This window comes from Homo sapiens, chromosome 14, assembly GCF_000001405.40.
Source record: "Homo sapiens chromosome 14, GRCh38.p14 Primary Assembly".
NCBI lineage: Eukaryota > Metazoa > Chordata > Mammalia > Primates > Hominidae > Homo > Homo sapiens.
In genome coordinates, this window is record NC_000014.9 from 36,070,150 (window position 1) to 36,214,328 (window position 144,179).

At 38.0% G+C, this 144,179-nt stretch overlaps 2 long non-coding RNA genes across 2 annotated transcripts, besides 3 other annotated features; one reads left to right on the top strand and one right to left on the bottom strand.

The window, feature by feature from the left end:
* The first annotated feature begins 277 nt into the window (after nucleotides 1-277).
* Nucleotides 278-95,139, top strand: LINC00609 (long intergenic non-protein coding RNA 609). Its single transcript, NR_073454.1, has 3 exons — nucleotides 278-536; nucleotides 93,971-94,117; nucleotides 94,963-95,139. It is a non-coding gene; the product is annotated as a long intergenic non-protein coding RNA 609 (long non-coding RNA).
* PTCSC3 (papillary thyroid carcinoma susceptibility candidate 3) lies at nucleotides 64,741-106,573 on the bottom strand. Its single transcript, NR_049735.3, has 4 exons — nucleotides 106,149-106,573; nucleotides 92,475-92,534; nucleotides 83,655-83,745; nucleotides 64,741-66,207 (listed from the first exon to the last, which is right to left on the bottom strand). It is a non-coding gene; the product is annotated as a papillary thyroid carcinoma susceptibility candidate 3 (long non-coding RNA).
* Nucleotides 91,539-92,738: an enhancer, noted in NCBI's record as "CDK7 strongly-dependent group 2 enhancer chr14:36630894-36632093 (GRCh37/hg19 assembly coordinates)". NCBI's record gives its function as "activates an origin of replication core promoter dependent on BRD2, BRD4, P300/CBP, MED14 and CDK7 cofactors, with strong dependence on CDK7, by STARR-seq in HCT116 cells {active_cell/tissue: HCT116}" and the evidence as "EXISTENCE:reporter gene assay evidence [ECO:0000049][PMID:35650434]".
* Nucleotides 114,284-114,893: an enhancer, noted in NCBI's record as "H3K27ac-H3K4me1 hESC enhancer chr14:36653639-36654248 (GRCh37/hg19 assembly coordinates)". NCBI's record gives its function as "activates a minimal SCP1, AML or CMV promoter by ChIP-STARR-seq in primed H9 embryonic stem cells {active_cell/tissue: H9 hESC(primed)}" and the evidence as "EXISTENCE:reporter gene assay evidence [ECO:0000049][PMID:30033119]".
* Nucleotides 114,894-115,501: an enhancer, noted in NCBI's record as "H3K27ac-H3K4me1 hESC enhancer chr14:36654249-36654856 (GRCh37/hg19 assembly coordinates)". NCBI's record gives its function as "activates a minimal SCP1, AML or CMV promoter by ChIP-STARR-seq in primed H9 embryonic stem cells {active_cell/tissue: H9 hESC(primed)}" and the evidence as "EXISTENCE:reporter gene assay evidence [ECO:0000049][PMID:30033119]".

The window sequence follows — 144,179 nt, forward strand, 5'->3', positions numbered from 1 at the left end:
TACAGTGACCCAGGACACTGGCTGGGAAGTTTTCTTTGTTTTGGCAGATTCCTCTGCCCTCCTTCACCTTCTCCAAGGTAGCGAGAGTAAGTGTCCAGGCATGAGCCTTGGGGATACTGTCCTGCCACTACTGGCTGAGTAACTTGGGAAAGTTGTCTGACTCTTGGGCCACATTTTTTCTTTTGTGTAAAATGAGGCATTTGAAATAGATGCTATCTCAGAGTCGCTTCATTTCTGAGATGCAATAAATTATCTTTTCTTCCTAGATGATAATGTAAGCACAAAGAACAAAACTATTTAAAGACCACACACATACCCTCTCAAACAAATCACCTCCCTTTGGGAAAGCAACATGTTCACTGTGATAATTCAGCATCAGGACCTGAGGTGGTGGGAACAGCTTTGGCTGGTTTGCTGCTCTCCAAGGAGCTCCTGTGCCGGCCGCATTGGACAAGCATCTCTGCCCTGCGGCGCAGAGTCTCCAGGACCAGCAGATGGCGGACTTGCACAGTCCACACATTTTCCAGGTTCTCAAGGTAAATGGTACTGATTAACATCCAGAAATAACACCCACTGATGTTTGAACAAATTGCAGCGTTTTCCAGGCCACTAAAACCATGGCACTTTGTGAGCTGGAACATTTGCTAATATTTAAAATGGTTAGAAAGATTGTTAATCTATAATACTTTCGAGTGTTAACAGCCTCTTTCACCCACGCATCAGAAACCCTTAATAAATTGGCCTTCTTTTTTTTCAGGTGGGGAAATTAGGGCAGAGGGTCAATTGGCTAAGATCACAGCAGAACTAGTCCAAATAATTCAGACTATACACCTTGGTGATCTTTTAGAATTGTCGTTCCTCTTGCCCTTCCTTTCTTTAATGCCCACTTCTCTTGGTTGTGGAGGGGAATGTGTGTGTTGACTGGGGATATGGAAGAGGAATTGACGTCTTCTGCACTTTGGGGCATTGCCACCTGCCATGGTCATCAAAGCTCCTGATCGCCACAACCTGTATTCAGAATACCTGTGATAATAAGAACTGGCATTTATTGATTACTTACTTTGAGCCAGGCATTGTTCTAAGCATTTCTCACACACTAATCATTTAATCCTTCCAGCAGCCCATAAAGGAGGCAGAGAGAGTAAGTAACTTACCTAGAATAACAGATCTTTGTATTTTTCTAGGCTCTAAAAGCAGCAATGACTTCAATCTATTTTTTAGTGGTAATCACTCTTTCACCCCAGATATTTTCCAGCTAACAGATCATTGACTGATTTTTAATATTTAAATTGAGAAATTTATTGGAGCTTTGGTGATAATCATGTAAGTAAGCCCTGGTTATAGTAGCTTGTAATGCTATTATTAGTGTTCAAGATTTCCTTTCACAACCTTGTGCTTAGAAGGAATGATTCACTAGAAATGGAAATAAGATGTAAATGAAATGGGGAAGCTTGGCAATTTAATCACTCAAGTAATACATATTTTCAAAGTGCTCACTTAATCCACTAGTCACAAGGCGGCATTAGAGATGTGTTGGGGGGTTTCACTCCAACAACATTTATTTATTTCAAAAACATACATAGTGGTTACTGCATACCAGGCACAAATATTAGTTCACTTAATTCTCCTCACAACTATGATGAGCCCCTTTTACAGATGAGGAAACCAAGGTTCAGAGAGGTAAGAAACATAGCTAGTAAGTGGCAGATCAAGATTTAAACCAGCCCCTAGCTTCTGATCCATGCTCATAACTACGAGGCTGTGCTACCCCTATCAATAGAAATCAGGTATGCTGGCGGGACGTACAGTAATTTAACCAGAGTCAAAGACAGAAACAAACAGTTATAGTGTTGATTTCCTCCTAACAACAATCCTTATATAGCAAATAATTTCTTTCTTTCCCTCTCTCTCTCTCTTTTTATTTTTTGAGACAGCGTCTCACTCCATCACCTAGGCTAGAGTGCAGTGGCACGATCTTGGCTCACTTCAGCCTCCACCTCCTGGGTTCAAGCGATTCTCATGCCTCAGCCTCCTGAGTAGCTGGGACCACAGGTGCATGCCACCATGCCTGGCTAATTTTTGTATTTTTAGTAGAGACGGGGTTTCGCTATGTTGGCCAGGCTGGTCTTGAACTCCTGGCCTCAAGTGATCCACCTGCCTTGGCCTCCCAAAGTGCTGGGATTACAGGTGTGAGCCACTGTGCCTGGCCATTATATAGCAAATAATTTCTAAAATAAAAAGTGAGACTAAAAATAGCTAAGTTAGCTACTGGCCTTGATAAAGGAGAATAGGAATTATAAAGAACAGGAAACTGTAGGGAGACCTACAGATGTTTTGTTTGTTTGTTTTTGAGACAGAGTCTCACTCTGTCTCCCAGGCTGGAGTGCAGTGGCATGATCTCAGCTCACTGCAACATCTGCCTCCCAGATTCAAGTGATTCTCATGTCTCAACCTCTGAGTAGCTGAGACTATAGGCGTGTGTCACCATACCCGGCTAATTTTTGTATTTTTAGTAGAGATGGGTTTTCATCATGTTGGCCAGGCTGGTCTCAAACTCCTGGCCTCAAGTTTTCTGCCTGCCTCAGCCTCCCAAAGTGCTGGGATTACAGGGGTGAACCACTGCACCTGGCCTGTTTTTTAAAATGGGTAGTGATGTTTGTGATACTTAGAACAATAATTAGTTCATCATTTTTACTGAAGACTAAGCAAAAGGAAGTTGTGTGATATCACAGTTGTGTGTGAGTGAACATCTGTTGTTTTTCTCCTTCCCCTTTCTGTGATGATGTCGTCCTTCACGGCATGTTTCCTAGGAGAAAAACCTTCTCCATTTATAAGGTGCATGGAATCCGCTGGGGATCTTGTTGAACTCTGGATTCTGATTTGGTGGGTCTGGGATGCAGCTCCAGATTCTGCATTTCTAACCAGCTACTAATGCTGCTGGTGTGCGGCCTGCTGGGAGTGGCAGGACTCCTTACCTTCCTCATCCTGCTTGGGTGTGGGGTTGCCAGAGACAGTACCTTCCACATCACATTCCTTCTACCTTCTGCATAGGAGTGGTTGTCATGTGATCCAGATTTGACTAGATATGATTCTTATCTGGAATTTGGTTCTCCTGCTCCCAACTCATATACCTAGGAGAAGCCTGGCTTCAGGAGGAGGCAAGGAAGCCAATTCACTGAGAGCTGCAGAAAGAGGAAAGGAGAAGGGGGAGAGAGAACAAGGATGACTGGATGATGTGCTTTGAGTTCTGGAGGCCAGCTCTATCCAGGAACACAAGCCAATAAAGTCCCTTTATGCTTAAGCTAATTTGTATAGTTTCTGTTACTTGCAATTAAAAGGGTTCTGCCTAATACGGAAGTAATTTAGATTTGATATAAAGGAGAATTCTTTACTGTAACAGGAGGGCGCTTTGCAACTCTTGCTAAAGACCATTGGGAACAGAACAGATACTGAGGTTATTTTAGGGAGACTTGCAAGAATAATATTAAAATATTTAATAATTAGCATGGCATGGATGCTGACCAGTCAAAACAGACACCAGCCACAGTGACATTCTGGGAACGCCAGCCTTGGTCACCTGGATGCCATTTGTAGTAGGTACAGGATCTACAGTATTTTTGTGTTGTGAGTTATATGCCTGCATTCTTTAGGCATATAATTTTGCTAAGGAGGCTTTCATTAATGCTTTAAAAGATACAATGTTCTCTTACCTTTTTTTAAAATAAGTTATAAACTTCCATTTTCCCCCAATATTTTTACACAGGGTTAATTCATTGTGATGTCAGGTGATCATCTTCATTTTTTTAGAATAATCTTCAGAATGTTCTCCTATAAAATTAATTTTAATATCCCTAGCCTTTACTTAAATAGGACTATCTTATATTATTCTAAATGTATTAAGTAGATAACTGATTAATATTACAAAAATGGATACCTTTAATCTTTAGGAATTCTAGAATATTAGATGAAGTCGAGAGTGATATTACAATTTGGTTTTACTTAAACATGCTAAAAATATACCAGAAGAAGCCAGAGTCAGTTTCCAGGAGTTACAACTATGGTGTATTCTATCTTTAAAATATGCTGTTATGAAGAGAAGTGGGCTAAAAGGCACAAACATACAGTAAGAGAGAAGGAATAAATTCAATGTTTGATAGCAGAGTAGGATGATTATACTTAACAAACATGTATAGTACTCAGGTGACGGACACCCTAAATACCCTGAGTCACTCACTACCCATTATGTGTAACAAGATGTCTGATCTACCCCACAAATTTGCGCAAATAAAAAAATAAAATACTCTATTAATCTCACCAGGAGTGGAATAAATTTTTGTGCTTGTGGATTGGTGGACAAGGGGAATAATGGTGATGGAAAAATCCTGGAGACGCTTAGGCCCAGTCACTCTTTTAATGCTTTCTTTGCTTACTTAGTTTAAAGGTGGGAGCATTGCATTAGAAGCCCAGAGATCCGGCTTTTAGTCTGACACCTCCCTGAATTCCACTCTGCACCCCCACCTCACCGTCTCAGTTTCTGCTTCCCCGGCCCGCCCTGAAGCCCCACTCTTTTGTTGTAGAACAGCATTAGTAGAGTCTATCAGAGGGAAGAGGCTCTTTCTAGGAATAAGATGCTACACGTTATTCTTAAAGGGAACGTGCTGCAAGCTCAGAGGCTAAGATTCTCCAAGAAAGAGTCAAAAGGCCTTGATACAACAAAGCAGGATTCCAGAGCAGCCTGGCATTGTTCCAGTCTGAAGTATGGGGTGGTTCCAAAATTGGGGACCGTGGAAATAGATTACAGGGATCTGTGGCTCTAGAACACACAACAGACCCTGTGAATGCACTGAATAAATACCTCGCACGTATTGTGCTACTGTTTTCTAATCTATGGAAGTGCTGTTTAAATGACCAAATTACAGTTATTAAAAGTATGAATAAAAGGAATGAATTCATAGTAGCTTTCTCTTATATATATTTTTTAAAGACCTAAGATCTAAAATATGAAATGCTAAGTCTAGGTCATATGGCAGTCTCCTCCTTTAAAAATTTAAGCATGTTAAAAAAAATAAGTCCGTGAAATTTTATAGGTAACTTGGATTTTTTTAAAAAATGAAAACTGAAATTCTTTCAGCAGTGACTGTGTGTGTTTTTTTAATTCCCTGGATTGATCAGAGGGTGCTCGCTCTCTATCCTTAGGACTGTGAAGAATTACCTAGAGGCAAGACAAGAGCTCATTAATTAAATATTTCCGCGCTGGACACTCATCTGCCTGACAGTTCTCTCATTATGTGCCCCTGAGAGGGGGACTAGTTGTCAGCAGCTGATGTAAAATAATTTTCTCACGGTTATAACTGCGTGGGTAAAGGCTTGATAGCAGTTCTTCATGTCTGTTAGGTAAATCATTTGAGGGAAAAATGGTTCTGCGCTGAAGGGAAAGTCAAAACATCTCATGCAAAATCTTAAATAAGTTGTTTTTTTAAATGAGAAAAAAAAAATGAACTTTCTCTAACTGTAAGTATCTTCTGTTTGTGCCCCAGGGATCCCTCTACCTTTGCTGTCTCTTTCCTCAGGTATATTTCTCTATTTATTCATATAGAGAATATGCTATATGCCCTGATGTGCTATATCAGAAATAGCAAGCGTGACTAATTCAGTTATCCTTAGTGAATATTATAAACTGAGAAATTTGGTATTCTTTATGGCCTTTTTGGTGGGCAGGATCTCTGGGTACTCTTTCCGTATTCTTTTGCTTGATAGAGATGAGCACATTTAAAAGCCAAATCTATGTCTATGATCTATGTCTGCCTGCAGCTAACCCCAGTTGAAAATTTTGCTTTGTGATTTCTTTTTATTAGGTTGATGCAAAAATAACTGCAGTTTTTACAGCCTCTGGTTATGTGGTCAATTATTCTGGTTCCAACTAATCACATCCTGTTTCTGTAATTGATTTAAATGCAGTAAAAGGAGGCCCATCTTGAAATGTAAAAAGTCATCAAAGATCTACCTCCAGAAAAGCACTGGATTCATAGTTTTACAAGCCAATTCCTTAAAACTTCAATGAAGGAGATACTATTTTAAATATTTCAAAGCTTCACAATGCATTTTATAATCACTCTGATGCTCAAAGAAAACAACATGTAAAACTTCCATACAAAGATGCCTTAGTGCCCTGCCCACATCCCATGGGGCCAGAGTGGGTTCTGACTTAACCACAGCCAGTCTGTCATTTCTTCTGCCTCAGACTTCCCCAATCCCTGGGAGCTTGGTCAGCCTGCGTGCAGGAGCAGCCCAGGAGTGTGGATGAGTTAGTGTCCCCAAAGAGAACTATCAGCCACTGGGGTTAAAACTCAATAAGGAGGCATTCCAGTGTGCATGGTACACAATTCCTTTGAAGGTCCCCAAGGGGAATGGAGCCCCAGTTGCCCTCAGTAGTCATCAGCTCATCAATGTACCCTTTATTGTCTTTTCCTCTGTCTCTGTTTCATCTCTCCACTCCCTCACTTCAGTTTCCTGGGATTACCTTTCAAGTAGATTACTGTACTAATGTCCCTATATCAGGCTCTGCTTTTTGGGGGATCTGAACTAGGACTGGAGGAAGACAAGTTTACTGAAAACAGTAACTGCTGTAAACAACTAGTATTCTAGGCACAGGTTTCCAGCAGTCAGGGGCATCATGCTGCAGAGGCTCCTGCTTTAAGAGTCAGCTGCTGGACAGAATCCAGGAACTTCAGCTGCCATCCCACTGTTGCTGCTGCTGTTGGCTATCGCTGCTTTTGGTATTACTGTTGCCGCTGCATCAAGTTTAGACTGTCCTTGAGGCTGCTGCCGCTATCAGATATACCATCAGAAACCAGAAATAGGAAGAGGATGGCTTCTTCCATCCTCCAGTCTTCCAGTCTTCTCCCAGTGCCTTCCATTGGCAGAACATACTGGAAGCCAGCCAGAAGAGTAGCTGGAAGATTCAGTTTTCGGTGTCCCTGTCTCCTTAAATATCAAAGCACAAAATGTCATGAATGAGGCCTTAGAGCAAAATGATTGGCTACATAAAACCTATAACCAAAACTGTACATAACTGAAATTCTAGCTTTTTAAAAGTCGGGGACAAGTGAAAGGGTTATCACAACTCTTTTTTTTTATTTTTTTAAGTTCAGGGGTACATGTGCGGGTTTGTTACATAGGTAAACTCATGTCATGGGGGTTTGTTGTACAGATTATTTCATCACTCAGGTATTAAGCCTGGTACCCATTAGTGATCCTCTCCCTCCTCCCACTCTCCACCCTCCAGGAGGCCCCATCTATATGTCCCTGTGTTCTCATTATTTAGCTCTTATAAGTGAGAACATGCAGTATTTGGTTTTCTGTTCCTGCATTATTTTGCTAAGGATAATGCCTTCCAGCTGCATCCATGTTCTTGTAAAGGACATGATCTCATTCTTTTTTATGGTTGCATAGTATTCTTGCAGCCACATTTTCTTTATCCAGTAAATGTACCACATTTTCTTTATCCAGTCTACCATTGACGGGCACTTAAGTTGATTCTATGTCTTTGCTATTGTGAATAGTGCTGCAACGAACGTACAAGTGCATGTGTCTTTATGATACAATGATTTATATTCCTTTGGGTATATACCCAGTAATGGGATTGCTGGGTCAAATGGTAGTTCTGTTTTTAGGTCTTTAAGGAGTAGCTACACTATCTCCACAATGGTTGAACTAATTTACACTCCCACCAATAGTGTATAAATGTTCCCTTTTCTCTGCAACCTCGCCAGCACCTGTTATTTTTTGACTTTTTAGTAATAGCCATTTGGACTGTTGTGAAATACTATCTCATTGTGGTTTTGATTTGCATTTCTCTAATGATCAGTGATGTTGAGCTTTTTTTCATATGCTTGTTGGCTACATGTGTATCTTCTTTTGAAAAGTGTCTGCTCATGTCCTTTGCCCACTTTTTAATAGGGTTGTTTTTTTCTTGTAAATTTGTTTAAGGTCCTTATAGATGCTGGATAGTAGGCTTTTGTCAGATGCATAGTTTGCAAAAATTTCCTCTCATTCTGTAGACAACTCTTATTTTTTTGAGCTGTATTGATATCTAGTTCACATACCATACATTCATGGATAATGTGCAACCACAATCAATTTTAGACAGTTACATCACCTCAAAAAGAAGCTTTGTACCTTCCATCCCATATCCCTTCCCCACCACATTCCTCCCTCTACCTCACCCTTAAGCAACCATTAATCTATTTTCTGTCTCCATAGATTTCTTTATTCTGGACTTAAGTATAAATGCAATCATACAATATTTGTTTTTTTGTGACTGGCTTCCTTCACTTAATGTTTGCAAGGTTCATCCATGATTGTAGTATTTATCAGTACTTCATTATTTTTATGGCCGAATAATATTCCATTGTAGGATTATACCATATTTCACAATATTTATTTAACATTTTCCTTTAAGTTGTGACTAGTTTAGTTTAAAAAGAAGCACGAATCTTGGGAAATTAAGGTAAAATTGTCCTTATTTTCTGATTATAGAATTGTGTGTCTTGAAAAGCCAAAAGGATTACGGAAAAATGATTATAGCTAGAGAGTTCTGCATGGTGACTTTCCTGTATGACAACCAGTTAGCAAACATTTTGAAAACTACTTCATTTATATCTACAAAAGCTTCTGTACTTATAAAAAAAAATAAGATGCAATATACAGGCTACACACACACACACACACACACACACACACACACACACAAGTCTTCTCAGAGACATGCAACTTCTATAATTCAGAAGCCAACATGTTCCTGGAGTAAAGACATATTGTAAATTGAGTGTAAATTAATTTATAAATATGTTACTTTTGTATCAAAATCCTAATAACATTTATATAGAAACTTTGTAGAATAATTCTTAAGATTACCTGAAAGAAGAAATGGATGGGAATATATAAGCAAAATTTTGAAAAAGAAAAGCAGTGAAGTGAGAGTATATTATTAGATATTTAATGTATTATAAATTAAAAATAAATAACAGCTTGTTTCCATAGCAAGAATAATAAGTAAAATGTAATACGAAACCCAGAAGCAGAGTTTAGTATGTATAAGACATTTGTATGTGATAAAAGTGTAATTACAATTCATAATTATTATTATTAACTCATCAATTATTATTGAATGGGACGCCTGACTAGTGATTTTCAACCCTATAGTCATCAAAGTTCCTAGTTGCAGACAACAAAACACATTTTAATAAATTCCTTTCTGCCTAAAATCAGCTAAAGTTTTAGGTAGCCTTCAGAATCTCCAGGAGAACTGGAAGAAAGGAACTGCCAACCTAGAATTCTTTACTCAGCAAAAGTATCCTTCAAAGAGAAGGTGGAATGAAGATATTTCCAGACAAAAACCGGGAGAATTGTTCACAAACAGGCTTTACTAAAAATAAAGTACCAGAGGAAGGTCTTTAGGTAAAAGCAAAATGATTCCAGACAGAAACACAGAAGCATAGGAATAAATGAAGAGTGATTGAAGAGGGAAATGGAACAAATATAAATGAATGTTTGCTATATAAACAAAAAAAGGGCTCATAAGGTTTAAAATGTATGTACAATGAAAATAATAATTAAAAAGGTGGTGGTGGGTTAAATGGAGTTAAAGTATGCTAAGGACATAACATTGTCTGGGGAGTAATAAAAGAATTAGTTTCTACTCTAAAAAAATCAAGAATGCATGCTGTCAAGGAGGGTAACAACTAAAAGAATAGTAAAATAATATATAATTAACAAGCTAATAGAGGGGAAAACGGAACAACAATATATGTAATTCATTAAAGACAAGAAGAAGAGAAAAAGTAACATAAAACAAGTTGAAGAAACGGTTAAGTAAAACAGGAAAACAAACAAGTTGGTAAATATAAGCCCAAATTTATCTGTAAGTACATTCAATATTAATAGACTAAATATCCAATTTAAAAAGAAAAGTTACCAAACCATATTAAAAATGAATTCTGCCCAATTATATTATACTTAGAAGAGATACATCTTGAATGTAAATACAAAGGAGGATTGAAAGTTAAAAGAAGGCTGGGTGTGGTGGCTCACGCCTGTAATCCCAGCACTTTGGGAGGCTGAGGCAGGCAGATCACGAGGTCAAGAGATCAAGACCATCCTGGCCAGCATGGTGAAACCCCGTCTCTACTAAAAATACAAAAATTAGCCAGGCATAGTGGCACACGCCTGTAATCCCAGCTATTTGGGAGGCTGAGGCAGGAGAATTGCTTGAACCCAGGAGGTGGAGGTTGCAGTGAGCCGAGATCACACCATTGCACTCCAGCCTGGGCAACAGAGCGAGATTCCATCCCCCACCCCCCCCAAAAAAAGTTAGAAGAAATACCATAGAAAACCTAAGCAAAAGGAGTTATTCTGATATCGACCAAAAACAAACATTACTATAAATGAAAAAAAGACATTTTAAAATGATAAATGGTCAAAGAACCCCAAAATAAAGCAATTACAAAATTGTGTGCATCTAATAACCTAGGTTTCAAATACAGAAAGCAAATTTTTTAGAACTAAATGAGAAATGGAATCATAGTGAGAAACTCCAAAATTATAGTGAGAAACTCCAAAACAAGTCCATCAGTAATTGACAGAACTAAAAGATGAACCTCACAAAACTCTAAGTATATAGAAGATTTATTAATATGATTAATGAAACTAACAAAATCAATGTTATCCACAGATAGAATACTGTAACCAGCAACTGCAGAGCATGGAACATCATCAATATTGCACATATGCAGAACCATATAGCATTTCTTGACACATTTTACAAGATAAAAATTGTACAGATATGTTCTTAGGCCTCAGTGCAGTTAAGCTAAATAACAACAGAGCAATAACAATAAAATGCCCAAAGGTTTGGAAATACACTACTAATTACACAAAGGTCAAAGAGGACAGTACAATGAAAACTAGAAAATATTTTCAGCTGAATGATAATGAAAATACGATACAGCACAACTTATTGTAGAATATAACTAAAACCATGCAGAAAGGAAAATTTTTAGCCTTAAAATGCTTATATTATTTCACTGAAAAAGTCATGATCAAAGTGTCATTTTAAAGAAATTAGAAATGCTACAGAAAATTGGGCCCAGAGAATGTAAAAAAAAAAAAAAGGAAAAAATGAAGATGAAAACAGAAATTAAAGGAGTAAAAAACAAACATACAATAGAATAAAAAATGCCAAATTTGGTTATTTGGAAAGATTAACAAATTGATAAGCTTCTAGCAAGACTGATTGGGGAAAGAAAAAGAGTGAAGGCACAAAATTACTACTATCAGAAATGAAAAAGGGGACATCACTGCAGATTCTACAAAATTAGTAAGAAAATAGGAGGATATTACAAAGAACTTTATGTGAATAATTTTGAAGAGGTAGATAAAATGGACAAAGTGCTAGAAAATAAAAGCTTAGCAAGAATAATACAACAAGATATGGAAAATCTGAGTAGTCTTATAACCATTAAAATAAGTTGAATATCTTCCCAAATGGAAATCGCTAAGCCTAGATGCTCAAACCTTCATTTAAAAAAGCATCATTCTTAAATTATCCCAGAGAGTAGAAAAAGAGTAATTCTGCTTAACGTGTTTTATAAGGCCAACATAACCTTCATACCCAAACGTAACAAAGACATTGTAAGAAAGTATACTCAATCTTTCTGTGAACTAAGATGCAAAAATTCTAAATAAAACATTTGCAAATTAAATCTATTGATTTATAAAACAATATACATATATCTCAATCAAGTTACTTTTACACCAAAGTTGCTTTAATATTAAGGTAACTTATAACATGAAAGAATAAAGAAAAAATATGATTATCTTAGAAGATACAGAACAAACACTTGACAAGATCCAATGATTATTAAGAAAACTTAGGAATAGAGGTAACTTCTTTAATCTGAAAATATATGTCTTCAGAAAACAAAAAATTAGCTGGGTGTGGTGGCGCATGCCTATGGTCCCAGCTACTCAGGAGGCTGAGGCAGGAGAATCACTTGAACTTGGGAGGTGGGGGCTGCAGTCAGCTGAGATTGCGCCACTGCACTCCAGCCTGGGTGATAGAGCAAGACTCCATCTCAAAAAAACAAAACCCTATAGCAGCTTCATACATATTGGTGAAATACTGAAAGCTTTCTCTTTGACATCAGGAATGAGACAGCCTGCTTTTCATCACTGCTATTCAACACTTTCTGGGAATCCTAGACAGAGAAAAAGGCAAATAAAAGAAATAAAAGTTATAAAAATTAAAAATAAATAAACATAAATCTTTTGTTATTTGCAGGTGGCATGATTATGTGTGTAGAAAATCCAAACAAATCTGCAGAAAAGCTAAGAATTAATGAGTGAATCTAGAAAGGATCTTACGCATGATGTCAATATAAAACAGCAGTAAACAATTCGAAAATAAAATTTTAAAAATATCACAATATCATCAAAAACATTAAATAACTAGGAGAAAAATCTAGCAAAAGATGTGTAAGACTTCTCTATAAAACTTTATAAAAACTGTAAAACTAAATAAGTGAAGAGACATGTCATTTTTACGTATTGGAAAACTTTTTTTTTTTTTTTTTGGTGAGTCAGAGAGTCTTGCTCTGTCACCTAGGCTGGAGTGCAGTGGCTCAGTCTCAGCTCACTGCAACCTCTGCCCCCCAGGTTCAAATGATTCTCGAGCCTCAGCCTCCCAAGTAGCTAGGATTACAGAGGCGCCTGCTACCACACCCAGCAAAATTTTGTATGTTTGGTAGAGACGGGGTTTCACCATGTTAGTCAGGCTGGTCTCGAATTCCAGATCTCAAGTGATCCACACACCTTGGCCTCCCAAAGTGCTAGGATTATAGGCGTGAGCCACTGTGCCTGGCCTGGAAAACTAAATATTGTAAAGATATAAATTCTTCCAAATTTATCTATGTAGATTCAGTGTGGTTTCAAATAAAGTTGCAGTAGACAGTATTTATAACAAAAGTAGGTGACGTGGTGTGTGAGGGATGGAGATGGCCACCCAGGGAAGACTTGCTGCCTAGATGCAAGGACTTATTAGCTACTTCAGGAGCTGTCTCAGCTGCATAGAGCTGCCTTACCTGGGATCATACATTCCCAGGGCAGCCCACATGCAATGACGGAATGAGGTGAGATATAAACTCCTGGCCATTTTGGCACAATATGGGAGAATTCTGACAGCATTCAACAGTCAGGTTCTGGGAGAGGATTGAAATTGGGAAGGGGCACATGGAGGAGCTCCAGTACTGGCAGGCAAAGTTCTATTTCTTTTTTTTTTTTTCCCACTCTTCATAAACATAATTTTAATTGCAACATAGCAATCTATTCTAAAAATTCCCTCCCTCCTTCCCTGCATCCCTCCCTCCCTCCCTCCCTTCCTTCCTTCCTTCCTTCCTTCTTTCCTTCCTTCCTTCCTTCCTTCCAATAATTTCAATCTTTATTTTAGATTCAGGGGATACATGTGCAGGTTTGTTAACTGGGTACATTGCATTATGCTGAGGTTTGGGGTACAGTTGATCCTGTCACCCAGGTAGTAAGCACACTGCCCAACAGTTAGTTTTTCAACGCTTGTCCCCTTTCTTCCCTCCCCACCCAGTAGTTCCCAGTATGTATTGTTGCCATGTTTCTGTAAGTGAGAACATGTGGTATTTGGTCTTCTGTTCCTCTGTTAATTTGCTTGGGATAATGGCCTCCAGCTGCATCCATGTTGCTACAAAGGACATGATTTCATTCCTTTCGTGGTTGCATAGTATTCCATGATGTATACGTACCACGTGTTCTTTATCCAATCCACTGTTGATGGGCAGCTAGGTTGAGTCCATGTCTTTGCTATTGTGAATAGTGCTGCAATGAACATATGAGTGCATGTGTTGTTAAGTTCCATTTCTTGACGTAGGTGGTGTTTGACTCATAATAATTCATTAAGCTATGCATTTGCCTTGTGATATTTTCTGCATCTATGTTTTACTTTATAATAAGTACCTCATATCATATGGAAATGTCAATTCCAGGTTGATTATAGATATAAATGTGAAAATTAAACGTCTGCAAGAAGTAAGAAATAAAACTTCTAGAAGAAAACAAAGAAGAATATCTTCATGACCTTGAGAGTGCAAGCATTTAAAAAACAGGACTTAAAAAGCACTAACTCTAAAGGAAAAGATAGATAAATATGACTAAGTTAAAATTAAGAACTTTTGTTCAGCAGAAGGCAACATAAAGAGGCTGAAAAAGCAAGCCGGAGAGTGGGAGAAGATATTTGCAAAATATTAATACATACCCTCCAAAAAACTCAAATCCAAAATATATAAAGAACTCATCCAAACTGATGAAAAAGTAACCCAATAGAAAAATGGGCAAAAGACTTGAGCAGGCACTTCATAAAAGAGGATATCTAAATGGCTAATAAACATGTGCAGTCTCCAGCCTGCTGGCCGACCCTGCAGAATTTGGATTTGCCAGCCTCCACTATCATGCAAGCCAATTCCTCAAATCTCTCTCTATATACACATCCTATTGGTTCTGTTTTTGTGGAAAACCCTAATACAACATACAATGTGTAATTATTTAGTACATCATTAAGAACAAAAGCCTTTAGAGGTGGCAACTATATACTGTTTCTTGAATGTGTTAGCCTCCCCCTCCTACCTATACCCAGCATATAGCATATGCCAGGTTTTCACTAACTACCTATAAAATTGATGATTAGGCCAACTGCAGTGGCTCACGCCTGTAATCCCAGCACTTTGGGAGGCCGAGGCAGGTGGAACACTTGAGGTCAGGAGTTCGAGACCAGCCTGGCCAACATGGTGAAACCCCGTCTCTACTAAAAATACAAAAATTAGGCAGTGTGGTGGTGCACGCCTGTAATCCCAGCTACTTGGAGGCTGAGGCAGGAGAATTGCTTGAATCCAGGAGGCGGAGGTTGCAGTGAGCTGAGATAGCGCCATTGCACTCCAGCTTGGGCGACAGAGCAAGACTCCATCTAAAAAATATAAATAAATAAAATTCACAAATGAATGCTACAGAGGGGGGTCTTAAAGGAAAAGGCTTTCATATAATTTAGGGAGTGTTACACATATAAAGTTGACTCAAAACTTGGGAATGGTTTTTATTTAATTTTTCTTTCTGATTTGTTACTAAACACATAAACAGAAGGCCTGGGGCTTTCTAGAGATTATAACAACTGGAAGCAGAGGAAACTTCGTTCATTAGTTGGGATATAGGCAGAGAATGTGTGCTTTCCAGATTTGGCATTGGAAAAATAACACTTAGGAAATAGGAAAGTGGTTCTGTGTGATCACCAGCCATGAGGGCCTTGAAAGGTGCTCTCAAACAGCAACACAAATAATATGTGGATATCTTTCTGTCTGTCTCAATCAATCAATCAATCAATCAATTTAATCTATCATAGTTTTAAGTGACCAGGAGCAAAAGATGGGAAACCCAGAGGGACAGGAGAAAAAACTGAAACCAAAACCAAAACACCATGTTTGCTCTACATTTCCAATTTGAATTAAAATAAATGGAGTTTAAAGCATTTTACAAAGGATCAAAGTGATCAGATCATGAATTAGAAGAAATAAAAATGAAGTTTAGAAGTGACAGATGGGAACCTGGCCTGGAAAGCAAGCTGAAGCTTTCTGCCAGTGAAGAGGTTCAGAGGAAACGATCAAAACATTGTGAACACTGAAAGCTTTTGCCACAGTGAGAAGAGAGAATGCCCCAGAAACTCGAGGCCATCCAAAAAAAACGACTTATTGTCTATAAAATAATATCTGAAGTGTCCTTTTTCCCTCCTCTGGCCGAAAGCTTACCCCCCTTTCTCTTACTCATCTCATCTTACAAGTCAAATTGCTCTTACCTGTGATTGGCCGAGGGAGGTGATGATGCCTTCAAATTGAATACATTTGGTGTATTCTCTAGTGATGGCTTCTATGACTCCAGCAAAGGCTGCTCTGATGCTAGAGGCTGGGAACTTTTGTCGGGAGAAACAACTGAGAAGGAAGAGAACCAACTATCCTAAAAAGTAGTCAGTGAGCTGATACTATATTCTTGGCATCACTTATAGGTTCCAGGGATGAATCAATGACCCAGACGAAGTTTCTGTATTCATAAAGCCTGAATTATATTGGGAAGAAACAGACAATAAACACATATAAAAATATAAAATAATTTCAGGTAGTGACAAATGCTAAGATACAGAGGAACTGGGGGGTGCTGTTTATCGGGATTAGGTGGGGAAGCCCTGACGTTAAAGTTGAGACTGAATGATTAGAAGGAGGCAGCACATCAAGCTCTCCATGAGTAGAATTCCAGACAGAGGGGATAACATCAGGAACAAATACATGTGTTTAAGGGACAAAAAGAAAGGCAGGTGTCAGGAGCATGGTGAGTGAGGGGAGATGGCAAGAGATGAAGTTGGAGAGGGATGCAGAGGTCAAATCACATGGGGCTTTAGGGACCAAGATAAAGAGTTCAGATTTTATTTTAATTGCCATGGAAAGCCATTGGCAGATTTTTCAGCAGGAGAGTGATAGGATCTGATTTATGCATTCCATCCATTTTTGACCCTTTCACTTGAACTTTGGCTAGCAATTTTTTAGCCTGGCAGTGCCATTAGAGAGCCTCAAATTACTAGCTGTAAATCAAATTGATGGGAAGTGCTGTCATTCTTAGAAAAACGTTGAAGTCAACATAGCAAGAACCAACTCAATTTAAAAAAGAAGAGATTTTAACAGACTCTTCAGAAAAAGAAGATATATGCATGGCCAATAAGCATATAAAAAGATGCTCAACATTATTAGTCAGGAAAATGCAAATTAAACCAATGATGAGGTACTACCATACATACACTATAATGGCTAAAATTAAAGGCAGACAATATTGAGTGCTGACAAGGATGTGAAGTGAGGGAACTCTCACACATCACTGGTGGGAATGTAAAATGATTCAGCCACTTTGGAAATGGCTTGGCAATTTCTTATGAAGTTAAAATATTTACTTTTTTTGCCATATGATTCAGCAATCCACTGCTAGGCAAGTGAAATAAAAACATATGTCCATACAAAGATGTGTATACAAATATTCATAGTAACTATTCATAATAGCCAAAATCTGGAAGCAAAATCTGGAAACAATTGAAGTGTCCATCAGCAGGTAAATGGATAAATAAATTACAGTGTATTCATGCAGTGAAATACTATGAAGCGATACAGAGGAGTGAACTACTGCTATAAACAGTACAAATGAATATAAAAATTTTTCTTAACAAAAGAAGATAGACACAAAAAGAGTATATAAAGCAGAACTCCACTTATATGGAAATCAATAAAAGGCAATGATTGATGGTAACAGAAGGCAGATGAGTGGTTGCCTAGGGGTTGGGGGTGGGACTGTAGAGGACTTGAGGAAACTTTTTGGAATGATGGGAATGTTATATATCTTGACTGTGGTGACGACTACATGGATGTATACATTTATCTAAACTTATCAAACTGTGCACTCAAAAGAAGTGTATTTTATTGTTTGCGAATCTAAAAACATAGCAGGAAATACTTTCTGTATATTCTCATTAGGGAGCTGTTACCTCTTAAAAAAAATCATGTAACCTGTCTCTGTCAGCCTTGACCCAGTGAGGAGGTGAAGACCCTGGCTTAGTCAATATGGAGACACGACTTTCTTCCTTCCTTCCTCCCCTTTCCTACTTCCAACTCATTCCCTAGGGCATCCTCTGTCCTCTGCTCTGACCTCTGAATCTTAGGTCACAGAATTTCCTGCCTTGGTTGTATAATTCACATCCTTAGACTTTATTAGAGTGGCCCGTCATCTTCCAGGAGCTGTGGATCTAGTTGGTGTAATCAGTATTTCTTTTGGGAAAATTGGCTAATTCATCCTCTTACACCCTTTTGATTGGACCACTTTGTATCAGGTTATTTTCGAAGACTTTCAGTACTAATCTTTTCTCATTTTTGATCTAGTTCTTGCATTTTCCTGGAACTATTCAGCTTACTATAATTCTCTGTATTACTCATTCCTTCCTTACACTGATAGAAATATGTGAGTATACTTTACAGACAGATATATCCTTCATAGAGGCAACAGAATACCCATAGATGCCAACAGTTACATGTGCTACTGCAGAATAATGAAGAGAAGACTTTTCTTTATGAGCACCCTAACTGTGAGGTGCCTAAAATTGGGTCTACCACTTGAGTAAGTGGCTGAGTTAAATATTTTGACTTGAATTTCATAACTTGTCACAGTGATCCCATTGGGAGTAGAGTGGTAGGTTGCCAAGAAGGCAATTAATTATCTCTCTGCCGCCCTGTGTATTAAATTTTGTTCCCTCTCCCTAAAGAGAGGTGATGCTATGGCTTACAACTACTGTGCTCTTGCAGAGCTCTCCACACCAATTAGAAGGGTTCTGTGTTATGACAGTCTTTTATAAGATGTTATGACACTCTTTGATAGAAAGCCGTTGTCCCATTGAAGCAGAAACTTCATCAAAAGCACTAAGAATCGAGGGTGTGCTCTAGATACCCCGAATGGGAGGGGACTCTGTGCTCACTGGGTCCATCAAACAAAGCGCCTCCCACATAGGTCTTTCCATGTGATCCAGCTATTTCCCTACATTTATCTCCTAGCCCCACCCTTATTTAAGTACACAGTTGGAAGAAGGTCTGTAATACTGCATTTAACTCGCTACTGGGAATGCTTTATTGTGTTTATTTAAAATTCTTAAAGCTCTCTTCTGTGAAAGGCAAACTTGCCCTTAGCACATGAGTGGGTAAAGGGTATGGGATTACTTCTTGATTAGAGTGATGCTTTTTGTTAGGAAAGGGTGAAAGTCACTGCTATAAGCCATGTCATGACATTACTGGGAATCGTGGATTTTAACATCTCCAACTCTAATTTCCTTTAGGAAGCCTTGCCTGTGGTCTCACATCAAATTTTCCTATCTGGACAGTGAGAAGTTTAATCTCAGAGATGTGAGACCAAGTTGCTAATTACTTAGCACCCGAAATTCTTAGATACTGTTATGTTTCCATTATCAGGGCCAAGAACTGAATAAATAACTCATTGCATTGGTTGTCTCAGTCTCATTTCTCCCTAACTTTCTTTAGCTTTAAGTACAGCCAATTCAAATAACAAATAATAAGCAAACAAAACATCATCAAACTGGAGATTCAAAACTTGCTAACTTTCTTACCCCTGGACCTTTTCAGATCAAGGGGTCTTAAACTGAGCACATGGAATCTCTCCTTAAGAAAGTGTAAAGTTTTATGGGAAGATGTGCAATTAATTCAACCACTTGCAGTCCTAAATATATAGCTGGATACTTCTTAACCTTGGTGTATCTATTCTTAATCATATTTGTTGTATCTTTGAATCCAAAAAGGTTCTGGTTAGACCAATAGTGAAGAATTACGTTGAATTAAGTAATAGTTTTCAGAAGTGGATAAGATGTTAATGTTAATGGTGCTATCCAATTGCTCATTTTCATCTTGGAAAGTTTCCCTATTTTTATTCAGAGGAATTACTCTGATATGTTTACCTATAGTCCTTCCCGATCCTGATATACTGTCTAGGACAGTATATATGTCTATGTTTTCCTGTTCATCAGTACGTAGCAGTCATTACTATGCTGGCAGGTGTTTTGTTTGTGTGTGTTTTGTTGTTGTTTGGTCTAATATTTGATATGTAGAAATGTATCATAAAAGGATGAGGCAATGGAATAGACCTCTCAGAAACAGAACTAAACTGGCCGGGCGTGGTGGCTTACGCCTGTAATCCCAGGGAGGCTGAGGCGGGCGAATCACAAGGTCAGGACATCGAGATCATCCTGGCTAACACGGTGAAACCCCGTCTCTACTAAAAATACAAAAAATTAGCCGGGCGTGATGGCGGGTGCTTGTAGTCCCAGCTACTCAGGAGGCTGACGCAGGAGAATGGCGTGAACCCGGGAGGCGGAGCTTGCAGTGAGCCGAGACTGCGCCACTGCACTCCAGCCTGGGCGACAGAGCGAGACTCTGTCTCAAAAACAAAACAAAAAAAAAAAACAAAAAAAAGAAAAAAAAAAAGAAAGAAACAGAACTAAACTGTAACTCAGGAAGCCTGAATTCTAGTCCAAGCTGTGCTTTGTACTGGCTATATCATTTTGGGCAAATCACTTTAATCTGTATCTTCGTTTCTTCATTTTAAAAAATGGAGGTGATGATGTTAACTTTAAGTATTATGTGGAAGCAAACACAGAGCCAGGCATAAACTAGATGTTGAATAAATGTTTGTTAATTCTACATCTAAAAATATTAATGTTCTGTAGCTCTAAGTTTTTATACATTCTACAATAGCTCTAAATGTTAAAAAAAAATGCTTGTGTTTCTCAAAACCAGAAAGTGGCAGAAGTTGAGGATTATTGTGATAAAGTTAACAGCAATGAATTCTGAAGAGCATGCATTTGTTTTTAATCCTTACATGATTCTAAGATGGTGGTGCTTACCAACATACTAGGGTCGAGGTAGGAAGAAGGGAAAGATACAAAAATGAACAAGATATTATTCCTGCCTTCTGGGAGCTTACAGGCTCAGACCTACCATCAACATGATAGAAATCTTGGACACTGGTGCATTTGTTTTACGCTCTATGAGCATCTCAACTTCAGTAGAGAATTGTTAATTTATTTGAAGTTGTTTTACATTTGTAATGGTATAAAATATATTTTATAGGACTTTCTACTTGTATTTAGTTAGAAGTTTGTTCTTACTTTAATCTAGAATAATTGCTGTCATGTTTCCAGCTACTTTCCTTTAAAATTCCCCTTAATCATTATCTACCCTTGTTATCAAGAGCTAGTCAAACCAATCTCATAGTGTATGTGTTTGTGCGTGTGTTTATATATTTTTTCCCTCTTCATTTGTTTACTCCATTAGTTGTGATACAGGCTAAATTGCTGTAACAGAGACCCAGAAATGCAGTAGCTCTGTCCTATGAGGTCATTTGAGGACTGGGCTGGTGAGTCAGCTCTGCTCTGTTGAACATGTGGCTTCCATTTTAGACATCCAGGGTAGCTGTGTTAATTATTGACATTTCTCAGCCAGAGGGAAGAGGGCAGAGGAGGTCCATGGCAAGGAGCTTTATTTATCATTAAGTAGGTGACTCAGCAGCTACACACAACACTTCTATTCACATTACGTTGGCCTGAACTTCATGTTACTACTTCTAGCTGGAAGGGAGGCTGGGAAACGTACTGTCTAGATGGGCAGTGGGGGATTCTGTTACTTAAAGGAAAAAAAGAGAATGGGCACTGGCTGATAACTAGCAGTGTCTGCCAGTCACTTACTCCTCAATCAGTATTAATTCACATGTGAATACCAGTCTCTCATTCGTTCATGTTCTCATTGGCAACATGGGGATGTGACTGATAATTCCAGTAAGACAAGAATACAAGAATGTTACTGGTCCTTGGAATTAGTTTCTTATGTCTGTTTGTCTGTCTACCTACCTATCTATCTACCTTATTCGTCCTGTGGGTACACAATTATCTGCAATTCTGCTGTATGAACCTCTTGGTTACGGGTAGGTTCATTTTTGCCAAAAAATCTGTATTTCATTGGGAAAGTTAACTGCATGCAAATGAATAACTAGGAGTTAACTAAGAGTAGAAATAATTATAAAACACTTGTCAAAAGTGAAGTGCCATAGCAATGCTAAAAAATGACACTAAGAAAAAACTGATTGTCGTGACTTCAAAGGAAGTGTGAGGTTGGAGTGTTTTGACGTGTATAGCATTTAAATGATCTAAATAGGTGTTTAGGTGCTCACATGAGAGACTGTTCTAGCTACTTAGGGGGAAATAAGAGTCTGTTCTATCCACTCAATGCTTAGATGTTTCCGTGAGAATTTTATCATCTTTAAATATTATTTAAAAAGTAAAGATTGTGTTGTTCTTGGTTAAATTTATCTAAAGGAAAAACATTGCCTAACAAAAATAAGACATTCTTCTTAGACTGCTTTGTTTCTAGAGCCTCTGCCTCTGATATAATCTGTTGCCTCTAGATCCATGTGTTGACCAGACATACAGGAGTTAGTGCTGTAAACCAGCAGTGAACTCTTGTCAGAGATGGAACTTTGGGTTAGGCAACTTTCTTGTTTTAAAAACATGTCTTTATATATTTATTAGATATAGGAGGCCTCTCCAAAGGCAATAATCTGGTTATTTGAATGTTAAATGAAAGAGAAAGGAAGAGATTATATTGCTTGTAAGTATCAATAGTTTAAAAATAAGAAAACATAAATAGTTTGTATAGGAAACCTTGGAGTGTTTGAGATATCCCAAAACTCAACACCATCTACACTCACGAATGCTTTGGTTTAAAATATTTATTCTGGTGTGTTATTTAGCACAGTGGTAAAACCTCTGGCTCTGGGCTCAGTTAGAGTTGAGTTCAAATCTATCCTGTGATCTTGAGCCACCAAGATCTTCTTTCTCCATACCTGAGTTTCTTTACTGGTAAAATGGGTACTGGAGTAATAATAGTACATTATAGCGTTTTCTTTCTTTCTTCTTCTTTTTTTTTTTTTTTTTTTGAGACATAGTCTTGCTCTGTCGCCCAGGCTGGAGTGCAGTGGCACGATCTTGGCTTGCTGTAACCTCTACCTCCTGGGTTCAAGTGATTCTCCTGCCTCAGCCTCCTGAGTAGCTGGGATTACAGGCTCCTGCCACCATGCTCAGCTAACTTTTTGTATTTTTAGTGGAGATGGGGTTTCACCACGTTGGCCATGCTGGTCTTGAACTCTTGACCTCAGGTGATTCGCCTGCCTCAGCCTCCCAATGTGCTGGGATTACAGGCCTGAGCCACCGTGCCTGGCCTCTAATAGGGTTTTGAGAAGTGAGATGAAGCATGTGAAGTGCTTACCGTAGAATATGGTAAATGCTCAACAAATGTCAGGGATGATTTTCTGCTTTTCTTTGCTCAGATATTCTGTGAAGGGCAGCATTCACAGTATTTTTCTGTGGATGATTTCAAATCTCAGACTCACTGGGGTTCCATAGAAATATTCTTTTATGATGTGGCAGTATACCTTTGTGGTTGGGCCCAAACATCTTCCACTAATCTCTACCTGTGTACCTTGGGTCGAGTTAGTTAACCTTTCTGTGCCTTGATTTTCTCATTTGTAAAATGGAGGTCATAATAGTACCTACCTCATAGGGTTCTTATAAAGACTGACTAAGATATGTGAAAGTTCTTGTGACCATTAAAAGGTAGGTAAAGTGCTTAGTTTGACACACAATAAATGTTCAACAAATGTGACAATATTAATTTTAAGGCTTAAAATTGTTAGTTGTTTTTTTTTTAGTGAATTGGTAAATTTAGTGAATTTGGGTGTCTAGTACCACATTTTGAATATAGTTCAATTCCTCATTTTAAGAACAGTTCTTTCAGTACCCCGTGGTCTTCGAAGCAGTTTCTCAACTACAGGGTGCACTATCACGAATAAATGACAGAAAGAAGCACCATGCTGATAATCTAACGTTCTAAATTACTGTTAAGTACTTAGTTCTAACACCCACCCTCAGGTTTGTTATAGTAGAAGCTAATTAATAAATATGGATGTTTTTATTTTCCCCTTTCTCCTTTTTAACTTCCTAATGAGGTAAACAGATGGCAGACAACTGGCACCAGAGGTGAAGAGAACTGGCAGTGCAATGGTTAACTTCCTTTCCTAAAGGACATGTGGGCTTTATCCTAGTGTCTCAACTCGTTACTTATAGTGTTGATGGAGAGGCCTGAAGAAAAGGATCCCAGGGAGAGAGCAGGTGTGTTGGGCTGCTGTGGTTCTCCCTCAAAACTAGCTGTAGACACAATACAGGTGACCTGGCAACACTCAGAAGTACCAGCCTTTGAGATGCTGGGAATCCACATAACCTTGTGAATGCTTTGAAGGCAGGAGGGTATCTTACTAGATTTGGTTTCTCTGGCATCTAAGTAACCCTGGCATATAGTAGGTGCTTAATAGCTTTTTGCTGATCGGATACCTGGAAGTAAAACATACATCTTTATAATTTTGTATTAGATTTGATTTTATTTAGACGTTGCCAGTGCTGGGAGATTATACTCTGCTACTTGATACTCAACAATTTTGTAAAGGTTTATATTTACTAAAGAAACTTTCTATTTAAAGAAATCTGTGAAAATCCTTTTGTAAAAATTGATTAATTTTTAATACTGTATGCTTTGTAAATTTCTGTCTCTGTGAATAAAGAAGCACGAATCTAAAATAAACTGTTACCGAACAGGCATAATAGCCAGGAGAATCTGAAGTAGCCCCTTCTTTCATTTAAAATGTAGATCTGTCTTACTCCTTGCTTTCTTCTTTCGGGGCTGCCTGCCACTAAATGTTAAATGGTAACATCTCTACTGGCAATTGAAGAAAATAGACCTGAAGGCACTATAGACTCTTTAGAATGAAAGTATTTTATTTCACCATTCTCTTGTTATTTAAAGGTGTAAGGCTTAATTTCCATAGAGCCTATTCCTAAGTAAGATTTTAAGGCATCCCCTTGGGGCAGAGGTGAAAGGGGTGGGAGAGATAGGGGAGATAGGGTGAAATTTGGGGGTTTCTTTCAGAAGTTGTGCATAGGGGGCTCTCAGAGCGGCTGTCCCCTGGCTCTGCTCCTATTGGCTGTGGAAAGTGGGGTGGGGTTAGCCATTTCTGCAGTTGCTGCTGGGGCAAGGCAGGGACCTCTGAAAGAACCAGACACAACCTCCCTGATGTGGATCACTCTGTGTGTTCTCCAAGAGCGCACTCTGGCCCACGGCTTGACTTGCCTTTATTTTTCAACAAAAGGAGGAAAGTGAATTCCTTCTAGAGCTTGTTTAGGTGCTCCTTGGCTCCTTGGTGCTGGGCTCTGGCAGGATACAGCCACTGAAGTGTAGTGCATTTTAAAAAACTCTTTCTGGGAAATGAAAACATGATTTTGAAGTAGTCTGTAGTATTGAAATGCAGCACTCTGCTTCTTTGCGAAGCAAGACTTACTGGAGGCTCACTGGTACAGAAGGGCCCTCAAGGCAAAGAGGCTCAGAAACAGCAGGAATGGGATCTTGAGAAAGGTACCGCTCATCCTATGAAACAAATTGCTCTAATTAAAAAAAAAATGTGTCATGTTAGCAAGAGGAACTCAGCTGGCAATGTGACGGTGGAAGTAAGTTGTAAAAAGCCTCCATAGAAATATCTACTCTACCGACTTCATAATCTCTGCTGCTTTCTGAGGTGTGATGAAAAGGATCGGAAATTGTTGGCCGGTGGCCTCCAACACTTCTGGCCATTCCCTTCTCCCCTCACCCTCTTCTCCCAGGAAAAAGAATCTCTCTTTGAAAACATTTCCCTTTTATTTTCCTTTTCATCATCCTGTCTGAGTACATGGCTTCAATAGAGAAAGATGCTTTAAGACATTAACATTTTATCAACTTAAGGCTCTTTCAGCCATCGCCCACAAATCCCTATGGAATTTTGAACACTTAAGGTTAATTAGTTGTGCATTTGTTAAAAAGTCTGTGCCCTTAATAATAAAATAGGACCATCAAAGGGAAAAAAATAACATTTATTTAAATATATACAGTGTTTGAGATCACAAATTTCTATGTCTGCCTGGAAGCACTATCCTCTATTTTCATTAGTGTTTATATTCTTGCTTTTATTTGATTCTATTTGCATGAATTAAAATATTTTCTTTTATTTTGCCATTTGCTTTTAGAAATGCTAAAATTTAGCCAACTTTAATTGAATCATATTGTCTATTGGTATAGGAAATTCTCATTCTATTTCATAATAGAAGAGAAACACCAAAAGCAAAATGCTATATTGAAGCAAAATACAGTCTACCTGTTTGGGGATTATAAATCTCTGTAGGTTCTTAGAAGAATTATCCAAAATTCCCATAGAGACATAGTTTTTTTATGCCAGTGGTTCTCAAAGTTTAATGTACCTATGAATCACCAAAGGGATTTTTGTTAAAATGCAATTCTGATTCAGTAAGTCCTGGGCAGGGTCCAAGATGATACAGTTGTGACAAGCTCCCACATGCTGCTGATGGTTCTGGGATAGAGACACACTTTGTGGAACTAGCACCTACAGACATTTGCATTTTAGTTTCTTTGGTTTCAGCTGTATGCTTTCACTGGTTGGTGGAACTCAAAGCTTAGAAGAATTTAATAAAACTTACATTTTTGGTACTGACTTAGCAATGATAAGCTTTCTTTTCTTAAAGGAAGAGAAGCCGAGATTCACAGATGAGTTCTCAGCTGGCCCTGGGCCCTCACGTCCCTTCTATAGATGTCTAATGGGACTCTGGAGCTTCTCCTTTGTTCTCCTAGTCATGTAGAATTCAACTTTGCATTCTAGATATCAATTAGAGATGGGTGGTTTTTTTTTTTTAAAAAAAGTGTACTCCTATTTTAAGATATTTCCTTATCATGAAGCTTTTACCAAGAGCCCTGAAGAATATTCAATAAATCGAAGGCCTTAGAGATAAGCGTTTCTCTGTATATTTTTGGCTTATTATAATATAGAAATAAATATTTCAGCTAAATAATGATAAAATAATCTTTTTTAAACATTAGCTCTTTAAATGTTGTCTCTCCCATTAGACTATTAATTCCTTGAAGGCAGGGTCTATGTGTTAGGTTGTTCTTGCATTGTTGTGAAGAACTACCTGACACTGGGTAATTTATAAAGAAAAGAGGTTTAATTAGCTTACAGTTTTGCAGGCTGTACAAGCATGGCGCCAACACTGCTTGGCTTCTCGGGAGGCCTCAGGGAGCTTTTACTCATGGTGGAAGGCAAAGTGGGAGCAAGCACTTCACATGGTGAAAATAGGAGCAAGTGACAGAGAGAAAGAGAGCAAAAGGCGATGGGGTGTGGGGAGGAGCCACACGCTTTTAAATGATCAGATCTCGCGAGAACTCACTATCATGAAGATGGCACCAAGCCATGAGGGATCCATCCCTGTGATCTGAACAGCTCCCACCAGGCCCCACCTCTAGAATCGGAGATTACAATCTAACATGAGATTAGGGCAGGGACAACTATCTAAACTATATCAGTCTATGTATGTTTCACCTATGTACAGTTGTATAACTGTAGTTGCCAACAGGTTTTAGACAGAGCTGGCAAACCATAAATACTGGATAAATGGAATTCAAGTATCAAGTTGACATCAAGTCTGTCACACAGAAAGATCTCTGAAAATGACAATGGCCATTCATGGAGAAGGCTAGGGTTCTTTTTCTTCTTAGGACTTGCGGTTCCTCAGACATGTGTAGGCCTGCCTTTGACTCTGTGTTGCTCTCTGAATCTTAATTTTCCCACTTTTAAAATGGAGGTGAAACATCTGTCATGGGTAAGGAATGGTAAGAGTGAGCTACAGGTGTGGCTGTTTAGTGACTTTCCCAGTGTGCTTTGCTGGAAATAAAGAGACAAATGGCATATACAAAACATCCTTGGTAGGAGCCAGCCTTCCTCCCCACCAGGCAGAGACTATGTTCAATGTTCATTACACTGTGTTTTACTCACCATGCAGAAAGATAAATTTTTTTTAATTTTTTATTTTTTTGAGACAGAGTCTTGCTCTGTCACCCAGACTGGAGCGCAGTGGATCGATCTCAGCTCACTGCAACCTCTGCCTCCTGGGTTCAAGCGATTCTCCTGCCTTAGCCTCTCCAGTAGCTGGGATTACAGGCATGTGCCAGCACACCCCTAATTTTTATATTTTTAGTAGAGATGGGGTTTCATCACGTTGGCCAGGCTGGTCTCGAACTCCTCACCTCAGATGATCCACCCACCTCGGCCTCCCAAAGTGCTGGGATTACAGGTGTGAGCCACCACACCTGGCCCATAAGATTACATTTTTTAACCTTCCTTGTAGGTGGGTAGGGCTGGAATGATATGATTTGGAAAATGAAATGTAGGTTAAAATGATGATATAATTTCCAGACTTGATCCTTAAACACATCTTGCATTGGCTGAGTATAGTGGCTCATGTCTGTAATCCCAGCACTTTAGGAGGCCGAGGTGGGTGGATCACCTGAGGTCAGGAGTTCAAGACCAGCCTGGCCAACATGGTGAAATCCCTTCTGTACTAAAAATGCAAAAATTAGCAGGCGTGCTGGCACGTGCCTGTAATCACAGCTACTCGGGAGGCTGAGGCAGGAGAATTGCTTGAACCCGGGAGGCGGAGGTTGTAGTGAGCAGGGATCGCACCACTGCACTCCAGCCTGGAAGACAGAGCAAGACTCCATCTCAAAAACAAACAAACAAACAAACACCATCCTGCATCAACTGCTAGCCTTCTCTTCCCATTTTCTGGTAGCATTGGAAGCCACATGCTCCAGATGGTGTAGTCACAAGATGAAAGCTGTTTAGGTCCCTGAGCTTGGAGGATAGTCACCCAAGAGAGCCACATAACCCATATGGGACTGTACTGTGAAAGAGCAAAAAAAAAAAAACCAAAAAACCTTGATATGTGAAGCCACTGAGATTTTTGTGGTTACAGTGGCTAGCATTAATAATCATTAATAATTCTAATTAATATGCCTCTTGATACTTGTAAGAGATTTTTAGTCTGGGGGAGGGAGGAGAAGCAACAGAGAGGATAAAATGAGATAGAAGGGTTGTGATGCTTGAGAGACGGGGATTGGGGGTGAGCATACCATGTTCAGAGTCAGTCTACTTCTAAGAGAACGTCGCCTTACCGTTCAACAAGAGCTGTGTTTATTGTCCGTCCTACTGGCATATTGTGAGCACTTTCTTTTCACAGTAGTCAGTAGGTCCCCCCAGATGACTGGCTGTGACACTCATCTGTATTTCAAAACTCTGTCTGGGGCCAGGCGTGGTGGCTCACATCTATAATCTCAGCACTTTGGGAGGCTGAGGCAGGAGGATCACTTGAGCTCAGGAGTTCGGGATCAGCCTGGGCAACATAGTGAGACCTCATCTCTCTCTCTGTATAAAAACTTTGGCTGGTTACTGTCCAACATAAATAAGTTGGACTCCTCTCTCTCTTACTTCCTCCCTCCCCAAATACGGAAGGTTCCTGGTCTTTTGTGAATCAAAGAACATGAAGGTGGATCCCTGAATATTCAATACAGAAGGATGGAAGGAAAACATCATTGGTGTCCTTGGAAAAAGGTATACAAAACTAGCTCATAAGCAAGGAGAGTGTGAAAAGGCATAGCCCTCTTATAAAAATAGCTAACATGGCCAGGCGCGGTGGCTCATGCCTGTAATCCCAGCACTTTGGGAGGCTGACGTGGGTGGATCACCTGAAGTCAGGAGTTCGAGACCAGCCTAGTTAACATGGTGAAACCCCGTTTCTACTAAAAATACAAAAATTAGCTGGGTGTGGTAGCATGCACCTGTAGTCCCAGCTACTCAGGAGGCCAAGCAGGAGAATTGCTTGAACCTGGAAGGTGGAGGTTGCAGTGACCCAAGATCGCACCACTGCACTCCAGCCTGGGCAACAGAGCAAGACTCCCTCTCAAAAAAAAAAAAAAAAAAAAAAAGCCAACATGTAATGGTGTTTATTATGTAACTGGCACTGTGCCAAAAGCTAGACACATATCGTCTCATTTAATCATCACTACAGCTATATAAGTTATTTGTTTTATTTAATAAAAGAATAAACTTTTTATTTTTTTTAAATAAAAGAAGTCACAGAAAGGGTAAATTGCCCCGATCCCATGGTTAGTAAATGCAAGACTCAATGATTTCTCATTGCTTTTGAGACGGATAACAAATACCTTAATGTGCCTTACAAAATCCCATATGATCTGGTTCTTGTCTATGAACCCATCTTACTACTGAAGCCAGACATACTGACCTTCTTTTAATTTCTCAATCATGTAATGCTTTTTCCCACTCTAGTAACTCTCTCCCCCTATTCCCCCACCTTCCTTTTTTTTTTTCCTTTTTAACTTGGGGGAATTCTTCCTTGACTAAGTCCCGACCTGAAATTCTGTCAAGTTCTCTTTCTCCACACACTCATAGTACCTTGCACTTTGGTTCCTAGCATTATCAGAAACATTTATTTGTATTATCCTTGGACTGTTGTCTGTCTCTTCTAGAATGTGATCTCTGTGAGGCATTATCTCATGTGAGGCATTAGCTCATTATCTCTATTTGGCCCGTATTAAGCTCACAGTAAATGTTCAGAGAATGAATAAAATGAATGATCCTTAGATTTTTTAATTGGTCCCCAGAATAAATATTGATGGAAGATGAGATGAGAGTGGGAGAATAAGTGAAGAATATTGCTATTTGAAAAGAACTCTGAGAACATATCACTTGCTGGTATTCTTAATAGTTTCATTGTGTTGGAAAGAGATTTCTGTTTGCTTTTTAAATATTTTCACAGTTCTGCAATGATAGGTACTTTTGATATTTTTTGAAGACAGTATTATTCTATAAAAGTGGAGGATGGTGGTGCATGCATGTAGTCCCAGCTATTTGAGAGGCTAAGGCGGGAGAATTGCTTGAGCCCAGGATTTCATGGCCAGCCTGGGCAACATAGTGATACACTGTCTCTAAAAAACAAAAGTAAACAAAACCCCCACCAATTTAAAATAACAAACAAACGAAAACTTGGAGTTTTCAAGCTCCTGGTGGTCCTGAATTTATCACAAAGGATTCTTGAATTTATAAAAATATTGGCCAGGCGCGGTGGCTCACGCCTGTAATCCCAGCACTTTGGGAGTTTGAGGCGGGCAGATCACGAGGTCAGGAGTTGAAGACCAGCCTGGCCAACATAGTGAAACCCCTTCTCTACTAAAAATACAAAAAATTAGCTGGGTGTGGTGGCAGGCACCTGTAATCCCAGCTACTCAGGAGGCTGAGGCAGAAGAATCGCTTGAACCCAGGAGGCGGAGGTTGCAGTGAGTAGAGAGTGCACCACTGCACTCCAGCCTGGGGGACAGTGCAAGTCTCAAAAAAAAAAAAATTGGCGTTTTGTGTAGATTGAGTAAATGACATGCCTTTACATATGTGTACATATCTACACTATTCAAAAAATATATGTAGATGCTACTGTAAATAAAACAATGCCAATTTATTTAGTAGCATGAATAAATTTCACAGTAATTTTATATAATTATGCTTTCCCTCTATCAGCAGATACCTTCACTCTAATTGTTTCACATATTCTTAATATGAAAAAATGGTTCTCATACTTAAATGGTGAAAAGAGAACTAAATCTTCTAACTATCACAAAATTAATTTTAGAAATGTTATTAAAATAGAAGTGATCTTTAGGTATCAATGTTTTAGTTTTATATTGTATTTTTACATTCCTCATGGAGACTGGCTTCTTAACTCAAGGCCATTTCCAAAATTATGTTTGGTTCTTCTTTTTATGAGATATCTCTGTGTTTGTTTGTTCTCTCCTTAGCTTTTTGGTGGTATAGAGAATACTCGTGGACTAACTACTAAAGGCAAAAATTGATATTTAAGGGAGGTTATAAATTAATTTTGACCTGTTACAATATTAGGAAAACATTGTCATGTTACAAAAAATTTTCATTTGCTCATAATTATCAATTTGACTATATTAGTAGGAATTAAGAAAAGTGGAAAAGTATCTTTCCAATAAATCAAAGTTCTTACGGCATTTCTTCAATACATCCTATGCATGTCTACAAAGTAATTTTTCTAGATTTCTTATTTAACATTTTAGTTTCTGCTCAAACATCTGCAATGGCTCTAATCGCCTACAGATCAAAGCCCAAATATTTTAGCTTAGTGTGCCGTGTTCTCCTCAATTTGTCTCCAACTTATTTTTCTATTTTTATTTCTCAATATGTCCCTGCAAATCTGCTAGAGTGTGGAGGTTAAGCATTTGACTGAAAGCAAGAGAAATTTGGATCAAGCCCTAGTTGTACCAGTTGCCATCAGGCATTGAGCTGAGGGCCTAACAATCAATATCACATTTAAACCCCACAGCAGCCATATGAGAAGCGTTATTATCGTGATCTTTACTTCGCAGGTCAGAACACCGAGACTTCAGGGAGTTAGGCAACTGGCCCGATGCCACGCCAGTTAAGTCTATGGCCTGGAGAATGAGACAGGTTTTCAGTTTCTGCAAATGGTTGAAACATGGTCAGTTTTTTAATCGAAAACTTGAGGCATACATGGTAACTTTGAACATATTTGATTTAAAAAAAAAAACAAATCCAAATCTAAAAGAGAGAATGTGAATACTGCCATAGAGTTTATCAAGTGGAAATTAACTTATTTCCACACTTTTATCCTAGGATTTGTTTCTAAATAAAGCCTGACATTTAAGGTAGAAGGATGATTGGATGGGATCAGAGTGCAGGGGGGAGCCAGCAGCGAGTGGAATGTGGAGCCACCTTAGGCCCTCTGTGACTTGACATGCCACTTGGTCTCCCTGAGCCTTACTTAGTTTACCATATTCTAGAATGTGCACCCCAAGGGTCTTCTTTCTGACCTCACACCATTATTATCAGGATATGTAAAACTACTAGAAAATGTATCAAATGCTGGGCAAATAAAAAGTACTATTACTATCTTCTGTTCAAGATGTGACTATTTTTCCCACAGCAATAGAGGATGGAATCATACTAATTTCTACCATGGAATCATACTATTTTCCACCCTGGTGATAGGAATACTTTCTTAGGACATAACTTTTTTTCTATTTTCTCCTACATGATTGTATACATACTTGAATTTAGTTTAACTTTCCACTGACACAACTCCATTTTGACTGCTGAGTAGATTAATCAACTGATTCAGAAAATCACTAGAAGCTTGGTTGGCTGATGAATAGGACAGAGATTAATAAGCAACTTATTTGTAAGTTTTAAAAATATAACCAGGAAAACATTAGCCAGTTGCAAAAACCTTGTCCTATTTTCTCTTTATCTATACCCTACCTCACTGTTCACAAGCTCTAAGCTAAGCTAAGGGAATGTGTGCAGACTAATCAACATTCCCACCTGTGTAGCAAAACAATTGGTCAGTGGATGGAAGCGTCGGTACAGTTCACAGGATCTGCTTGATCTGGTTTCTCTTTTTATCTTAAGTATATGTGACAGCCTGATTGTAGCATGTGAAGTAAAACTGTACTCATGTGGTTAAAAAAATACAAAACTTAAGTTTCTAGTGTTTTTGCATAAGAGGCAGTATAAGACAATATAAAAAGTACCATATCCGTAATTGCTACACATTGTTTTGCTTTTGTATTTGGAATAGATTTTGTGAAACCAAGTCAATTTTTTCCTAATGTTTAGTCCTCACATGATATAATACATAGTAAATAGTGCCGAGTACTAAGATTTGAAATACAAGCGAAACGATTCACAGAATACATTCATTCCAAATACTCATAAAAATAAATGAAGAGTAATAAATGAAAATAGATAATCCACCTATTTTACTTAATTCTCATACATAGCATAATTTCACATTTAGAAAAGAAAAAAATACAAGATATAAATACACTCCATAAAGCTGAACCGAAGCTTTGAAGAACTTTTTACTATAAAATTATTTTATAAGCAGAAATGTTTGTCCTGAATATCAAGATGAACACTTGAATGTTTGTTTCAAAGAATTAAATCATTTCAGTGCTGTCCTAAAGCTAGTTTCGAAATTATGGAAAGGTTTCTGAAACCAAATGCATTTCTTCTTTGGAGGATATAGATACACACATGCACATGCACACACACACTCTTAAAAGAACTTGGCTCATTTTTCGAAATGCAGAATACATTTTTCCAACTCCATTATTCCTCTCCCTCTGGCTTGTTGAGATGAACACTTTACTAGGATAAAGGATTTCTTCTGTAAGGAAGTCTTATTTCAGATTAATTGGAACCAATGGAGAATGCAAACACCATTCACTTTCTAGCATGATATGCTGGTGGGTTGGAACCCATCTGCTGCTGTTGCAGAAAGTACTTGGCCAAAGTTGCAGTTTGGAAAGAGATGGAGGAAAATGGACAAGGGAGCACTTCTCAGAGTGCAAGCTTAGGCTCCATACAAGGAGCTTTCCCTTCCTACAGGATGGGTAGTGGAATGGCCTCACAATTTTTACCAATTTTTTTTTAGAATTGCTGTGGACCAGAAAATGCTGTATATGTCCTATTATTTCCCATTAATTTTTTTTTCTTTTTTGAGAGGGAGTTTCGCTTTTGTCACCAGGCTGGAGTGTAATGACGCAATCTCGGCTCACCGCAACCTCTGCCTCCTGGGTTCAAGCCATTCTCCTGCCTCAGCCTCCTGAGCAGCTGGGATTACAGGTGTGCACCACCAAGCCCAGCTAATTTTTGTATTTTCAGTAGAGATGGGGTTTCACCACGTTGGCCAGTCTGGGCTCGAAATCCTGGCCTCAAGTGATCCGCCTGCCTCTGCCTCCCAAAGTGCTGGCATCACAGGCATGAGCCACCGCCACCAGCCTATTTCCCATTTTAAATAGTAACATTATCGTGAGTATCCTGTCCTTGTTTCTCTATTGTATAGTAAGTGCGGTGAAAGCAGGGAACTTGTCTTTTTTAATTCATAGGTTATCAGACCAAGGGGAGCACCCAGGAAAAGACTGAACACCAACTGGAGAGCCTAGATTTTAAGCTGGTTGCAGTAATTGGCTGAGACTTTAGGTTTTTTCTTTGGGTTGGAGAGTTTTAAGTGTAGAAAGAAGAATGAAATATTTTAGTGACCAGAAGGGCAGAGAAAAATCCTGCCCATTCACCACACTGTTTTTTCTCTCTAGACAGGAAGTTATTTAGATCACTTTCAGTCTGACATTTTAATAAAAAAGGCTGAAACTGGAGTTATGGTTGTGGATGAGATGGAGTAAACATGTTTCACCTTTTCTCTCCCACTGAATATAACTATAAAACCCAAATAGAATGCATGATGGCAATTATTGGAAGATTCTGGAAAGTAAATAGGAGCAGGCAGATTGGAACAAAACAGAATTTGAAGCATAATCTAATTTGTGGTGAATTTACTATTTTCGATCTTCGATGTACCCCAACTTGAACTCAATGTGCCTGTTAACCTGGAAGTGAGCACTATAGTTCAGATGGGAAAGGGTTTCAGGAGAAGCCTCTGTCCTTGGTTTGAAGCCTAGGAAAGGAAGCCCCTAATGCTCAGGGAGAATGTGAAAATGCCCTCATTCCTGTTTTCCTATCTTTTCTTTTCTTCATTCTTTTATTTCCTAGCCCACTCAAGCAATTCTGAATGGTAGCAGTGGCAGCAGCTATGAAAACCCCAAAAGCCAAAACTCTGAGGAAGAGGACCACTCCTTTCCATTTGGTGGAGCTGTTGTTCCAAGACAGTGGGACAAACCCCTGTTGATTCCCTGCCTCTGTTCTTCTGCTTTGGCCAGGACACAGGTTTAGTCATGAAAGTGTGTGACACAGAGTGTGACACAGCAGGGTAACTAGAACTCCAAGTGTTTGTCTAGTGGACCATGTAGGGGAGGCCCAGGGAACGGGAAAGTACTGGAGAGATCTTGGGAAGGGAGGGGCTTGTGAAATCAACCCTATAAAGTTGTTCATGAGCACCAAGCTCACCTTTAAGCTGCACAAATATAGGTCTGATCCTCATTTGCATACCAAAGACTTTGAGAACTGAACTAATAGACTGTCCAAGTCTCAGACTGACCATTTGGCAGTACACACTTAGGAAAGATCCAAAAAGCATGACAGAAGCTTTGAAAATTGAACTGACTTTGGCATCACAGTCTATAGAGAGTGTACTGAAACTTGTAGCTTGTACATACTCAGTCAATTGCCTGCCAAAACCAAATATCAATATTCTCCACAGAACTTAAACAAGACCCAGAGTGCCATGATATAATATTCAAAGTGTCTAGAATGTAATCCAAAATTACTTAGTGTACAAAGAACCACAAAAATCTTGACTCACATGGAAAAAGACAACCAATATATGTTAATACCAAAAGTATACAGACATTAGAGTTGTCTGACAAAGACTCTAAAGCAGTTATTTCAACAATTTTTGAAGGAACAGTCGTGCTCTTGCAACAACAGTTAAATTAGAAAGCCTCAGCAAAGAAATTGATAATATAAACAAAAACAAAATGGAAATTTTAGAATTAAAAAATACAATTACCAAAAAAATTAAAAGGCTTTCTGGATAGACTTAATAACAAAATGGAGATGAAAGAAGAATCAGTGAACTTGAAGATAGATCAATAGAGATTACTGGATCTGAAAAAGATTTTTGAACAACTGGAAAAAGAATTAGTAGAGCTTCAGGGACCTGTGGAGCAATAAAAAAAATCGAATTTTCTGATCTTCAGAGTCTCATAAAGAAAGGGAAAAATGCAATGCTGAAAAACATTTGAAAAAATAATGCCCCAAATCTTGCAAGTTTGTTAAAAGACAAAAACTTACTTAAGTTTATACTTATTAAGAAGTTGAGCAAACCTCATACAGTATAAACTCAAAGAAATCCATGTGCAGAGACATTGTAATCAGACTGCTGAAGTCTTAAAACAGCCAGATTAAAATAATGCATTAACATGTAGGGGAATGATTATTTGAATGACTGGATTTGTCATCAGAAAGCAAGGAGGCAGGGAGGAGGAGGCACAATATTTTTAAAGTACTGAAAGAAAAGAAGCGTCAACCTAGAATTTTGTTTCTAGCTAAAATATTCTTCAGGATTAATGGTGAAATGAAAATTTCTCAGATGAAGAAAAAAAGAGTTTATAGGCAGAAGACCTATTCTAAAAGGATTGCTAAAGGAAGCTTTTCAAACAAAAGTGAAAGGATACTGAAAGGAAAGGTAGAACATCAGGAATTAAAAAGACATGGAAAACATCTCGGTAAATATAATAATAGAATATTCTTATCCTGTTGAGTTCTTAAAAATATGTTTGGCTGTTAAAAGCAAAAATTGGAATTTGTGTGATGAGGTTCTCAATGAATGTAGTTGTAATTCAAGACAACTGTAGCGTAAGTGGACAGGCTAAAGGAATATACAAAGCGGTAGGGTTTCTGTGTTCCAATTGAAATGGTGATATATGGAGTCTAAAAAACCCGCAAAAAATTAAATGTGTATCTCAAGTGAAATGACTACAAATACCATACAAAATAAGAATAGATACACTAAAATGAAATATTTTAAAAAGCCTTAAATAACCAAAAGAAGGCAGAAAAAACACAGGAATCAAAAAAAAAAAAAAAAGACAAAATAAATTGAAGAATGGGAACCTAAATCCAAACATATAAATAGTTACATTAAATGTAAACGATCTAATTGCACCAATTAAAAGACAGATAGAATAGATTTAAAAACATGACCTAACTTACGTATTGTGTACAAGAAACTCACTTCAGTTTGATACATAAGTAGGTTAAAAGTAAAAGAATGGAAAAATATGTACCATGCAAACACTACTATAAAGAAAGCTGGGGTAGCTATGTTAATTTCAAATAAAGAAGACTTTAGAGCAAAGAAAATTACTAGAAATAAAAAGTGCTATTACATACTGCTAAAAGGATTAACTCAAGAAGAATATACAAATACTAGATGTATATGCCACTAATAATAGAGCTTTAAGGTATATAAAGTAAAAACTAACAGGGATGAAAGGAGAAGTAGACACATCTATAATTATAATTAGAAGCTTCAACATTCCTCTCTCAGCAATAGGTATAATGAGTAGATGGGGAATGAGCAGGAATATAGAAGAACTGCAGAATGCTTCAACCAACTGGATCTGTCACAAAACACTCTACCCAAGAGCAGCAGAATAGACATTCTTTTCAAGTGTATGGAACATTCACCAAGACAGACCATCACATAGATTATAAAATAAGCCTTAAAAATTGAACCTCATTGAAATAGTACAAAGTATCTTCCGAGTCTACAAGAAAATTAAACCAGAAGTAGTGGCAGAAAGATAATATCTCTAAATACTTGGCAATTAATCATCAAATTTTAAAATAATGGGCAAAAGAGAAAGTCTCAAAGGAATTAGAAAATAGTTGGAAGTAAATGAAAATCAAAATACAAATTGTAGGATGAAGTTAAATGTTTAGAGGGACATTTATAGCACTAAATATGCATATTTTAAAGAGAAAAATGGCCTTAAAGAACTTAAGCTTCTACCATGATACACTTGAGAAAGAACAAATTAAACTCAAATCAATAAGAATGAAGGAAATTATAAAGACAAAAGCAGAAATCAATGAACTTGAAAACAAAAAATAGAGAAAAATCAAAGAAACTAAAAATTGGTTCTTTGAAAAGATCAATGCAATTTGTGAAGCTCTGGCAAGAAAACAGAGAATGCAAGTGATTGATATCAGGAATGAAAGAAGGGACATTACTATCAACTCTAACATTAGAAGGAAAATAAGAAATACGACAAACAGTTCTACTCACATAAATTCAACAAATTAGATGAAATGAATTAGTCCTTTAAAAACCACAAACTCCCAAAACTCACCTCAGATGAATAGGTAGCCTCAATAGTTCTATAACCATTGAAGTAATTGAATTTGTAGTTAAAAACGTTCTGAAAGAGAAATCTCTAAGCCCTGTTGGATTCACTGGCAGTAAGAGGATTTTGAACGTTCACAACACAAAGAAATTATGTGTTTGAGGTGACAGATATGCTAATTACCTGATTTTATCATTACATGTTGTATACATGTATTGAAATATCACTCTTTTTCCCATAAATATGCACAATTATTACATCAACTAAAAGGGAAAATATCTTTACATGAATCCCAGGTGCTCTTAAAAATACTTATTTGAGTATTAGGAGATATACCTAATGTAAATGACGAGTTAATGGGTGCAGCACACCAACATGGCACATGTATACATACGTAACAAACCTGCATGTTGTGCACAAGTACCCTAGAACTTGAAGTATAATACAAAAAAAGAAAACTTAAAAACATCTTATTTGATAAACCATAAAATGCTCAAACATTACAATGGGCTTTAAAATAAATTCAAAGGAAAATACAAAAAGAAAATTGGTGATGATGAAAACAGGTGAATATAATTATTTTGAGAACTTTTTTTTGTTTTTGAGACAAGGTCTCGCTGTGTTGCCCAAGCTGGAGTGCAGTGATGTGATTATGGCTCACTGCAGCCTTGATCAACCTGAGCTCAAGCAGTCCTCCCACCTCAGCCTCTTGAGTAGCCCTGACTACAGGCGTGTGCCACCACGCCTGGCTAATTATTTGTATTTCTTGTAGAGAAGGGGGTTTTGCCATGTTGTCCAGGTTGGTCTCTAACTGCTGGTCTCAAAGTGATCCACCCATCTCGACCTCCCAAAGTGCTGGGATTACAGATGTGAGCCACCGTGCCCAGCCAAGAACACTTTAAAAACGATAGTCATTGTAACAAACAGAACTCAACAGATGGGATACATTTTTTACTAAACCCAAGGAAAGTAAATTGAAAAGTGATGCTGAGAAACTAATCCCAAAGATAAGACAGATAAGGGGATAAAAAATATGAAATAAAAATGAAGAAACATAGTATATAGGTTGAGGGACTCCAGTACATGTCTAGTGAGAAGCCCAGACATAAAGAATGGAGTGAAAGGTGGAGAGGCCATAGCTAAAGAGATAATAGCTGATAATTTTCAGAATTGAAGAAGGACATTAGTATTCACAATGAAAGTACACATTGAGTGCTGAGCAAAGTAAATATATGTTGAAGGGTGACAACAAGAAAAACTACCTCGTAATTAGATACAAATGTACATAAGAATTTATACCAACCAATCTCTGACACTTGCACATATTACATTTTATTAGAGTAAGATTTGTAAATGGAATTAGAATTGTTATTATTTTCATTTATGTAGCCTCCAAAGCCCCTAGAAAAGGGCTTTGCTTATTGTAGATATGCAGTATATTTGTTGAATAAATGAAAGAAAACTTAGGGAAGAAAAATAACTTCCCTCTATCTTGCTTTCCCGTATCTGTGGTAATTAATCAGGGTATAACTGCCTCATGCTGACTTTTTCAAGTGTGAATGGGAAGGAGTGGGTGTCTGAACTTGTATCTTTCTAAATCATTTTTCATGGCTTTTCTACTCCTAAGGGAGGAATTTTTTTAGGGATCTGAGGTTAGGATGCTTTCTCTGGCTTTGTTTTGAATTCAGATCATAGCAGGTAAGAGTCTATAACTTAGTCTCACCTTCCTGAAATGACAGGCTTGGCTTTAGTGCAACTTTGTTTTTAACTGCCTGTGTCCATCCATCCAACTACTGAAGTCAAGGCACTAGGGTAGTTCGGTCTGAGGAAGATCTGAATGGAAAAACCATTTGCATTCTAAGCTTTCATCAGTGAAAAGCAATGTGGTTTCCTCATGTGTTGTGAAATAAAAATATGCTTTTAAGGGGACATAGTTTGTCTGCCATGACGGAGTTCCTGGACCTGCCACCCTCATGCTATTTCAAGGCCTCTCCAATCCTGTCTTCTGTCTTGGGCAGCAGCAGCCCTCACCTCCCAGTGAAAACCTTTTCCATATTATTTTTTATGCTGCATTTTTGCTTAAAATGCAATATTCACGTAATTTAGGTGATAATGTAGGCATGGTTTTCCCAATATTTCCCTCATCTTTCTTCCTGATAATGAATATTTAGACTAAAACCTAATCATCTACTTTTTTAAAAATCCACTGGAATCACGATTAAAAAACTAAATTGCAGATTTCCAGGAATTTCCATCCCCCACTCCTTTCCCGTGAATTTTCCTCCTGTGGATTCCAAGGTCATTGACAGAATATTGAGCTAATCAAAAGCAAAATGTTTCAGTAGCTTTCAAACACTGATTTCAAGGGGTTGTTTGGATTTTCTCTATATTAGTATTATGATATTTCAGGATTTCCAGTTAGATGTATGGGAAAAAATAATTTTAAATTAGTGTCTAATTAGAAACAATTAGAAACTCATTCCAATCTGTAAAATTCAACAGGGATCTTTATTCAAAAAGCCATTAAAATCAATGTGTTATTGACAAAAAGACTTTGTATTTCTTGTCACTTACACAAAACTTTGGAATTTTCTTTCTTTGATCTTGACAATCAGTAGCTTTATCTTGTTAATCATAAAACATTTTCTTAATAGAAAGATTTATCTAAATTATGGGAAAATCAATAGTTACCTGAGCATGAATCTTTTTTTTCTCTCACTGAGGAAAAAATATGAGAAATAGAAGTGTTAGTGGCATATAGTTTACACATTTTTCTTAATAACTTGCAAATAAATGTCACATTATTTTTGTCTATGTAGAATGCTAAATACTGTGATGTCATGGAGGGTTTTGTAGGCATAGCCCTTGATGAACAAGGTAATTTGTATGTTTGTGTGCGAGTTATACCCAGATATGATATTACACCTTAGTCCCTGTCTTTGTGGTTGCTAAAGTTATGGGTTCAAATTAGAAAAAGGTGGTGGTTGGGAAGAGAGGTCTTTAAAGATTGCTCACTCCTGTAATGTGTAGATAAAGACTAAATATTTTAAATCATAATCCTAATTACAGGTATCATTAATAAAATGTAACCCTCAATCAACAATATCATATTTTATTATAGCATTGAAATAAAAAACACGGGGAAGTTGTAGCATTTCCCACTGTTAGTTTATAAATAACAATATTTAAGCATAAAATATTAAACCAACATAATTAAGGCTCTTATACCTCAAGAGTCAGTTAGCAATAATACTGAAAGTATCTATATCACTAAATGGTAGAGGAACAGACTCCCATGTAGTCTGGCTACACTAAAATAGAAATGTCTCACTTAAAGTCGGTGCCATGTTTTCTAAGGAACCAATCAGGCTTATGCAGTTAGTTAGAATAAGATGCCTGAAGTGTGAATGTATAAAGTTGACTGTCATACACCGTGACCTCTGCAGCTCTCCAGTGCTCAGTTCATGCTTCTCTTATAAATGTAGCTTCTTGAAGGCTTGTGTGAGAGCTGTTGAGAGTGAGGGTAAATTTCCTAATATTTCTCCTGCTTCAGGTAGAGAGTTAAAAAAAAAAGGGGGGGTAGGTGGGGTGGGGAGGGGCTTAAAACATTTCTTTTTTGCAGATATTTTTGGAAGGTTCAAAAGTGGAGAGGTGAAAGTCAAATATGTCACATTTCATAGTACTTGAGCAGCTGCAAATTTCCTACTATAGAAAAAAAATGATGGTCTTGTGGATGGTTCAGATGTACACCTCAAGATAATTGAAACTTTCACCAGGGGTTTTGGACTTTCTATAAGAAAAAAAAACAATAATTGGAAATTGTTCATTGTGAATACATTAGATTTCTACAGACAAAACATTCATGAAGTGCAATTATAGCTAGTATTGCTATATTAGTATGAATGTTAATAGCATGTTTGTTTTTGAAATGGGTTATGCATTCTGATAAATGTCTGCTTTAATCTAGTCATCTGTGTATCACTTGTCTAAGTACTCTCATTTAAGATGCCATATCCCTTCTTGTAGCAATAAAGGGGTAAAGCAACATTAATATTAAATAATTAGAAAAACAAAAGGGGAATGATTAAACATATTTACATAATTGAAATAACACTGTGTCGCAGTGGGAAATCGGGACAATGTTGTCTCCTTTCAAAGTAATTCATAATTCAGATTTTTAATTATGGCATATTCATTCATTTAAAGATGATTCTGGATGAGAGGGCCACTAATGAAATACAATCATTAGCATCTAAACAAAGTAATTTACAAAGTCTCCTTTAGGGGAAAAGATTTCTAGAACATCATCAATCACACAAGATATGCAAAAACAAGCAATTAAACCACACACAAGAACTACAACAGCCTTATATATCAGTAATGTACACATGAAAACATAACTGATTACAATGATTAGAGTAGGGTAGTGTGGTTAATTTGTATTTTATGTAGTGATTCCATGGAAGAATGCACCCGGACAGACACATTACACACAAGAGGAACTTCGTTTCATTCATACATACTTAAAACACATTACCAAAACTCCCCAAAAAATCCCACCTTGAAATTTGAGTCATTTCCTGGACATCCATGTGGGACCAAAATTCTGCCCAGTTTAATAAAACATCTTCCTTTCTCTTGCCCCTGTTTTTGCCTGCCGCCTGCTTTTATAAACTGGCAAAATGTGGAATTAGGAGAGTATTTTGTGAGAGGCAGGTGTTACATTGGTTTCTCATTATTTGCTCAAATCCTGCTTTAGGGTTCCAGTGACAAAGTGCTTCCTGCCCTCACGGGGTCAGTGATTTACTGGCTCTTCCTCCACATACACAAGTATGGATCATTAAGCATGCAGCAGGCCTAACTGGATAGTATGATTCTCTGACTTTTAATGCCTGTATACAGTATCTTGTTAACTGTACCCACAAAGGGGCTGGTTTCAAACACTGCTCCTATGGGCCGAATTCTAATCTTGTTGAAAACCTGCACTACTTCCTTCTGCCGGCTGTTTTTTCTTTGTGAAGGTAGAGGAAAGGCTTTGGTGTCAAAGGAGAAGAAATTAGAAGAGTGCTGTTGTGTGGGGAGGGGGTACTCTACTGAGGAGCTGGCACCCCGGTGTAGGCTGAGCTGCCTTTGATAACCACCAGCTACAGAAGCCAAAATATGCTCTATTTAGTACTCGAAAGATAAAAATACTGGTTAATTTTCAACAGTGCTCCTTCATTTGACTTTACAATTCACAACAGTGAACATTAATGCAGGAATGGCTTGGTTGAGGAGGAGTTTAAAATTAGAGCCCCTCTTCTCATTAGCCCCAACAGCCTGACCCAGGGTGACTGAGAAGCAATTTGTCACCAGATTCTCATTTTTCTCCTGTTATGGCTCCTTGTAAATGAAGCGCGGCAATTTATTGTAGCACCTCTAGGAGTCAAGAACATAATGTGTAAAACACATACAAAAAAATCTTTCTTCACATTCATTAACACCCGGCACATAGAGGCTGTTCACTTTTCCCTCTAATGAAGGAGGGGGATCTTAAATCTGAAGCTTTCCATCAAGTGAAGAAGTCCTCTTCAGGCCATTAGACAGAGGCTGAGTTGGATTGAAGAAAGGTCATTGACAAAAACCGAGAATGGCAATACGAGGAAAAATAGAAAATGGATAAAAGGAGAGACTTTACAAGCCTCAAAGAATGGAGAGTACATTTTTGGCATCAATGATCAACCCTTCTCGTCTCCCAGTGTGTTTTCTGTTGTCAGTGAAGAAAAGAATATCTGGCTTTTTATTTAGCTGGAAATTGCTCTAGTGTTTGGTCAATTCTCATTTCTTCACCCTTGATCTGACCTTGCAAGAGGCATTAAGTTCGGTTCATTTGAAGAGTGTATTGTCTGTGATCTTTAAAACATGTCTGCTTCTTGCCCCTACCCCCGGGCTTTAAAAAAATTGTATTGTCCATGGTTTTAATTCATTCTGATCGTGTAATAGGCTGCTCTCGCCCAGGGCTGGCCGTGTGCTTTTATCTTACTTGCGTGATTAATTCTGATTAATGATTTTGTTGTGTGGGGGTCCCACAAATTGTGCCTCCAGATGAACCTAATAACAAATTACTATACTGAGAAAATTGCAAGAGAGTCTGGGAGTCCTTATCTGGATAAGATGCTGAACGTTGGTGTCTAGTGTACTCAGATGCTCTTCCCTACTTTATAATGTACTGATAGGCACTCAATATTTCTGGTAATAATGGTGGTCTTTTAAAATTCATTTCAGAAAAGTAAAACTTTGAGTTTGTAGAACCAGATGAAAATGTCAGTAAAATCTGACAGATTTTCTTTTGAGAGTTTCTTGAGTGTCTATATTAAGTGCCAGCCAGGTACCGTGCCAGGCAGATAGCATGAACTAAGTTGCTCCTCACAACACCATATGAGCATATGAAAATAGAAAGAGGAGATTACATATAGTAATATGGAGTCCAGATATTATTATCTTCCTTCCTCCTCACTATGCAGATGAGGAAATTGAGGCACAGGGAGGTTAAATTACATGCTGAAACTAATAGTTAGAAAGGGGCTGAGCCAGGATTCCCGCCCAGGTTGTATTTTGCCAAAGCCTGCACACATCCTCTTGGCCTTATGAGCTACCACTGAGGGCACTTTTTGTTCTAAACTCCAATAACACCTGCCTCTTCTTGTTTCAATTAAACTTAACAAACATCTTTTTTTTATGTTACACATTAAAATTTTCTCTTTAAACTATTGAGGTTTACAGTACTAAGGTTCTTAAAATTCTATTTTACTGAATGTATCAAATTTATTTTAGGGAATTTAATAATACCGTCTCTTTTCTGCTTAACCCAAATAGTCAACTTTCATTTTTATGTTGCTTTATTCTTCTATTGTTTATCCTTCTTAATCTTACTCTTAGTATATCTGATACTTGGTTTGAACTTGCTATATAGTCAATTGATCTTCGGTTTTTAATATTTTATTTGTCCTTATTTATAAAAGTAATGTCTACTGACCAAATATGGTTAATATTTGAAGGACAAAATTTGACAGTTAAAAAAGGTGAAATTAAAGAAAATTTGAGAAGAATTCAACCACATTGTTCTGGCTTTTGGGTCTTCAGTCAGCACCCAAGTAGAACAGGCTGGTGGCACTGTCTGGTATTCATAGCTCATTCCTAGATGGGATCTCAGATTTTACCTGGGCATCTACTGCCACCCGAAAACTCCATGAGATACAGACCTCAGCAACTTAACAGTGAAAGAACATTAGATGGTTCAAATGGCACAGCTGAATGTCAGTGCCACCTCATGATTGTGATTGCACGCATCTTTCAAAGTTCAGCCGGACTGTAAGTTCCACATGGAAGGGAGGGTGTCAGTCTTACTGTGTTCCTAAGGGCAGAGCATAGTACCTACCAACCAGTAGACACACAAGTTATTATCGATGGCAAAATTCTTCTTTAACTAAAGGAGGCCTGGAGTGTCTGCTCTCTATAGGCTTTAGATAAACTTGAGCACATGTGCATTAGCCAGAAACTGATGGTCAACATTTTCTGATTGCTTATTATTTTACTTAGAACCATTCAATTACTTTTGAATTGCTGTCACGTCCTCCCATAATTCTTATTTTCTTCAATGGCATGTGATTCTTTGGGGGACAAGAAGTTTTTCCGTATAATGCTTTGTGTATAGTAAGCACTAAATAAAAATTATGGATTGATACTCTAAACATTTATTCATCCTTTGATTGACTCAGAAAACATATATTTGGAACTACTGTATGCTGCCAGGCTCTGAGCTAGGTGTTGGAGATAAAAAGATGAAAAATTCATCTTCTTAATAAGCTCAAGAATAGTGGGGAGAGACAAATACATAAACAGATGCAAAAATGGAGTTTCTTCACTGATGGTATTCCATGCTGAGGAGCCACAAGCTCTGTTTACACATCCAGTATTCAGGACTGTGGAGTTGCTATAGTCAATTGAGCTTTGGTTTTTGGATAATTGACTGGATTTATTTCTCACCTTCCAAAAATCTGCTTTAGTGTGAAGACGCCAGGATACAGATTATGAAGTCAATCATGCTGAGAGTTTGAAACAAATACATTCAATATCTTCAGAATTGTTCCACTCAGTTAAATCTTTATTCAATTTCTATATGATGTCACTTGGGTATTTGAAGGCTGTTTTCAGGTCCCCATAAGGTCTTCCCTCTTCTAGTTCATTCGGCTTTATTTCATATTTCCCACTACTGTAAAACATGAAGACCATAAGAGGCAAATTTATAGTGAAGCTAAATTTTAAGGTACCTCACTCACATAGGGCCCTAGAGATGTGCTCACATGGGCATATATCTTTGTAAAAGTGCTTTCCCTTTCCACTTGGAGTTCCCATTGGTCACACTTCCCCTCAGGTAGAGTATTGTCATGATGGCCTTGAACATTTCTGGGGTGTGACTAAGGGAAAATGGATTTGGACATGCATATTGTCTGGATTCAGTGGGATCCATTTATGTGGCTTGAAGTCACTTCTGCGTATACTTAAGTTATTCCAGCTACTGTAATCCTGATTTGAAATTTGAAATGAAACATGAAATTCCAAGGAATACTGAATAGCCAAAACAGCCTTGATAAAGAAGAAAGTTGGAAGACTCACATTTCTTGATTTCAAAACTTATTACAAAGCTACAGTAGTCAAACAGTGTAGCAATGGCGTAAGGAGAGACATAAACCAATGAAATAGAATTGAGAACTTAGAAACAAACCCTCACATATGTGGTAATTGGTTTCCAACAGGAGCAACAAGACCATTCAATGGTTTCTTCAACAGATAGTTCTAGGAAAACTGAGCACCCATATGCCAAAGTACCACTAAAGTATTCTTCAGGCAGTAAATAGGTGGAAAAGTATTGTAGAGGTGTATCGAGGCCTTATGTAATATAAATATTATGTTATTATAATGGATTTTGTGGTACCTTGGTAACTTTTCCAAATTTAATATTTCTTATTCTAAATAAATATCTACTTTCATATCTAATTTTCTCCTTATAAGTATTTTTCTTAAAGAAATCCCTTTTCTCTACACCAATTGTATAAGCTCCCTAAAATCTGGCTCCCTAAAATCTGGATTTGCATCTAGAGATCAGGCAGGATCTCCACTAATCCACGTAGCACATGGCATGACACATGAACCAGTTGAATTTCAGGCGCTCCCTCCCTGGGCTGGGTGACCTCACACAAAGTCCATATTATCAATTCTACACAGCAGCCCTGTCACCTGCTATATATGATGTTTTGAGTGGGTTTGATCTCAGTAAAAAGTAAAACTACCTTCTTCTAGACACCACAGTTCTAATATGAATCTTCAAAAGACTTAATGACTGTAGTTTGGGCATTGAGGAAATTAAGCACTCTGTGATTTTATAAATTTAAAAAAATTTATTGAGTACCTGCTCTGTTCAAGGTCCTGTAAGAACCAAAAAGATGAGTGAGACCAAATTTCTCCCTCAAGTCATAGTTTAGCAGGGCTGCTAAGACATATTTATAACTTAGTACTATATCATAAACAGTGACACATCCCAGAGAGGCTCCGAGGAAGCATGATGGGTAGAGTGATACTATCAAGTATTGTCTAAACTGGCACACTCTGAGAGTGAAAGAAGATGCTTTTAATAATTATGCTAAGACCACAGACATAAAGTGGGGCAGCCCCGGGCACACCAGGACCAAGCAGTCATCTGGTTATGGAGAATAGTAGTTGAGGAAAAATCACAGTGGAAAGAGGAATCCATGTTAGATATAGAAACTGAGGCCAGAGAACCAGCGGGTTACAGACATGTGAAGTAACAGATCATAGACTTCTGATCACGACTTGTCTCAAGGTTGACAAGACCATGGTGCTCCCGATGCCTCAGAGAAATGTTCATTGTACGTTATGACAGTGAAAAAACTCAGACAGACACTAATAAGATTACATATCTCTGAGTAGTCTCTATTCTGAAGTCACACATCAAAAAATATTTTTCAGCAGTGGTCAAAAGCATTTTCTTAAGAGAGAATGTTTTCTGATCAAATTTGGTTTTAAAATTGTAACATACTGTCTGTCCTACCTTTATCAGGTTGTCTGCAACCTGATTAGTTGCTTAAAATATTATTATTTCCCTGTGTTCAACCCACAGTCTCAAAGGACAGGGCTGAGAGCAACCAATCAAAACCCAGGGTTTGGAAATGGCCAAGTATCATGAGGAATAATCCATGGACTATTTTAGATACGAAATTCTGACAGCTTGTTCTTGTGACAAAGATGTTAACAAGGAAAGAAAATGGCACTAATTTAATCTATTCTTATAGTTCATTCTAAAATGAGACTAGCATGACACCAAGTTATAATAATAAATACTATAGTAATTTCACAATTCTTCCTACATGCTGTTCACAGTCCTTTCACATGCAAATATGCCATCCATTGCCTCATGACAGCAATTTTAAGTGCATTAAAGAATTCTGAATCTTCTTCTTTTTTTTTATACTTTAAGTTCTAGGGTACATGTGCACAATGTGCAGGTTTGTTACATATGTATACATGTGCCGTGTTGGTGTGCTACACCCAGTAACTTGTCATTTACATTAGGTATATCTCCTAATGCTATCCCTCCCCCCTCCCCCCACCCCACGACAGGCCCCGGTGTGTGATGTTCCCCTTCCTGTGTCCAAGTGTTCTCATTGCTCAGTTCCCACCTAGGAGTGAGAACATGTGGTGTTTGGTTTTCTGTCCTTACGATAGTTTGCTCAGAATGATGGTTTCCCGCTTCATCCATGTCCCTACAAAGGACGTGAACTCATCCTCTTTTATGGCTGCATAGTATTCCATGGTGTATATGTGCCACATTTTCTTAATCTAATCTATCATTGATGGACATTTGGGTTGGTTCCAAGTCTTTGCTATTGTGAATAGTGCCACAGTAAACATACGTGTGCATGTGTCTTTATAGCAGCATGATTTATAATCTTTTGGGTATATACCCAGGAATGGGATGGCTGGGTCTAATGGTATTTCTAGTTCTAGATCCTTGAGGAATCGCCACACTGTCTTCCAAAATGGTTGAACTAGTTTATAGTCCCACCAACAGTGTAAAAGTGTTCCTATTTCTCCACATCCTCTCCAGCACCTGTTGTTTCCTGACTTTTTAATGATCGCCATTCTAACTGGTGTGAGATGGTATCTCATTGTGGTTTTGATTTGCATTTCTCTAATGGCCAGTGATGATGAGCATTTTTTCATGTGTCTGTTGGCTGCATAAATGTCTTCTTTTGAGAAGTGTCTGTTTATATCCTTTGCCCACTTTTTGATGGGGTTGTTTTTTTCTTGCAGATTTGTTTGAGTTCATTGTAGATTCTGGATATTAGCCCTTTGTCAGATGAGTAGATTGCAAAAATTTTCTCCCATTCTGTAGGTTGCCTGTTCACTCTGATGGTAGTTTCTTTTGCTGTGCAGAAGCTCTTTAGTTTAATTAGATCCCATTTGTCAATTTTGGCTTTTGTTGCCATTGCTTTTGGTGTTTTAGACATGAAGTCCTTGCCCATGCCTATGTCCTGAATGGTATTGCCTAGGTTTTCTTCTAGGGTTTTTATGGTTTTAGGTCTAACATTTAAGTCTTTAATCCATCTTGAATTAATTTTTGTATAAGGTGTAAGGAAGGGATCCAGTTTCAGCTTTCTACATATGGCTAGCCTGTTTTCCCAGCACCATTTATTAAATAGGGAATCCTTTCCCCATTTCTTGTTTTTGTCAGGTTTGTCAAAGATCAGATGGATGTAGATGTGTGGTATTATTTCTGAGGGCTCTGTTTTGTTCCATTGGTCTATATCTCTGTTTTGGTACCAGTACCATGCTGTTTTGGTTACTGTAGCCTTGTAGTATAATTTGAAGTCAGGTAGCGTGATGTCTCCAGCTTTGTTCTTTTGGCTGAGGATTGACTTGACAATGTGGGCTCTTTTTTGGTTCCATATGAACTTTAAAGTAGTTTTTTTGAGTTCCGTGAAGAAAGTCATTGGTAGCTTGATGGGGATGGCATTGAATCTATAAATATTGATTCTTCCTATCCACGAGCATGGAATGTTCTTCCATTTGTTTGTGTCCTCTTTTATTTCCTTGAGCAGTGGTTTGTAGTTCTCCTTGAAGAGGTCCTTCACATCCCTTGTAAATTGGATTCCTAGATATTTTATTCTCTTTGAAGCAATTGTGAATGGGAGTTCACTCATGATTTGGCTCTCTGTTTGTCTGTTATTGGTGTATAAGAATGCTTGTGATTTTTGCACATTGATTTTGTATCCTGAGACTTTACTGAAGTTGCTTATCAGCTTAAGAAGATTTTGGGCTGAGACAGTGGGGTTTTCTAAATATACAATCATGTCATCTGCAAACAGGGACAATTTGACTTCCTCTTTTCCTAATCGAATACCCTTTATTTCTTTCTCCTTCTTGATTGCCCTGGCCAGAACTTCCAACACTATGTTGAATAGGAGTGGTGAGAGAGGGCATCCCTGTCTTGTGCCAGTTTTCAAAGGGAATGCTTCCAATTTTTGCCCATTCAGTATGATATTAGCTGTGGGTTTGTCATAAATAGCTCGTATTATTTTGAGATACGTCCCATCAATACCTAATTTATTGAGAGTGTTTAGCATGAAGGGCTGTTGAATTTTGTCAAAGGCCTTTTCTGCATCTATTGAGATAATCATGTGGTTTTTGTCTTTGGTTCTGTTTATATGCTGGATTACATTTATTGATTTGTGTATGTTGAACCAGCCTTGCATGTGAGGGATGAAGCCAACTTGATCATGGTGGAAAAGCTTTTTGATGTGCTGCTAGATTTGGTTTGCCAGTGTTTTATTGAAGATTTTTGCACTGATGTTCATCAGGGATATTGGTCTAAAATTCTCTTTTTTTGTTGTGTCTCTGCCAGGCTTTGGTATCAGGATGATGCTGACCTCATAAAATGAGTTAGGGAGGATTCCCTCTTTTTCTATTCATTGGAATAGTTTCAGAAGGAATGGTAGTAGCTCCTCCTTGTACCTCTGGTAGAATTCGGCTGTGAATCCATCTGGTCCTGGACTTTTTCTGGTTGGTAGGCTATTAATTATTGCCTCAATTTCAGAGCCTGTTATTGGTCTATTCAGGGATTCAAGTTCTTCCTGGTTTAGTCTTGGGAGGGTGTATGTGTCCAGGAATTTATCCATTTCTTCTAGATTTTCTAGTTTATTTGTGTGTAGAGGTGTTTATAGTATTCTCTGATGGTAGTTTGTATTTCTGTGGGACTGGTGGTGGTATCCCCTTTATCATTTTTTGTTGCATCTATTTGATTCTTCTCTCTTTTCTTCTTTATTAATCTTGCTAGTGGTCTATCAATTTTGTTGATCTTTTCAAGAAACCAGCTCCTGGATTCATTGATTTTTTTTTTTTTTTGTCTCTTTGTCTCTTTTTTGCCTTCTTTGTCTCTTTTGATCTTTGTTGGTTTAAAGTCTGTTTTATCAGAGACTGGGATTGGAACTCCTGCTTTTTTTTTGTTTTACATTTGCTTGGTAGATCTTCCTCCATCCCTTTTTTTGAGCCTATGTGTGTCTCTGCATGTGAGATGGGTCTCCTGAATACAGCACACTGATGGGTCTTGACTCTTTATCCAATTTGCCAGTCTGTGTCTTTTAATTGGAGCATTGAGCCCATTTACATTTAAGGTTAATATTGTTATGTTTGAATTTGATCCTGTCATTATGATGTTAGCTGGTTATTTTGCTCATTAGTTGGTGCAGTTTCTTCCTAGCCTCAATGGTCTTCACAATTTGGCATGTTTTTGCAGTGGCTGGTACCGGTTGTTCCTTTCCATGTTTAGTGCTTCCTTCAGGACCTCTGTAGGGCAGTCCTGGTGGTGACAAAATCTCTCAGCATTTGCTTGTCTGTAAAGGATTTTATTTCTCCTTCACTTATGAAGCTTAGTTTGGCTGGATATGAAATTCTGGGTTGAAAATTCTTTTCTTTAAGAATGTTGAATATTGGCCCCCACTCTCTTCTGGCTTGTAGAGTTTCTGCTGAGAGATCCGCTGTTAGTCTGATGAGCTTCCCTTTGTGGGTAACCCAATCTTTCTCTCTGGCTGCCCTTAACATTTTTTCCTTCATTTCAACTTCAATGAATCTGACAATTATGTGTCTTGGAGTTGCTCTTCTTGAGGAGTACTTTGTGGCGTTCTCTGTATTTCCTGAATTTGAATGTTGGCCTGCCTTGCTAGGTTGGGGAAGTTCTCCTGGATAATATCCTGCAGTGTTTTCCAACTTGGTTCCATTCTCCCCCTCACTTTCAGGTACACCAATGAGGTGTCAATTTGGTCTTTTCACATAGTCCCATATTTCTTGGAGGCTTTGTTCATTTCTTTTTACTCTTTTTTCTCTAAACTTCTCATCTCGCTTCATTTCATTCATTTGATCTTCAATCACTGATACCGTTTCTTACAGTTGATCGAATCGGTTACTGAAGCTTGCACATTCATCACGTAGTTCTCGTGCCATGGTTTTCAGCTCCGTCAGGTCATTTAAGGACTCCTCTACACTGGTTATTCTGGTTAGCCATTCGTCTAATCTTTTCTCAAGGTTTTTAGCTTCTTTGTGATGGGTTCCAACTTCCTCCTGTAGCTTGGAGTAGTTTGATCATCTGAAGCCTTCTTCTCTCAACTTGTCAAAGTCATTCTCCATCCAGCTTTGTTCCATTGCTGGCGAGGAGCTGCATTCCTTTGGAGGGGGAGAGGCACTCTGATTTTTAGAATTTTCAGCTTTTCTGTTCTGTTTTTTCTCCATCTTTGTGGTTTTGTCTACCTTTGGTCTTTGATGATGGTGACATACAGATGGGGTTTTGGTCTGGATGTCCTTTTTGTTTGTTAGTTTTCCTTCTAACAGTCAGGACCCTCAGCTGCAGGTCTGTTGGAGTTTGCTGGAGGTCCACTCCAGATCCTGTTTTCCTGGGTATCAGCAGTGGAGGCTGCAGAACAGGAAATATTGCTGAACAGCAAATGTTGCTGCCTGATCCTTCCTCTGGAAGCTTGATCTCAGAGGGGTACCCAGCCGTGTGCGGTGTCAGTCTGCCCCTACTGGGGGGTGTCTCCCATTTAGGCTACTTGGGGGTCAGGGACCCACTTGAGGAGGCAGTCTCTCCGTTCTCAGATCTTAAATTCCGCACTGAGAGAACCACTACTGTCTTCAATGCTGTCAGAAAGGGACATTTAAATCTGCAGAGGTTTCTGCTGCCTTTTGTTTGGCTATGCCCTGCCCCCAGAGGTGGAGTCTACAGAATCAGGCAGGCCTCCTTGAGCTGAGGTGGGCTCCACCCAGTTTGAGCTTCCCTGCTGCTTTGTTTACCTACTCAAGCCTCAGCAATGGTGGGTGCCCCTCTCCCAGACTCGCTGCCACCTTGCAGTTTGATCTCAGACTGCTGTGCTAGCAATGAGCGAGGCTCCGTGGGTGTAGGACCCTCCAGGCCATGCATGGGATATAATCTCCTGGTGTGCCGTTTGCTAAGACCATTGGAAAAGTGCAGTATTAGGGTGGGAGTGACCCGATTTTCCAGGTGCTGTCTGTCACGGCTTCCCTTGGCTAGGAAAGGGAATTCCCTGACCCCTTGAGCTTCTGGTTTGGCTCTTGCTCGGTGGGCTGCACCCACTGTCCTGCACCCACTGTCCAACACACCCCAGTGAGATGAACCCGGTACCTCAGTTGGAAATGCAGAAATCACCCTTCTTCTGTGTCGCTCACGCTGGGAGCTGTAGACTGGAGCTGTTCCTATTTGGCCATCTTGGAACTGCCCTCAGAGTTCTGAATCTTCTCATACTTAGCTCCTAATTACATTGCAGGAACATACACAGAATAGTACCGTATACTGGCACTTGGTTGATAGCATTTCTCTCTACAGTGGGTTCCTCTCTTCTCTTGACAGAGCGTCTGTGTTCAGGAACATAGGTTGCACCAGTAAGATAATCACTAGGAGTAGTGAAAGAGGGAAGTAAAATTTGCCAGAAATGAAGTCATTGTGAAATACCCAATACACCTTTGTTTTGCAATAGAAATCTGCATTTATATAAAGTTTCTTTTTAAATGGAGAATTTTAAAAGATATGTTTAAAGATTTTTAAGATAGTTTTTGAGGACATGCTTGAAAAAGACCACATTATAACTATGAAGAAAAGATATTCAAGATCAATGCTCTTGGGTATCCCTTCCTTGCCTTTGGGGCGGTCAACCGGCCACAGGTGCATTGGGTACAAAGCACAGTACTGGTATTGGGTGAAATTCCAAAGAAAGTAGAAGTGTTATGATTTTTTTTAGGACCTTAAAACCCACACCAATTGAGATTTTCTCTTATGTGTTAGTGGTTGCTAGTGGCTGACTCACAGAATGCTTAGATCTAGTGGGCTGGATGAATATGGTGTTTTTTGGTGGCTTCAAAGGGAATGAAAAGTCTGGAGAAATCATCTTTCCCAGATTTAATATAGTTTATGACCCATGGTACTATCTAATGAAAGCTTGTTTAACCTGCAGCCTGTGGGCCACATGCTTCCCAGGCAGCTTTGAATGTGGCTCAACACAAATCTGTAAACTTCCTTAAAACATTAGGATTTTTTTTTAAGCTCATCAGCTATCATTAGTATTAGTATGTTTTATGTGTGGCCCAAGACAATTCTTCTTCAAATGTGACCCAGGGAAGCCAAAAGATTGGACACCCCTGGTGTAAAGGTAGCCCAAAGTAAGTATATTGGAAAATCCTTCACTTCAATGAAATTATTGGAAGTGGTGGTCAATTTCATTACCTGCTTTTGTTTTTAAATACTTTCTCACGTTTGGTGGTTTAATGGCAAGTGGTTGTGAAGGACTGAATGAAAATGTCTACCTTCTGGGAAATGACTTTGGATTGGGTCCCTCCCACCCCTTCTATTCAAATCTCTATGAATCCAAAATTGTTAATGAAGGAACATTCCAGGTGGCAATGCTTCTCACCCATTTCTTTAGCATCTTTCCCACCAGGAGCATGAAGACCAGGCTCTGACCCTGTCAGTAACTTCTCTGTGTGCTTGTTTAATTAATTAAAGACTGTAGGTATATCACAGCCTCTGAATTTGGCTTAATAGCCTTAATTATGCAGGAATACACTGTGTAAATTAGTACACACCAGACATGACATAATTACCAGGGCAGGGTGGACAGCATTTTGTTGAAGTGCTGCTTTAAATGACTCATTTCAATGCTGAAAATGTATTTTTTTTGTATTTGAGAGCTAATGTAGTGAATTGTTCTTTCCGAAATCTGGCTCCAATTGCTTTAAAAAGCCAGGTAGGAGGAAAATAATAAATTCTGTGTCTTCTGGGATAAAAACCACATTTTGTATTATACTGCTGGGCAGCACAATCACTGTAATTCTGGAAGGTTGCTATTACTGTATGAGCAAACTTTTTTTTTTTGTATTACTACTGTTTATTTTAATGCAGGGGCATGTTCTCTAGTAGACACATAATGAAAATGGCCTTGTATTAAAATTGTTTACCTGCTGTTTGCTGAGAGGAGTTGTAAAATTGGAAATAGAAAAGACTTCCTATGCCACCTAGCCCATCCCAGGAAGGGCAAAGAAAAAGATTAGATCCTAATGCAGCTTTTCTTGGGGAGTCCAAAATAGGCCACTGTCTTCACATGCCTCACGGAGTAATTTCTCGGAGGCAGGATGAGATTGTTTGTGTCAACTCAGGAGGAAAAACAGTATTTCTACAAATGTTGAAAAAGAGGGGTAGCAATTTATTGACAAATTTATTGACTGAGGTCCCATGTTTGAGGACTTTAAGATCAAAAGAAATTTGTAACATTCCCTAAATTGATTGTGCTGAATTATGCAATCAAATCAAGTAGGGTTTTCCTACTAATGTATCCAGTTATGTGGGTCAGTACATAAACATTGAGAGGAAAATGATATTCTCTCTGGAGATAAAATGTAATATAACAATGGCTTGTTGAATTTTACTTGAATTTTACTACTTCTCCTTTCCTTCCTAAATTTTCCAGAGGCAATGAGAAGAAGCAAGAAATGGCAAAAATGTACATAAAATCAGGAAGAAGCTGATGAGACATAAGAGGCCTAGATAATTTACATTAGAAATGAACCCCTTATCCCTCAAAGGTTGAAGTGACATTGTAGTAATAAAGCTGAATTCGCCCTTGGCAAAATTGTGGAGCAGTCCTTGTTGTCGCTTCTCCTGGTTTTGGAGACATTTCCATCTTTTTCTCCACCCTTTCTCTCTCCTGTTAGTCCCCACCTACCCCCTGCTTTTCCACCCTGGGACCCAAGTACCCCGGAACCCCACCTAGTCAGCCAGAATATTCACCAAACTAAATTGGAAAGAAACTGATGTTGGCTATTTGCTCATTTACTTTATAATTTCAGCTTCTCATTTTGGCACACCCCTTCTGTCAGACAGACCTCCATTGTGATTAGAGAAGCTCTTACTTAGCAAGTCTTTGTCACTTGAGAATTTCAAGGGCCTTCATACTGTGACTGTGGTCGGCAGCTGCTAATATGGCCCCTAGTGATCCCTACTTCCTGGTGTTTGTCCCTGTGTGTCATTCCTTCCGCTTGAGTGTGGCTGGAACTAGTGACTTGCTTCTAACAAATAGAATATGACAAATATGATGAGATACCACTTCTGAGATTAGGTTGCAAAAAGACCATGGCTTCTTTTTTAGGCTCTCTCTTACTCTCTCACTGGCTTGCTCTGTCTGAGGGAGACTGGCTGTCATTTTGAGTTGTCCTATGGAAGGGAACAGAAGGAAGCCTTTGACCAACAGCCAGTGAAGAGCCAAAGCATGCTAATGACATGACTAAGCTTAGAAGCTGATCCTCCTCTGTTAAACCTTCAGATGAGAACACAGACCTAAATGACAGCTTCCCTGGAATTTCATGAGAGACCTTGAGCCAGAGACATCCAGCTAAGCTATGCCCAGGTTCCTGACCCACAGAAAATGTGAGATAATAAATTTTCACTGTTTTCAGCTTCTAAATGTGGGAATGATAAACAGTGAACTACCTCATTGATAACATAAATTTAAGTTAAAACGATAATTAAACTGAACTCAGACTAATGAGTCCTGGTGGTTGGAACACAGGGCTAATGAGGCTAAGTTTATAATTTTTGACCCACTTATGAAGCCAAATAGTTGCTTAGCTTTTGTCCCGATCACAGGTTACACCACGTTAGGCTACATTATAAAGTTTACCTTTCATTCCAAGGGTATTTCCACATTTAGTTGACTGTGGAACAGTTTTTCAAGCAGAATTTCATGAAACTAGTGCTCTAAGGAACACAGTTGGGGAAACATTGGCAAGCTATTGTCTTTTGTTGGACATACAAATTGTTTGCAGTTTTTAGCCTTTATAAATAATTCTCATCTTGGAGAACATCTTGAATCATTTCCTAGAATACATCCCTAAAAGTAAAATGGCTGGATAAAATAGCGTAAATTTTTTATATAAATTCTCAAATTACTCTTCAGAAACATTACACCAATTTTTTATTTCAATCTTAGTGTGTTTTCCTCAAACCCTAACATTGGAAATTATTTTAAAATATTTGTCAATTTGATGGGTGAAAACTATATCATGTATTTTATAATATATTTTATGTTTTTGACTACAAATGTAATTAAACATTACACTTTTCTTTGGCAAATTGCTTATTTTTGTTCATCTTTGCTCATCTTTCTATTCATGTGCTTGGCTTTCTTCGTTATTGTGTGGAAGTTTTTAATATGATTTCATGTGAATATAGTGCTTTGAAGCCAAATAGCAGGGTAAGAGTTTGGAGAACCAACAAAGGACAGAGGTTGGGGGCACATTATTTTAGACAGCATGGTTGGTAAGACTACTCAGAAGAGGTGACATTTGTTTGTCGGAAATACCTTTTATTTGCCTCCGTGCAGGAGATTGTGCATTTGCCCCTCTAGGTTCACTCTCTGCCCTTCCCACAGAGCTCCTCTCTGGGAGGCTGGCCCATAGACACTGCGACAAACACTTTCTCTGGCTTCTCATTGGGCTTAGCAAATGAGGAGCCCAGCAGGAGATCAGAGGGTGGAAGGAGAGTGAGACTGGGATATTTCTTTCTCTGCTCCACTCTCCTCAGTGGTCACCTTGGCTGATTGTAGTCCTTGACTGAAGGTCATTTCTTCTCCCAAGGTAGCTCTTTCTAAATGACCCTCTCATTCTTGGTTCCAGCAGCCACGCTATCCCTTCATCCCCCAGCTCTAAAAATAGTAGCAGTTCCATCTCTTGTAGTTTACCCAACCCCAAGCACGCCTTTATCACTAGTCCTTTGCAAATATACTATCTTTAAATTATCCTAATTTGAGTGTACCATCTGTTTTCCTTTTGGATCCTGTACTGGAAACTGTTGGCACCCCACCCAGATCCCTTCTACCAGGCCAGTGTACCTGTCTTCCTGCTACTGTGACTGTTGGCTGCTTATGGCTTACAGTTGCACTCTTCTCCAGAGAATTGCCTTTGGCCCCTGGGAGCCACCTTGCTCAGAAATGCTTGGGAAGTTAGGCCCTCCTACCCTGGGGGCAGCCTGCAGTCAATGCTGACTGATTGGAGGGACAGGGATACAAAAGCCTAAGCCCTTAGCCAAGGTAACTTGAGAAAAGAACAAAATGTGATGAATCATTTTACCAGATTCTCGGCAGTAATACGAAACCTCATTTAAAACTGTGAGGTACTTTCCCAGCTAGACAAATTGACTGACAAAGAAGAGACAGAAGACAGACCATTGTATACTTGGGAGTTTTTTATATGAGAAAGGGGATAAAATCATCAATAAATGATGCTGAGGAACTTGGCCATTATATAGTACAAGATAAAATGAGATTGCTATATCACATCATTCACAAAAATACATTCCAGATAGCTTAAAGACCTAAATGTGATCAGCAAAGCTCTAAAACTTTCAACCAAAAAATGGGAGAATATTTTTATGCCTTTAGTAAAATATATTTTTAATTGACCAATAGAAATTGCATATATTTATATACTTATTGTGTACAACATTGTTTTGAAATACGTATACATTGTGGAATGGCTCATTTGAGCTAATTAACACATACATTACATCATGTACTTATCATTTTTTGTGGTAAAAACAATCTAGTCAGTGATTTTCAAAATGTTATTAACTATACAACCATATTGTACAATAGCTCTCTTGAACTTACTCCTAAGATATAATTCTTAGAGAAAGCACGAAAGGAAAAATTAATACATTCTGATACACTGAAACATAAAACTTCTGTATAAAAGGGGACAGAGATGAAAATAAAAGTCATAGACTGAGAAAAGACACTTGCAACTCATATTACCAATGAAATATTAATACGCAGAATATATAAAATGCTCTTAGAAATCAATAATATCAGATATAAATATTGTTAAAATATATAATGGTAAACTGACAGAGGAAGATAGATGGCTGATATGGTTTGGCTTTGTGTCCCCACCCAAATCTCACCTTGAATTCTAATAATCCCCATGTGTCATGGGAGGGAGCCTGTGGGAGGTAATTGAATCATGGGGCGGGTTTTTCCCATGCTGTTCCCTTGATAGTGAATAAGTCTCATGAAATCTGATGATTTTATAAACAGCAGTTCCCCTCACATGCTCTCTCTTGTCTGCTGCCATGTAAGACATGTCTTTCTCCTCATTCACCTTCTGCCATGATTGTGAGACCTCCCCAGCCATGTGGAACTATGAGTCCATTAAATTTCTTTTTCTTTATAAATTACTCAGGCTCAGGTGTGTCTTTATTAGCAGTGTGAAAATGAACTAATACAATGGCCAATAAATATATGTAAAGATGTCCAACTTCTTTAGTACTTAGGAAATGTAAATTAAAACAAGGACAAAACATTTTATATTTACAAATTTATTAAGTTTGATAATATTCACTGTTGGTGATAATGCAAACAAAACAAGAACTCCAAGGCGTGGTTGCAGGGACGGAAAATAAGTATAAACACTTTGGAAAGCTATGTTGGAACTACCAAGTAAGGTTGACAATGCATATTCTCCATAGCCCAACAGTTCTTCTTCTGGGAGCTTCTCAGGGAGAAACTCTTGTTCAAGGAGACATATACAAAGATGTATATTTTTGAGTTGTTAATTGTTACAAGGCTAAGAAAATCTTATTGTCAAACAGCAGGGGGATGAAAAAATACACTGTTGTTTGTTGGTCCAGCAGAATGCCTAAAATGAAAATGAATGAATTGGATTTGAATGTATCAACATAGCAAGTCTCAGAGATATAATGTTGTGGCTAAAAAAAAAAAAAGTTGAATATAGAGTATCAAACATTTAGGAAGTTTATCCAAAGGAAAGAAATAAACATATATGAGTATGATAATACTTATTTCAGAAAAAGGGTTACTTCTGAGTAGACAGGAATGAGGAAGAGATGGAAGGTGGGACTGTAACTGTATTTGTAATGTGTTGTTTCTTTGAAAATAATGACAATCTAAAGGGAATGTAGCAAAATATTAGCACAGACAATCTCAGTGGTGAATATATTAATATCATGTGCCTTGAGTGTAAATATAACATAACTTTAAAAGACTACATATTAAGGCCATGATATATAAAAAATTTAAATGAACAATGAAAATAGTAAAGCTTATAAGTAATGCCTAAGTTATTTGTCTTAACATGGCTCTAAAACACCAGTTAAAGTCTTGATGGAGAAGATACTTGATGTGAGGAATTAATAAACAACACCTGGGTCTTTGAAAGACACCTAAGCCTTTTGCCTCAAGGTGGGACAACCACGTGGTGATAATCATACTCCAGAACTCCCTTGAGGTCAGGCTGGGGCTAGACTATAGCTGAAACCACATCTTGAGTTTCTTCCCCTGCCTTATCCTGTTCCCCTTACATCATTATAATTTACTCAGGAGAGAAGTCTGTCAGTTAATCACCTGTATAGAGATTCCTGTTTCAAGCTGTATTTCTAGAGACCCTGATCTAAGATAAAGTTTGATTGACACAGCCTTAATTCTTGAAACAACATTTTCACTTGGTATATAATTCTAGGTCATAACTGTCTAATCTTGAAGTTGTTATTCTATTTACTTCTAGCCTCACTGCTGCTTTTGAGAAGTCAGGCATCAGTCTAATTGATATTACTTTGTTGCTGGTTTGCCTTTTTACTGTCTACTTTAAAAATAGTTTTATCTTTGGTATTCTGCAGGTTCATTACAATATCTCTACATGTGTGTTTCTTTTTATTTACCCTTCTAGCATTTGTTTGGCTTCTGGAACCTGGGAATTTATGACTTTCATAATTTGGGAAAATCCTTAGCCATTTACCCTTCAAATATTGTCTATTTCTATTACCTTATTTCCAAACTTCAATTATATTTATTACTATAGCCCCCTATCAATCACTTTGTTATCTTAGGCTATAATCTGTGTAATTTCTTCAGAGTTATTTTCCAATTATTAACTTTCTGTTCAATCATTTCAAATCTGTTCAAAAATATTATTTACTATATTTTAAATTTCTAGACTTTTTAAAAAAACCTAATCATTTTTGTAGTGTCTTATTTGTATTTTTATTGATATATCATAATTGTACATGTTTTTTGGGATACATGTGATAATTTGACAGATGCGTACAATATGTAGTCAAATCAGAGTAATTGGGATATCCATCACCTCGAACATTTTTTTTTGTGTTGGGAACATTATAATTCTTCTTTTTTAGCTATTTTGAAATATATAATAAATTATTGTTAACTATAATTTCCATACTATACCATCAAATAATAGAACTTATTCCTTCTAACAATATTGTTGTACCCTTTAACCAACTCATCTTCATTCCCCTTCCCCACTTCCTTTCCCAGCCTCTTGTAATCATCATTCTGTTCTCTACCTCCATGAGATTCAGTTTTTTAGCTTCCACATGTAAGTGAGAACATGTGATGTTTGTCTTTCTGTGACTGGCTCATTTCACTAACATAATGACCTCCCATTCCATCCATGTTGCTGCAAATGACAGAATTTCATTCTTTTTTATGGCTGAATACTACTTCATTGTTATATATACCACATTAAAAAAATCTACTCATCTATTGGTGGACACTCAGGTTGATTCCATATTTTGGCTATTGCGAATAGTGCTACAATAACCATGGTAGTACAGATATCTCACTGACATACTGATTTCCTTTCTTTTGGATATATGCCCAGCAGTGGGATTGCTGGGTCATATGGCAGTTCTGTTTTTAGTTTTTTGAGGAAGCTCTGTATTGTTTTCCATAATGGCTGTATGTAGTAAATCATTTATTAAATGTAGTATTGACACTCTTATTTTAAGGGTATTTATTACATAACCATTATATTCTATATACAATAATTCTAATATCTACAGTATTTGAGAGTTTTACTCTTCTTTCAGTGGTTTCTGCTCACTCTTAGTATCTTATTTACTTTCGTATTTTATTTTTGTGAGCATATATATTTTTATACATTTTGCAGGGATTTTGTTGAAGCCTGGGATTTAGGGTAGGTTCCTTAATAGATGGTTTACATTTACTTCTGTTGGGAACATGGTGACACTCCCATTCCAGCATTAGTTTAAAGAAATTTCTCAGCTTCAAATTAATTGGATCATAGAGGTAGAGAAAATTCTGGCTCCAAACATATGTGAAGAACAGATTGTTATGTATTCTAGAAGAACATTTTTTTCTTCAATTTGGGGTCAAGTCTTAGACATGCATTGTTTTTCCTGTTTTACTTTGGGAGGAAAGATTTTCTTTCTAGCTCGGATGTTCCTTGTAGGTGTAGTGTTTTTTTCTTTAGGGGGATCTGTGTACCTGAAATAGGAGGAGGTCTCCAATCTAACTTTCTCTTTCAATGGGCTCTAGGTTTTGTTTAAAAATTGAGATCAGAGCATCCAATTCAACTTTCTATATGATGGAAACGTTCTGTATTTGTGTTGTCCAACATGGTATCCATCAGCCACTGTGATTATTGAACACTTGAAGTGTGGCTTATGTAATTGAGAAATTAAATTTATAATTTTTTAAAAAATTTAAATAGTCGCAGGTGGCAAGTGGCTACTGTATCGAACAGTGCAGCTCTGGACTATCAGCGATCAGCCATTGTCCCAGGACAGGCATCGTTTTCAGTATTCTCTTACCTTTTGAGATTAATGTTTTTGCTTTAACTTTTTGGTTTCTACGATTTTTTAAAAAACTTCTCAATTAAACAATTAAAGTATCTAAAAATGCATTTTTAAAGCAATTTTAGCTGTTCTCCACTGGGAAAGTTTTTTTTTCAAGGTATGTAGTTTGCTGTGTTGCTGGGAATAGAAGTTGTAGATGATATATAAGCAGATTCTTGAATGTGATGAGGAAGTGATTCATGCAAAAATGAGATATAGTGGAGAAAAAAACCGCAAGGTCCCTGGGGGAAGGAATATCTTTGAATATTTAAGAACTATCAATACTGCAAGTGTAACTAGTGTGGAGTAGCAAGGGGGAAAGAATAGTAGACGATAATGTCAGAGAGGCAGGCTAGAGATAGGTCTTTTTACAGTCTTATAGAGCATGGAAAGCATTTTGGATTTTTACTTCAACTATGGTGGGAAACCATTAGTAGTTTGAGTGGGGGTTAGTGGCGTGATGTGATTTATGTTTTCCAAAGATTACTAGGATAGTTCCATGGAATATAGGTAGCAAGATCAGTTGGGTTTTACAGTAGTTTAAGTGGGAGATGATCAACACTATATGGATTGTCTCTGTTCTTAAAACACACAAAGAGCACCACATACCATGGCACATTGATATCAATAGCATGCCTTTTACTACCAACATTGTTCATGCCACAATGCCCTCATCTGTACACCTGCTCCAAGGCAGGCCACTTGGAAGATGAATTCATGCAATGACGGATTTTAATGCCATAATTTTACTAATGCAAACTCTGCTTCCATTAATTATTTTCAACAAGTATATTTTAGTAAATTCCAAAGTCTTCTTGTTTAAGGTAATTTCTCATTCAGTTCCACAAATTACCTGGAATATATCATTGAATTAAATAGAATATCTGAGAGGAAAGGCTGTTTATGGGCAGGGCATCGTTTATTGAACATAAGTGCCATTATTCATCATTATGCTCATTACAGTACAAAGGATTTATCTGCTTTTGACATCTGGCCTTTTAAAGTAACCCAATTTTGGCCGCATGTGAAAGGTGAAGAAGAAGTACAGTCCATTTCTCTAATGACAGAGCTGTAGAAGCTAATGGCAGCATAAGCCATTCTAGACAACTAGGAACAACTTGAGTAGTACTTTTAATTACTTTTAGAGGAAAACCTGAAAACGTATCAAGAAAGAAAAATGGAAGTTTACTTTATAATGAAAAAGCTTTTACTTCTTGTTATTACTACCATGGATAGGGGAGAGAAAAAAGGAAGCATATCTTAATATGAATGGAATTTAGTTTGTATGTGTGTGTGCATGTGTGTGTTTTCATGGTTAATTTACCCTAAAGAGCCCCTGAGTAGTGGAAAACTTGTAGGAGTAAGAACACGAGGAATAAGAAGTTGAAGTCAAGTATGAGTTCCCATTCTGGCTGAATAATTTGTTGAGTGGCCTTAGGCAAGTCAGTTTTCCTCTTTGGCTTCATGTTCTAATATTCCACAGTTTTGCAGCCTCTTTTCCCTTAAAGAAGGTTGTCAATTACTACTGGAGAAGTGTCTCTCTTGTAAATAACTGCTTGACAGCTGTGATGTCTGCCTCTGCACCTGTGAACCACAGAGGCACTGACTTCAAAATTTTCTGTCTGCTGCTCATGCTGTATGTGTCATAAGCTTTAGTAATAACTTTGGATAATGAAGGTGGTGCTGATAATGAAATTGAAAATGCACAAACTTGTTATTTGCTGTATTTTAAATCTCTTTTATTAGGAAGTCTTTTAAAAAGTCTTAAGAGATATTGCTACTGTGAGCATAACCTACTTACAATACCCAATCAATGTCTTTTGCCCCAATTTTTATTAGTAGTTGTATTAGTCAGGGTTCTCTAGAGGGACAGATATATATATATATGTGTGTGTGTGTGTATATATATATGTGTGTGTGTGTGTGTATATGTGTGTGTGTATATATATATATTTATGTATTAAGTATTAACTCACATGATCATAAGGTCCCACAATAGGCTGTCTGCAAGCTGAGGAGCAAGGATAGTGAGTCCCAGTCCCAAAACTGAAAAACTTGGAGTCTGATGTTCAAGGGCAGGGAGCATCCAGCATGGGAGAAAGATGTAGGCTCAGAGGCTAGGCCAGTCTAATGTTTTCATGTTTTTCTGCCTACTTTATCTTCTAGCTGTGCTGGCAGCTGATTAGATGGTGCCCACCTAGATTACGGCTGGGTCTACCTTTCCCAGCCCACTGACTCAAATGTTAATCTCCTTTGGCAACACCCTCACAGACACACCCAGGAACAATACTTTGCATCCTTCAATCCAATCAAGTTGACACTCAGTATTAACCATCACAGTGGTAGACTCCCTGCAGAGCACTGTCTCTGTAAAGAAAGGACAGGATGAGGATTAACCATTAGACATTTAATTTTGGTGGTGTTTTAAATTTTCTATTTATACTTTAGAAGTAAGTTTGTAACATTGCTTATCTAGGATTAATAAGAGGTAAGAGTAAGAAGATATGATTATGAGGAGGCATGGGTAAGAGAGAGGGTAGCCAGTTTCAGGGTTCAGGTGGGGATGGTTGGAAGAAGAATAAGAGTAAGAATGGAAGTATGAGGAAGGGAGATAGGGCAGGATTTATTCTATTTACCCAGTAATTATGCTTATAATACAGGCCCCTTATCAACTCATTCATTTATTTATTCAACAAATACTTGTTAATTGATGTTATGCTAGGTGCCAGGGAATAAAATGCAAATAAGATATCATCAAATAGTGAAGAGAGTTCTTCATAGGCTTACAGAAGAGATACAAAACAAAATTATTTGGGAGTCTAGAGAGAAAAGAAAGTTCTTTATTATTCTTCAGTAGGTCAGGAAAGAGATATTGAATGGCTAGAAGTTTTTCATTTGACAACAAATACTTAATGAGCACCTATTATGTGGCAGGCTTTATTCTTGCTATTGAGAATATAGCATCAAACAACACAAAGTCCTTATTCTTGAGGAGCTTTCATTCTGGAAGGGGAAGACAAGAAAGTTACATGCAGTGTTTCTTTTTTCTTTGTAAGTGTTATAGAAAAAAAAGCAGAATAACAAGGTAGAAAATGGATGGTGCTATTTTATTAGGGTGGATAAGGATGGCTTCACAAAGAAGATAACATTTGAGCAGAAACACAAAGGGAGGAAGGAGGCCATGCAGATATCTAGGGTGTGAACGCTGCAGGTAGAGGCAACAACAAGCACAAAGGCCCTGAAATGGGAGCAGCTTGACATATTTTAGGTACAACAACGAGGCCAGTGTGGCTGGAACACAGAATGCAAGGGAAGAACAATAGAATATGAGATCGTAGAGATATCAAGGGGACCGTATTCTGGAGGGTCTTGCAGCTTATGTAAGAACTTTAGATTATACTCTGAATGAGATGGGCAATACTGGAAAGTTTTGAGTAGATGATGATTATGGTGCTGGGTATAATTAACAGATTATGTGTGCATTGGAGAAGGGGGCAAATAAGGAAGGAAGCTGGGAGGCTCTCACAACAATCCAGTTGCAGGGTGATGATGGCTCATATCTGAGTGGTAGGAATAGCATAATGAGAAATGGTTGGATTCTGTGTGTATTTTAAATGTGGAGCCCAGGAGATTTGCTATTGGATTGGATATATTCTGTGAGAAAAAGAGAGGAGTCAAGGATAACTCCAAGGTTTCTCACATGGAGATGGAGCAACTATAAGATAGATATGTGATCTTACATAACATGGAGCAACTAACATGGTGAAGGCTGCAAAAGGAGCAGGTATGGTGGGGGAAGTATGGGGAATTAATACTTATATCTTAATATGTGGAATTTTAGATGTTTATTGGTGAGACATGCAAGTGGAGATGATGAGTAGATTATTGGCCGTATGAACCTAGAGTTCAGAGGAAGAATCAGAAATGCATTTGAGAATTATCTACGTATTGATAGCAATAAAGTCCTGGGACTGGATGAGATTTCCTAAGGAGTGAGTGAAGTAGAGAAGAGGCTTAAGTGTGAACCCTGGATCACTCTGATATTTAACATCTGGGGTGGTGAGGAAGAAATGGTAAAGGAGAGAACAGGAAGAAGTGGCTGCTAAATTAGAAAAACCAAGGTAATTCAAATGGAGAAAAGGACAGTTTTTCTGATAAATGGTGCTAGACAAACTGAATATCCATGTGGGGGAAAAATGAATCTTAGCCCTTAACTCACTCTATATACAAAATTAACTCAAAATAGACCTAAGCATCAGATCTGAAATGAGATAAAGCTTCTAGAGGAAAACAGAAGAATATGTCCTTGGTATAGGCAAAGATTTCTTGGAACACAAAGTTGTAAAAGAAAATAAATTGGACTTCAAAATTTCAAAACTTCTACTCTTCAAATACACTGTTAAGAAAATGAAAAGGCAAACTAAAAACTGTCAAATTATTTGCTGTACATATAACATTTCTTTATGTATTTTGGATATAAAACCTTTGTCAGTTATAACTCAATAAGAGACAGACAACTCACTAAAAAATTTGGCAAAATTTTAGACAGTTCACAAAAGAAGATATGTGAATGACCAAGAAACATACGAAAAGATGTTCAACATCATTAATCATTAAGGATATGCAAATTAAACTACCACTACATACCCACTAGAATGGCTAAAATTTAAAAGATTGACATAACCAAGTATTGGTGAGAATATGGAATTCTTATACATTACTTATGGGAATGTAAAATTATATAACTACTTTGAAAAACAATTTGGCAGTTTAGTATAAACATCCCCTTTCTGTACAGTCTGGCAAATCCACTTGTAGATATTTACCCAAAAGAAATGCATATATGTGGCCGGGCGCGGGTGGCTCGCGGCTGTAATCCTAGCACTTTGGGAGGCCGAGGCAGGCGGATCACGAGGAGTTCAAAACCATCCTGGCTAACACGGTGAAACCCCGTCTCTACTAAAAATACAAAAAATTAGCTGGGCGTGGTGGCAGGTGCCTGTAGTCCCAGCTACTCAGGAGGCTGAGGCAGGAGAATGGCGTGAACCCAGGAGGCGGAGCTTGCACTGAGCCGAGATCGCGCCACCGCACTGCAGCCTGGGCGACAGAGCGAGACTCCATCTCAAAAATAAAAAAAAAAAAAAAAAAAAAGAAATGCATATATGTCCATACAAAGACTGCACATGGATGAACATAGAATCTTTATTAATAAGAGCCTTGAACTGAAAACAATTGAAGGTAATTGTGGAATATCCATGCAATGTAATACTGAGCAATTAAATAAGACCAAACTGCTGATATGTGAAAGAACACGGATAAGCTCCAAAAACATGTTGAAAGAACAAAGCCAGATGTAAAACAGCATATAGTGCACAACTGCATTTCTGGAAAATTGTAATACAGACTAAAATAATCTATAATAACAGAAAATAATAACTGGGCTCCAGTTTTAAAATACATACAGAATCCATGTGTGTCTCATTATACTGTTTTACCACCCAGATCTGAGCCACCATCACCCTGCAACTGGATGATTATGAGAGCCTCCCAGCTTCCTCCATTATTCGCTACCCCCCCAATACACACACACAACATGTGTATCTATGAATATAGATTCTACATGCAATTATGGTCCTTAGTTTAGAACATACACAAAAATCAATTTTATGTGGGTTAAAAATTAATAGGCTATATTTTAGAGCTAAAACTTAAAACTATAGAAAAACTGAATGGATTATGAAGTGTTCCTATATATCCTCCCTTCCCCACAGTTTCCCCTGGTTTCAGCGTCTTGCATTAGTGTGGTATATTTGTTATAATTAATAAACCAATATTGATAGATTATTATTAACTAAAGTCCATAGTTTACATTAGGGTTCTCTTTGTGCTGTATAGTTCTGTGGGTTTTGACAAATGCATAATATCAGGTATCCACCATTACAATACCATACAGAATAATTTCACTGTCCTAAAAGTCCCCTGTGCTTCACCTATCCATCCCTTCCATCACCCTCCAAGAATCCATGCAACCATGGACCTTTTTATTCCCTCTATTGTTTTACGTTTTCTAAGATGTCATGTAGTTGGAATGACAGAGTATGTAAACTTTTCAGACTGGAATCTTTCACTTTGCAATATGCATTTGTTTCCTCTGTATCTTTTAATGGCTTGGTAGCACATTTCTTTTTAGTGCTAAATAATGTTCCATTGTATGGATGTATCACAGTTTGAATTATTCATTTATCTATTGAGGGACATCTTAGTTGCTTTCCATTTGGGGCAATTATGAATAAAGCTGTTATCAACATTGTGTGCAGGTTTTTGTGTGGCCATAATACCAAAACACATTCTAATTCATCTGGGTTAAATACTTAAGAGCATATTGGTATTTGTATTAAGTCCGTGTTTACCTTCGTCAGAAACTGCCAGATTGTGTTCTAAAGCAGCTGTGCCATTTTGCACTTTCCATCCATAATAGATGCGAGGTCCTGTTGGTCCACATTCTTGCCAGCCTTTGATATTGTCAGGTTTTTTGTTTTAGTCGTTCTAATCCATGTGCAGTAGTACCTCAATTTTCAATTCCCTAATGACATGTGATGCTGAACATATTTTCATATGATCATTTGCCACATGTATATCTTCTTTGATGAAGTGTCTGTTCAGATAGTTCATCCATTTTTTAATTGGGTTATCTTTTTGTGGCTCGTCTTTTCATTCTCTTAAGAGTTTTTTAGAGCAGAAAATTTTAATTTTAATGAAGTCCAACTTGATTTCTTTTATGGATTGTACCTTTGATGTTCTAAAAACTCATTATCAAACCTTGGATCATTTAGATTTTCTTCCTGTGTTATCTTCTAGAAGTTAACATTTTGAATTTTAAATTTAGGTCTATGATTCATTTTGAGTTGATTTTCGTGAAAGGTGTAAGGTCTGTGTCTCGACTTTTTTGAGGGGGGAATACAAATGTCCAGTTTTTGTAGTACCATTTGTTGAAAAGACTATCTTTTCTCCACTGGATTGCCTCTACTCCTGTCAGAGGTCAGTTGACTGTATTTGTGTGAGTCTATTTCTGGACTCTTTATTTTGTTCATAAGTGTAAATCAATTTGTCTATTTTTTAAATTAATACCACATCATCTTGATAATTGTAGTTTTAAAATAAGTCTGAAATAAGGTAGTGTCAGTTTTCAGATTGTTTTTATTCTTTGATATTGTATTGGCTCTTCTGAGTGTTTTGTTTTTCCATATAAACTTTAGAATCAATTTGTTGATATTCACAAAACAGCTTGCTAGGAATTTGATTTGGATTGCATTGAATCTATAGATCAAGTTGGGGATAACTGACATCTTGACAATATTGATTTTTTTTAATGCCTGAACATGAAATATCTTTCCCTTTATTTAGATTTTCTTTGATATTTTTCAGTCTTACAGTTTTCCTCATATATATTTTGTCAGATATATAGATATATATATCTATAAACATCCCAGGTAGCTGGGATTACAGGCACATGCCACCACGCCCAGCTAATTTTTGTATTTTTAGTAGAGACGGGGTTTCACCATGTTGGCCAGGCTGGTCTCGAACTCCTAACATCAGGTGGTCTGCCTGCCTCAGGCTCCCAAAGTGCTGGGATTACAGGCGTGAGCCACTGTGCCTGGCCAGAGTTATATATTTTATCTATATATGTATATAGTTTATCTAAAAATATTTTTCTCATATATATGTATATATTTTATCTAAGCCAGATTAATTTATATTTATACATTTTATCAGATTTACACCTAGTTATTTTGGGTGCTTTTGGTGCTAATGTAAAAGATGCTTTGAATTTCAAATTCCAATTGTTTATTGATGGTATGTAGGAAAGTTATTGACTTTAATATATTAACATTGTGTCATGCAATCTTGCTATTTGTCGTAATTGCTTATTAATTCCAGGAATTTTTTTTCCACATAGACAATCATGTCATATGTGAACAAAGACAGTTTTATTTGTTTCTTCCCAACCTGTATGCCTTTTGTCTTCTTTTCTGGTCTTACTGCATTGGCTAGGATTTCAGTGTAATGTTGAATAGGTGTGGTGAGAGGGACATCCTGGTTTCATTCCTTATCTTAGGCAGAAAGCAACTAGTTTCCCACCATTAAGTATGATGTTAGCTGGAAGTTTTTGGTAGATATTCCTTATCAAGCTGAAAAAGTTTTCTTAAATTTTTAATTTGCTGAGAGTTCTGATCATGAATAAATGTTGGATTTTTCAAATGCTTTTGCTGCATTTATTGATATGATTTTTCTTCTTTAACCTGATTTTATGGATTATATTAATAAATTTTTGAACATTCAATCAGCCTTGCATACCTGCCGTATGGTTGTGATGGATTGATTGATTTCCTCGTATTTTGTTGGAGATTTTAACACCTGTATTCATGAGATACATTGGTACATGATTTTTCTTTCTTGCAATATCTTCATCTGGTTTTGGTATTAAGGTGATACTGGCCTATTAGAATAAATTAGTAAGTGTTCCCTCTGCTTCTGTTTTCTGGAAGAGATTGTGAAGAATTGTTATCATTTCTTTCTTAAATGTTTGGTAGAATTCACCAGTGAGACTATCTGGGCCTGGTGCTTTGTGTTTTGGAAGGTTATTAATTGCTCATTCAATTTCTTTTTTTTTTTTATTATTATACTTTAAGTTTTAGGGTACATGTGCACATTGTGCAGGTTAGTTACATATGTATACATGTGCCATGCTGGTGCGCTGCACCCACTAACTCATCATCTAGCATTAGGTATATCTCCCAATGCTATCCCTCCCCCCTCCCCCCACCCCACAACAGTCCCCAGACTATGATATTCCCCTTCCTGTGTCCATGTGATTTCATTGTTCAGTTCCCACCTATGAGTGAGAATATGCGCTGTCTGGTTTTTTGTTATTGCGATAGTTTACTGAGAATGATGATTTCCAATTTCACCCATGTCCCTACAAAGGACATGAACTCATCATTTTTTATGGCTGCATAGTATTCCATGGTGTGTATGTGCCACATTTTCTTAATCCAGTCTATCATTGTTGGACATTTGGGTTAGTTCCAAGTCTTTGCTATTGTGAATAGTGCCGCAATAAACATACGTGTGCATGTGTCTTTATAGCAGCATGATTTATAGTCCTTTGGGTATATACCCAGTAATGGGATGGCTGGGTCAAATGGTATTTCCAGTTCTAGATCCCTGAGGAATCACCACACTGACTTCCACAATGGTTGAACTAGTTTACAGTCCCACCAACAGTGTAAAAGTGTTCCTATTTCTCCACATCCTCTCCAGCACCTGTTGTTTCCTGACTTTTTAATGATTGCCATTCTAACTGGTGTGAGATGGTATCTCATTGTGGTTTTGATTTGCATTTCTCTGATGGCCAGTGATGATGAGCATTTTTTCATGTGTTTTTTGGCTGCATAAATGTCTTCTTTTGAGAAGTGTCTGTTCATGTCCTTCGCCCACTTTTTGATGGGGTTGTTTGTTTTTTTCTTGTAAATTTGCTTGAGTTCATTGTAGATTCTGGATATTAGCCCTTTGTCAGATGAGTAGGTTGCGAAAATTTTCTCCCATTCTGTAGGTTGCCTGTTCACTCTGATGGTAGTTTCTTTTGCTATGCAGAAGCTCTTTAGTTTAATTAGATCCCATTTGTCAATTTTGGCTTTTGTTGCCATTGCTTTTGGTGTTTTAGACATGAAGTCCTTGCCCATGCCTATGTCCTGAATGGTAATGCCTAGGTTTTCTTCTAGGGTTTTTATGGTTTTAGGTCTAACGTTTAAGTCTTTAATCCATCTTGAATTGATTTTTGTATAAGGTGTAAGGAAGGGATCCAGTTTCAGCTTTCTACATATGGCTAGCCAGTTTTCCCAGCACCATTTATTAAATAGGGAATCCTTTCCCCATTGCTTGTTTTTCTCAGGTTTGTCAAAGATCAGATAGTTGTAGTTATGTGGCGTTACTTCTGAGGGCTCTGTTCTGTTCCATTGATCTATATATCTGTTTTGGTACCAGTACCATGCTGTTTTGGTTACTGTAGCCTTGTAGTATAGTTTGAAGTCAGGTAGTGTGATGCCTCCAGCTTTGTTCTTTTGGCTTAGGATTGGCTTGGTAATGCGGGCTCTTTTTTGGTTCCATATGAACTTTAAAGTAGTTTTTTCCAATTCTGTGAAGAAAGGCATTGGTAGCTTGATGGGGATGGCGTTGAATCTGTAAATTACCTTGGGCAGTATGGCCATTTTCACGATATTGATTCTTCCTACTCATGAGCATGGAATGTTCTTCCATTTGTTTGTATCCTCTTTTATTTCCTTGAGCAGTGGTTTGTAGTTCTCCTTGAAGAGGTCCTTCACATCCCTTATAAGTTGGATTCCTAGGTATTTTATTCTCTTTGAAGCAATTGTGAATGGGAGTTCACTCATGATTTGGCTCTCTGTTTGTCTGTTGTTGGTGTATAAGAATGCTTGTGATTTTTGTACATTGATTTTGTATCCTGAGACTTTGCTGAAGTTGCTTATCAGCTTAAGGAGATTTTGGGCTGAGACAATGGGGTTTTCTAGATATACAATCATGTCGTCTGCAAACAGGGACAATTTGACTTCCTCTTTTCCTAATTGAATACCCTTTATTTCCTTCTGCTGCCTAATTGCCCTGGCCAGAACTTCCAACACTATGTTGAATAGGAGTGGTGAGAGAGGGCATCCCTGTCTTGTGCCAGTTTTCAAAGGGAATGCTTCCAGTTTTTGCCCATTCAGTATGATATTGGCTGTGGGTTTGTCATAGATAGCTCTTATTATTTTGAAATACGTCCCATCAATACCTAATTTATTGAGAGTTTTTAGCATGAAGGGTTGTTGAATTTTGTCAAAGGCTTTTTCTGCATCTATTGAGATAATCATGTGGTTTTTGTCTTTGGCTCTGTTTATATGCTGGATTACATTTATTGATTTGCATATATTGAACCAGCCTTGCATCCCAGGGATGAAGCCCACTTGATCATGGTGGATAAGCTTTTTGATGTGCTGCTGGATTCGTTTTGCCCGTATTTTATTGAGGATTTTTGCATCAATGTTCATCAAGGATATTGGTCTAAAATTCTCTTTTTTTGTTGTGTCTCTGCCTGGCTTTGGTATCAGGATGACGCTGGCCTCATAAGATGAGTTAGGGAGGATTCCCTCTTTTTCTGTTGATTGGAATAGTTTCAGAAGGAATGGTACCAGTTCCTCTTTGTACCTCTGGTAGAATTCGGCTGTGAATCCATCTGGTCCTGGACTCTTTTTGGTTGGTAAGATATTGATTATTGCCCCAATTTCAGATCCTGTTATTGGTCTATTCAGAGATTCAACTTCTTCCTGGTTTAGTCTTGGGAGAGTGTATGTGTTGAGGAATTTATCCATTTCTTCTAGATTTTCTAGTTTATTTGCGTAGAGGTGTTTGTAGTATTCTCTGATGGTAGTTCGTATTTCTGTGGGATTGGTGGTGATATCCCCTTTATCATTTTTTATTGTGTCTATTTGATTCTTCTCTCTTTTTTTCTTTATTAGTCTTGCTAGCGGTCTATCAATTTTGTTGATCCTTTCAAAAAACCAGCTCCTGGATTCATTAATTTTTTGAAGGGTTTTTTTGTGTCTCTATTTCCTTCAGTTCTGCTCTGATTTTAGTTATTTCTTGCCTTCTGCTAGCTTTTGAATGTGTTTGCTCTTGCTTTTCTAGTTCTTTTAATTGTGATGTTAGGGTGTCAATTTTGGATCTTTCCTGCTTTCTCTTGTGGGCATTTAGTGCTATAAATTTCCCTCTGCACACTGCTTTGAATGCGTCCCAGAGATTCTGGTATGTTGTGTCTTTGTTCTCGTTGGTTTCAAAGAACATCTTTATTTCTGCCTTCATTTTGTTATGTACCCAGTAGTCATTCAGGAGCAGGTTGTTCAGTTTCCATGTAGTTGAGCGGTTTTGAGTAAGATTCTTAATCCTGAGTTCTAATTTGATTGCACTGTGGTCTGAGAGATAGTTTGTTATAATCTCTGTTCTTTTACATTTGCTGAGGAGAGCTTTACTTCCAAGTATGTGGTCAATTTTGGAATAGGTGTGGTGTGGTGCTGAAAAAAATGTATATTCTGTTGATTTGGGGTGGAGAGTTCTGTAGATGTCTATTAGGTCCACTTGGTGCAGAGCTGAGTTCAATTCCTGGGTATCCTTGTTAACTTTCTGTCTCGTTGATCTGTCTAATGTTGACAGTGGGGTGTTTAAGTCTCCCATTATTAATGTGTGGGAGTCTAATTCTCTTTGTAGGTCACTCAGGACTTGCTTTATGAATCTGGGTGCTCCTATATTGGGTGCATATATATTTAGGATAGTTAGCTCTTCTTGTTGAATTGATCCCTTTACCATTATTTAATGGCCTTGTTTGTCTCTTTTGATCTTTGTTGGTTTAAAGTCTGTTTTATCAGAGACTAGGATTGCAACCCCTGCCTTTTTTTGTTTTCCATTTGCTTGGTAGATCTTCCTCCATCCTTTTATTTTGAGCCTATGTGTGTCTCTGCACATGAGATGGGTTTCCTGAATACAGCACACTGATGGGTCTTGACTCTTTATCCAATTTGCCAGTCTGTGTGTTTTAATTGGAGCATTTAGTCCGTTTACATTTAAAGTTAATATTGTTATGTGTGAATTTGATCCTGTCATTATGATGTTAGCTGGTTACTTTGCTCGTTAGTTGATGCAGTTTCTTCCTAGTCTCGATGGTCTTTACATTTTGGCATGATTTTGCAGCGGCTGGTACTGGTTGTTCCTTTCCATATTTAGTGCTTCCTTCAGGAGCTCTTTTAGGGCAGGCCTGGTGGTGACAAAATCTCTCAGCATTTGCTTGTCTGTAAAGTATTTTATTTCTCCTTTGCTTATGAAGCTTAGTTTGGCTGGATATGAAATTCTGGGTTGAAAATTCTTTCCTTTAAGAATGTTGAATATTGGCCCCCACTCTCTTCTGACTTGTAGAGTTTCTACTGAGAGATCAGCTGTTAGTCTGATGGGCTTCCCTTTGTGGGTAATGCAACCTTTCTCTCTAGCTGCCCTTAACATTTTTTCCTTCATTTCGACTTTGGTGAATCTGACAATTATGTGTCTTGGAGTTGCTCTTCTGGAGGAGTATCTTTGTGGCGTTCTCTGTATTTCCTGAATCTGAATGTTGGCCTGCCTTGCTAGATTGGGGAAGTTCTCCTGGATAATATCCTGCAGCATGTTTTCCAATTTGGTTCCATTCTCCCCATCACTTTCAGGTACACCAATCAGACGTAGATTTGGTCTTTTCACATAGTCCCATATTTCTTGGAGGCTTTGCTCATTTCTTTTTATTCTTTTTTCTCTAAACTTCCCTTCTCCCTTCATTTCATTCATTTCATCTTCCATTGCTGATACCCTTTCTTCCAGTTGATCGCATCGGCTCCTGAGGCTTCTGCATTCTTCACGTTGTTCTTGAGCCTTGGTTTTTGGCTCCATCAGCTCCTTTAAGCACTTCTCTGTATGGTTATTCTAGTTATACATTCTTCTAAATTTTTTTCAAAATTTTCAACTTCTTTGCCTTTGGTTTGAATTTCCTCCCGTAGCTCAGAGTAATTTGATCGTCTGAAGCCTTCTTCTCTCAGCTCGTCAAAGTCATTCTCCGTCCAGCTTTGTTCCTTTGCTGGTGAGGAACTGCGTTCCTTTGGAGGAGGAGAGGCGCTCTGCTTTTTAGAGTTTCCAGTTTTTCTGTTCTGTTTTTTCCCCATCTTTGTGGTTTTATCTACTTTTGGTCTTTGATGATGGTGATGTACAGATGGGTTTTTGGTGTGGAAGTCCTTTCTGTTTGTTAGTTTTCCTTCTAACAGACAGGACCCTCAGCTGCAGGTCTGTTGGAATACCCTGCCGTGTGAGGTGTCAGTGTGCCCCTGCTCGGGGGGTGCCTCCCAGTTAGACTGCTCGGGGGTCAGGGGTCAGGGACCCCCTTGAGGAGGCAGTCTGCCCATTCTCAGATCTCCAGCTGCATGCTGGGAGAACCACTGCTCTCTTCAAAGCTGTCAGACAGGGACATTTAAGTCTGCAGAAGTTACTGCTGTCTTTTTGTTTGTCTGTGCCCTGCCCCCAGAGATGGAGCCTACAGAGGCAGGCAGGCCTCCTTGAGCTGTGGTGGGCTCCACCCAGTTTGAGCTTCCCGGCTGCTTTGTTTACCTAAGCAAGCCTGGGCAATGGCGGGCTCCCCTCCCCCAGCCTCGCTGCCGCCTTGCAGTTTGATCTCAGACTGCTGTGCTAGCAATCAGCGAGACTCCATAGGCATAGGACCCTCCGAGCCAGGTGTGGGATATAATGTCGTGGTGCGCCGTTTTTTAAGCCTGTCGGAAAAGCGCAGTATTCGGGTGGGAGTGACCCGATTTTCCAGGTGCTGTCCGTCACCCCTTTCTTTGACTCGGAAAGGGAACTCCCTGACCCCTTGGGCTTCCCAAGTGATGCAATGCCTCGCCCTGCTTCGGCTAGCGTGCAGTGTGTGCACCCACTGACCTGTGCCCACTGTCTGGCACTCCCTAGTGAGATGAACCTGGTACCTCAGATGGAAATGCAGAAATCACCTGTCTTCTGCCTTGCTCACGCTGGTAGCTGTAGACCGGAGCTGTTCCTATTCGGCCATCTTGGCTCCTCCCCCCATTCAATTTCTTTAATAGATTCAGGCCTATTCAGATGGTCTATTTCTCCTTGTATGAGTTTTTATAGATCTTTTGAGGAATTAGCCCATTTTATCTAAATATTATCACGTTGTGGGCATAGAGTTGTTTAAAATAGTCTTTATTATCCTTTTATTGGCCATGGGGTCAGTAGTAATGTCTCCTCTTTCATTTCTGATACTAATAATTTATTTTTACATTGTTAGCCTGGCTAAGGGTTTATCAATTAGATTGCTCTATTTTTGGTTTTGTTGATTTTCTTATTTCTTCCCCTTTTTCAATTTTGTTAATTTCCACTCTAATTTTTATTAGCTCTTTTCTTCTGCTTGCTTTAAGGTTATATAACTCTTTCTCTAGTTATCTAATGTGTAGGCTTAGGTTACTGATTTTAGGTCTTTCTTCTTTTCTAATATGTAAATTCAGTATTACAAATTTCCCTCTAGACATTGTTCTTGCTGCATTCTGCACATTTTGATAAATTGTATTTTTATTTTCATTTATTTTTTAATTTTCTTGAAACTTCTTCTTTGACCCATGTGTTATTTAAAAGTGTGTTGTTTAATCTCCAAATATTTGAGATCCATCTCGATATTTTTATTGATTTCTATTTTAATTCAATTGTGGTCTAAGAGCATACTTTGTATGATTTCTATTCTTTAAATTATTACAGATGTTTTTATGGCCCAGAATGTGGTCTATCTTGGTGAATGTTCCCTGTGAGTTTGATAAGAATGTTTATTCTGCTGTGGTTGGGGAAGTGTTCTAAAAATGTCAATTAAATCCAGTTGACTGACAGTGCTGTTCAGTTCAACTATATTCTTACACTGATTTTCTGCTTGCTGGATCTGTGCATTACAGATAAAATCTCCAACTATAATTGTGGATTCATCTACTTTGCCTTATACTTCTGTAAGTTTTGCATAATGTATTCTGGTTCTCTGAATACACATTAATTATTATGTCTTTTTGGAGAATTGACACTTTTATTAATATATAACACTCTTCTTTATCCCTGATAAATTTCCTTGCCTTGATTCTGCTTTATCTGAAATCAACGTAGCTTCTTCAGCTTTCTTTTGACTGGTGTTAATATGGTACATCTTTCTCCATCCCTTTACTTTTAATCTGCATTTCTACACAAGCTGTGTATCCCTTATCCAAAATGCTTAGGACCAAAAGTTTTTCAGATTTCAGACTTTTTTGGACTTTGGAATATTTGTATTATATTTACAGGTTGAACATCCCTAATCTGAAAATCTCTCCAGTGAGCATTTCCTTTGATCATCATGTCAGTGCTCAAAAGATGTTGGATTTTGGCACACTTTTGATTTTGGATTTTCAAATTAGGGATGCTCAACCTGTGTCTAAAGTAGGATTATTGTTGGGTCTTGTTTTCAATCCACTCTGATAGCCTTTGTCTTTTAACTGGTATATTTAGGTCATTTAGATCTACTATGGTCTGCATGTTTATGTCCCCTCAAAATTCATGTTTTGAAATGCTACCCTCCAAGATGATAGTATTAGGAGGTGGGACTTTTGGAAGGTTGTTGAGTTATGAGGGTAGAGCCCTCATGAATGGTATTATTGCCTTTATAAAGAGGCCCAAGGCACTTTGTTCACAACTTTCACCACATGAGGACCCTGAAACAAGGTACCCTGAAACAAGGTACCATCTATAAACCAAAAAGTGTGCTCGCACCAGATATTGAATCTGTTGGTGACTTGATTGTGGACTTCCCAGACTCCAGAACAGTAAGAAATAAACTTCTGTTTTATGAAATACTCAGTTTATAGTATTTTGTTATAGCAGCCTGAAGGGACTGACATCTAAAGTGATTATTGATACAGTTGAATACCTGCCACATTTTAAATTGTTTTCTATTTGTTTCACTTTTGAAAAATCTTCCCTTTTTCTAACTTCTTTGATTTTAATTGAGCATTTTATATGATTCCATTTTCCCTCCTTTCTTAGAAATCGATTAAAAAATTTTTAGGCCTTGACCTAGAGTTTTCAATATATATTTACAAATAATCTAAGTTCACTATCAAATAATAGTATGTAGCTTCATGGGAAGTGCAAATACATTATAACAAAATCTTCCCAATGTCTTCTCATTCCTTATAACATTGGTGCATTTATTCTATTTATTCGGAAGCTATATATGTTGTTGATATTATTTTGAACAAACAATTATATATTACATAAGATATGAATAAGAAAGGTATTTTTTTAAAAAAACCTTCCTTTATACCTTCTTTAACACTCTTCCTTTGTTCATGTAAATGCAAGTTTCTCACCTATATCATTTTTCTTCTCCCTGAAGAAATTTTCACATTTCTTGCAAGGCAAATAAATCTATTGCTGACAAATTTCCTCAGTTTTTGTTTGTATGAAAAAGCCTTTATAATTTTTTCACTTTTGAAGGATATTTTCACTGGATATAGAAATCTCGGTTGGTGGTCTTTTTCTTTCAACACTTTAAATACTTCATTCCACTCTTCTCTTGCTTGCATGGTTTCTGAAGAGAGTTCCAATATAACTCTATCCTTGTTCCTCTGTAGGTAAGGTATTACCCCCCCGCCCCTGCCCTCTGGCTTTTTTCAAGATGTTTTGTTTTTGGTTTCCTACAGTTGGGATATCATATGCCTAAATTTTGGGTATTCGTTCCCTTGGTATTCTCTGAGCTTTCTCGATCTTTGGCTTGGTGTTTCTTATTAATTGTGGAAAATTATGATACGTTATTACTTCTAATATTTCTTTTGCATCTTTCATTCTTCTCCTAGTATTCCCATTATATGTATGTTGTACCTTTTGTCTTGTCCCACAGTTCTTGGATGTTCTGGCCTATTATCTTATGATAATCTTATATTATTTTGTGATTAAAATATCTCTCTCCTTTCTCTTCTCTTTGGTGGGCTATACTCCCTGGGTTGTGACTTTTAGAAGAAGTTCTTAGCCTTTTTCTCCCCTATGCTTATGTGAGACTGAAATTGAGGCTGGAGTTAGCTAATTGACCTTCCATCAGGTCAGATAAGGCTGTGGTAGTTTCCCTGAGAGCCAGCCTTTGTTATAGAGGACAGAATGAAGACCAGAATGCTCTGGGCATATTTCAAAATGGATACTTTTCCCTTGAGTACATTTCAAAATTATTATTTTTACCTGTCTTTGCTGGAAGCAAGAGGGAATTTTTCTCAGATGTTCACTGTGATAAACTGGTGGGTCTTTTGGAGGGAAAACTCATGAAAATGATTTTTCATTTCATTGTGATTTGTAACTGCAATGCTCTGATGGATCTAAGAAGATTTGTTGATTTTCAAATTTTCAGCCCTCTTGTTGTGAGGACAGGAATGATGACTTGCAAACTCTTTAAAACTCTTTACATGTCAGAGTGGAAATCATAAGTCTTCTCTGTGGATTTTAGATATAAATATAAAAGGTAAAATAGTAGAATTTCTACAATATTACATACAAATATATCTTCATGATTTGAGATAGACAAGTTTTTTGAAGGTAAAAAAATGCTAAAGAAAAAAATGAATAAATTGGACTTTATTAAAATAAAAAAAAAACTTTTTTTCATCAAAAGACATCAAGAAAAGCCAGGAATGGTGGCACACACCTGTAGTCCTAGCTACTCAGGAGGCTGAGGTGGGAGGATTGCTTGAGCCCAGGAATTTGAGTCTACAGTGTGCTACAATTGCACTTGTGAATAGCCACTGCACTCTAGCCTGGGCAACATAATGAGATCCCATCAAAAAAAGGCATCAAAATAGTGAAAATAAAACCACAGAGTAGGTAAAGATATTCACAATACAAATAAGAACTTAATATTCAGTATTTTAAAACATCTATGTCAAAGGGCTTGTATTCAGAATATGAGAACTACGACAACAACAACAAAACGAGGCGCAGTGGCTCACACCTGTAATCTCAGCACTTTGGGAGGTCGAGGCAGGCAGATCACCTGAAGTTCAGGAGTTTGAGACCAGCATGGCCAACAAGGTGAAACCCTTTCTCTACTAAAAATAAAAAAAATAGCTAGGCATGGTGGCGGGCACCTGTAATCCCAGCTACTTGGGAGGCTGAGGCAGGAGAATTGCTTGAACCCAGGAGGTGGAGGTTGCAGTGAGCTGAGATGGTGCCACTGCACTCCAGCCTGGGCAACAGAGCGAGACTCCATCTCGAAAGGAAAAAAAAAAAGAAAGAAAGAAAGAAAAAGAAAAAAGACAACCCAAGTTTTTAGCAGGCACTTCCAAAAGAGGACAGCTGTTTCAGTCAGCTTGGACTACTATAGCAGAATACCATAGACTAGTTGGTCAAACAACACACATTTACTTCTCACAGCTCTGTAGGCTGGAAGTCTGAGATTAGGATTCCAGCATGATTGTGTTCTTTTGATGGTCCTCTTTGATTTGCAGATGGCTGTCTCCTCATTGTATCCTCACATGACAGAGAGAGAAATAATCTCTCCCTCGTCTCTTCTTATAAAGGCACTAACCCCATTCATGATGGTTCCACTCTTCTGACCTAATTACTCCTAAAAGTTCTATCTCCTAATACCATCATATTGGGGGTTAGGATTTCACATATAAATTTTGGCAGGGGCACAAATATTTAGTGTACAACAATATCCAAATAGCCATTGAGCCTATGAAAACATTAGCCGTGAGGGAATCACAAATTCAAATCCTAACTCTACGCATCCATCAGAATGGCAAATTTAGAAATCAAAACAGTAAAAATCCATAGTGTTGACACGATGTTGACACCCACAGTGTTAAGCAATGGAAACTCTCACTTACTACTAATAGGAGATTATTTGTACAACCACTTTGGAACATTCTTTGGCAGTATCTGTTAACGCTAAAACATGTATTCTTTGACCCCCAAAATTCACTTCTAGGTTTACACCCAACAGAAACGCATCTATATGTGCACCAGAAGACACATTCGAGAATGTCCATAGCAGTATAATTTATAATAGTAGAAACATTCAGATTCTAATAAGAGTGGAAATGGATAAATAAATCTTGTTATATTTGTACATGGAATATTACATAATAAAAATAAACAAGCCAGACATGGTGCCTCACCTGTAATTCCAGTGCCTTGGGAGGCCAAGGTGGGAAGATTGTTCAAGCCCTGGAGTTTGAGAACAGCTTGGGCAACGTGTCGAGACTCCATCTCTCCAAAAAAATACAAAAATTAGCCAGTTGTGATGGTGTATGCCTGTGATCCCAGCTACTTGGGAAGCTGAGGTGGTATGGGTCACCTGAGCCTGGGAGGTCGAGCCTGCAAGTGAATTGAGTTGGTGCCACTGCACTCCAGCCTGGGTGACACAGTGGGACCCTGTCTCGAAAAAAAAAAAAACTACTGCTACAATATTAAGTGAGCGGAGACAGAATCTAAAGAAAACATGTTGTATGATTCTGTTTATGTAAAATTAAAACACAGGCACAAATAGTCAATGCCATTAGAATAGTGGTTACCTTCAAGGAGATAACGAGTGGGAGGGGACACCATGAGGGCTTCTGGTGAGTGATCTGGGTGGTAGTTACATGGAGTTTACTTTGTAAAAATTAATGAAGCTGTTAACTTATGTACATTATTACTTCAATATGAAACTTACTTTAAAAAACAGGTTATATAATAATACGTACCCTCCAAAATTATGCACACATTATCACAAACATGCTGAAAAGATACCAAAATGTTAATGGTGAATATCAATGAGTAGTGAGATTTTCATTTTTGTGATTTTGTTGTATTTTTCAAATTTACTTCAATGAACCAAATTACTGTTGTGATTAGAAAATATCATTAAATATTACTTACTATCACTCTAGGAACTGTGTGAAAGATGGGTTGGGGAGAGGTAAGACAGGAATGTCAGGAGGCGTTGGTAACAGCCACGTGAGAGGGGATGAGGGTCTGACTGGGGTTGTGTGGTTAGGGAGGTGGTGCATTATGTTGAAATCAGGAGCACAAGAGGAGTAGAGGCCTCTCTCTCTTTCCTCTTTCTCTCTCTGGGGGAGGGGCAAGGAGCTGGGGAAGTTCAGTTTTAAACATGTTAGGATTGGGTTCCCTTTGGGATATCCAAGTAGAGATGTCTGTAAATAATTTTAATTGTTATGTAAAATGTCTAATTTCAACATTACCATTTGATATGACCCAGTCTGAATACATTGAGTCACCAAATGAAGGAATTTTTTCTGTGACATCTTCCCTTCTTGGCCCCATGCATTCACAAATTAGTTCTTTATATCATATAAATGAGAAAACAGTGCCCTGATGAGTATTATATTCTCTGCTGGAGCTTTTTCTCCTTTAAGGTGAGTTTTCATGGCACAAATTACACCTCAGGAAAAAGGCACAACTTCTTGCAAGACAATGACTAAATTTTAGAAGATGAAGATTAAATGGCCAAAGAGCTATAATTACCTCATTATTAAAGATTCTAACATTCAAAAACCAAAGAATTCACTATTGAAACTCCAAGGTAGTTAAGTGACTGATAATTATTTTTCTTCCTTATCTGTATACCTAATGTAAATCAGGGAAAAGAAATTGAGATAGAAAAAAGTCTTAATAACAATTTTGAGGTTCCACAGTAAAAACTTTATCAAGAAAACCTAGTTAGATGATGATATACATACTACTATAGGTGTATAAGTAGCTGGTTGCTACCCCCATGCTCCAAGAGTTCACAAGTGGTTCTTTAATGCATACACTCTTTATTTTGTATTTATTAGAGTATATTTTATATATACATATATAATAGCTTATTTTATACACTCACGGTCCTTAAATTATAATCATTTGCAGCATAAGAGAGTCTTAGTTAGAAGGTTGTCCTTAGATGACACAAGAGTAAATGATACAGTAATAATGGAAGACCAAATTTCAACCGATCTGCGCAACTGAGTCTGCCAAATCTTGCTAAATTTGCTTGATTGAAAATTTCTTCCTCTCTTTCTCTGTGTCCTGTACAATTTCACAAAATAATCCTAAGATTTGGATGCCCATGTGCTGGCAGTATCTTTTAGTGGTTGGTTGTTAAGTTTGATCATATAACCAAATTGGTGAAAGGGATTTATATATATATGTATATATTTAATATTCATATTGAGAAAAGCACAAAGTCATTTCCATTTTCTTAACCTAATAAAATGTAGCTCTCCTTTGGGTTATTGTTCATTCAATAATATAGACTGGACTTTCACATTAGCAGAAATGTTACTGCATCCAATAGATTGTATCTTACTATTCTCTGTCCTTTCCAAAATCATGCTCTGCATGAAACTTTTGGTTTATGGGGGTTTCCCCTCATGACAGTACCAACTTGAATGTGTTCTGTAAAATGTCACATTGTCCAAAACTGGTTTTTCTAGCTTTTGTGAAGATTATATGGTCTGTGGGTTCTGCCTGGTAAGTTTTTGTACATCACCGTACGTCTCTGCTCATGGTGAGCATTGCAGACTGAGAACAGCTCTACCTTTGGTGGTTGTTTTATGTTTCCTCAGTGACTGATTTTTATTAGTTTCAAAAGATAACAATATATGCATGCACACACGCTGATGTTTCTGAAGGGCATTGTGATGAAAGATTAGAATGCTTTTTGCCTTCCTCCTGATCAAACAGTGGGTCTTAGGGAGTATGGGTACATTTACTTTGTCACCAAAAAGAATAAAATCTGTTGACATTGTTACTTGTCACTCATCTTCATTCATTCCTTTTTCTTTTTCAAATTATACTCTAAGTTCTGGGATACACGTGCAGAATGTGCAGGTTTGTTGCACCCATCCGCCCGTCATCTACATTAGGTATTTCTCCTAATAGTATCTCTCCCCTAGCCCCCAACCCCTTGACGGGCCCCAGTGTGTGATGTTTCCCCTCCCTGTGTCCATGTGTTCTCATTGTTCAGCTCCCACTTATGAGTGGGAACATGCAGTGTTTGGTTTTCTGTTTCTGTGTTAGTTTGCTGAGAATGATGGTTTCCAGCTTCATCCATGTCCCTGCAAAGGACATGAACTCATCCCTTTTTATGGCTGCATAGTATTCCATGGTGTATATGTGCCACATTTTCTTTATCCAGTCTATCATTGATGGGCATTTGGGTTGGTTCCAAGTGTTTGCTGTTGTGAACAGTGCCACAATAAACATGCATGTACATGTGTCTTTATAGTAGAATGATTTATAATCCTTTGGGTATAAACCCAGTAATAGGATTGCTGGGTCAAATGGTATTTCTGGTTCTAGCTCCTTGAGGAATCGCCACACTGTCTTCCACAATGGTTGAACTAATTTACCCTCCCACCAACAGTGTAAAAGCTTTCCTATTTCTCCACATCCTCTCCAGCATCTGTTGTTTCCTGACTTTTTCATGATCACCATTCTAACTGGCTTGAGATGGTATCACATTGTGGTTTTGATTTGCATTTCTCTAATGACCAGTGATGACGAACTCTTTTTCATGTTTTTCGGCTGCATAAATGTCTCCTTTTGAGGAGTTTTATATCCTTAACCCACTTTTTGATAGGGTTGTTTTTTTCTTGTAAATGTAAGTTCTTTGTAGATTCTGAATATTAATCCTAAGTCAGATGGATAGATTGAAAAAATTTTCTCCCATTCTGTAGGTTGCCTGTTCACTCTGATGGTAGTTTCTTTTGCTGTGCAGAAGCTCTTTAGTTTAATTAGATCCCATTTGTCAATTTTGGCTTTTGTTGCCATTGCTTTTGGTGTTTTATTCATGAAGTCTTTGCCCATGCCTATGTCCTGAGTGGTATTGCCTAGGTTTTTTTCTAGCATTTTTATGGTTTTAGGTCCTACGTTTACATCTTTAATTCATCTTTTTTGTATAAGGTGTAAGGAAGGGGTTCAGTTTCAGTTTTCTGCGTATGGCTAGCCAGTTTTCCCAACACCATTTATTAAATAGGGAATCCTTTCCCCATTGCTTGTTTTGATGAAGTCAGGTAGTGTGATGCCCCCAGCTTTGATCTTTTTGCTTAGGATTGTCTTGGCTATAATGGGCTCTTTTTTTGGTTCCGTATGAAATTTAAAGTAGTTTTCTCTAATTCTGTGAAGAATGTAATGGTAGCTTGATGGGGATAGCATTCACTCTATAAATTACTTTGGGCTGTATGGCCATTTTCATGATATTGATTCTTCCTATCCATGAGCATGGAATGCTTTTCCATTTGTTTGTGTCCTCTCTGATTTCCTTGAGCAGTGGTTTGTAGTTCTCCTTGAAGAGGTCCTTCACATCCCTTGTAAGTTGGATTCCTAGGTGTTTTATTCTTTTTGAAGCAATGGCAAATGGGAGTTCACTCGTGATTTGGCTGTTTTTCTATTATTGGTGTATAGAAATGCTTGTAATTTTTGCACATTGATTTTGTATCCTGAGACTTTGCTGAAGTTGCTTATCAGCTTAAGGAGATTTTGGGCTGAGATGATGGGGTTTTCTAAATATACAATCATGTCATCTGCAAACAGAGACAATTTGACTTCCTCTTTTCTTAATTGAATACACTTTATTTCTTTTTCTTGCCTGATTGCCCTGGCCAGAAGTTCCAATATTATGTTGACTAGGAGTGGGGAGAGAGGGCATCCTTGTCTTGTGCTGGTTTTCAAAGGAAATGCTTCCGGTTTTTGCCCATTCAGTAAGATATTGGCTGTGGGTTTGTCACAAATAGCTCTTATTATTTTGAGATACGTCCCATCAATACGTGGTTCATTGAGAGTTTTTAGCATGAAGGGGTGTTGAATTCTACTGAAGGTCTTTTCTGCATCTATTGAGATAATCCTGTGGTTTTGTCATTGGTTCTGTTTATGTGATGGATTATGTTTATTGATTTGCATGTGTTGAACCAGCCTTGCATCCCAGGGATGAAGCCAGCTTGATCATGGTGGAAAAGCTTTTTGATGTGCTGCTGGATTTGGTTTGCCAGTGTTTTACTGAGGATTTTCACATCAATATTCATCAGAGATATTGGGCTGAAATTTTCGTTTTTGGTTGTGTCTCTGCCAGGTTTTGGTATCAGGATGATGCTGGCCTCATAAAATGACTTAGGGAGGAGTCCTTCTTTTTCTTTTGTTTGGAATAGTTTCAGAAGGAACAGTACAAGCACCTCCTTGTTCCTCTGGTAGAATTTGGCTGTGAATCCATCTAGTCCTTGAATTTTTTTGGTTGGTAGGCTATTAATTACTGCCTGAATTGCAGAACTTGTTATTGGTCTATTCAGGGATTCAACTTCTTCCTGGTGTAGACTTGGGAGGGTATATGTGTCCAGGAATTTATCCATTTCTTCTAGATTTTCTAGTTTATTTGCATAGAGGTGTTTAAAGTATTCTCTGATGGTAGTTTGTATTTCTGTGGGATCAGTGGGGAAATCCCCTTTATCTTTTTTTATTGCATCTATTTGATTCTTCTCTCTTTTATTAGTCTGGCTACTGGTCTATTTTGTTGATCTTTAAAAAAAAAAACAGCTCCTGGATTCATTGATTTTTTGAAGGGTTTTTTTTGCGTCTTTATTTCCTTCAGTCCTGCTCTGATCTTAGTTATTTCTTGTCTTCTGCTAGCTTTTGAATTTGTTTGCTTTTGCTTCTCTAGTTCTTTTAATTGTGATGTTAGGGTGTTGATTTTAGATCTTTCCTGCTTTCTCTTGTGGGCATTTAGTGCTATAAATTTCCCTCTTAACACTGTTTTAGCTGTGTCCCAGAGATTCTGGTACATTGTGTCTTTGTTCTCATTGGTTTCAAATAACTTATTTATTTCTGCCTTAATTTCATTATTTACCCAGTAGTCATTCAGGAGCAGGTTGTTCAGTTTCCATGTAGTTGTGTGGTTTTGAGTTTCTTAATCCTGAGTTCTAATTTGATTGCACTGTGGTATGAGATATTGTTTGTTATGATTTCCATTCTTTTGCATTTGCTGAGGAGTGTTTTACTTCTAATTATGTGGTCACTTTTAGAATAAGTGCTATGTGATGCTGAGAAGAATGTATATTCTGTTGATTTGGGGTGGAGAGTTCTGTAGATGTCTGTTAGTTCTGCTTGGTCCAGAGCTGAGTTAAAGTCCTGAATATCCTTGTTAATATTCCTGTCTAATATTGACAGTGTTAGTCTCCCACTATTATTGTGTGGGAGTCTAAGTCTCTTTGTAGGTCTCTAAGGACTTGCTTTATGAATCTGGGTGCTTCTGTACTGGGTGCATATATATTTAGGATAGTTAGCTCTTCTTGTTGAATTGATCCCTTTACCATTATGTAATGGCCTTCTTTGTCTCTTTTGATCTTTATTGGTTTAAAGTCTGTTTTATCAGAGACTAGGATTGCAAGCCCTGCTTTTGTTTTTGCTCTCCATTTGCTTGGCAAATATTCCTCCATCTCTTTATTTTGAGCCTATGTGTGTCTTTGCATGTGTGATGAGTCTCCTGAATACAGCACACTGATGGGTCTTGACTCTTTATCCAATTTGCCAGTCTGTGTCTTTTAATTGGGGCATTTAGTCCATTTACATTTAAGGTTAATATTGTTATGTGTGAATTTGATCCTGTCATTATGATGCTAGCTGGTTATTTTGCCCATTAATTGATGCAGTTTCTTCATAGTGTCGATGGTCTTTACTATTTGGTATGTTTTTGCAGTGGCTGGTATCTGTTGTTCCTTATCATGTTTTGTACTTCCTTCAGGAGCTCTTGTAAGGCAGACCTGGTGGTGACAAAATCTCTCAGCATTTGCTTGTCTGTAAAGGATTTTATGTCTCCTTCATTTACGAAGCTTAGTTTGGCTAGATATGAAATTCTGGGTTGAAAATTATTTTAAGAATGTTGAATATTGGCCCCCACTCTCTTCTGGTTTGTAGGGTTTCTGCCAAGACATCCACTTTTAGTCTGATGGGCTTCCCTTTGTAGGTAACCTGACCTTTCTCTCTGGCTGCCTTAAGATTTTTTCCTTCATTTCAACCTTGGTGAATCTGACAATTATATGTCTTGGGGGTTGCTCTTCTTGAAGAGTATCTTTGTGGTGTTCTCTGTATTTCCTGAATTTGAATGTTGGCCTGTCTTGCTAGGTTGGGGGAGTTCTCCTGGATAATATCCTGAAGAGTGTTTTCCAACTTGGTTTTATTCTCCCCATCACTTTCAGGTATGCCAATCAGACATAGATTTGGTCTTTTCATATAGTCCCATATTTCTTGGAGGCTTTGTTCATTCCTTTTTATTCTTTTTTCTTTAATTTTGTCTTCATGCTTTATTTCATTAAGTTGATCTTCAATCTGTGATATCTTTCTTCCACTTGATTCAGCTATTGATACTTGTGTATGCTTCATGAAGTTCTCGTGCTGTGTTTTTCAGCTCCATCATGTCATTTATGTTCTTCTCTAAACTGGTTATTCTAGTTAGCAATTAGTCTAATCTTTTTTCAAGGTTCTTAGCTTCCTTGCATTGGGTTAGAACATGGTCCTTTAGCTTCGAGGAGTTTGTTATTACCCACCTTCTGAAGCCTATTTCTGTCAATTTGTCAAGCTCATTCTCTGTCTGCTTTTGTTCCCTTGCTGGCGAGGAGTTGTGATCCTTTGGAGGAGGTGAGGCATTCTGGTGTTAGAAATTTTCAGTCTTTTTGTGCTGGTTTTTCCTCATCTTTGTGGATTTATCTACCTTTGGTCTTTGATGCTGGTGACTTTTGGATGGGGTTTTCTGTGTCTGGACATCCTTTTTGTTGATGTTGATGCTATTTCTTTCTGTTTGTTAGTTTTCCTTCTGACAGACCACTCTGCTGCAGGTCTGCTGGAGTTTGCTGGAGGTCCACTCCAGGCCCCTGTTGCCTGGGTATCTCCAGTAGAGGCTACAGAACAGTAAAGATTGCTGCCTGTTCCTTCCTCTGGAAGCTTTGTCCCAGAGGGGCACCCGCCAGATGCCAGCTGGAGCTCTCCTGTATGAAGTGTCTGTCCACCCCGGCTGGGAGGTGTCTCTCAGTCAGGAGACATGGGGGTCAGGGACCCATTTGAGGAGGCAGTCTGACCCTTAGCAGAGCTTGAACGCTGTGCTGGAAGATCCACTGCTTTCTTCAGAGCCATCAGGTAGGCACATTTAAGTCTGCTGAAGTTGCACCCGCAACCACCCCTTCCCCCACGTGCCCTGTCCCAGGGTTATGAGCCGCTGATTTGGGCTGCTGCCTTTCTTTCAGAGATGCCCTGCCCAGAGAGGAGAAATCTGGAGACGCAGTCTGGCTGCAGTGGCTTTGCGGAGCTGCGGTGGGCGTCTCCAAGTTCGAACTTGCTGGCAGCTTTGTTTACACCGTGAGGGTAAAACCGCCTACTCACACCTCAGTAATGGCAGATGCCCCTCCCCTCACCAAGCTCGAGTGTCCCAGGTCAACTTCAGACTGCTGTGCTGGCACTGAGAATTTCAAGCCAGTGGATGTTAGCTTGCTGGACTCTGTGGGGGTGGGATCGGCTGAGCAAGACAACTTGGCTCCCTGGCTTCAGCCCTCTTTCCAGGGGAGTGAACAGTTCTGTCTCACTGGCGTTCCAGGAGCTGCTGGGGTATGGAAAAAAAAAAAAAAAAAAAAAAAAAAACTCCTGCAGCCAGCTCAGTGTCTGCCTAAATGGCTGCCCGGTTTTGTGCTTGAAACCTAGGTCCCTTGTGGTGTAGGCACTGGAGGGAATCTCCTGGTCTGCGGGTTGGAAAGACTATGGAAAAGCATAGTATCTGGGTCAAAGTGCACCCTTCCTCATGGCACAGTCCCTCTGGGCTTCCCTTGGCTAGGGGAGGGAGTTCCCCGACCCCGTGCGCTTCCTGGGTGAGGCGACGCCCCACCCTGCTTTGGCTCGCCCTCCGTGGGCTGCACCCACTGTCTCACCAGTCCCAATGAGATTAACTGGGTACCTCAGTTGGAAATGCAGAAATCACTTACCTTTTGCATTAATCTCCCTGGGAGCTGTAGACTGGAGCTGCTCCTATTCGGCCATTTTGCCTGCAATCCAGGATTTATATTTTTAGAGAGTCAGTCCATGATAGATTACCTTGTAGTTTTGTGGAGAGGATGTTATCATCGTTCCTGATTTAGGGGAAAATGCTAAGAAAATAAGTGATTTTCAAAACCTTGCCATGATTCCATCAGTAATGGAGTTTGCACTGGTACTGGGAACCTCCAGGTATTGACTTGAGACCACATGCTTATATGGTGTCAGTTCTCTTCAACGGAAGTGTTTTTAAGCTTTCCAAAATTTCCATAAAAACAAAAATGGATGGTAGTCTTTTTTCTTTTTGAAGAAAATTTTAGCTATCTTTACATAATAGCTGCTTAAGAACTGAAAAATAAAGCAAGGTTAAAATCTGAAGCAAGAGTACTTGTCTCAGGTTCTGTTATATAAATTAAGTGAAAAAAAAAATAGCCATGGTAGGTGGTACACACCTACATAGAAGGCTGAGGCAGGAGGATTACTTGAGCCTAGGGGTCTGAAGCCAGCTGGGGCAATATAGCAAGAGTCCATCTCTAAAAACAATAACAAACTTTAAAAATTTTGAAAAGAATAAAATAAGCATAAATGGGGAGAAATTAATTAAAAGGAGACACTAAAAAATATGTCACTGCTCCCACATCTTCTCTGCACTCCCCCAAGGTACAATATTTTTTACCTCTTCTCACCTTTATTTCCTATGGAATCCAGCCTTAACAATGGAAATTGGAAAAAGCAACTAGACACCATGGAGGAAAAAAAAAGAACAAAGAAATACATTAAGGAACTAAAGAAAGGAAGGAGAGAGGGAGGGAGGAAGAAAGGAAGGGAGGAAAAAAGAAAAATATAAAAGAAAATCTGAATGTAGAATATAAGTGGACTAACTTCCAGAGGTCAGGACCACATGGGCTGAAAACATGTTTAGAACCCGATTTTACAGGAATTCTGCACGTATCTAGAAGGGCTTTTGCCAGAAAACCGTTAAGCTTAACTAACATTCTATTGTGAATGTTTTGTGATATAAGGTCATTTTAGTCCTATATTCAAGGTCAAGAAATGTTTCTTTTTAAAATAGAACGGCACGAATCCTCCTTTGTCAAGCTCATTAACAGAAAATGATATCTTTATACTTTGTCAGTGGATTTCCAATCAATTATCATCTAATGCAAAAATAATCCCAGGAGGTAAGATTAAGTATTGTTTAAATCATGGAACCAAGACCTATAGTCAGACATGACCTCAATAATGCAAATGCGTTTGTGAATAGCTGGGAAGACAAATTCATTTATAACAACAGACGGTGTCAGGAGAAGATTAAAATATATATGCACCACATAGATGAAATAATTGTAATCAGGACAGCAGAATTACAACATTTGGAGAATTTCACTGAATAGCTGAATTTCATGTATAACACAATCAAATTTTCTGCCTCATTCACTCTCACCAGTGTTCGCTTCCTGGATGTTCTGACTAATTTAAACTATGGTTAATTGAAGACTGAAATATTCGGGAAACTATGACAGGAACAATTTGCTACGGACAGTTTCCACCTGTACTCTCAAGACTTAGAAGCCATATGGATAGAATGAAATAGGTGAGATAAATCATATTTCACTAAATGTTTGCCACAAAATTAGAGTTTTTACTTAGGAGAATATAAAGGAAGGGGCTATAAAATACTAAGGTTAAAGCATTTGTTGAAAGATGGTAATATAAATAGATACAAATTTCAGTGTTCACTGGTAGAAAAGATTTCAAGCAATTTCAAAGTTGTAATCCTTGCATTTATGTGTTATTTTCTTATAAAGGGAATTTGCCTGTTCAACTGCACTTTAAAAACCAGTCATTCTTTTCATCATGCTAAATTAGAAAATTTTCCAGGAAAACGTCTTAAATGTATTAAAGTTAGAACTATTTTTTATTTTTTATAAAACAACTATCCGTACTTGGACATTTACAGATTCTCAGTTTTCATACATAGACAGATAATTTGAAAACACTGGATACTACAACCTGTACATTTCCCCACTGACCTCTATGTCCCCATCCCTTTACATTGTAGTTCTGCATTGCTGCCAGGAGACATCAGAACCATTTTTACAATATAAATACACTGGAAGGAAGAGATTCCTGTAGAACATTAACAGAAAATGATATCTTTATTAATATGTCTTTGCTATATGTATCTTTGTAACAATGTAATATATCTTTGTAACGGTGATATCTTTGTTAATTCCTACTACTTAATGTCAAGTTAATGTCATAGGACACTTAATTTCCCCAGGCAGTGTCATATCTTTGACCAAAAGGGATGAAAATATCAAATGTTAGACCTGGAAGTAACCTGGGGGTATCCGGGGGAATAACCTCATTATGCAAATAAAGAGCCGCAGTGGTCCATTGACTACTTCTCACAGCTGACGAGTGAATATTCTCCAGGATCCCATCATTCTCGGCCCATCTCGCCCATCTCAAGTCATTTTTGCCCTCTCCCCACGTGCAGTCAGAAGACTGGAAGTGGAGGTGTGAGCAGTAGATAGAGCAGTTTATAAGACAATGTTAAGACCATGATGAAAAGACATTAGAGGAAGCAGGAAAAAAGAATATGCGACACTTAGAACAGGTAAGTGTGCTTGCCCCATCAAGCCAAGCACAGCTGTCCCTCCCCTAAGGTTAGGACCTGGCTATGTTTGTCCTATGTTCTTTCTACCTCTATGGCCTCTCTGGTGATTTAAAGGCACATTCTCTCTCCATCTCTGTCTGTTTCTCTATGAGATTATTTTCACTTTGACCATTGCCCTCATTTATTTACCCCCAGCATAATGACAACAGATTGAGAGTTAAAAATAAATCCCTTGTTTGCAATCTATAAAAAAAAAAAGCAGTTAAATTTAAGGATGGGTCAAAAAGAGAGATGATATCGCAGGTATTTTTTAAATTAGCGTTTTAGATATTTTAACCAATCACCTTTCCTTTAACTCAACTGTAGTTTCAGCTAAGGAAGTTAATGAAACAGATAGATGGGTATTTCCTGATCTATTTATTTTTCCTTTTTTTTTTTTTTTTTTGTAGGAATTGGTGGTGTCTTGGAATATCTGCTTCAGGACGATAATGAAACTAATGATTTAGGGCAGTAGAAGAAGCCGTGGGAGGAACTTTCACATTTGGCGAGGCAAGTACAATTTTGTTAGGGCTTTTTGAAACTGCATTTGAAAACTTGCTTAGCGGTTTTGTGATTCATGGTATATATCAAATTTTATTGAAAAGCTGTCAGTGAACAGGATGAGAAGTTCTCTTTTAAATACAGTCAGAGGCATTATAAAAACTAGCAATTCTAAACTTACTGCAAAATAAAAATTACCCGAAAGAACTGTCCTTCTAGAGTGCTTACATGCTTCTCTTATCAGTCAGCCAGGATTAATGATCAGTTCAAAAGTCTTCATATTGTTTTGTCCATCCGTCCACCTGTCTGTCCATCCACCCGATGGCTATTGTGTGCAGGATTTCATGCTAAGTAATATGTGAAAGTATTCTAGGCACGCTACAGCAACAGCTTGCTCACACGCTTCCTCTGTCTTCAGATAAGTCTTAAGTCCTTGATGACTTTTTAATAAAATACGCTACAGAGAACGTAAGGACGAAACATATTCCTAGCAGAGTGAAATATGTGTAAGTTATTAAATTAAGGCTCAACTACGTCTGAATTTTTAGTGCTATATGTTTTAAATTGTTTTAAGTGAAAACACACTAATAGATTTCCTTTATAAAAAGTTCAAATATTCCAGACAAAGCAAAAATATCCTTTCTAAGCAGGGTGTCTGATATGTGTCCTTCCAGACTGAAACATATACATACTCTTGGTTTTTTAATCAATAGACTCACATCATATATGTTGTGCTACATCCAGCTTTTTGCACTTAATATGTCTGGGAGATATTTCCTTTATTGTTACAGTTGTCCCAGAAATCTCTCTGTGGTTGCTAGGGAATGTACCTTTATCTTTGGTTTTAACAGTCATATTCATGTGTCAGGCAGAAATAGAAGGTATGATAATATAGATCTTGCCTAATAGTGAATATCGTGAAACAACTGTGCAGGGATTGCCAATGTTTGGTGGTTTTCTTTCTAAATTTTTGCTCACTTCTATTAAAGGGTTGAAGCATTAGCAGACAAAACTCTAAATATAGTTGGCCTGCACTGGAAGGTTAAAAGTGCAGTTCTCCTAATAGAGTTCTTATAATCACTAAGGAAAACACCATCTGAACTTTATAGCGACCAACAAATCAGGTTAGGACAGGTAATTCAGACACTCTAGCCATGAATTCTAAGGTGGATGATAGAGGCTATACCATAATCTTTCTCTCTCTGGGATAGAATGACTTTCATGGCTAATTAGTTCTATGGCCGAGAAGGTCAACTTTCTGGATGTTAGAACAAGCACATTTGTAAAAGAGAAACCATTTTAAACCCAGCAATAGTGAGTGCAAACTTATTTCAGTACTTTTTCTCCTCTTTGCAGATGATTAATCCTATTTCTGTTTCACCAACTTATTTTATGATGAAATCTTAATTATTTTCTAATAAATGACTGGGAATGCAGGAAGCTAGCTGGCCCATTTCCTCTGTTAGGTTTTTTTTCCCTTTCTCTGCACACTGGTGAAAAGACGTTGATGCATAACTTCTAGAGATGCCATGGTTATTTATGTCATTATAAACAGCTTATTCTAACTGGGACCCCACAGCCACAAGGAAAAACATACAATTTTATTTACAAAGAAGACTGAACCCATTTTAACTTCTGTATCAAATGCTCTGAGTAGGTTGGCTTCGATAGTCATGTTCAGTCCTGGGTAGAATGTGGTCTCATTATACAACTTCACCACCAAATCCTAGTTCTCGATGTTATCCAAAGCTGCCTTCTTCCTCAAAGACCTCAGTCCCCTCCCAAAGCCCAGGGGAGCGTAAACAAATCCCTCTCTCTCAGGGTTACATGAAAAGCCAAGTCATCATCCAACACAATAAAATAAGCTGGTGAAGGAAAGAACCAATCAAATCTCTTTGATTCTGGACTTAGGGAAAGCACTTAGGAAACCTCATAGTCTGCCCGTCAGAGGGGAAAAAACGCTCCAATTAAATGGGAACAGTACTCATTTTAAGCACTCTAAAATGTTAAGATTTAAAAAATACAGTGCTTAACGTTCTGTAGAGCTACAACAAAGAATATGCTAACCTTGGTATTTACACACCAAGCTTCTGCCAAGCCATTTTATAATGTACCTTAGAAAAATTTCATGCTTTCTCACAAAAAGACACCCCCTCCCTCCCCTGCTGTTGGCCTGCACGTTCCCAGGCATGTGAATTGCAATCCTTTTGAAGTCCAGTGATGCTGGTAGCTTGAAGGGAAAGCTCTTGCCAATAATATTGTTGCTCCTGATGCTCAGAACTGTTGCTGCTGAATGGCTTATTTTCTATCTTGATATTTTCTCTATATGACTTTGGCTGAATAGGCCACTTTTTCGTCAAGCTAGTTTCATGTGTGTTGTCTGTGTTCTAGAAAATGGAATTAACTACCACTTTCTAGTTCCATTTCCATGATCTTTACCTAAACAACACCCTCTCGTTAATAAAACATTATGCCTTTGCATTCCATTAAAACCCATTATTGGGAGTTTAAACTATTGATTCTGAATATATATATATATATATATATATATATATATATATATTCTACTTTTTGTGTGGCTGCAGAAATACTTTGCTATTACTCTAATTATATGCTGGAGTTAGAATCCTTCCAGCTAGTTAAGGTTGGAAGGATTCTAGTTATGCTGTCTACTGTATTCTTCTTTGTAGCATAACTAGAGTACTGTCCACTGGAGTGAAATAATAGAAGCAGAAACTCAGATTTAAAAAGAAAGGAAACAGAGAAAGAAAGGTTTTTAATAAAAATTTACTTATTTAGAGATGGGGCCTTGCTCTGTCACCCAGGCTGTAGTGCAGTGGCAGGATCATAGCTCACTGCAGCCTCAAACTCCTGGGCTTAAGTAATCCTCCCACCTCAGCCTCCCAAATAGCTGGAACTGCAAGTACCTGACACTATGCCTGGCTAACTTAAAACATTTTTTTGTTTAGAGATGGTGATCTTGCTGTTTTGCCCAAGTTGGTCTCAAACTCCTGGCCTCAAGCCATCCTTTGTCCTTGGCCTCCTGAGTAGTTTGGATTACAGGGATGAACCACTGTGCCTGGCTAGAAAGATTTTAAGAATAGCTTAGAACAGCACCAAAAAATGCAATTATTAGAATTTAAAACTTCAGAGTTTAAACAGAGATCTAAGAGACTGTCTGGTTGACCCCTTTATTTTACACATTAAGAGAAATTATAGAGACATTAAAAAAAAACTCTCTTAAATCCCATAACTGGGTTAGTACTAGAGGGGACCAAACCTGCTACTTGATTCAGTCAGAGATCTTCCAAATTTACACATTCAATATGGGAGGCAAAATTTTAAAACTCAGCTGTGGGACAAACATACTGCCTTAAATTTTTTTTTAAATTTTTAAATCTATGGAAAATGTGTCCTAAATATATAATTGTAATATTAAGAATAGCTCTCAAAGTTCTATTTATGTCGATTACATAAATGATACACTCTAAAAAACATTTATGAATACGCATTACCATTATTCGTGGTGTCTCAGATCTCTGATGAGTATGGTTGTGTGTGTATCTGTGTAAGTACACAAATACCTTTGAGAGAGAATGGAGAAAATGGATTCAGGTACAATCAGAATCTCCCAAACTGTCTATTTCTGGCAACCACTTTGACAAGGATAGCTTTTTGAAGTTTAGCAGTGTTTGCTCTCTTTCTCTAGTTGGTGATTATATATTCAATGGCAATTTAAATGGGAAGTAGGGATGTAGGGCCAGTTAATTTATGTGTTGCAATTCATCTTTCTACCTATCAATCTGGTTGTGTTTAGGGGAACAATAAGCAGTACCTCTTTGTCCTCCCAGTTTCTGTACAAAATGAGAAATGAAATAGAAGAGCTAGGAGAGGAAAAGCAGCTGGTAGAGCTCTATGTCCATGGAAGGAAACAAGGAGTTGGGGAAGAACATTGCCACTTTTCTTACACATATTGACCTCCTGCTGTGGTCCAGGCACTATGCAAGGGACAGAAGATACAACAATCCTTGCCTTTTAAGAGCTCAAAGGAAAGCGGATGAATTAGATTTACAATAAATACTTATGGTACTATGTATTAAGTGCTGTAATAGAGACATGCAAAAAATCTAGGACCATAAGCTCTAGAACGTTGAACTGTGTCTGGAAATAACCATGTGTGCCCTGGGAAATGGGCAGTGTTCTTTGAGATGTTCAGCTTTACGTTTGTGTTTTCAAAAGGCTAGACATTTTCTGATGCTGGGAGAGGGTATCATCTATGTTTGTTTCATTTTGGAAATGTGTACCTATGTTCTTGCTTGCAAATAGAAAGTATTTTTATAATTAAAAATATTTATAAATAAATATTAATAAATATCTTCTGTAGGTTAAGAATTTCCCATGTTCGCATTATTTCTTTTTACCTTCTTTCCTGTGAAAGAGAATGAATGAGTTCAAACCGATTTCTCAGTAGCAATAAGGAAAGAATAACCTCAATTCAGTATTCTGAACAAGAACTCCAATTAGTTTAACAATTGAATCAACCAGTTCCTTTAAGATTTTCATTTGCTCATTGGCGTTGAAACTAAACATTGGTTTTGACATTCCTTAAATATACCCTACTCCTACTGTACTATATACCATATTTTTTCACATGTTCTTTATATTACTGTAAGCATGCCAGAGCTCAAAATTAATATTTTTAGTATTCTATTCAGCATTGTGGTGCCTGGCATGTTGTGTGTGCCCAGCATATTTTGAAAATAACCTAGAGTTTAATTAATTCACCGGAAAGTGCCATTTGAATCAGCAACCTGTACCATACTTGAAGTGAGAAGGAGAACTTCCTCTGGGATCCTGGACTCAAAAATTTTTTTAACACCAAGTTGCCCTTTCCCAGGTTGCCAATGTCTAGTGTGGTCTAGGAAATAAAGGGGCAAGTGACCTATTTGTTGGACTTTTAGACAGTTCCTTCTGAGGATCCTGTGGTTTTGAGTGTCCCAGACCCTGGGCGGTTGGCACAGCATCAGCATTGCCAGTGTGTGAAGTACTGACTTGAGGCTATGTAGATACATTTGCCTACTAGGTTAGTTTGAAAAAAGCGATTTAACCTTGTATGTAGTTAAAATACCATATATTTCTAACTTAATAGCTTTCTGCTACTGTAATTTTTGTAGTACTTGTATTTTCAACTACATAAATAAATTGGCTGTGATGGGCTATCCTAGGAACTTAACTACCAATTATAATATTGTTTCTGTGGAAATATAGATTTTTGAGTTCTAAACAATAGCCTGATAAATGAACGTTTGGAACATAATCCTTCTGTAGGTTAAGAATTTCCCATGTTTGCATTTTTATTATTTCTTTTTACCTTCTTTCCTATTATCTCTTTCCAATGCTGAGGTCTAATGGTGATTGAGTGCGATTATAAACACACTATCTAGCTGCCATTCTTTTGAGGTAGCAGATACTAAAATAGCATGATATAATATAATGGGACATGGAGATAATAGCTACACATTTCCTACTTTTCAGCAGTGGCAGAAAAATAATTGAGGCGATATTTGTGAATACTAGGAAGAAATGTGCTATACTGAAATCTGAATGTCATTATTCTCCCATACGCTGTATGAGGAAGAAAAATGTAAACATCATTATTGTTCTTCTCACTCCTTTCATTTGAGACTGAGTGAGCTTTCAGAGCCCTTTATTCTGAACAATCTAATTGGGCATTTCTCAAATACCTATGGATGGTAGCTTCTATAATCCCATTGCTTTCATGTGTGAAATGTGTACAGTATTTGTAAATTTAACAAGATAGGGAAAAAATCAGTTTCAACCCCGGGGGAAAATAACTATCAAAGGCAAGCAAGATGCATTCCTCGACAAGAAGCTTGTAAAAGCAGAAGGTCTGTTTAAGAAACGTTTTGCCACATGAGGAGGCTGGCTAGGTGGTGGGAGGGGATACTTAGAGATCTACTGACCTTCTCCCTCAATAAGCTCTTGACATAGATGACCATACCCAGGGAATATTAGCAAATGTGGGGTGTATTTAGCATGTTCTGCAAACATGGGTTATTTAACCTTTCCCATCTGCCTTGTTCTTTCTCTCCAACTAGAAGCAATAGCAAAGCTCTGGCAAAGGCTGGCAAGGAGAAAAATAAAAGCTGAAACTTCTAATCAAACCTCTAATCAGAAAGATGACAACTAGTGAAGATTATTAAATTTTCTTTGCTTCCTTGATGAATTTAATAAAGAACTAATCAAAGATCATTAGAAGGCTTTTGTGCCTGGCTTGCATTGTAGCTGGATTGCAATCTGAATTTGTGTTTTAGTGGGCTTCCAGGGGTTGGGTTGGACATGTAAATATATTAAAAACTATAGAAGGTTAGACAGTTTTTAGAATTTTTAGTTAATGTAAAAGCCCATGAAAATGTATTAGCTATTTATTGTGCTCATCTACTCTGCCAACTAAAAATATAGGATTTTAATTTTGATCTTTAGTAATTAGAATTTAAAAATTTGTATCAGTGTCTAGCTCAAAAATTTTCTAATGATCTTTGATTAGTTCTTTTCTTAAATTAACAGGAAAATAAAAAATGGTATCATTTAATTTCTAGAGCATAAAAATATGTAAATAACTCTAACTACCAGAGCCACTAGAAATTTATAGAAAATTATAGAAATATCTGAAGAGGTTTCTTATCCTCCCTCCTCAATTCTGAACATTTGCCTAATGTTCCTTGTTTTCAAATGATCTCCCCATAGCCTTCCAACTTTAAGTACTACATTTTAAATACTGCATTTATAGTGTCTCAAACTATGCATTTTGATTTCCTGATTTATGACCCATGTATCCCATCCATTTCCAGTGCTCAGTTTTTCAAGCCCCATTGTCTGGTTGGTCTAATGCAGTCTCCTCCTCACTCTCCCCAAGCACAGATTCCCAGTAACTTAGGATTTCTGTCAATTATTACATTCTCCCATCTCAAAAAGCCTCCCAGCCCTCTGAATTTATGACATTTGGTTTTGATTTGTTTTAGCTGCAAAATACCTCTGTGATCATAAAGTAATTGGCTCTTGTTAACATAAAAACTTAAAACTTGCTTTGTTTTTTTTTTAAGTATTGGTTATATACTTAATAAAGTAGTTCTTAGGTTCTCACCTATCTTTTTCTGCCAGAATAGAAAAAATTATTCTGGAATTACCAGAACAAAGGCAACAAAAGAAATAGTAGGCCCTTTTATCAGATTCCGCAGATAAACTTTAATTAGTCTTGTGCTATCTATTTATAGCAAAATTAGGTATTTAAAGGCAGTAACTCAAATCTGAATACATATTACAGGAAATCTATTTCTGTAGTAGTTCCTACATTTCTTTTTTATGAGTTAAAACATTTCATGACTATTTAAAGTATATAGAAGAATTTTAAAAAATGTACAGAGATGGGTAGTGTAAAACTCTACACATATTAGATGAGTCAGACTCTTTCACTAAGTACTGGTAGAGGCAATCAACACTGTAACTCTGAATCATAGCCCTCTTTTGGACAAAGGAAAAGTAGCTCGGAGCTCTGAGACTAGACTCTGAGCTGTTCACATTCAATGCTGAATTAAATGTCAAATTTCCAGACAACCTTGGAAAAGAATGCTTTAATTTAAAAAACTTTTAGCTAACTCTCAGCACCATTCTACTTACAAGGGCCAAATATTAAGACAGTTAACTCTTAGGTAGAAGTGACTTGAAATTAAGTCTATAGGAACTTCAGTTCTATAATGATATCTATCTTCAGCACAGTCCTGAAGACGTTTGTCTAAAACTGTTCATGTTTCTGATGAAGATGCTGCCTATCTTATTTAACATTCCTGGTGCCCTTTGATCTTGGAGATTTAAATTTCTCTTTCACCTGAAAGACATCTTTCAGGCAGTGCAGGCAGGCTGGAAACGAATTCTCTCAGCTGTTATTCTTCAGCAAATGTCTTTATTTAACTCTTGTTTACGGAGGCTCTTTCTGCTGGATATAAAACTGAGATGACAGTTTTTTCTTTCAGTACTTTAAGAAAGTCATTTCATTGTCTTCTGGACTCCATTGTTTCTGATGAGAAGTAAGTGATCATTCTTGTTTTTGTCCCATTGTATATAAAGTACCTTTTTTTTCTCTTTGGCTGCTTTTAAGATTTTTTTTCTTTATCTTGGTTTTCAGCAGTTTAGCTCTAACGTGCCTAGGTGCAGATTTCCTTGTATGTGTCCCGTGTGGGTTCGTTGAAATTCTTATATGTGTAAGTCAGTGTTTCTCTTCAAATGTGGGGAGTTCGGGGCCATGATTTCTTCCAATTATTTTTGCCTCAAATTATTTTCTTCTACTAGGACTCAATTACCTGTAAGCTAGGCTGCTTGATATTATCTCCTTGAAACTCTGCTTATTTTTCTTCTCTCTACTCTCCAGATTCAGGCATGTCTATTGGTTTGTATCTAAGTTCATTGACTCTCTATGTTAAGTCTGATCTGCTGTTAGGCTCAATTTTTATTTCAGTTACTATACTTTTCAGTTCTAGAATGTTCATATAGTTGTATTTGTAGTTTCCATTTATCTGCTGTTTTCCATTTGATTACTCATTAAGATCATATTTTTGAGTCTTTTAATGTGATTTTTATTTGTATGTCTAGTGATTAAATAGTGAACACTGTGGACAACACACTGTAGATAGTCTAGATTCTGTAGTCTTCCTCTAAAAATGGTTGTTTCATATTTGAGGTGGCAGTTCATTTAATGGCTTATTACTTTAACTTGTGTAGACTTAGTGTTTTGCATTGCTAGTATAGATCTGTGGACAGTCCAAGGTGTTTTCAAGATCTTCTAACCTTTCAGTAGTCACTTTCCAAACTGTGTCTCCTGTATAAATCTTGTCGGGGTTTGGTTTCAGGCTTTGTTGGGGTGAGTCTAGAGTTGGTCTTTCTCAAGGGGCATATTCCTTAATCCTAATATGTGCACTTTGTGGTGTCTCAGAGCTGGATGTCAGGAGTTTTAACAAGATGTTAATAAATCTCTCCTCTCTGGCAGGGCCAGAACTCTGACATCTCTGCCACTGCTTTTCCCCAAGCACTGCTCAACCTCTAGAATCTTGGTTCCACTTTCAACTGCATAGCATCTGACATCTAGTAAAGCTCGGGTCGCCTCACACTGCACATGTACAATCCAACTCTCAGTCACTGATTTGCAGGAGATCCCTGCTGGATTCTGGGGTCCTCTCTCTCTACATAGCTCCCTCCATTCAGGCTCCATAGTTTCTACTTGCTTCAGTTACCCTGAACGCTGATGTCTGCCTCCCCAGCTCAACAGGACTGCCATGCTCTGCTCAGACTCCAGGTCTCTGTACCATGGTCAGGAAATTGTCTCCAGGCACAGAGCTGAGGCAATCATGTAGCTTACCTCATGCACTTCCCTTCTCTCAAGGAGCACAGCCTTACAGTGCTTGTTATCCACTGCCTGAAATCGGATGCTTCACATATTCTGTCCCGTTTTAGAGTAGTTTTGGGCTAGTACAGTATCAGTCATCCCATTATGGTTAGAGATGGAAGTTCAGGAGTCAGTATCTTGATTTCAACCCTACCTGAAATCACATTTCCACGTTGGGAAGAACATAAGAACCACAGCACTTTCTATGAAATGTCATAAAATAGGTCCCAGCCAGTTGCAAAAACTCAAAAGTTCATGTGGCTTAAAATCATATAGGCTATGCCTAGCAAAATGCCCGATATGCCCGACAGAAGCATGTAGTTTTATAAATTATTAAGTCATTTGCTGGATACAGAAAGAAAGGAGGAAGAACCCACTCCTTAGAGTTATGACTTATCTACCAATTAACTCTATGATCTTGGGCCTACAGCTATATTTAACTTGTCTTTGGGATCACTGGAGTAACTTCATTGAACACTAAGAAAACCTAGTTAGAAATTTGTATTTGTAATTTGCTTTGATTATGTCCTCTGAAAGATACTTTCCAAAATGAGACATGATTGTTGTGGTTTTCTTCCAGAATTAAACAGGTTTCCAAGTTGGCAACTGGGATGACAACTTGGGAGGGCTTCTCCCAATTTCAGAAAGAGCTTTATTCCCATAAGTGTATTAAATTCATGTAGAAAGAAAAGAACCAACAACAGAAGACAAATGTGGGTAGCAAATAGCAGTTTGGGAGTGTCAAGGAGGTGGGAGAAGGACTTTCAGTTAAGAAAACGATACAAATACATACATATGTACATAATGTCATGTGAGTGATTAAACTGTCCTTTCTCCAGAGAGCAATATTAAGGTTTTCAGAGGCCAAAACAGTATACTAATGCAATATAATTATACCTTTGGGTGAAACATCAAAGATGCAATGAGTGAGAGCTAAGGAGGCTACAACCCAGCTGAAATGCCATTATTTAATGAAAGACCAACAGATGCAACAAGAACACTTACCACCATGGTCTAGTGTTCCCTCTCAGTGCAGTCTTAAGCCTAATTCCTCTTCTGCTTGGCCTTTGACCTGGTCTCTCCAGTTGACTTTTCCACAACAGTCTTCACTCACAGGCAGAGTAGAAATGGGATGCAAGAAAAACAACAGGTCCCAGATCACTTTTTTCCTCTTTCTCTATTCCTCTTTCAGTTATGAATTCTGTTTTGCTTTGGAGAAGAAAAATGCGATCCCCCTGGATATTTTTTCTGGGCCATCACCAATTTATCCTGTTCCCCCTACCCACCCCTGCCAGTATTTTATACTTTACTCTTCAAAAACTTGAGATGTCTTGAGTACTGAGAAGTCTGAAGGAGTTTGTACTGGGGCCTGGCCTCCGATATTTCTGCTGGATAAGCTATTCCTTCATGCCTGACGGTGAATGTGCGTTATGGACTTGCCCAAGGAATTTCTGGAACTGGGCCTGCAAGTCTGTTTTAGATTAATGCAAATGGGATTTGGGGTAGCTGTGCCTACAAATATCCTGCAAAGATATTTTGTATCAAAATGACAATATTAAGATGAATCAACTCAATGAAGTCTTTGGGTACCGCAAAAATGTTGAATGTTGCATAATCACTTTCTGTTGATCTTTTTCTTATTACTATTATATGTGAATATACACGAGGCTTCCTGCCTTCATTGCCACAATTTAATGGGACAAACTGCAGGCACACAGTCCTTCCTCACTTTCTGTGCCCATTTCTCTGACATACATCATTGCTGAAGTCTGTTGTTTAAGCAGTGAAAAAAACATGTAATGTTTCATATAAGGATTATCCATAAAACCCCAAAGTCCTTAACTCTTCTGTCCTTCTGAGGCCATCCTTTTCTTTAACAGCCATCCCCTAAATTGTGGGAAGTCTAACGTGTTCTTCAATTTTCCAGCAGATTCTAGAGTTGAGACTTGGTTCTTCCCATTTTTCTCTTGCTCCTGACTTTTTCAATTTCTTCCCTCCATCTGCCCACTGCCTTTCCAGGCTGCCCCAGCCCATTCTAGTTTGCTTTGCTTCAAAATATGGACTCACCACCCTTTTCTTCATGATAATGCTCTTGTGATTAGCAGTGTGTTATTGTATTTTCTTGTTTTATATGAGCAATGTAGAGGAATGATAGCACAAAACATGGACTGACTTAAAATTGAATCCTGGTCACACTATTGCTAAAGTTTTCTGAAGTCTCCCCCTCGAGGAGTCCTTACTGGTGGCACTCTCAACTGGGTATTTCTGGGGCCTGCTCCCTGGACTCTAAGAAAGCTTTTTGTTTTCAATGTCTCTCTCTCATGGTCTGACCTTCCTCAGCCCTGCAGTGGTGGGTGGAACCCACTCCAAAATTCCTGTGACTTGATGGTGCAGAGAAACTTGGCTCTCTTTCAGGCTGACCCTCTCCTACCCAGACTCTCCTGGGGTCCACCCCCACACTCAGAAAAGCCCACTGAATGCTTTCCCAACAAAAGAGCAGTTTGCTCTTTAAGAGGAATTCTGCCACCCTCTTAGAGCAACCAGTTAAAATGACTGTCAGCTTACAATTTTTAGTTATAACCAGAGTTTCTCTAAGTTTGCAAAATGTTTTAAATAAAGCAATTTGACAGAAGATTTAATAAGGTGATAGACAAAAATGGGGGGTCCTGTTGTCAAGAGTGGTAATTCTAAATGAGGCAGGAAAAGTTATGGATAGAAGAAAAAGAGTTTGTGATTTACTGTTTCTTCCAGTGACCTCCGCAATGTGTGGAAGAGAATAGGTTAGACAGGCAGCAATAATTATCTCACTTGTAGCTTCTCAAAACCTGGAAAATAAGGCAAGGTCTGGTGGCTCATACCTGTAACCCAGTCCTTTAGGAGGCAAAGGCAGGAGGATCTCTTGAAGCCAGGAGTTCAAGACAAGGCTGGGTAACATCAAGAGACCCTCTCTCTACCAAAAATAAGAAATTGGTCAGGATAGTTGTGCGTGCCTGTAGTCCCAACTACCCCAGAGGCTGAGGTGGGAGGATCACCTGAGCCTGGGAGGTTGAGTCATGATTGCACTATTGCACTATTGCCTGGACAACAGAGCAAGACCCCATTTCAAAAAAAACAAACCTAGAAAAGAAAGCTATTCTAAATTGAAGTAACCAAGGAGCAGAGCCATAATCCACAGAGAGAGACACAGGTTCAACAGAGGCTGTGGAAAAGCAATTCCAAGCAACTTCTCATATTCCAGGAACGCAACTGAGGCCTGGGGAGCCAAAAGGCTGCTCTCAGAGGCAGGCACATTCCAGGTGTCACCTTAGGATTCCACTCGGGACCATGATGGCCCTGGGAGGGAGGGGAATGGGCTTTGCAGACTTAGACTTGACTGCATGACATCTACATCTTCAATGTTATTCTACACTGTTTAATCGGTGTAATAAATGGAACTTCCAATATTACAATATTCTAACATTCTTCGAATATTACAATATTCTAACATTCTTCGAATATTACAATATTCTAACATTCTTCGAATATTACAATATTCTAACATTCTAAGTTCCATTATTTTGCCAATTAAAAAAACTGTGTGTTAAGAGTGCTTTTGTATTTCAGGGGTTCCTGAGGACACTGAGAAAGGGAAATATATCATATGGCAATATTCCATAAAATAAATTACCTGGAGACAGTATAAAAATTTGCAAGGATACAGACACAAGGCATGTAATTATTATAAATATATAAAGAATGTATGACTACTTTTAGATATAATCACCTAATAAATTTCAAGATTGCCTTATTAACTATCTATTTGTGTTTGTATACATTGTATCATTTAAAAATAGATATGAAATAGTACTTAACAATAAAAGGTTTGTAATAAGGTTTTTGGAATCAGAATAAAGAAAAACTTTTGTCCTACTGAGGATAAGTTGTTCAATACAGTGAAGTCACATGCACATGTCTTGCTTTGGATTTACTTTCTCCCAGTTCTTACAATATCACCAAATAACAAAAATTTCTACTTACGACTTTACTTTCCTATACGTTGTCAGTTGAATTATTTTTCTGTATATTTCCACAATGTGATAAATATTTTTCAGGTTTAGGAAAAAGTCATTTAAAGCTGTTAAAATTTAAAAAGAAATCTATTCATAGCATATACTTAGTCTAATTGCCTTAAGACTCTTCTGGGACATGTAGCAATGTAAAATGGTGGATGGATAGCGGTGTACGTCTTTTCAGCAGGATAGTCTTGCAGGATGGTGGTAAAAAATAGGCAAAGAGACATACACCAAATTTTTTTTTATGAAGAAGCAGCTGCAGATTTATTGCTTTTAAATATGTAAATTTTAATTAAATCACATGTACAAAGATAGTATATATTTTTGCATTCTTCTCCTGGCCATGGACAATAGAACTCTACATTCTCCAGCCTTTGGACTCTGGGACTGGCACCAGTGGCCCCGCAGGTTCACAGGCCTTTGGTCTGAGACCCAGAGTTACACCATCAGCTTCCCTGGTTCTCAGGCCTCCAGACTTGGACTGAGCCGTGCTAACAGACTTCCTGGTTCTCTAGCCTGCAAATGGCCTATTGTGGGACTTCACAGTCTCCATAATTGTGTGAGCCAATTCCTCTAATAAATTCCTTCTCATATGTCTATATCCTGTTGGTTGTGACTCTCTGGAGAACCAACAGGATTCTGACTAATAATATATTTGTAACTTGCAATTTAATTTGGTTGAAAGATAGTCATTGCAGATTTGTAATAGCTGGGAATTTAAAATAATCTAATGTCCATTCACAGGCTAATTATAGAACCATATATACCTCACAATCTCATTTTTATAAAAATCATGTAGTTTTATAAACAGAAATAACTGAAAAGCTATTTGTCAATCTGTTAATGATGTCACTATAGAGTGGGACTGTGGGAGACGTGCTTTTCTGCCAGTGTATTTTTCAATTATTTGAATCTTTTACAAAGTTTTATACTACTTTTATAATCAATAGAAATCGTGCACATACTCATTTTGGGAACTTCAATTGCCTTGACTACTTTCTGAATAGGAAATAATAAAAAGCAAATAGTTCATTCTTATGTGTAGAACTGGGTAGTGCATGGCAGTAATCAAAACAATCCAAAGGCAAAATGACATATGTCAAAGACTGGTGCTTATCTTGAGTGGTGGAATGATAGGTGAATTTTATTATTAATATTTTTGCTTTGTGCTTTTCTGTGTTTTCCCAGTATTCTGTATCAAGCACGTAATGCTTTTGCAATTAGCTGGAAAGCTAGAGTGTAAATGTTGCAGATGCAAGCAGAAAATGAGAAAGCTTTCAAATAAGACTACCCTCTTCTCTGTGCTAACCTCTCTTAACCAGGGCTATATCCTCCAAAAATATAAAAGCATTAACTTGACCTTCAGCAGCCCTTGTTGTACAGTTACACTTTTTCTAGCTCCTACCTGCTAAAATAATCTTTCAGCCCACAATGAGAGATTAGGACCTCAGGTAAACAGACCTGGCTGGGTCTGATTCAGGAAGAATCCAGGAACCCGCTTTGCTTAATAAGTCACCATGGTATGGCTGTTAGAGTGAGGCTGTATTGTGCTTTGCTGGCAATTGCCGGCTAATTGAGCCTCACCTTTTTTTTTTTTTTTTTTTTTTTTTTTTTTTTTTTTTTTTGAGACAGAGTCTCATTTACTCTGTCACCCAGGCTGGAGTCTGGAGTGCAGTCGTGTGATCTTGGCTCACTGCAACCTTCTCCTCCTGGGTTCAAGCGATTGTCCTTCCTCAGCTGCCTGAGTAGCTGGGACTACAGGTGTGCATCACCACACCAGGCTAATTTTTATATTTTTAGTAGAGACGGGGTTTCACCATATTGTCCAGGCTGGTCTCAAACTCCTGACCTCAAGTGATCCACCCACCTTGGCCTCCCAAAGTGCTGGGATTACAGGCGTGAGGCATCGCACCTATCCTTAACTGTAATCTTAAAGAGAGAAACCAGGAAAGACAATTCTCAAACGGAACTTAAACTCTCATCCCCTCCATGGGTTTGTCAGTGTGGCCAGTACAAAGGGTGGTTGGTCAGTCAGAGCCAGTACGAAGGTGATTAGTCAAAACGATTTTCTGAGTGATTGTCTGAGAGAATGACCAAGCCACCTCCAAGGCTACGATCCTACTTGGGGATCAAGAGTTAAGCGCCATGGAAGCCCAAGCTGCAGTGTGCACTGTTTGCCATGTCTACGGGAGCAGGCACCATTCATATATGTGTTAAAAGCAAGCTGGTCACTGTGCTAAAGCTGACGGCTCTCGTGTTTGAGGAACACATATCTCATGACTTACACAAGTGGAAAAAAAAAAGAAAAAAGAGTTCCTCAGTAGAAGACAAAAGGAAGTGCTGTAAGTTCAAGTCAATGAGGAAAAGGAGACTGGAAGTTAGTGTTCAGAAGAGGGTGGTGATGAGGAGAAGTCTTCTCTTAGGGAGTAAGTCTGAGCTTCCCTGATCTGTGTAGGTGGTGCCTTGAGGCACTGAGGGGGATCAGAATGATTCCTTCTCCTGGGCAGTGTTGGTGAGAGATGCCTAAAGGTAGAGAGAGAAGCAGCCTCTTGAAAATTGGTGTACCCAGGCAGAAAATTCTTGTTCCTCTATGTCAGTGATTCCCCCACCCCCACCCCAGCATTTAATTTTGAAAACTTCAAATATACAGAAGGTTAAAAAAAAATTGTGGTAAACTGTCATATACTCACCATCTAGGTCCTACCATTAACATTTTAGTGTGTGTGTGTGTGTGTGTGTGTGTAAAAATCTCCAACCCCCATCCATCTTATTTTTTATGCATTTCAAAGTAGGTTTTCACATTGAATACATATGGACACAGAAGGAACAACAGACACAGGGACCTGCTTGATGCTGGAGGGAGGAGGGTGAAGACAGAAAAACTACCTGTCGGGTAACTGTGCTTATTACCTGGGTGGCAAAATAATCTATACACCAAACCCCCATGACATGCAATTTACCTTTATTACAAACCTGCACATTATTCCTCAACCTAAAATAAAAGATTTAGGAAAAAAAAGAAAATAGAAGGTTGCCATGGGGAGGAGAAAACAAGGAGTTGTTAACAGGCATGAAATTGTAGTTTAGAAGATGAAAATGTTCCAGAGATATGTGGTGATGGCTGCACAACAATATGAATGTACTTAATACCACTGAACTGTACATTTAAAAATGATTAATATAGTAAATTCTGTTATATTTTACAATAAAAAAGTTAAAAACAAAAACAAAAGTAGGTTTTAGACATCAGTGTTTTTCTTAAATAGTTCAGTATGTACATCATAGAGTTGAATATTGATTTACTTTTTTCTTTTAAGGTAAAATTTTCTTTTTTTCTTTTTTCTTTTTTTTTTTTTTTGAGACGGAGTCCTGCTCTTTAGCCCGGGCCGGATTGCAGTGGCACAATCTCGGCTCACTGCAAGCTCCGCCTCCCAGGTTCATGCCATTCTCCTGCCTCAGCCTCCCGAGTAGCTGGGACTACAGGCACCCGCCACCGCGCCCGGCTAATTTTTTGTATTTTTAGTAGAGACGGGGTTTCACCGTGTTAGCCAAGATGGTCTCGATCTCCTGGTCTAAGGTAAAATTTTCAAAGAACGAAGTGAGTCTCTTGAACTTAGGAATTTGAGACCAGCCTGGGCAACATGGTGAAACCCCGTCTCTACCAAAAATACAAAAAATTAGCCAGGGGTGGTGGCACGTGCCTGTGGTTCTAGCTACTCAGGAGGCTGAGGCAGGAGAATTGCTTGAGCCTGGGAGACGGAGGTTGCAGTGAGCTGAGACTGAGCCACTGCGCTTCAGCCTGGGTAACAGAGAGAGACCCTGTTTCAAAAAAATAGATACAGACAATTACAAAAACCCAATGAAGTTCTCTTATACCCCTTCCCACTTAATTCGCACCTCCTCCCCACCAGAGGAAACTACTGTTCTAATTTTTTTCCACCACAGAACAGTTCTGCTTGTTCTAGAACTTCATGCAAATGGAATCATATAATATATACTCTCAAATAAGGCTTTTTTTCTCTCAGTATATTTTTGAGATTCATCCCTGTTGTTGCATATATCAATAATTCATCCCTTTTTATTGCAAGTATTCCCATTGAATAAATATATGACAGTTTGTTGATTCATTCTGCTATTGGAAAATACAGGAGTTTTCAGTTTGGGGCTATCGTGAATAAAGCTGCTATAGACATTCTTGTACAAATCTTTGTGTGAATGAAAAGAAATGTTTTCATTTCTCTTGGGTAATTACTTGGGAGTAGAATTGCTGAGTCATAGGGTAGGTGTATGTTAGTTTTACAAAAACTTTGCAGCCCTTTTTGCAAAGTGCTTATACCATTTCATACACTCACTCCTGATATATGAGAATTCCAGTGATTCTACGTCCTCACCAGCATTTAGTGTCGTTGGTCCTTTTTAATTTTAGCCATTCTGGAAGGTGTGTTGTGATGGTTCATTGTGATTTGAATCCGCATTTTCTAGGCCAGTGGTTTTCCAATTTTGGTGTGCTACAACACACCTGGGGTGCTTGTTAAAGTATAGACTCCTAGGCCCCAACTAGAGAGTGTTTGTGTGTTTATTAGTATTTGTGTTATATTTTTATTTGTTAAAGCTGGTAACCTAAACCCCAACACAGTTTTGAATTCAGAAGATCTGGTGGGGTTGAGGGCAACAGGTGTCTGCCTCTTAACTAGCTCCCTGGAGATTCTGCTGAATGTGGTTCAATAGACCAGCCCTGAGAAACTGGCCCTCTGGGGGTTGCAAACTGACATATTTGATATCGGTGTGCATTCACTTTTACCTGGCAACTAGAATTGGTCCAATTTCTTCCAATGGTGGTACATGGGTACTTTTCATGCTTAATAAAAGCTTTACTGCTACTATTTTAATCTTCAAAAATTGGAGACTTCAGGGATGAATATATTGTCTCATGTAGAGCAAAAGAATCTAGATTTTCTGAACCAAATTCCAAAAGAAAGATGTTTCAGGAAACTGTGCCAAAAACAAAATCCATAATTTTCAGGTATCTACAATCAGCATATTATTCTCAAAAACAATTTTATGGGTCAGAGATGAAGAAGCTGATTACCATAATCTTATTTCCATGAATGGGTTAATGTATTTGATAGTTTTATCTAATTCCAGTAGTTTTATAGGCCTGCATAGCCTAATGGCAACTGGTAGGAAAAAGATTGAAAATACATAGGCGTGGTGCCAACATGGCCGAATAGGAACAGCTGCGGTCTACAGCTCCCAGCGTGAGCGACGCAGAAGATGGGTGATTTCTGCATTTCCATCTGAGGTACCGGGTTCATCTCACTACGGAGTGCCAGACAGTGGGCTCAGGACAGTGGGTGCAGCGCACCGTGCGCGAGCCGAAGCAGGGTGAGGCATTGCCTCACTTGGAAAGTGCAAGGGGTCAGGGAGTTCCCTTTCCTAGTCAAAGAAAGGGGTGACAGATGGCACCTGGAAAATCGGGTCACTCCCACCCCAATACTGTGCTTTTCCGACGGGCTTAAAAAACGGTGCACCAGGAGATTATATCCCGCACCTGGCTCGGAGTGTCCTACGCCCACAGACTCTCACTGATCGCTAGCACAGCAGTCTGAGATCAAACTGCAAGGCGGCAGTGAGGCTGGGGGAGGGGAGCCCGCCATTGCCCAGGCTTGCTTAGGTAAACAAAGCAGCCGGGAAGCTCCAACTGGGTGGAGCCCACCACAGCTCAAGGAGGCCTGCCTGCCTCTGTAGGCTCCACCTCTGGGGGCAGGGCACAGACAAACAAAAAGATGGCAGTAACCTCTGCAGACTTAAATGTCCCTGTCTGACAGCTTTGAAGAGAGCAGTGGTTCTCCCAGCATGCAGCTGGAGATCTGAGAATGGGCAGACTGCCTCCTCAAGTGGGTCCCTGACCCCCAACCCCCGAGCAGCCTAACTGGGAGGCACCCCCCAGTAGGGGCAGACTGACACCTCACACGGCCAGGTACTCCTCTGAGACAAAACTTCCAGAGGAACGATCAGACAGCAGCATTCGCGGTTCACGAAAATCCGCTGTTCTGCAGCCACTGCTGCTGGTACCCAGGCAAACAGGGTCTGGAGTGGACCTCTAGCAAACTCAAACAGACTGCAGCTGAGGGTCCTGTCTGTTAGAAGGAAAACTAACATACAGAAAGGACATTCACACCAAAAACCCATCTGTACATCACCATCATCAAAGAGCAAAAGTAGATAAAACCACAAGGATGGGGAAAAAACAGAGCAGAAAATCTGGAAACTCTAAAAAGCAGAGCGCCTCTCCTCCTCCAAAGGAACGCAGCTCCTCACCAGCAACAGAACAAAGCTGTACGGAGAATGACTTTGACGAGTTGAGAGAACAAGGCTTCAGATGATCAAACTACTCCAAGCTACAGGAGGAAATTCAAACCAAAGGCAAAGAAGTTGAAAACTTTGAAAAAAATTTAGAAGAATGTGTAACTAGAATAACCAATACAGAGAGTGCTTAAAGGAGCTGATGGAGCTGAAAGCCAAGGCTCAAGAACTACGTGAAGAATGCAGAAGCCTCAGGAGCCAATGCGATCAACTGGAAGAAAGGGTATCAGTGATGGAAGATGAAATGAAGCGAGAAGGGAAGTTTAGAGAAAAAAGAATAAAAAGAAACGAACAAAGCCTCCAAGAAATATGGGACTATGTGAAAAGACCAAATCTACGTCTGACTGGTGTACCTGAAAGTGACGGGGAGAATAGAACCAAGTTGGAAAACACTATGCAGGATATTATCCAGGAGAATTTCCCCAATCTAGCAAGGCAGGCCAACATTCAGATTCAGGAAATACAGAGAACGCCACAAAGATACTCCTCCAGAAGAGCAACTCCAAGACACATAATTGTCAGATTCACCAAAGTCGAAATGAAGGAAAAAATGTTAAGGGCAGCTAGAGAGAAAGGTTGCATTACCCACAAAGGGAAGCCCATCAGACTAACAGCTGATCTCTCGGCAGAAACTCTACAAGTCAGAAGAGAGTGGGGGCCAATATTCAACATTCTTAAAGGAAAGAATTTTCAACCCAGAATTTCATATCCAGCCAAACTAAGCTTCATAAGCAAAGGAGAAATAAAATACTTTACAGACAAGCAAATGCTGAGAGATTTTGTCACCACAAGGCCTGCCCTAAAAGAGCTCCTGAAGGAAGCACTAAACATGGAAAGGAACAACCAGTACCAGCCACTGCAAAATCATGCCAAATTGTAAGGACCATCAAGGCTAGGAAGAAACTGCATCAACTAACGAGCAAAGTAACCAGCTAACATCATAATGACAGGATCAAATTCACACATAACAATATTAACTTTAAATGTAAATGGACTAAATGCTCCAATTAAAAGACACAGACTGGCAAATTGGATAAAGAGTCAAGACCCATCAGTGTGCTGTATTCAGGAAACCCATCTCATGTGCAGAGACACACATAGGCTCAAAATAAAAGGATGGAGGAAGATCTACCAAGCAAATGGAAAACAAAAAAAGGCAGGGGTTGCAATCCTAGTCTCTGATAAAACAGACTTTAAACCAACAAAGATCAAAAGAGACAAAGAAGGCCATTACATAATGGTAAAGGGATCAATTCAACAAGAAGAGCTAACTATCCTAAATATATATGCACCCAATACAGGAGCACCCAGATTCATAAAGCAAGTCCTGAGTGACCTACAAAGAGACTTAGACTCCCACACAATAATAATGGGAGACTTTAACACCCCACTGTCAACGTTAGACAGATCAACGAGACAGAAAGTTAACAAGGATACCCAGGAATTGAACTCAGCTCTGCACCAAGCGGACCTAATAGACATCTACAGAACTCTCCACCCCAAATCAACAGAATTTACATTTTTTTCAGTACCACACCACACCTATTCCAAAATTGACCACATACTTGGAAGTAAAGCTCTCCTCAGCAAATGTAAAAGATTAGAAATTATAACAAACTGTCTCTCAGACCACAGTGCAATCAAAATAGAACTCAGGATTAAGAAACTCACTCAAAACTGATCAACTACATGGAAACTGAACAACCTGCTCCTGAATGACTACTGGGTACATAACGAAATGAAGGCAGAAATAAAGATGTTCTTTGAAACCAATGAGAACAAAGACACAACATACCAGAATCTCTGGGACACTTTCAAAGCAGTGTGCAGAGGGAAATTTATAGCACTAAATGCCCACAAGAGAAAGCAGGAAAGATCCAAAATTGACACCCTAATATCACAATTAAAAGAACTAGAAAAGCAAGAGCAAACACATTCAAAAGCTAGCAGAAGGCAAGAAATAACTAAGATCAGAGCAGAACTGAAGGAAATAGAGACACAAAAACCCCTTCAAAAAATTAATGAATCCAGGAGCTGGTTTTTTGAAAGGATCAACAAAATTGATAGACCACTAGCAAGACTAATAAAGAAGAAAAGAGAGAAGAATCAAATAGATGCAATAAAAAATGATAAAGGGGATGTCACCACCAATCCCACAGAAATACAAACTACCATCAGAGAATACTACAAACACCTCTACGCAAATAAACTAGAAAATCTAGAAGAAATGGATAAATTCCTCAACACATACACTCTCCCAAGACTAAACCAGGAAGAAGTTGACTCTCTGAATAGACAAATAACAGGATCTGAAATTGGGGCAATAATCAATAGCTTACCAACAAAAAAGAGTCCAGGACCAGATGGATTCACAGCTGAATTCTACCAGAGGTACAAGGAGGAACTGGTACCACTCCTTCTGAAACTATTCCAATCAATAGAAAAAGAGGGAATCCTCCCTAACTCATTTTATGAGGCCAGCATCATCCTGATACCAAAGCTGGGCAGAGACACAACCAAAAAAGAGAATTTTAGACCAATATCCTTCATGAACATTGATGCAAAAATCCTCAATAAAATACTGGCAAACCAAATCCAGCAGCACATCAAAAAACTTATCCACCATGATCAAGTTGGCTTCATCCCTGGGATGCAAGGCTGGTTCAATATATGCAAATCAATAAATGTAATCCAGCATATAAACAGAACCAAAGACAAAAACCACATGATTATCTCAATAGATGCAGAAAAGGCCTTTGACAAAATTCAACAACCTTCATGCTAAAAACTCTCAATAAATTAGGTATTGATGGGACATATCTCAAAATAATAAGAGCTATCTATGACAAACCCACAGCCAATATCATACTGAATGGGCAAAAACTGGAAGCATTCCCTTTGAAAACTGGCACAAGACAGGGATGCCCTCTCTCACCACTCCTATTCAACATAGTGTTGGAAGTTCTGGCCAGGGCAATTAGGCAGGAGAAGGAAATAAAGGGTATTCAATTAGGAAAAGAGGAAGTCAAATTGTCCCTGTTTGCAGACGACATGATTGTATATCTAGAAAACCCCATTGTCTCAGCCCAAAATCTCCTTAAGCTGATAAGCAACTTCAGCAAACTCTCAGGATACAAAATCAATGTACAAAAATCACAAGCATTCTCATACACCAATAACAGACAAACAGAGAGCCAAATCATGAGTGAACTCCCATTCACAATTGCTTCAAAGAGAATAAAATACCTAGGAATCCAACTTACAAGGGATGTGAAGGACCTCTTCAAGGAGAACTACAAACCACTGCTCAAGGAAATAAAAGAGGATACAAACAAATGGAAGAACATTCCATGCTCATGGGTAGGAAGAATCAATATTGTGAAAATGGCCATACTGCCCAAGGTAATTTACAGATTCAATGCCATCCCCATCAAGCTACCAATGCCTTTCTTCACAGAATTGGAAAAAACTACTTTAAAGTTCATATGGAACCAAAAAAGAGCCCACATCGCCAAGTCAATCTTAAGCCAAAAGAACAAAGCTGGAGGCATCACACTACCTGACTTCAAACTATACTACAAGGCTACAGTAACCAAAACAGCATGGTACTGGTACCAAAACAGAGATATAGATCAATGGAACAGAACAGAGCCCTCAGAAATAACGCTGCATATCTACAACTATCTGATCTTTGACAAACCTGAGAAAAACAAGCAATGGGGAAAGGATTCCCTATTTAATAAATGGTGCTGGGAAAACTGGCTAGCCATATGTAGAAAGCTGAAACTGGATCCCTTCCTCACACCTTATACAAAAATAATTCACGATGGATTAAAGACTTAAATGTTAGACCTAAAACCATAAAAACCCTAGAAGAAAACCTAGGCATTACCATTCAGGACATAGGCATGGGCAAGGACTTCATGTCTAAAACACCAAAAGCAATGGCAACAAAAGCCAAAATTCACAAATGGGATCTAATTAAACTAAAGAGCTTCTGCACAGAAAAACAAACTACCATCAGAGTGAACAGGCAACCTACAAAATGGGAGAAAATTTTCACAACCTCCTCATCTGACAAAGGGCTAATATCCAGAATCTACAATGAACTCAAACAAATTTACAAGAAAAAAGCAAACAACCCCATCAAAAAGTGGGCGAAGGACATGAACAGACACTTCTCAAAAGAAGACATTTATGCAGCCAAAAAACACATGAAAAAATGCTCACCATCACTGGCCATCAGAGAAATGCAAATCAAAACCACAATGAGATACCATCTCACACCAGTTAGAATGGCAATCATTAAAAAGTCAGGAAACAACAGGTGCTGGAGAGGATGTGGAGAAATAGGAACACTTTTACAGTGTTGGTGGGACTGTAAACTAGTTCAACCATTGTGGAAGTCAGTGTGGCAATTCCTCAGGGATCTAGAACTAGAAATACCATTTGACCCAGCCATCCCATTACTGGGTATATACCCAAAGGACTATAAATCATGCTGCTATAAAGACACATGCACACGTATGTTTATTGCGGCATTATTCACAATAGCAAAGACTTGGAACCAACCCAAATGTCCAACAATGATAGACTGGATTAAGAAAATGTGGCACATATACACCATGGAATACTATGCAGCCATAAAAAATGATGAGTTCGTGTCCTTTGTAGGGACATGGATGAAATTGGAAATCATCATTCTCAGTAAACTATCGCAAGGACAAAAAACCAAACACCGCATATTCTCACTCATAGGTGGGAATTGAACAATGAGAACACATGGACACAGGAAGGGGAACATCACACTCTGGGGACTGTTGTGGGGTGGGGGGAGGGGGGAGGGATAGCATTAGGAGATATACCTAATGCTAGATGACGAGTTAGTGGGTGCAGCACACCAGCATGGCACATGTATACATATGTAACTAACCTGCACATTGTGCACATGTACCCTAAAACTTAAAGTATAATAATAATAAAATAAAATAAAAATAATAGTAAAATGTGAAATCAATTAAAAAAAAGAAAATACATAGGCATTTTATTACTGTAATAGGTGCTAGGATGGAGGGAAAAAAGGACAAAGCTGCTATTAACCTAAAGCAATAATAAATATATGTTATCCATAGGCTCAGCCAAAGGAAAGACATGAACAATGAAAATACTAACAGTAATATTGAATTTGTTCAGTACCTTTTTATCAAGAACTCCAAGGCAATTGTGAGTGATGGCTCCCTAAATCTCACATCTCTGTAAGTTAGGCAGGGTGGGGAATGACACCACATTTTTTTCCAGTGGAGAAATTAAGGGATAGAATCTTTAATATAACAATAGGTACAAAGAACAGAACCAAAGGCAAGAATGGAAGTAAAGAGTATCCCAGGGCTCGTAACTTCCTTTTGTGTGTTACTGTATCCAAGTCTGGTTGTTCAGTCATTCTCAGAACACATCTTGGGTTGCATGATATGTACCACACAAACACACAGACAGGATTCAGCTGGGAACAGGTGAAAAAACAGCACTGGTCTACGTTTGAAAAATGTTGACAGTCAAAATGCTTCTCTTGAATTCTCTAGTTCCTATTTCTTTTTTCATTAAAGAATGTGGCTAAAGAGTAAAGAGTACTATTAATATATAAGGAGAGCAAAGCAGAAGCATTCTCATGTTGCTTCTCGGGGCTTTACAGATAAATAATTAAACACAAAGCCCAAACTCCCCATTTCTGCCTTCAGTGATTTTTTTTTCCCCCTCCTTCTGCACTGAACACGTGTATCTCTTTAAGAATTGGTCTGGCCTGGTGGGTAACCTGTCCCGCTGAAGGCTGGGCATCAACACCACTGCCTTTGCTAAGGCTGGCAGTCAGCTTGCTGTCAGCTTGCTTCTTGCAGCCTCTTCAGCTCTCAGACATCTGTAGCTCTGGGCTGGTTAGAGCTGAACATTCCACTCAGAAGAATGATCTCTAGATCTTGGAGAAGAGAAACCCCATTAGGTGTTTGGTTTCGATAGGAAGTCATTTTTCAAATTTGCTGTTTTAGAGGGCATTTTTGGAAATGTTTGCCATGATTCTTCAAATTTCATTTGACAGATGGGGAAGTTTAAAGATAAACATGATCTCGCTCCTTTGAAAACCTTGGCAATTCCTCTTCTTCCAGTAGGAATCTCTAGCTCTTTTCTCTTACCTCATCTCTGTAATTTTTCCTACCTACGCTCCTCTTTCCTTCTCTTGTATCAAACTTATACCTCTTTATTCTCTTAATTTAGCCAGTTTTTCCAACTAAGTTTAGGAAATATCATGTGAGCTCTGGGCCATGCTATTTCCAAGTAGAATTAGACATATTGGATCTCTGTCTTCATCTGAAAGCTCTTTTGGCCTTTTTTTTTTTCCATCCTTTAATCATCCTTGTTGCTCAGTATCGAACCTATCTCAGTTCCCCATGACCCCCTTAAGAGAAAGAGACTAGAAAGAGATTGTGTCTCCTTTGTCAGGGTCTCGTTTTCAACATCATATATTAGCAATGCTTTTGGTTCAGAGGTCACCAGATGTACAGTGAATTTCCCCTAAAATGGAAAATGTTAAGATACAGGCCAGCATCTCCTTCCCCCTCTATCTCACAGATTTTGACTTGCTGCCTATTTTTTGGCCATTTAACCCTTTAAGAAGGAACACCAAATAAGCGCTTTCATGCTCAATTATCTTTGACTTGCAATCTAAAATGAACCATTTACTGAACAGGGAGAGAAACATGAAAAGCAAACACTATTAAAGAATTATAGACTTCATAAGCTGCACAGTACTTGTGCATTTTGCTCTGTAGTGAAGGAACCTGTAAAATTGTACAGACGTTAGGAGAAAAGTTGCCACCCAGCATGCGTTGATTTAACGGCATAACTTCCAGTAATGTAAAGTAGGGACCTTGATTCTTAGGGCACATTTTGTTATCCTTTCTTTCTTAATAGGACAAGGTTTAAAATATGCTACTGTGCATACACAATAGCTGCTTTCCACTTATGCTGTTATCTGTGCAGAAATCATTCTCTCAGGCAAGAGATTAAAATAAATGCATAACAACTTTTTAGAATTGCTAATCCAAGTAAACTTCTCACAGAAAATTCAGCCTTTGAAGAAGGCATCTTAAACCTTGATATAAACAAACATTAATAAAATGTACTTCTTCCTACAATGGACAGTGATGACAATGAGATAGATATATGACTTGTTTTTTCCTTAGGAAGCCAATATTTGCTTTACTGCTTTAGATTGTACCGGTAAGGTTGAATTTGTGTGTTTTAAACCAAAACAGGGTTAAATCAGGATGTTTTGAGTCAAGTGGATAATAGGATGGAAAGTAAAATGGGTGGGTATAGGCTGGTGCTGTTGGAAAGAAGTTCTCAGAGTCCTGAGGCTGGCACTGGATCCTCATTCAGTCTTGTGGCCTTGGACAAGCTGCTGTTTTGTGGGGTTGGGAGGAGGAAGAGGATACTTTGTGCAAGGAACAGTGCTAGAAATGCTACTTGCCTTCATTTTAACCTTGACTTCTCATTTTCTGAAAGGAGGCGGCACAGGCTCAAAGAACTTCTGAATCAATCATTTGCTTTGCTAAGACAGAAATAGTCAATACTTGACTTGTATGTGTTTTTCACTCCATTACGTTGCTCCTCTCCTGCAGACTCCTTCCATGTTCTGTTGGTGTCTCCAGGCTTTGCCCAAAGGAATCTCCAACCAGGCTCATTCACTGGGGAGTTGGTACTCTACCTCTAAAGCCCAGATTCAGAGTTCTTATGTTTGTAATTTCTTTTTTCTCTCTCCTCTGGTCCCTACCCCAGACTCAAATTACCATCTAGTCATTCTTTTCCTGATACCACCTTGTCCTGCTTTTCTTTTTCTTCCGATCTTTCTGGCTTCCCACAAAAGGAACTCTTTACAACCTATGCCCTGATGTCCAATTGGGGGGCTCCATCCCCTATTTAAAATCACAAATCTGAAGGGCGGCAGAAACTATCAAGGTAGTTTTTAGGTCCGTGTCAAAAAGTCATATAAGATGGTAAAGAAATTCTAGAACTGAATGTGACCTGAGAGAAGATGAAGTCATCGCTCATTTTACAAATGAGGAAACTGAGGTTCCGATTTGCCCAAGATCATAACATGACTCAACAGCAGGGCTGAGCTCCTCTGCCTCCCACTCTGGGACTCCTTCTTCCACATATGGCAGGGAGGAGTTCAAGGGTTAAAGACAGCTATAATCTCCCTTTGAAAAAGCCCAATACCATGTGTCCATTTACAAATTGTAAAAATGGAACTCCATATTAGCATAGTATCCTGAAACTTGTCCTGGCTTTCACACTGCTACTGGTATTGGCCCTTGAATGCAAAAAAAATTTTTTTTTGCAAGAAGAATGTGTTGTCCAGAAGTACATGGAGTCACATAATTTGCTGCATGTTGTTCTTCCCTTATAAAATGTCTTTGCCTGGGCTCACTCGCCTGATCATAGAATCCAAACCAAATTATTTTCCCCAGGGATACTGTACCATGTGTATCTATCATCGTGCCACTCACACATATCTTCTAGCCCAGTAGTTCTCAAACTTTGGTGTGCCTAAGAATCACCTGGATGACTTATTCAAGCACAGATGATTAGGCCCCAATCCCAGAGTTTCTGATTCAATAGGGCTTTTGTAGGGCCTGATAATTTGTTTTTCTAGTAAGTTCCCAGCTGCTCTGCGGCTGCTGGTCCAGGGCATAATTTGAGAATTACTGTTCTACCTCAACTGCCTTCCTGCAAGCCCTCAGCTCAGAAGCAACGCTAGACCATTTTTTTTAAAGGAGTGACCACTAATTGGTCCAGAAGTGGACATCTGATAGAGAGATTAGCCAATGAGCAGCAAGAGGAGAAGACAGTGTAGAAGCCAAGAGAAGAAGAACGGTAGAGTACAGAGGGGAGAGGGGGAGGGGAGAGGGGGAGGGGAGAGGGGAGGGGAGAGGGGGAGGGGAGGGGGAGGGGGAAGGGAGGGGAGAGGGGGAGGGGGAAGGGAGAGGAAGGAAGGGGAGGGCAGGGGAGGGGAGGCGAGGAAAAAAGAGAACATGAACTCTGAATTTCACAGCGATAAGCAGCAGGTGCAGCACTACCTCTGGAGCAGCCTTAAGTGATTGTCTTTATGAGCCTCTTCCTTTCAGGTAGCCTGAGGGGCTTTCATGGAATGAAATGAACCGTCTCTACATAGAGATAATTATGGTCATTTTTCAGAACAACGGTGTTAGCTTTATGAGCTGCATAGAGTTGGAGTTATTAGAACCCAGCTAGGGCTGGAGATTCTTTAGGGAATCTTTTTAACTTTTACTCTAAAAGAGGTAGAAGTGCTAAAAGTGCCAAGAGTGACAATTCCAGGATTTGTATATAGGAAGGGATTAGGGGCCACAGCCTGAACAGATCTGGAGCAACCAGGATTTGCCTTGAAGGTATGTTTGTCTAAAAAGAGACAAGTTTTATTTAAATCATTTGCCTAATAGGTGTGGCTTAGAGGAGCTGATGGAAATGACAGGAAACCTTCACATTGCCACTGGTTTTTAGTAAGAAAATCAGCTTCAAATACCTGTATCCCATCACTAGCCTTTTGCCTCAGCCATCACTGTTACTGCAGAGCCTCTGCTTCCACCACACACCCAGGGTCCTTTCACTTCAGAGGGCCTGCACAGGCTCTCTGTCAAGTGCCTCTTTTGAAGGCAAACAATATGATTGGCTATGTTGTTGTTGAGAACTTCATTTGTAATGGATCTTTAGTGGTGTACATAACATAAAAGGCCCTTGGATATCCTAGAGAGATTCTTTGTTTTTCTTACTAACACGGGGATAACCAGACTGTTATAATCAGATTCCACCATTGATGGTGGTCTTGAATCTGAGGACCTTCACTGAAGAGTTGGTGTAAATTTCATTTTGAATATATTTAGAAATAACGATTTACCTTACAGTGTTATTGTTGATTCTTATATGGAGAAGTACTGACTTTTAAAAAAATTAATGTCAATAAGATTTATTTTAAAAGACTCAACAGTCAATACTGGTATGGGTATGATGAGATTTTCATTTTCACATTTTGCTTACTATATATTATGTATATAGTGATATGATTATTCAGGAAAGCAACTTGGCAATATATAAATAAATCAAGCACTTTAAATTTTCTATTCTTTTGCTTAAGTAGTTTCACTTTCAGAAATCTATCCTAAGGAAGTAAACAGTAATGCAGACAAAGATCCATGTCAAAGACATTCCCCACAGCCTTACTGACAATAGTCGTGGTGGACTCGGTGGATCAGGCTCAGTCAGCATTCTCCAACCTTGTTCTTGCTGGCCTCTCTGTTCTGCAGAGGCTGGAAAGCTAATACCTATACCACCCTACATATAGAATCCATCTGCAAATTAGGTTCCCCCCACTAGATGCACTCATATGATATTTAGGAGGTAAAAGTGAAGCAGAGGACATCTTCCTATTGACCGAGGTTTTTCTTGTTTTTTTTCTGATGACAAACATCAGAAAACAAACATGGTGGTGGCAATGCTGCGTTTTCCTGAAGAAGCAGTCCAGCGTCCATCACTTTTTTGGGGAGTATCAAGAGAGGCCATAGCAGTGGTAGCAATGGCCCTGCTTCTTGGCTCACAGCTATGTATGGCAGTGTGTTCTTGAGGTCAGCAGTCTCAGCAAGGGTCTCTGGCTGCCCCACGTCTATCACTTCTGATGCCCCCTAGCATCTACTCTTTCAAAACCATTTATTAGATTGGTGCAAAAGTAACTGTGGTTTTTGCCATTACTCAACAGCAAAAGCCGCGATTACTTTTGCAACAACCTATACAATTTTGTCAGCTTCTTAGTCCCTGTATTAAATGTCTTTCTGTCTAACCTAGGTAGGGAGCCTTCTGTCTCTTGACTCTTCATGAGGCCTGACTGAAATCTCCAGCAACAATAAAAGATGAAATATTTTGTAGTGCATCTCTTTGATGGAACATTTTGTAGACATTAAAAAATAATGTTTTAGAAGGAAATGTAATGATGTGAATGTTTATATCATGGGAAGAAAAGAAAAAACTGGGAGGAAATTGATTCTAACATCTTAACGGTATTTATCTTTGGATAGTGGGGATATAAATGATTTTTACTATATTTGTTATACTTTATTCTTGAAAAGTTTTGCAATATACTTTATTGCTTTTGTAATCACAGGAAATAATAAAGGGCAGAGATTTTTCTAAGTATTTGCTAATTCATAATGATATACATTTTTAAAATGTTGAATCTAATTACGGACTAAGTTTATTTAAAAGCCATCATTTGAAATTTTTTGCATATTTGCCTTATAGCGATCTTTTTTTCTCTTCTGACTTACTCACTGCATTTGCTGATTATGACCATGCTAGGATACATTTCACTGCTACATGAAAATGGGTATTTTGTTGGTGCCCAAAATAATTTCACATACTTGTATTCAAAAGCATTCTCTTTTGCTTTCTATCTTGTAGAAAGCATATTTTAAAATAGCTGCGTAATAACTAATAGAAGGTACTAGTGTTCAACTTGGTAAAGACAGAATCAGCTGAAACTCCCAATTAGATCAACATCACAGCCTTGATATACAGACTAACACTGATTGGGAGGAAGTTATGTCTATTATGCTTTCACTCCTAATCTCAGCTTTAGATAGAGTATTGTGATCATGATGTACTAGATGTTAAAGTTCCGATTAGTTTGTCAGATTCATAGATTTTAATCTTAAAATGTTGTCTTACACATCACTCTGCCCCATTTAAACCATATCCAACAAATGAAAACCCACCCTGTTGAACACCGACAATGAAGAAGATTCTACATTCTTGGGGAATTTGTTTCTATTTCAGCTCTGAAAAATTTTTTTAAATCTAAATTCGATTTCTGATCTAAAGAAACTAAAGAGCATCTGCACAGCAAAAGAAACTATCAACAGAATACACAGGCAGCCTACAGAATGGGAGAAGATGTTCACAAACTATGTGTCAGTCAAAGGTGTAATATCTAGGATCTATACAGGAACTTAACTGAACAAGCAAAAAATAACCCCATTAAAAAGTGGGCAAAAGACATGAAGAGACATTTCTCAAAAGAAGACATACAAGTGGCCAATAAACATGAAAAATGCTCAACATCACTAATCAGAGAAATGCAAGTCAAAACCACAATGACATACCATCTCACTTAGAATGGCTATTTTTAAAATGTCTTAAAAAAAATAGATGCTGGCAAAGCTACAGAAAAAAGGGAACACTTACACACTGTTGGTGGGAATGTAAATTAATTCAGCTGCCGTGGAAAGCAGTTTACAGATTTCTCAAAGAACTCAAGACAGAACTACCATTTGACCCAGCAATCCCCTTCCTGGGTAAATACCCAAAAGAAAATAAATTGTTCTACCAAAGAGACACATGCCCTCATGTGTTCATTGTAGCACTATTCACAATAGCAAAGACATGGAATCAACCTAGGTGCTCATTGATGGTGGATTTGATAAAGAAAATGTGGTACATCCACACCATGAAATGCTACACAACCGTAAAAAGAAGAAAATCATGTCCTTTGCAGCAACATGGATGTGGCTGAGTGCCATTATCCTAAGTGACCTAACATGAACAGAAAACCAAATATCACATATTCTCACTTATAAGTGGGAGCTAAGCATTGGTTATGCATAGACATAGAGATGGGAACAAAAGACACTGGGGACTACTAGAAGGGGAAGGGGAATGGGGAGGAGGGGAGGGGGAGGGGGAGTCGGGAGGGGGAGGGGGGAGGGGCAGAGGGGAGCAAGGCTGAAAAACTACATATTAGGTTCTATGCTCACTACCTAGGTGATGGGATCATTCATACCCCAAACCTCAGCATCATGCAATATAGCTGTGTAACAAACCTGCACATGTACCCCATGAATCTAAAATAAAAGTTAAATAAATGAATTCCATTTCTTATTCTACCATTTCAGCTTATTTCTTTCTGATCCAGCCTTAATATTGATAGATAACAATGGTCTAAATGTAAAAGTTTATTATAAATTATCCTTTGATTTTTTAACATCCCAGGCAAGGGAATCTCAGTTTATTATCAGTCTTTTGACATTTTCACCCCACTTTCCCCCCAGAATCCATGGGGGCATGCTTCTGTTGTATCCAGTCCCCAATAAATAAATATATAAATGTATGAATATGTAAAAATAAAAGTATACAAGTCCTCCACGAGGACTTGACAAAATAACCCTAAGCTCTATAGATTAGAAGAGAAGATGATCATAGCCCCCCTTTTGTCTTCTTCCCTGGAGATGAAATAGGGGAAGGATATGATAAGGGAGAAAGTAAGATTTCTAAATAGACCAGAAAAGGAGCTATTCTTGATGGGTTAGAGGAAAAGAAACCAAGTCAGATCCATAGCTAAACTATTGTTCTTTTGGATTAAAAAATCGTACCCTGTAAACACATTCATTACCATAGCTTTCTATTCTCCATAGTGGAGGCTTAACTCCTAGGATTACAAATAATGTCACATGTTGCAATTTTGCTTAGAGTGGGGACTTCCATGCAGCCATATTTCCTCCTGGCACTATATCACAGAACCTCTTTGGTGCTGGTTTCCTGTAGGCATCTCAAAAGTATTTGGACCCTTTACAAACAGAAGCCAACAAAACTGAAATGCAAAGAAAGGAAAAATCATGTTGTTTGGGATAATCGAGGAAGGTATCATGGAGAAGAGGGATTTGAGTTGGGCTCTAGGTGACTGGGTATGATTTGATTGCTAAAAACTGGGGAAGATGGTGACTTGCATAAGTAAGTCAATCATATTCTCCACCATCACTAGCAATGCTCAGCTAATAACCAGTCTCTAGCCCACATCCTGCCAGTTGTGTATGTGAAGACCATGTCAAAGTTGGTTGGTGAAGGGTTTCAACCAAATCTTTCCATTTGACTAATTAAATTGCTAGCTTCTTTAATTTTTCTAATATAACTTTTAGAATATCTCATTTTGTTGATATGAAGGGGAAAACACCTTTTTAATGTGGAAACACAATCTCATAATTTTATTGTATTATCTAATGAGATCCTATTTTTCTCCTGTATCCTTCTCACAAAATCTTATTGTGCTGACTATGTATGAATGAAAATCCCACTAAATACTTTGGAGCCATTAGTATAGAAATGAGCAAACTAGGATTGTATGGAGATGAAATATATCCCCTAGAGAAAAATAATGAAATGAGGGGAACAAATACAGCTGAAGCTGCCATATATCAAGAAATGATTCTGTGACACACCATGTGGTGATGAGGATAAGCACTGGCTGCCAATTTGTACAGAGGAAAGCATGAAATTGATGTCAGATAAAGACTGATCCACGAGTTTGGAGAGGTAAAAAACTATAGGCTTAATTCAGAGCTCAGAGGTGGTCTGGATTGCAAATACCACCTGACAGAATAATTTGGTAACTAAATGATGAGATTGGCATTTCTTTTATATAATCTCCATCCCTCTTACTTCCAACAAGAGTTAGTGCAGCATGTCCTTCTGGAATTTTGTTATTAATTCCAGGACAAATATGTCAGAAGAATTCAGAAACTGAGATAGGAGGGAAATGGGGCCTCTTCAGTGTATTTTCTGAAATTCATGGAACCTTATGTTATCTGAACTGTGGTTTCTGTTTCATATTTCAAGGTACAGACGGTCTATTTGGCAGCACTGGTAATTTGCAGTGACAGCTAAAAATACAGCTGGAAAAAGTAAATAGGAAAAGTACTTAATGTTTGTGGCAAATGGAAGCTAAATCATCCTTTCAATGAAACCACCACAATTTCATGTTTTTGAAGGAACAAACACAATGCACTCTAAACTCAGACAAATGAGTTTATCTAGGGAAAATCGCAAGCAAACAGCAAAACCCTGATGTTGTTTATTTCTTGTAGACTAAGCAAACTATTCCCTATAAACAAGTTAAATCTTGCCTTTAACAAGAACTTAGGGCACTTGGGGTTCATTCCTCACCCTTGAGGTCAACATCAGGTATCCCTCCAAATATCTCTTGGTGCCACTGTCAGTCACAATTTGGGGGTGGATAAACTACTGTTTCTGATTAATAAAGAAGGTCTCATGAATTTTTGTTTTTCTGAATGAGGGAAATCCAGCAGGAGAATACAGTCAAATTTGGAAAGGACAGACATAGTTGCATATTTCCATTGGCATTCTCTCCTCTTCATTTCTGTCCAAGAATGCTGTCAGCAGAATCCCACCATAGTCTCTGCAGGTGCAACTCCATGCAGCACCAGGTATCTCTGTTCTCTTTGTTTTATGATCAGGGAGAAAGGATGAGAACTCACCAGAGAGCGTATATTATTACAACAGATTTTAATATCAGTTTATTTCAGTTCTGCAAATGCCTTCTTCTTAAATATTCTACTCTTCCACTCTCCCTCACCCATAACTCCTTAAGGTCCCACTCTCACAAACTTTTCATATAGAACTATAGTTGAATTTACAAATGTGGTGGCAGAAAGGGGCTTGACCAATAGATTTAGGGCATCCATCATCTGCAAGACTAGTACCTAGCATATTAGGAGGTGCTCAAAAAACATTTGTTGAATGAATAAACCTTACGTGTAAGATACATGAAAATTGCCCCAGAGGAGCCAGACATTGAACTTCTGGGTTTTGGTAGCTAATGTTATTCTGAAGCTCATGTTTCAAATAGGGACTTGCAGCCTCCATTTTTTTTGGTGGGGGGACAGGATTTCATTAAGTCGCCCAGGCTGGAGTGCAGTGGCACAATCACACCTCACTGCAGCCTCAGCCTCCCAGGGCTCAACTGATTCTCCAACCTCAGCCTCCTGAGTAGCTGGACTATAGGCACACTGCCACCACACCTAGCTAATTTTTGTATATTTTGTAGAGACAGCGTTTTGCTGTGTTACACAGGCTGGTCTCCAACTCCTGGGCTCAAGCTATTCACCCACCTCAGCTTCCCAAAGTGCTAGGATTACAGGCCAAATTTCTTAGAGTAGCTTTGTGGGCAGCGCACAACTTATTAGAGTAGGAACATCATTTTTGGTAGTAAATACCAGCTATTAGTATAGCCTAACGCAAAGCTTCTCAGAAACCTAAGGAACAGACGTAACTGATGTTCTTTTAATCAGTCTACCATCTAAGTGTTTGCCAGCTAGAGCATTATTTTTAGGCTTGGGCATGTTACACATATTTCTTGGCAAAGACAATTTATTTACATTTTGTCTTCTTACCATTATGCATTGTGGTTTGCAAGGCAGTAAATTTAAGTGAGAAATGAATAAAATAATAAATACAAGTTTAAACATCCTCAACAAAATACAACAAACCAAATTCAACAGCACATTAAAAGGCTCATATACCATGACAAAGTGGGTTTGATCCCTGGGATGCAAGAATGGTTCAACATATGACACCAATTAATGTGATACACCACATTAACAGAATGAAGGATTAAAATCATTATCAACTCAATGAATGCAGAGAAAAGCATTTGATAAAATTCAAAGCCATTTCATGTTAAAAACTCAACAAACTAGGAATCAAACTATCCTTATACTCAATGGCAAAAAAAGCTTTTCTCCTGAGATTAGGAGCAAGGCAAAGATGCCCACTCTCACCACTGTATTCATAATATTAGAAGTTCTGGTCAGAGCAATTAGATTAAAAAAAGAAAGAAAAGACGCCCAAGGTCGAAAAGGAAGAGGTAAAATTTTACCTATTTGTAGATGACATGATCTTATATATAGAAAACCCTAAAGACTTCACCAAAAAAAAAAAAAACTGTTAAAATTAGTGAATGAATTCAATAAAGTAGTAGGATACAAAATCAACAGACAAAAATTAGTTACATTTCTGTATGCTAGCAACAAACTATCTGAAAAGGAAATTAGGAAAACAGTCCCATTTATAATAACATCAAACAGAATAAAACACTTAAGAATAAAGTTGACTAAGGTAGTGATAGACTTATACACTGAAAACTGTAAAACATTGATGAAAGAAATTAAAGACATAAACAAATGGAAAGACATTCTGTGCTCAGGCAATGGAAGACTTAACATAGTTAAAAATGTCCATACTACCTAAAGTGATCTATAAATTGAAAGCAATCCTTATCAAAATCCCAATGACATTTTTTTATGGAAATAGAAAAAACGATTCTAAAATTCATATGGAACCACAAAGGACTCTGAATAGCCAAAACAATCTTAAGAAGGAAAATCAAAGCTGAATTCCTGATTTCCAAATATATTACAAAGCAATAATAATTAAAACAGTGTGGAACTGGCATACAGACAGACATATAAACCAATGGAACCAAATAAAAGCCCAGAAATAAATCCATGCTTATACAGTCAATTGATCTTTGACAAGGGCCCCAACAATACGCAATGGGGGAAGGATGGTCCGTTTAACAAATGGTGTTTGGAAAACCAGATATCCACATGCAAAAGAATGAAATTGAACCCTTATATTACACTGTACACAAGCTCAAAAACTCAAATATAAGACGTGAAAGTGTAAAACTAGAAGAAAACATAGTGGGAAAGTTGCATGCCCTTGGTCTTGGCAATGACTTCATGAATATCACACCAAAAGCACAGACGAAAAATGCAAAAATAGACAAGTAGGACTATATGAAATTAAAACTCTTCTTCACAGCAAAGGAAACAATCCACAGAATAAAAAGGCAACCTATAGAATGACAGAAAATATTCACAAATCATATTTCAGATAACGGGTTAATTTCTAAAACACATAAGGAACTCTTTATAACTCAACAGCAAACTCTAACTCGTTAGCAAAACAAAAACAAAACACACCCACAAAACAAACAAACAAACAAAAAACAAAAAACAACCTGCTTTAAAAATGGGCGAAGGACTTCAAGAGACATTGTTCCAAAAAAGTTATTCAAATGGCCAAAGTTATATGAAAATATGCTCAATGCCACTTATGCAAATCAAATGACAATGAGATATCACTTCATACATGTTAGAATGGCTCTTATCAAGAGACAGAAGTGTTGGCAAGGATACAGAGAAACTGGAACCCTTGTACACTTGGTGAGAACGCAAAATGGTGCTGTCAGTATGGGAAACAGTATGGAGGTTCCTCAAAAATTTAAATATAGAACTGCCATATGATCCAGCAATCCCATTCTGGGTATTTATCCAAAAGAATTGAAATCAGGATCTTGAAGCGATATTAACATTTCCATGTTCGTTACAGCACTATTCACAAATAGCCAAGAGGTGAAAACAATCTAAACGTCCTTTGATGGATGAATGGATAAAGAAAATGTTATGTACATACAGTGGAATATTATTCAGCCATAAACAAGGGAAATCCTATGATATGCTATAATAGCACATGGCTGAACCTGAGGACATTATTTTATGCTAAGCGAAATAAGACAGAAGGAGAAATATTGTGTGCTTCAGTTTATATGAGGTATCTAAAATAGTCAAACTCATAGAAACAGAGCAGAATGGTGGTTGCCAGGGGGAGTGGGGAGAAGGAAATGGGAAATTGCTAATCAATGGGTATGAAGTTTCAGTAATGCAAGATAAGTTCTAGAGATCTGCTGTACAACATTGTGCCTATAGTGTTGCATTGCACACTTAAACATATGTTAAGAGGGTAAATCTCATGTTAAGTGTTTGTACGATGAAACTTCTTAAAAATTAAATTTTAAAAAGCAGCAAAATAAATGAACTGTATATAGATGAAAAATATTCTAGTTCTCAAACTCCTGGGTAAAATGTTAAAATGCTGTGTCCAGGGCCTTACCTCTTCAGATTCTGACTCAATCTGGGGTGGAGCCCTGGAGTCTGCATTTTAACAAATCCAAGCATCTGCTGCAGAAGCATGTTAAGAAGCACTGATGTGCGTGAAAGGGCCTTGTAAAAAATATGCAAAAGAAAAGTCTAAGTTGTTAGTAAACTTTGCATAGTGATAGCTGACATTTATTCATCAGCTTCTGTGCCTCAGACTCATGATCTAGGTCACCATATTACCCCGTTTTCCAGATGAGGAACTGAGACATAGAAAACAGTAAATGGCAGAGCCACGACTCAACACAAGGTGGTCTGATGCGCCATCCACTCTCTTGACCACAGATTATCTCTTCTACTACTAGTTGCCTTCAAAAAGCAGATACTTCAGAAGCTGTAGCTTGATGCTTCTGGGAATTCTACATAGCACTGCCACCTCTGTTCTTATTCACTTTTCAATATATTTATAGATGGAAAGATTTCAATGAATGAGAAACAAAGTTGGGATGTGAGAACCCTTAGGGGCACAGACATGCATGTCCACAACCATTGCAAGCTTCCTGGTTGTAGGATGAGCCCTGGGCAGGTGAAAATGTAGGTCTGACCCAGTCTAATACTTTTACATTCTTTGATTTATAAGTTGATTAAAGTTTTTGCCAATTCAGGAGGAAAAAATCACAAGAGTAGAATGTTATTCAAATTGTTTGGTATTAGGTGACTTGGTATGTTAGCGCTACTGAAGCAAATATATAGACAAGACTTTGGCTGATTGGCAGGATTTTGACTAGATTAATCAGACATTTGAGCATTATGAAAAACAATCATTTTTCTTTAACAATTATTGCCTTTTAAATGAATAAGCTAATATGAAAGTGACAAGTGAGACCTCACTAGGGGCTGAGATAGCTAACATAAATATGTAAGTTATGGCACAGACAGAAAGAATGACAAAAATTTACACATTTAAAAACATTTTATCAATTAAGAATTTCCTGTTTAATAAGTTTTATAAAACAGTAAAGTATGTGGATTAAAGAGACTCGCTTCTGTCTCCCTTACTTCTTGATGTATTTTTTTCCTCTTTCTTTCTCCCTCTCTCTTTTTTATCTCTGTAATTGCTGGCACTTTAATGTAGAAAATAGGCTCATTCGTCTTGTCTTCTAATGAGCTTTATACAGTATAAGAAAACGTAAAGTCTGGAAAGGGGTGTTAATGTTGGATCCTAAGAGCCCCAGCATTTGTACGTTTGACTCTATCATCTTTTATCATGTAACAAAAGACATAAGCCAACAAAGCGTGCTATCTATAGAAAATACTTGTAACTGTTTTGTTAACCCAAGAGTTGACCCCTTTACATGTAATTTCAGGCTCAGAATCAGATCAAAGGCCCCAGTTTGGGTTATGTGTGCACTGTGACCTCTTCCATGGTCTCTGAGTTCCCCGAAGGAGAGGTCTAGGTCTTTCTCATTGTCATCTCTTCATGCCCAGCAAGCTCGGCAGTGTTTGAGGATGAATTGCTTGTACTATGAGGAACTTGGGAGATTTGGGCAACATATTTGCTGGTGAACTGGCACTTCGGCACCTGTGTTGCTATCTTTTTACAGAGTCAGTGTGGTTTGCTGGAAAGGATAGTAGGTAGGAAGTCAGGAGCTAGTTCTTTCTTTGCCTATATGACCTTAAGAAGTCCTCTTAATCTCTTCAGGGTAAAGTGTCCTCATAAAGTGTAATACTTGGGCTAAATAGTATTCTTTAGTCTCTTCCAGCTTTAAAATTTATGTTTAAAATAGAAGAAAATGTGTCTGTGATTTTTTGTCTTTTCATTTTGAAATAATTTTGAACCTACAGAAAAGTTGAAAGAATTGTACAAAACTGCTCCTGTTTACCTTCACTCAAATTCATCAGTTGTTAAGATTTGCTCACATTCTCTCTCTCCACACTCACACACAAAATTTTTGTTTTGAAACATTTACGAGTTGTAGACGTTGTGCCCCTTTACTCCCAAGTACTTCAGAATGCATTTCCTAAGTACAATGATGTTTTCTTACATCACCATGATGTATTCATCAAATTCAGGAGAGTAAATACTGATTCAATACTATTATCTGATAGCCCATATTTAAATTGTGCCAGTTGTCCCAATATTTTCCATATCAATTTTTCCCCTGCTCCAAGACTCGTTCCAAGATTACACATTGCATTTAATAGTTGTCATGCCTGTTTAGTGTCCTTTGTCCTGCACAACTTTGAGATTTTTGAAAATTACAGGGCAATTTTTTTGTAGAAAGTCTATTAATTTGAGTTTGCCTGATGTTTCCTCATAAGATTCCAGTTATACCTTTTTATCAGGAATATGACACTAATTGAGATCACATTCTTCTCAGTGCATCACATCAAAAGGCACATAGGTCATGATGTTAAAAAAAGTTAATGTAAATTTTATGGGGGAAACATTTTCCATTCTCGCTGGATTTGAGCTCCGTCAACAAGACCATAAACAAATGGAAATTACCCAGGTATTGGAATTCTCTAGATTAAGTAAACTGACTGCCTGTATATTTTAGTTTCTATCTAAATAATTTTTATTTTGTGTTAGAAAGACTTTAAATAATAATTCCTGCACTCAACTCAAGAAACCTTAGTAAATTTGAAAAGTGTTTGAAAAGTATGATGAAGAGAATTCACATCCCATGTGATAACATGATGGATTTTTTTCTGTAAGAAAGAAATCCTAAAGGATCATCTTGTTAACATTATGCCAGGCAGGATTATGAAGGCTAAAGAGAAAAATGGGGTCAAATAATAGAACAATAACAAAAACACAGCTCTCCTGATCTTTACTTCAATACTTTTTTCACTACATTGTTGCTCCCATGAATCACTATCTGGAAGCAAATCTGGCTTTTTTAAAAAAAATAAAGAAGGCAGTTAGTCAATGACTATATGCCTTATGCCTAGTGTTCCATTATTGGAACGCTGAGCATGTGGGAGTTATTTATATCCTACTGCTCAAGGTCATCACCAAGGTCTGATTGGAAAAATTCAAAAAATTGCAACCTCAGGCATAAATTGCTTAACATGTTTCATAGCACCCTCAGAATAGCACCATGGACCAGTTGCAGTGATGATGTCCCAGTAAAAATAAAAATAACCACCTTGGATTCATTGGGCCACTTTGGGACACTGTAGTGTTACTGCAGAGCAGTAGATGGCACTGTTAATATACATTGATTTTAGTATAAAATCTGGAAAAGGGAAGTAGTATTCCAGAGATTTACTATGTGGTTGTTCCAACTAAAGTAGTGATACTTCACTTATTTGGTGAAATCCTATCAAGTCTGTAGTTGTTATGATACTTATTTTCAACTCCCCTAACCTAACTGTGGAGTTAGGTTATGATACTTATTTTCATCTCCCCTAACTGTGGAGGTTTTGCTTTTTGGCTTCTCCCCGCTCCTCACATACAAATAATGCAACTTACACATTTGGCTCCAAGAATTTAGTACTTCATTTGGTACTAGTAAGTCATTTATTATTTACCTTACAATTAATATTAGAGACCTGGGAGGATACAGGGTCTAATAATTTTATGTATTTCTTAGCTAAAGAAATATTCTTGGGAACATTTCATACTTTTGACCTGTTTGTATGTTTATATAGAAAGTTTTAATGCACCAAGTTTTTCTGATATTTGATTTAGTTGCTGAAAATAAGTCGATGGTTATTTTACTTTTCATTTAGATAAAAGTCATGAAGATCTGTTTCATATTTCATGACATCACTGTTTATTTGGAATGAGTGGGCAAGATATTTTATAACTCACGTATAAGAAACCTAAAAAGAAATCTGGAAATAACAACAACTCCATACTCCTTAATGAATTCAGGCCTTGATTATTTGCATTGAATGCAAACCTTTACTGGCTGATCACATCTTTTAAACACCTCACTTAAATTATGCAGATAAAAATTACATTCTGCCCCTTTATTTAAAAAAACCTTGAAGAAATGATTAAAACTATGTTTAACCAAATGCTTCAGATGAGAAAAATCATAAATAATGAAATGATATTTAAATTTGCTTTTTTAAAAAATAAAATCATTTAGTTTTCCATCTCAGGGTGAGAGAAGTTACACCTTCTAGAACCATGACATCATATGAAATGTTGACATCTATTATCAACCTAATTAACTATTTGCTGTTCAAATTGTGGTGAAAGTACATTGAGACTTCTTTTGTACTCTTATCGCTTGTTTAATACCAAATTGCCTGGCATCTGTGTATCAAGGCTTTGATCTAATACTCTATCAGTTGTTGGCTTAGGCACAAGAGACTGCAGAGTACACAAAGCTGTCACTGCAGACTCCAGGGAAAAAGAGGCTGTTGATATACAGTCCTGATTAGCCAAGTCAGTCAATATTTGCATGACGCAATGATAATGCCTTCTTTATGTTAGATTGTTATTTCACTGAAGCAAGTAGGAAACTTCCTTTTCAAGAGCTCAATATATTTTTCAGAAATTCTTTTTCCCTCTCAGGTACATATATGGCATTTTCTTTCATCTCTCTCCATTTCCTCTCCTGCCTTCAATGTTTGATCACACACAAATGCAACATAATGACACATTCTTGAGAAGTCTATAGTTTTTAGGATTTATATGTGAAGGAATTTTGTTAAAGTTATTATCTTACCTATAATATATCAAAATATCAGAATCAGAACTACCTCTTTCATTTTTGTGTACTTTAAATATAAAAGTTGGTTGTTTTATTCCTATTTTCTATTCTCTAACCTTCAGTTACTTGATTTGTAAACTCCACACACTGATGTCTTGATTCTACTTTCTAGCATAGACTTTAGGCTAGCACATCTTTTAATATTACTCAAATGTTAGGAGACATGAATCTTACAATATTCATATTTCAATGGAGGCAATAGAAAGCTACATTGAGCTCACATCAAAAGTTGAACATTTCTCCATTCACTTTATTTCATATTATTTTAGAAGTGTTGGCCTTTGCAATGGGGATTTGATATTTATAAGATTCTGTTTATACTTAGCAAAATTTCTAATCACATTCTATTATTTGAGATGCTCTTTCTCTCTCCAACCCTCTTTCCACTCTTATCTTTTAATATATGAAAGGAAATTGATGGTGATAAACAACCAGACTGGTATCTCCTTTAAAGTCATTCAGTCATCATTTATGAGCCAAGGATTGCGTTATTTGCTGGAGGTGACAAAAACAGCAAGACACTGTCTCTGCACTCTGAGAGAGAAAAAAACCATAAAAGTTGGCAGGAGCCAGATCACAGAGGGCCTTACAAAGAAGTTTGGGTCTTATCTTAAAATAGTATGGTGTTACAGCATTTTAAAATAAGAGGACTATGATTGGATTTATGATTTGGAAAGGCAAGGCTGCAGGATAAAGGACAGGGCAGAAGGGTGAGACTAGAAGTAGGAAGAATATAATTAGGAGACTGTATCAACAATTAGACAAAGCTAAATGTTCTTCACCTTTTGGGGCCTTAGATCCCTTTTTAGAATCACATATGTATATACACACACATAATTCACACATACTATCAGATGGTTCACAGATCTCTTAAAGTGTGTGAATTCCAGGTAAGAACTCTTTGAATAAATGATAAGGGCATTAATCAATGCACTAGCAGTGGAGATAGGGAATATCACAGATACGAGAGGTATAACAAAGAATCTATAGTATATATTGGCAGATTGAATATGAGAGGTGAGAGATGGCAGAGTCTCAGATGGCTTCCAAGATTCTAGTTATCTATGGTGACTGGGTAGATGGTAGTGCTTTCATCAAGGCAAAGAATAGAAAGAAACATGTTGACATTGTTGGAAAGCCTGTGGAATATTCTGGTGGAGGCATAGGTCTCTAGAGTTCAGTAGAGGTGTCTGGGCTGAAAGTATTGATTTAGAATCTTGAGCCTGTAAACAGCCATAGGTTGAGTTCACCTAATGAGATAATGTAGAGTAAGAAAGAGAAGGGCAGGCCATAATCCTTGGGGAACACCAGCTTCGAAGGCTCCGTCAAAGAAAGAGGAGTGAACGAAGTAGACAGAGTTATAAAGAAAAACAAGAGTGAAGAGCCTTAGACTCCAAAAGAAGAAATAATATCCAAGAAGGCATGGGCCACAACATCAAGTATTTCAAGGACAAATACCTCTAGTATTTCTTTGCATGTGACAATTAGGTAGTTATTGATGATTCCCACCAGAAGAGTTTCAATAGAATTGGGCTGAGATGAAGGTGATAAGCCACACTGCTGAAAGTTAAAGAGTGAGTGGGAGATGAGAAAGTGGCTATGGAATATTCAAGGACATTGTGATGGTAAGATGAGTGATTGAACTAAAATAGATATATACACATATATATCCGTATTATATGTATATATGTGTATGTGTGTATATATGTATATACTCTCTATCGATAGATATCTATCTAGATATCTATTGATAGATATCTATATAGATCTATCTAGATATCTATATATATATAGAGACAGAGTGTGTGAGTGTGTTGCTGGGTCAAAATACATGTACATTTTTAATGTGGATAGATATATATGATTGCCTCCCCCTAAAAGGTTACATTCATTCATTGCTATAATTCTTTACAGGAGTATCCTGTTTCCTACCCCATGGATAGATATACACTATTGCCTCCCCCTAAAAGATTATATCCATTCACTTCTATAATTCTGTATAGGAGTATCCGATTTTCTACCCCAACAGCTATATATTAACATGCCTTCCAGCTTTTTCTTGTCTGATGGCAAAAACTCTTTAATTTGCTTTCTGATTATTCACAAGGTTGCACATCTTCTTATATGTAATTTTTAGCTATTCATATTTCTTTATCTGTGTCTTACTTGTTTATAATCTTCATCCATTTTCCTATTGAGTTTGCTATTTCATTGATTTGGAAGAACTCTTTACAAATATTTTTCACCTGAAGATGTTAAAAGCATTTTCTTCCAGGCTGTGTTGTGTGTTTTAACTTTATTTATGGTGTCTTTATCACAACCATATATGTCAATCTTTACCTTTATAAAAATGTAAAATATTTTCATTTTATTCCAGTGTTTAATAGATTACATATGGCTTTGTTTCATCTGAAATTTGTGTGAGACATAATACAGAGCACAAACTTTATTCTTGTGAAATAGTTACTTGATTTTGCCAATACCATGCATTAAATATCCACTCTTCCTGGTGGTTTGAAATACCGCTTTTATTATATACCAAATTCTATATATACAGGGGTCTGTTTTCAGATTTTATGTTTGTTCCATTAGTATGTTTGCCTATTCCTGCACTATGTTTACACTGCTTTTAAAAATAGAGCTTCATATGATGTTTGATATCTGGTAGGATAAATACTCTTTTTCCTTCTCTCCTGCTCCTGGTCTGGGCTGTGTTTCCCTCTGGTTTTGTTCTTGTCAATACACTCCCCTTTGATTTTCTATCTTCTAGGATTCCTTAGAATCTCTTGTCTGCTGATGAAATTTTTATTTTCTAATATGCTCATTAAATTTATTATTTTAAAATATCTGTCTTTTCTTGGGTTGGAGCCAGGAGTAGATGCATGTGTTTTGTCTGCCATCTCGATACACTTCCTCAGAGGGATGCTTATAAAATAATCTACATGTGGCCAGTTGGTTGTCACCTTACAAAGCAAACAACATACAGCTGTGTAAGGATTGTTAAGTAACCATTCTGTATTCTGGAAATCTTTTAATGATCAACAACAGTTTGATGTATAATATATTTTATAGGCCTCATTGTAAAGAAATGAATGTTGATACCCTAAAGTGCTGATTCAATCTCTCTCAAAGTGTTTTCCCTTCAAATTAGTGTTTGTCTGCTTATATTCTGTGCTTGTCTTACCTTGGGGATGATTTCTTAAAACAAATTATGAGGCACATTCTGGCAATAAGAAATTTCCTAAATGTGATGTTTAACATTGGTGCCTAGAAATCATAAGTTCAATTGACTGTATTTTGTTATTTTTTTTCTTTTGAATGGGGAAAGGGTAGAAGAATCTGTTTTCTTCACAGATGAAATTTTCCATTAAAGGAAGCTATTATATTTCCATATCAGTACACTTATTTTATACTCAACCTCTCTAGGGATGACAGCCTGTTCAGCAGGAAAGCCCTAAAGGTCATCCAATGACTAGATTGATACATTTCACGGAAAAATTGAGACTAACTTTCTTACTGTGAAATATAGAAACCTGAGTCATCATTACCATAAACTCATAGCAGATCTATAGTTACCTTTGAAATAAAAGGGGATTACAGGACATTCTTGTTTTGATGGTGGGCTCCAGTTTCTCATCCTCAAAAATTTGGTTCTCATATTAAAATACTATTAATACAAAAATTATGCCATATGAAGTGAGTATCCAAAGATTTCTAAATAAAACATGTACTGAAATTAGTAAAAATTTCTCATAGTGTTATATGGGATTAACGGCGATTTCACAAATGGGAATACCTTTTTAATTCTTTCTACTTATTTACCTATTTATTTGGAAGTACAGTATTACAAACTAGGGAGCGGCTAAGACTGGCTAAGCAATCATGCTGGAAATTATTGCATAGCTCAGCAAAATATCCTAAAAATAAAAATATGCCTTACTTTTATGTCCAGGAACTTTTTATTATTTCTGACTTAGAAAATGTTATTTCTAAATTTTTAATGCTAGTTATACTTCTTTCTTTTGGTCACCATAAGGCTTTCTAGCACTTTCCTCAAAGGAAGGGAAATTAAATAAATGGGTATAACTCAGTCCACTTTGGTGACAGCTTGTTTGTGAGCTCGAGTTTGGAGACAGAATAAATTGGACTATTTGCTAAAATGGGGTTTTAGGATTATTCAAGAGGAAACAATTTCATGTATGGCTTTTCACTCTGGTTAGTCTTTGATTGTAGATCCTACATTTATTACTGTGTAGTCAGTATGCTTACAACTGGGCATCCCAATGGCTAGGAGATAATGTGAGTCTCTGGACAAACACTCCTGCTGAGCCAGAAATGCTGTCAGAATTTCCTCAAAGAATGATCTCAGTGTTTGTCTTTATTCTGATTTCAATCACACGGTGATTTGTCAGGGCTTTATAAATGCAATTTAATCCTGTTCAATTTCCAAGGAGGGGTGAACATGCAACAAAATGAATTAACTAGGCCAATCATAATCAAACACTGCAGAAAGCCAGGCAGAACCCACCATATGCCAAGGGTGTATAGATCTCATCCTGCCTGGGAAAACTTGACACTCCGCCTGGTGCAGGGATTGGGAGGGTAACTGAGGGAGGTAAGGAGGTAGGATATCCCTTAGGGAAGGAGCATCACTCCTCTCAGGAGATCTGTTCCTATGACTTTCAACAAAGCACCACCGAATTGTCATTGTATTTTGTGAGTAGCTAAATTCTTCTGGGAATTAAGGAAAAAATTTGAAGTTGCCATGAAGGTAGCCTCTTCCCAATTACACCTTAGCTAAAGGTAGCACTCTGATTCTCTGAGGATAATTGGTCCATCTAATAAAATCACATTGAATCTGGAGCAATCCTGAGTGTTTTCTAAGCTCAAGCTAAGAAATGCTGCTTTCAAGGGGCAGCAGTACAGCATTAAGAACATGGTATGGCCCTGCGGGCTGGTTTTACTACTGATTACTTATGTGACCTTGGGTGAGTGACTTAACTTCAATGAGCTTTTGTTTTTTTTTTTTTTCATTTGTAA